Source organism: Sparus aurata, chromosome 13, assembly GCF_900880675.1.
Source record: "Sparus aurata chromosome 13, fSpaAur1.1, whole genome shotgun sequence".
Classification (NCBI taxonomy): domain Eukaryota; kingdom Metazoa; phylum Chordata; class Actinopteri; order Spariformes; family Sparidae; genus Sparus; species Sparus aurata.
Window position 1 is genome coordinate 30,135,851 of NC_044199.1, and position 117,187 is coordinate 30,253,037.

At 40.1% G+C, this 117,187-nt stretch overlaps 1 protein-coding gene across 9 annotated transcripts; it reads left to right on the forward strand.

Moving 5' to 3' along the window:
• Positions 1–32,382: 32,382 nt before the first annotated feature.
• On the forward strand, positions 32,383–107,823 carry gria1b (glutamate receptor, ionotropic, AMPA 1b). 9 transcript variants are annotated; one of them, XM_030437164.1, is made up of 18 exons: positions 32,385–32,734; positions 40,338–40,472; positions 63,719–63,958; positions 73,907–74,091; positions 78,608–78,661; positions 78,750–78,908; positions 81,530–81,697; positions 81,772–81,876; positions 83,046–83,156; positions 83,388–83,594; positions 84,649–84,864; positions 85,796–85,913; positions 86,045–86,186; positions 88,350–88,548; positions 88,719–88,966; positions 96,848–96,962; positions 100,801–100,935; positions 105,177–107,823. In XM_030437164.1, exons 1-18 carry the CDS (start codon positions 32,626–32,628, stop codon positions 105,402–105,404), a joined length of 2,874 nt encoding a protein of 957 aa, XP_030293024.1. In that variant the 5' UTR covers positions 32,385–32,625; the 3' UTR covers positions 105,405–107,823. The 9 variants fall into 9 exon arrangements, 8 of the variants coding, with proteins under 8 accessions (XP_030293030.1, XP_030293029.1, XP_030293024.1 ...); XM_030437163.1 differs by lacking the exon at positions 96,848–96,962 and adding an exon at positions 95,219–95,333 and having other exon boundaries at positions 32,387–32,734; XM_030437165.1 differs by lacking the exons at positions 32,385–32,734; positions 96,848–96,962 and adding exons at positions 36,907–37,022; positions 95,219–95,333.
• Positions 107,824–117,187: the final 9,364 nt, after the last annotated feature.

The following is a 117,187-nucleotide window of genomic DNA, read 5'->3' on the forward strand; positions in this document are numbered from 1 at the left end:
ATAATTGCGACGAAAGAGGCACTTTTAAGATTTACCGTAGTTCCGGTTTTGGGCACGTTAATCTTGAACGGGAGAGCTAGGGGCACGACACGCGAGCATCAAAATCGCTATTTTTGGAACACTAAGAAGGCTCGACGCAACATGAAACCAGTGTTGCCAGATCGGATTGACACTTTCCAGCCCAATCAGATCTTAGAACCCGCCCAATCCACTAAAAACCAGCCCAAATCACGAAGTTGCCAGACACCCTTGTGTGTGTGTGTGGGGGGGGGGGGGGGGGGGGGGAGAGAGAGATGCTCCTCGCCGTTAGCTGGGGGGTGGGGCTGGTGCTTTTCTGTCCTATTTAACTTGCTCCTCCGGCGCTCATGATGGGCTCCCGCAGTTCAGAGTGCTGTTTTCACAATATTAAAAACCCGCCAAATATGGACAAAAGCAGCCCAAATTTTATTCACCCGCCCAATGTATTTTTTTCCCGCCTGGCGTCAACAAAAGTAGCCCAATTGGGCGGAAACCGCCCAATCTGGCAACACTCCATGAAACTTTGCTTGCTTTTCAGACAAAAAGTGTCGATCCCCGAGTGCGACCTGACAGGCACGCTTGAGGAGCGGTTCACCATTACTCTGGTGAGTCAGGTTGCACTCGGGGATCGACACTTTTTGTCTGCCTTGACGGCGACGCGCAGGAGCGCAGCAGCTAACGTGAGTAGTTCAAAAACCTTCTTTTTCATAAACTCTGTGTACACAAACAATGTTCTCAATGCTCTTGTTCATGAGTAGAGACCCTGGTGATGCTACGAGCAAAGTTTCATGTTGTGTCGAGCCTTCTCAGTGTTCTAAAAATAGCGATTTTGATGCTCGTGTGTCGTGCCCCTAGCTCTCCCATTCAAAATTAACGTGCCCAAAACCGAAATTACGGTAAATCTGCCTCTTTCATCGCAATTATGCTTTTACACGAAGGTTTGACTCATATTCAATCACAAATACAGCCTTGGTTGCTTTTTGGAGAGACTTTCGCTTTAATTCCATCATGAAAAAAAAAGCATTTTATACATCAACTTAATTGAATTAAATTACATATCAAGTCCAAACCAGACAGAGTATTTACACTCGGTGAAAGCTCGCCTGACATGGACATCTGTTTTGTGCTATACGTCTAAAAAGGGCAACTCCAGCTCCAGTTTTCTCTTCTGATGAAGCGAGGATAAAGTTTCCCCTTCTTTCATTCTTTGTTCTCAGCCTGAGCCTCCGTCTTTAAACTGCACTGAGAATTAACTGATATCCATCTTCTCGTCTGTCACTGGGGAAGACCGAGAACAAGATGACTAAAACATTTCAGTGTTGTGACAGCTGCTTTTATAAACTGTACAACTCGGTGTGTGTGTGTGTGTGTGTGTGTGTGTGTGTGTGTGTGTGTGTGTGTGTGTGTGTGTGTGTGTGTGTGTGTTGGCAGCAGGGTTGTCTTATCTCCAGAGTGTCTGTAAATGGGGCAATTACGCTGGCCTGCTACTGTATATAAACTGTGTGTGTATGTGTGTGTACATACATGTGTGTTGAGCATCTGTTAGCATGTGTGAGTGCCAAAATGGTGTGTGAGTGTTTCTTCCTAATTTATTGTACTTCTTGGCAGTCTTTGTTTGTGTATCTTGGCAAAAGATGCATGACTGTGTGTTTGTGCGTGTGTGTGTGCATGTGTGTGTGTGTGTGTGTGTGTGTGTGTGTGTGTGTGTGTGAGAGAGAGAGACCAGATGGGGGGTTTGTCCATGAGCTGTTTAATCTGCCGACTCCTCAGGATTTGTAATGACTCAACGTGCAGCGGGCACAAAAAAAGTATTCAGATGTTTTACTTTGATAAAATCCAAGTATTAGTATGAAGTTATACATAAAGCACCAAAAGTCTTAAAGAGCAACTAAACCCCCAAACCACTTTTTTCTGCTGAAAACCAATGTATTTGGGTATGAAGTAGTGTTGCTGAGTGATTCTGGTCCAACTCTTGACATTTTAGTTGAAGTATTTCAATTTGGCGTATTTTGTAGTAAAAATGTAAGTGTGACTGCCCTCTATGGGTTGAAACCCGGTTATTACAATTGAATTTTCCTATTGGCTGAGATGGAGGCAGATGACGTTTTGGAGGCAGCTTTCATCACGGTCCACCACGGTTAGCTCCGCCCCCTCCTATAAAAACTAGCACCTGCCGATCTGGAATCTGTGGCGAGTAGGTTGGATTGAGAGAATTGTGAATAGAGAGGCATAGTAATTATTGAGTAGGTAGTTAGCATAGCATAGATTGTTTCTGGGAGATTTTAGTTATTACGTGTGTTAGTTTATAGTATTTAGTACTTATTTAGCAGTTTTAGATTAGTTAGCTTGTTTAGTTTTTTGTATTCTAGTAGTTACCGTGGTCCAGAGCCGTATCAGCCATATCAGAGTCTCCGGTTGGAGTACTCCTGGAGCCCCGCCCATAATCAAGGCATTTTTTGAATTTCCAGCTTAGAGCACGTCATCCAAAACTGAGGGGTTTAGTTGCTCTTTAAATAATATATATCATATTATCTGATGAGTAACTAAAGCCGTCAGATGAATGTAACAGCATAAGAAGTGTAATAGCCTCCCCTCTTTAGTGCAGCAGAGGTATGAATTACCATAAAATAGAAATACTCAAGTCTTCACTGTACTCTAGTAAAGTACTTGAATAAATTCAGCTGTCTCTCCTCAGCAGTGTAAACTCTACGGTAGTATAAACTCGTGTTTCCCTTACCCAGATTCAACCGTCGGCTCCCAAAATATAACACCAGGATCTATTTTAACCGAAGTGCAGCTCTTTAATCAGGGTGAGAACAAAACCGTTAAACAACAAAACGCGTCTTCTGTCCGTCCTTCGAGCGGCAGCCTCGTTTCAACTCGTCTCTTCTCCTGCGGAGTGTTTGACGATCAGTCGCCTCACACATAAACACACAAACAGGAGCTGAAGGTTTTTAGATTTCTAAATCAAGACAGACTTCAAAGACACTACTAGCTAAAATAAGAAAGGCAAAGCTGCATGTGGGTGTTGTGGCTCTATGGACTGAGATTTCTACTGAGGAGTGACCATTTTATTTAAATTTTCTTATTTTCAATAACATGTTTATTCGTTTACAATTGTTTTAAAACCTGTAAAACCTTCTTCTGAGTGAACGGTTTGTGTACATGACTCATTTCTTATCGAAGTTTTGTCTTCACACAGAACATTTCTGCACTGGGGTTTCTCAGATGTGACACTCTTACTTTCACTTTTCTCTTCTTTTACCAAACTCCAACCAGTAGAGACTTGTGGTTATAGGGAAATAACTATGTTTGATGAAGCGTTAAGACACCAAACTGTCGTTAGTGAACTAGCTGCAACAAAACGTTTCCATAAACCACAGAAACGTCCAAGGTCAACGGTCGTTTATATTACAGTTACATTTTATGCTCATTAGCTATGAAGGACCACAGGTGTCACAAACATAATAATAAAGCATCAAACTTTTTGTACAATTAATATAGGCATTAATCCATTCGGTTACAAATACATTTATTCATATAAATAAATAACTAGATAAACTAAATAATTATTTTATATTTTAATGGGCAATAAAAAAAAAGGAATTATGAATAGAATTTACAAATGACATATCAATCCATCAATAGGTCAATAAGTACATGATGTTTCTAAACCTAACCAAGTGTTTTTTTCTACCTCTCTGCAGATCTACAAGAAAATGCCATAATATGGGTGAAATCATGTTTACTACAGCGACACCGGCCTCCATCTCGTTTTCTGTTTCTCCTCTCATGCACTGATTCGCTAAGTTGAACAGCCAATCAGAGTGATCCTTCTCAGTGACGAGCAGACGCCGGTTCTACATGCTAACAAGGCGACGAAGAGCCTCACTGACAGCTAGAGCTGCACGATATAACATTTCAGCATCGACAGCTTCATGTGCGCAATAGTCAGGACGTGCAACGTCAAGTAAGGAAAAAATGACTCGAACACATCATGCCTCTCATGACTCATCTACAAGAGAAGTCTGTCTAATATTGTTTAAACGACACGTTGACAGCTGTTTCCAGTATAAGAGTGACATGAAGCACAAAGGAAACAATACAATGACTTTACAATACACAACCTCGGTAAAAGTTTCTCACCATCACGTTTACTCTCATACGCTGTGTTTCATACGCTCGTGCACCAACATTTCTCCAACTGTCCGAGTCTTTGCTCTGACTTGAGAGGACGCCCTCATGTGAATTTTCCCAGTCAGGAAATCTTTTGTCCGATACCTCCCAGGTATCCAAGGGTTCATAGATACTCGGGAGTTTGTTGCTTGTGGGAGACGTGCATGCACAGTGAGTCAATCATTCATGATCGATTTATCGAAGAAAGCAGGGCCTACTTTGCTTTTCTGATCAAATGTACTCCTCTGCACAATCATCTACATCACTCTTGAACGATCAATAACTTCAAAAAGAGCCACTCAATTTATCTTGAGAGAATTCCTGTTTTGTTATTCGCAACATATAGCGCATACAATTCAAATGTGGCAGTATCACTTCCTTCAAATATGATGCAGCATCGCCGGCCCCGACAAAAGACGACTAATGGCTTCCTAGAGGCAGTGCTATGACTGCAGCTATCAGTCACTAAAGCAGCTCCATGATTGAGGAAGATGAAGAGGAGAGAGAGCAGAGAGTGACGGCTGGATTGAAAGCGGAAGACGAGAAAGTGTCAGAGAGACGACAAAAGACGAAGTTCGAGGCAGAGTTGGGAGTTAAAAGTGAGGCAAAAAGCCGCTCGTGTGAAAGGGATTCAAAGAGAGCGACGCGAGGACGACGCAGCCCTGAGAGTTGTTTTTTGTTCATTTCAGATTGAAGACTAAATAAGACAGTCCAAACAAAAAGAGAAGGGGAACAGAGAGGAGGTAGACAGATGGGTGGATGAAACACAAACAGGAAAAAAAACAACAGAACCAGAGGAACAAAGAACGAGCTGAAGCAAAGAGCAAAGCGGGAGCGAACAGAGCGGAAGACGGCGGCAGCAGAAGGTGTCGATAAACAGACAGTTTGAAGCAGGTTAATGAGCCGACATAAAACAGACTGACAGAGTGAGGACGGTAATTAACACCGTTACAGGCTGACCTGAGAGCTGCAGGTAGAGCTGTGACACCGCGATTACATCACACACACAGAATCAGATTAGTGTGAAAGATTTAGAGTGCTGATAACTAGAAGAACTTTGTTGTTCAGATGCGAGTTCAAGATGTGTTTGTACTTTTGAATGTCCCTTATGGAAGTTTCCCAAAACCACAAACCCACTCGTGCAGCTGAGCAAGACTCTAAAGACTCTCCTCTGACGATCTTAAATGAAAAGTGTGTCAAATTGTGAGTCTGTTGAGCAGTGGCATGCGCAGACTTTTTGAAGGGCAGGGGTGAAAAGAAGGGCACTTTAGCGCGCGTTTTGGCTCCCAAGAGGGCACTTTAGCGTGTGTTTTGGCTCCCAAGAGGGCACTTTAGCGCGTGTTTTGGCTCCCAAGAGGGCAGTTTATCATGTTTTAACCAGCCAAGGGGGCAGTTTAGTGTGTTTTGCCAACCAAGAGGGCACTTTGGCACGCTTTTTTGGCTCTCAGGAGGGCACTTTAGCGCGCGTTTTGGCTCTCAGGAGGGCACTTTAGCGCGCGTTTTGGCTCTCAGGAGGGCACTTTAGCGCGCGTTTTTCAACAATTGCCCCCCCCTTGTGCACATCACTGCTGTTGAGCACATGAAGAAGATATTGAATAAGATAGTAATAACATCATAATAATCAGAAAATAGGCACGAAAACAAAATCATAGTTTAAGTATATAAATGAAAAATGTTGACTTAATTATTGACTTAAATAACCTTCTGGCTGAGGTTGTAGAGATTTCAGGGACATAAAGCTCCAAGAAATGACATCACAATAAGATGATGTGGTTCACACTGTTTCAAGGCTTGGGGGATCTGCGTCTGAGTCTTTGAACTGTATCCCTCATGTTCATGACGCCGTTTACTCTATTTGGGTTTTTAGCTACCTACTCATGTCTGTTCAGCACTTTGGTCAATGTGAGTTCTTTTGTATTGTGCTCAAACAATCAAAAATATCTTTAGTAGCTCTCTTTCCTTCCTTTAACATCTCTGATCAATGTGGGGTCAAAGGATTATATTTGCTTCATCCATTATTGTCAGGGCACTGTGACCTCTGACCTCTGACCTCATTGTTATGGCTCTTTGCAACGTCTGCAATATCAGGACCACATGAGGTCAAAGTCAAATATTTTATTATATTGTTTAAATTCAGTTTCATATACACCGTTCCCTACCGGACACATTGAGCAACAAAACAGACATAAGCCTGAACCAACGACAGGAAAACGGCACCAAAACTTGTTTTACGGAAATATTGAAACACAAGTCAGTGATCCAAAACTGTAACATTCATATTCAGCATCATAATTATTTGTTTTGCTTCTAATTGGTCGATGAGCAGAAAATATTACGACACAGAAACAGACTTAAATATGTATGGCATGATAAAATGAGGGTCACACATTGTCACAATCAAAATATATCAAACCCCAATTTTTGCCACTATTTATAACATTTTGTCATCAGCAGCAGCCCTCCAAACAGCAGTTTTCATTGTTACCGTGCGAGTCGGTGGGAATTCAAATTTTGTACCCACAAATCAATATTTCCATGCCATTGTTTTGACGGCCAATTATTCCAATACTCCCAAAATGTCTCACTGGACCGATTGTTAATCTGTAAACAAAAAACTTTTCTGAATGGTTGTATTCGTCATCGCTGTGTCGACACTTGTCGCGCTGCCCACATGTGGCTGAGAAATCAACATACGCAGCTTTTAAAGCAAACCAAATAAGAAGAACGAAACCTCACCTGTCAGTGATTTATTCATATTTTTGGTCGTAGCTGTTTTGATGCTGGTTCTCGCTATTAGACCATTTTCAACATTTGTCATGGTTTCATTCAGTGAGACTGTGAGTCAACTGTGAAGACACGGAATAAATGATTATTAAGAGCAAAACAAAGTCTAGCGGAAACTTTCACAGTCATTGTGTTCAATCGCTCCGAGCTCCTCATTCAAACACATTCACTCACATGTCTTTGAGCTGTCAAGTCCCTCCGACACTCATTACTCCCACACGACCTTAAAGCTGTCACCGCTGGCAGTACAGTCCCTCCCTCTTTATTCAGTTTCTTTTACGTATTTATGTCTGAGCCTTCTCTTTTTGATTTCTATTGTGAGTGAACTCTGGAGTTTGATTCATTTTATCTTATTGAGGCCAGGAGCCAGCGCATCATCTGCTAGCGGATTCAAATTATACAACAAGTAGTTCAGACCGAGCGATCTGATTGGTCAACTGGACATTTAGAGCATGTTCAAATCAGCATCGACAGCCAACCTTACTCATCATCTTAAAATATTACTACGCCATTTCTGCAGAACAGAGGTGTCAAAGCATCCTTTCCTTCAGTAAAAGTACTGGTTCAACGTCTTTACTCAAGTAAAAGTAAGAGAATACAGGCTCTGACATGTACTCAGAGTATCAAAGTAAAAAGTCTCCCTCTGGAGGATATTTGTGGTCAAAGGTTAATTGAAGCTTTAATTAAACTTAAAGGTAGATTCAGTAGGATTTGTCCCAGCTGTTCCTGAACGCACCCACAAAGATGCTGTAATTTATCGTTGAGTCTTATTCCCAGGACGTCAAATAGACACATTTTGGGTTGGTAAAACATCCTGAGCAGCAACACAGGGAGAAAATAAGAATATCCAGGCAGAGGGCTGCAGGGTCTCTGCCGATACGAGACATTAACGGGCCTTTTCTCCCAGTTCCAGAGTCGGTTTCCATCTTTGTTTCTTCTTGCGACGTCCGCCATGCGTGATGTGCACTGATAGGTTGAAATCATTCTCGAGATGTTAGGAAGCCGGCATAAAATTACGCAAAAATAAAAATAATCGATAATTCCCCTCAAAGGCATTCAAACTAAAGGAACAAGCCTTTTTTGAAGATTTAAGGAGGAGAAAGCTTGGACATTTGTGCTCAGATGTGGAGAGGAAAAGTCAAAAGTAAAACCTCAACATAATGGAAATGAGACGAATACCAAAGAAGAAGAACGAGCTTGACAAGAAGATAAAAATGCTGAATTTTTGTTTTAGAGCTGACTTAAGTTTGATAATCATTTTTTCTTGGAAAGCCAGCATGTTTTTTTCAGCTCCTTACTGTTTAGCTGAAGGCAGACTCAAGCTTGGTTGACTTTCATGACCTGATGGATTGTCTATGAATCTGCAGACTTTTCCTTTACTCAGAGAAAAAGGTATGTCACCCGGCATGCAAGGGGTGAGTTGCAGGGTGGAAACCGCAATGCAATGCAGATTCCGTTATTGCGTCTAGTTTTGTCTCTGTTTGAGCTAAAAACAAACAAAACCCTGAGACTGATTCTCTCGTATTCGTTGAATTCTCCTCCACCTCCAGACGAAAAGCTGTGCTCTCCTGCTAAAAGGAAAAACAGCATATGAAATAAAGATGGTAAGTTCAGGTTGAAAGAACTTGCAGTGCAGGACTGGTCGGCTTGTCGCGAATTATTCATCACATTATTAGATGATTTATTGATGTTCCGGCCAGAGGTGGAGGAGAGAGGATGGGAAGTTGGATAATGTGTTTGAAAACCAGGCAGGCTCTCCTCTAATATGTTCCTGTTTTTATTATTCATATAAAAGGCCAAACATTGACATGACATTTTTCTTCAAGGGAAGAGAAATCTTCATGTGAGATTTATTCTAATGATGAGAAATGATCAAATATCTTTACTTACTACCTTGTGTCCAAAAAACCTTTTAAACCATCTAAAAGAGGCCATGTTCTGAATGTAGTGCCTGTGTTGATGACCTGCTGGAGGTAAACTGTCTATGGTCTGCGCCAAATTTCAAGACAATCCAACACCCAAAGCCTGAATGTTTTCTTCTCATTTTGGAGGATATCAAACCCTGTCTTGTCTGAAAGGCTGTAAAAACAACACTACATGTAAAGTAATCGCCTTCTGAATTCATGTTGGCAAACAGTTGACGTGTCTCAACCTGAGATGAAGACGGACTCTGACAGCCATGGACTGATTATCAAACAATGGACCCCTGGTAACAAACGTAAAAGACTCCTCATCACAACATGGCAACTTCCTTTTTTCATCACATTATTTTGTATCTTTTTGCAGTCCATTTGTGAGTCTTTGTAGTCGTAACTTTGTGTCACTTTGTAGTCGCTTTGTGTCTCTTTTTGCTCATGTTGTGTCTCCTTGTAGTTGCTTCGTGTCTCTTTGCAGTTGTTTTGTGTCTCATTGTCATCCTTTTGTCTCTTTTTGTCCTCGCTTTGTGTCTCTTTGTTGTTGTTTCACCTCTCTATAGTTATTTTGTGTCTTTGCAGTCCATTTGTGTCTATTTGTGTCTCTATGTAGTCTGTTTGTATTGTTTTGTTGATGCTTTGTGACTCTTTGTTCTCTATGGTCTTTTTGTGTATCTTTGTTGTTACTTTGTGTCTCCTTGCAGTTGTTTTGTGTCTCTTTGTAGTCAGTTTCTCTTTCTCTGTTGTCACTTGTTGTCACTATGTGTCTTTGGGTTGATTTGTGTCTTTGCTGTCCATGTGTGTGGAATGTCAACACAAAACACTGCCTGTTCAGTTATCCATTCATGTCCACATCAGACTGAAACCTGAAATTTTTGGGTGAAATCTTTGTTCTCTTCCAGCTTAGCCGACCTGGCGTTTCAGCTCACCTATTTGTCCCGAGACTTTGGGAACAAGGTGAACTGTGTGTTGCTGTAGAAATGTTCCTTTAACATGTGGAGAACTTTGCGTGGGGGGAAGCACGCAGGGACACACGGCTGATTAAGCTTCGTGAGTGTTCGGAGCTGCTCTCTGAGGGCTCCGCCGTCCATTAGGCCCCGAGGAGTTAAATCAGGCATACACCCCCGCATCTCTGCTTACCTCATATTAAAATAACACTGGACACTAAACAGACCTCATGAATACGCAAAACTTCACATCATTTCATTTAGATTCTGCAGAGGAGAGAAAATTACACTGAAGACCAGTAATGAGTCATATGTTAGTCAGAGCATACCTGCATATGTTTTGCGGATTGTCTATGCATATATGCATGTATGCTGTTGCCATACAAAATCTGCTTCATTTTGCTTCATCCCCTCCTCTGCATCCCAAACCTTGAACTTGTTAGATAAAGAAAATGAAGTTCTCCAGTATGATACCAGAGGGGGAACTTTTACAACATTTGGAGAGAGCAGTTGTGAGACTTATAGTATTTATAATCTGGTTCCTAAACTCGATCGCCCTGTATCACTCTAAATTTTAAACCACACATACTCTGGGCTCACACCCATCCTCCCTCCAAGTTTTATGGAAATGTGTTTTGATCAACCAGCCAACCAAACAGCACACCAATCAACAAACCAACCCATGGACAAACTAATCAACCAACCAACAAATCAACCAACAAACCAACCAAACAACTAACCCATCAACCAACCAACCAACCGAGCGCCAAACCAACCAATCGACCAACCAACCAACCAACCGACTAACTATTTTTTGTATTGGGGCCGCCTCCCAAATTGCACCAACCCCCGTCTTGAACTAAAACGTTTCTCCAGCTATAACATGAATGTAGTAAAAATTAAAAGTGAATACGTTCCTCTGAAATGTAGTGCTGGCAGAAAATGTAAATACAACTTGAGTGGATTAATCCAAACTTTCCACCACTGACTGTTGTCATAAAGAGCTACAGTGGGAGAGGGGGATACAATAAATGAATCAATAAATCAGCACAATATATGCATTAATATAGTTCTCATTTAGAGCCAGCCTGGTGAAGTTAGTCGGTCCAGTGAAGGAGCAGCTCATCACATGCTGTTTTACCCCGCTGAAATCCACGTCTGCCTTTGTAACACCTCAACATAATGCAAATGAGATGGATACCAAAGAAGAAGAAACAGCTTGACAAACTCTCTGCTGACAGGAAGATAAAAACGCTGAATTTGTTTAGTGCTGACTTTAGTCTGACGAGCGTTTTTCTTGGAGAGTCAACATGTTTTCTTCAGCTCCCAAACTGTTCGGATGAAGGCGGATTTTCTGAAACTTTTTTTGGCCCATATTGAAACAAACTCTCTCTGTAGCAGATGAGCAGCAGGTGATGCACACACACGGTGAAAACCTGAGGAGACGTGAGGAAATGTGGACTTGTTTAAAATCATTGAGCTTTATTAAAAAGAGCGCCTGCTGTTCTCAAAGACTTCCTCTCGCTTTCTTTTCCTCCATCGTCCTACTTCCTCCCTCATCCTCTCCAAACTTCCTGTGTTTTTATAGCTTCACTTAGAATACTTTGATTATTATAGATAATAAGAAGAGATTTTTTTCACATTGAGCATCACGTGTATGAACAACATTGTCTATTAAACTGCACATGAACTGAAGAAGTTCACTGATAAAAGAGTCTCCACAGTTTTGCACGATGTGATTTGACGATTCGAAAATGAAAGTTTTGATTTTTTTTCGGCACTGTTAAGGTCTTACACAGCTTGGCTCCATCAGTGGACTGCAGGTCAGCCTCCTCAGGGCTTCAGAAAAAACTCTCTTTATTGTTTTCTGCACAATCTTTAAGGCCTGTGGTTACTGAGCTTTCCCTGTCTTGGCTCTCAGATAATGGCTCCCCGCAGTCAGGTCAGTGAACTGTTGAGCGATTAAAATCTCTTCTTAGATCTATATTTAGCTGCAATATCAGTCGCTAGGTCGATCCAGCAGGTTGGAACGGACTGAAATATCTCAACAACATTAGATGGAGCGTGATGGAATTTGTTTCAGATATTAAAGGTCTCCAGAGGATGAATCCCAGTGACTTTGGTCGTAATCCTCTTTTCCTCCAGCGCCTCCATCAGGTTCACATTTGTTGTAAAAAGTGAAATGTCTAAACTCACCCCTCAGCAAGATGTCTTTTTGTCTTTTCTGTCTCTTTGTGGTCATTTTTGTCTCTTTGTAGTTGCATTGTGTCTCTGTGTAGTTGTTTTGTGTCTCTTTGTATTCACTTTGTTTCATTGTATTCACTTTGGTTCTTTGTCATCACTGTGTGACTCTTTGTATTCACCTTGTGTCTCTTTGTAGTCATGCCAGTCTCTGTTGGTGTGTTGTGTCTCTTTGTAGCTTGTTGTGTCTCTGTCGGTGCTTTGTGTATCTTTGTAGCTTGTTGTGTCTCTGTTGGTGCTTTGTGTCTCTTTGTAGATTGTTGTGTCTCTTTGTAGCTTGTTGTGTCTCTGTTGGTGCTTTGTGTATCTTTGTAGCTTGTTGTGTCTCTGTTGGTGCTTTGTGTCTCTTTGTAGCTTGTTGTGTCTCTTTGTAGCTTGTTGTGCCTCTGTTGGTGCTTTGTGTCTCTTTGTAGCTTGTTGTGTCTTTGTTGGTGTTTTGTGTCTCTTTGTAGCTTGTTGTGTCTTTGTTGGTGTTTTGTGTCTCTTTGTAGATTGTTGTGTCTTTGTTGGTGTTTTGTGTCTCTTTGTAGATTGTTGTGTCTCTTTGTAACTTGTTGTGTCTCTTTGTAGTCATGTTGTGTCTCTTTGTCGTTGCTTTATGTCTCTTTGTAAGAGCTCTGTATCTCTTTGTAGTTCTTTTGTGTTTCTTTTGCAGTTGCCTTGTGTCTCCACAGTCATTGTGTGTCTTTTTGCGTGTTTTTTCTGTCTCTGAGCCCTTACCTGTTTACTATCTTCAAATGTGTGATCTGCAAATATACCCATAATTTTTCTCATGCTAATTTATCCAGATAAAAGCATTAATCCACCTGGAAAATGGAACCAGAATACAGACAAGACCCTTTTTAGATTGTCCCACGCACATTTTAAATGCTTTGCACATCTTTGTAAAACACAAATCAACTATTTTATGTAGCACTTTCCAACTACTAGAGGTGTTTATATCTGCATCAAAATAACAAATAACATTTACAGCAGTTAAAGCAGGGAAGTCAGTAAATGAACCCAGGTAAATGATGTGATTCTAATAGTATCTGTTGTCAGCAGCTGCTTGTTTGAATTGCTTCTCCTTCATTTCATTAAATCCCCTCAGACATCTGAAGGCAGGAGGACACATATGTTGATAAATCTGTGTCCACCGTGTTTACCTTCATTAAATCACGTGTACCAAAATAACCACACACATCAGACAGGTCTGTCGTTGTAAGTCTGTTATCTGCCTGTTTGTGTTGTTGGATTACTGGAGCTCATTAATCCTGAGAATCACTGCCTACTCTGCCTACAAGAAGTCATGGTTTACTTTTTGAAGACATTATGGTGCAAATGACTCTATGCCACATTTTTCAATGTCACATCGTGCTGGGTTTGATACAATTACAGAAACTTATTCTAATAATAATTCACCAAACTTTAAACATACGCAACACAGTGAAAGTAAACAAAAAACAAACTGTGTGTCAGCTCATTTATGTATCTGAAGCACTTAGCACGAAGCCTTAATTCAGTCTCATGTAGAACGAGCAGTAATACAGTATGGGGGATATAAAGAGATAAAAGATGAAAGCTACTTCATCATCATGAACATAAAAAAGTCTATCCGGTCTTTTTTCCTTCTTAAAGCACTTTCGGGACTCTTCATGATCCAGCTGCTGTGATGTCAGATTCATCTCTGCAATCTGCAGGTTGAAGCAGCGCGGCGGTGCAGACGACGGTGCAGACGGCGGTGCAGACGGCGGTGCAGACGACGCTGCAGACGACGGTGGATTATTGCCATGATAAAATTCAATGTACACATTCTTGACGGTTTGAATCATCATTTAATCCTTTTAATCCTTTCATGATAATTGGAGCAGTATCATGTTTTTTTTTATATTATGAGGACGTTTGACATGTAGAGGGTGTAGATGAATGAGGGTGTTGTGGGGCTGAAGTAAAAAAAAAAAAGCCTTTTGATTCAGATCACTTCATAAAACTGGACTTGTTTGAAACCTGACTGATGGCTCATGTGTTCCTCTTCAGATCTCAGCAGTGAATAAAGTATTATTAAAAAAAAAGAAAGTAGAATGTTGCACGGCCAAAACTATGAAAAAAAAAAAAATAAGATCAAGTTTTTGCAAAAAAATGTTCATCTGAGTCATCACTTCAAATGAAAATAGATCTGAGTACAAAGGAAACCCTGCAGCTCTTTGTGTCCTGTAAACCATCATGTTCTGTCTTTACCTGAATTTGTTCTTTACATTTCATCTTCTTAAGCTCTTTACATTGTCAGGTTTTCCTTTTTGTCGGTGAGGAATCTTTTGTCTGACAGTTCCCCCTTCATTATAGCATTGCCTCTTGATTTGCATGGCTTTAATCCTCCCCCATTTTGGGCGGTAATTCAATCTGTCAAGCAGCAGTTTTTGTACAAAGTGCAGTCAAAGCCACAGTTGTGAAACCCTCCGAGCTTTTCTTCTTCGGCAATCCAATTTGATGTCCTAATGATCACCCCCATTTCCATACTGAACACTGGAGACGAGTGCTGCACCCCTGCCATGAGCCCAATTTCCAGGTGCTGTCATGCTGTGATGAATTTCCATGTTGTGAGTCAGATGTAACCGGCTCTCGCTGGGTTTCCGAGTTCATTTTGTACACAGGAGCAGAATTGCTTTCTTTTGTTGTTCCTTTTTTATTGCATTCAGTCCTAAATCACGCTTTTATGTTCTGAGAACTGCAGGCAGGGTTTTAACTGCGGGAAAGCTCTAACTGGTTAATTAGTCGTGTTTATTTTCAAGTGTTTTTCTTAACTGTTGACGATTTTACATCAGTTAAATTAAACCCGTTACCATTTCTGAAAATGTATAATATGATATGCGAAATTATCCTGGAACGTCTATCCCAGTCTCTGCCAAAGTAAATTCAAAGCTGCTGCTGAACCATTTAGATCACAGGCATGGGTTTGAGCTCTGCATGGGCAGATGAGCTTTAACTGCCCTATAATTAGCTGGAAATCACTGTGGGTCCAAATCATATAGTCGTACATGGTCCAAGTTCAAATTTAATAACAATATCACTGAGAATAAAAACTTATCGTATCGACTCTCTGCTGTCCACTTACATCTGAAGGAGAAAAATCAATCCTTTGAGAACAACAATGTCAACATCTTGGCCAGAGAAGACAGATGCTTTGAAAGAGGAGAAAAAGAATCCATCTATGTCTCTGAACGCAGGAGGTGGCCTAAGATATTATTTATCACCCACCTACAATGCTGTACTGAGTTCCCTCCCCAGACAGCTTAACAAGCATTCACACCTGGGCTCACCTAGCCTCGGCAGCCCACATGAAGGCCGGTTGGGTTGTCTTCTCAAAGATATATTCAGGCACCTGACCAAAAAAATGCAATTTCGTGACTTGACAATAGCCCTGTCTGAGAGTAGTGGGGCAAAAACGAAATTTTAGTTCTTTATTTGCTTATCTACATTCTTCATTCTTCATCAAAAACAAATGCTCTGCCGGAAAATGTGAGTGAAATGTGTAAAACTACATTAACTAAAAAACTAAAGTTTTTGTTTTTAAAAGCTGATATAAAAGCATATGTTGCTGGATTTGAAATCTCATTGGCCACACGATGCATCAATTATCCCGAGGCTGGCATGTAAGTGGCTCAGAAGAGACCAGAAGAAGAAAGAGAGGTCTCTGCACAATCACTGGATTACAAAATTGGCTGTTGTAGGCTCTAGGGTGGGCATATAAACTTGTATCTGATGTATGGAGGGATAACGACGTCTGCTGTGAAATTAGTCTTTTTACAGATGAAACATAATAACGTATCTGCAATGATTTGTTTTATTTGTCATTTTGTCACCATTTTATCATATAATTGTGTTTTTTGGACTAAATATGTTACTAAAATGGATCATTTTTCAGACAGTCTTTGTTGGGAGAGAGACTTTATTAGTCAGCTGCCCTGCTGATGTGGTTTTATCTTGGTGGTTTCCATGAACATCATAAAAACCTATGCTTTCTAACAAAGGCATGACTATGCACTTCAATTAAGGCGTGAGCCTAGTTGCTTAGCTGTGGTTGGATTGTTTAGCGAATTAGCCAGATATCTCGCTTAAGTAATAGGTCAGCATGTTGGTAATAAATATGTGTATGTGCTTTCTTGCTTCAAGCTAGTCTAATTATGAAGCCACAGAGAGAATCTGATCAGCTTAGCTTAGCATAAAGACAGGAAATTGGGGGAAACAGCTAGCCTGGCTCTGACTAAAGGAAACAATAAAACAAAAACGATAGAAATGAGTACCAGAACCTCTAAAGCTCACAAAGGACCAGTTGAAATCAGCATCTGACAGCTCAACATTAAACACTAATTGTTGGTTTTGAACTTCTGTTGGACAAATAAAATAAAATGTTAATTATGAGAGCTTTAGAGATGCCTTTAGGTGTATTGGACCTGTAAATTCAGTAAGATTTTGACTGGCTGTCAGTGTTCCTATTGTTCATCATCTGAAAGTTATACCAGCGACATCGTTTCCCACTGACTGTAGTCGTTGTTATAGTTCTTGGTGTGGCCGGCCCTGGAGCCAGTAGTCACCAACCTTTTCCTAACAGCGACCCATCCAAGGAGCAGGCACGGCGCTATGCCAAGGCTAGTTGGTGCTAAAGTAGACAAAGCTAAGCCCCCTCAAGCATTATAGTATTTTCATTTATGAATAAAGAAATGTGTAAAGTTAATAACTGTTTTTTAGAGACAAACAGAAAATGAGAGGTGGGAAAAACTGGGGGAACTGGGGAAAATTTGAATCCTGTTATAAATTAAAACAAGGCCAGCTGCTGCTGCTGCTGCTTCTGTTGTTTATCAGTGAGTCTGACATAAAAACCGTCCATGACGGTTCTATTTTGGTTGAAAGTCTGCAGATTCTTTTGTTTAGTGGTTGAATGAGTTGATGTGTTTCCTCATCTCCTTTCAGCAGCAGCTGAGCGGAGCTGAAAGGACAGACTGTCTTCGGCAGGAATACCAGCGAAACTATCGGTCTGTTCGGGGGACAAAAAGAGTTTTCAGCAGCGTCCATGTCAGAGGTATATAGGAGGGAAAAAGGGGCTTTAAGATTCTGATCCTGTTGGATTATTTTCTCTCTTTCGTGATCAATAGTTCATAGATTTGCAGGGTTGGTGGAGAGCTGCTGATGTGGCTAAAAGATGCCGATGAAACAAAGACTGTGGCACAGAGAGGACCATGTTGTTGTGTGTCCTCAGGACTCGTGCGGTTTGGCCTGTTGGGTGCAATGAGCGTCTTCAGAAGAAGGCGTCAGAGTAGATCATCAGTCAGTTAAGTGATGTCTAATAAACAACAACAAGATCCGTTCTGATCTGCTTGTTTTCTATATGAGCTGAAGAGCCACAGCTGTCAACACAGATACATAGTGTGTGTGATGAAGACGCACACACAAACACACACACACACACACACACACACACACTCAGTACTGTGCAGTGTGTTGATGAGTGTGTAAAGTGCTCACAGTGCATTGGTGCTCGTATCAGTTAGTCCTGAGATCTCGGAAGAACATTGGGACTCTCACCTCAAGTAACACAGACACACAATTCTCCTTTTATACTTGTGCCGACCATCATTCTCTCAATGCATTACTTAATGTAACTGTAATCTTGAGAATCGCTCAGTATCCTTACAGAACTCTTAGTTTACTGCTAATGCAAACTGAACATTTCCTACAACAGTGCAGCTTCACATTAAATGTATCTTACTGATGAAACAATTGAAATTTGTGGACATTTTTAAACATAAAATGATTCATATTATCTCTTACCATTCCCAAAAATTTATGTAAAATGATCTTAAAGCGCCTCTTGCAGTCCAGCATAACCAGTTGCCTCGGGCAATAATTCATACAATTTTGAACAAAAACGGAATTATTTATTTATAATTCTCGCCTGAAGTTTTGAAAGCATAAGCAAACCTGCAGATGACCTGTAACTGCCTCTGCTGGCTGGAAAACACAATTCACATCATGTAGTCTTAAATGGTCCAAGTTCAAATTTGACCACGATGCTGAAAATAGTTGTTTTTCTAAGGAAATATCTAGGTGCCTGCCAGGAAAAAAGCCATTTTATGACCTCAAAATACCCCTGCTTGAGCATTTACCTCATTGTAGTTCTTTATTTCGTCATTAACATGAACTTTGTACACATAAAAATGTCAAGAGCAAGTGCTTGGATGGAAAAAATAACCTTTTCGCTGAGCAATTTACACAAAACTATATCAATTTGCATAATTTCCAAGTTTAGAGCTTTGATTTACCTGATTGGAATTCAAATTTCATAACATTATCACTGAAATTGAACATTTAACACCTTTTTCTGAGTAAATGTCCAGGTGCCTGCCAAAAAAGGGTATTTTTTCTTTTTTTTTACCTCAAAGTACCCCTGCCTGGGAGTGACAGGGTTGGTACAGTTTTTTTCTTTATTCAGATAAAATAATCAGAAACAAGTGCTTAAGTAGAAAACCAGCCTATACAAAGAGCAAAATGCATAAAATCTCACCCTTTCTCTCCGATCACCTGTTGGCTGTTGTAGACCACAGGACAGCCATAGAAGCTCTTCGCTGTTCAAATGAGGTGTCATCAAGAGGTTTTGCAGTTTATTGCTTTTTCGTCACCATTTATACATGGAGTAGAAAGTACAATGGGGTTGTTGGCTTGTTTGTTTGTTGATTGTAGCTGGCTGATGTGTTTTTTAACTTGAAATGGTTTATTAATTAATCAAATCACAAGAATCTTAGCTTTCTAGCGATGTATGGCATGATGATAATTGAAGCAGATAGTAAGCAGGTTAATCGATAATAAAAATAAAAGTTGGTCGCTGCCCTACATTTAATTTGTGTCCTTTAAAATGGTCACCAATCGTAGCTCGCCGCGTTTGAAGACCTGCGTGATGTCATCAGAAAGAAGGTGCTAGGGACGACTTATGAGAACGAAAATGTGTGTAATGCTGAAAAGTGATCTTTTTGAAGAGTGTTCTGTGCTCCTATTGGTCAACGTCACCAACGCACGGATTGATTTGTCCTTGTATGATGCAAAAAGTCTGACCTGCTCGTCTTTCTGTCAGGACGTCGTGATGAGTCCCAGACGTTGGCTGTCATCCACCATGATGCACTGAGTGGGATCATTTGGTCAATTTACTTCTGTCACATCGTTATCGGGTAGTCTGTTAATGAATGCAAACATGAACCTACAAGCCTAAGCTGTAGGTGCTTGCTCAAGAGCACTTTAACCGCATCCACTGATAGTGATGACGGGGATTAAACCGGTGACCTTTCGGCTGCTGGTTTCCTTCAGCTCGCCGCAGGCCTCCAGCTCAGTGAGTTTTCCTGCTGATCTGAGGATTAAAACACTCCTCCATGCAGCTGCCTGCCTCCCTGCCAGCGCTGTACAACCACCAACCCAGCAGGAACACGAGTGTGTGTGTGCGCTCTTGTGAGAGCGTGTGTGTGTCTCTGGATAAGTCGCTGCACCTCCTCTCTGTATTTATTCGTGGCCCAGTAAATCTGCAAATCATCGCCGCTGCACTGTACTTCAACACATACACACAAACACACAGTGATGCACACATTCGCGGAGCCCTGGAGGATCCTACAAACATTCAAATGGCTTCAAAGTGTTGCTGGGTTGCCATGACAACTGCCATAAAAAGCAATTAGGAAGTGATTTAAAAGCTGATTGGCCACTAATGGTTTGACAAGAGAGAACAGATAACTGCTGCTGCTGTGTGTGTGTGTGTGTGTGTGTGTGTGTGTCTTTCCACATTTGATTTTCCTCATCAAACTTATAGCTCTGTTGTTGTCAGACTACATTTCAGTGGTGAAAGAAGTGTTCTAATTTGTATAATATAGCCAGAATTCATGAGTAGCTCCAAACAACAAGGGGGCAGCATATCACCAGAGTAACTGACAACTGCTGCTCTTCTCTAGCTGCCTTTAGATGTGGCTAGCTGCTGACATGGCTCATGGCTCAGTTGGCCCTGGAGCTAGTGGCTTTAGAGCTTGTCTGGACCAGGATCTTAAATCATAGACTGGGACTGAACACAACCTCTGAGATTGACGGAGGTCAGTTTGAAGGCAGGGGAAATGATATGGAGGCGATTTACATCAGCTATGACAACAGGCGGGATGAAAGTGCTGTGCAGATCTGGAATATTTTCACATCTTACTCTGAGTGTTGTGGTGAGTTTTACTTTAGTTTAATGAAGTGTGTCATACGATGAGTTAACTTATACCACACTGTGAAAGTACTCCACTACAATTTTACTTCGAGATGTTAAGAAAAGAGCTCTTTTTACATTTTTTTTTAAATCAGAAAACAATGTTAAAGTAAGGCCTGCTAACATGTGCACAATGCTAACATGGCCATATTTGGCAGGTATAATTGTCACCTGATGGAATTAAGCAAGTAAAAACCAACAAGGCCAGTGCATAAACTGTCTTCAAGGTGTGGCAGCACCACTTTGACAAACCACACACAGAACTACAGTAAAACTGTAGTTTTAAGGTCCTCAGAATTCTGAATTTAAACTCGGAGCAGATATAAATATTTCGCTGTGGTCTTAATCTTCTCCCGTACAGCAACAATATCTGCTGTTCAGATGAGAGCGAGCTGCTACAGCTGTCAGTCAGGATCACACAAAGCGCCTCGTGTTTCCTCCTCAGCGCAGATCGCAGACTGTTAGTTGGCCAGAGATGATGCAGCAGTGATGATTCCTGCAGATGATTTCCACCAGGCGAACACTGCCTGGCTCAAAGGCTTTTCAGCATTAGAGTGGGGCTCTTCTAAAACCTCAGGAAAGTGTTTCTGTTGTTGTTCTGAGAGGATCTGGAAGCTAAGAACGGTTTCCAGTGTAGAGGATGGTAAAATTACTTCTTCAGGGCATTCAGGGAAAAAAAATCGGTTTCTTTGATGGTATTTCTGCTTTATTAGATAGATATCTAGGTCAACACACGCATCACATACGCAGTTATTTCTCTTTCTCAGTCAAAGATTATATCTGTTTCACTCTTGTATACGTGCCTCTGTTTTTAGGCTGTAGCTTTATAATCAATATAATGATTTAAGCCTCTTTTCCGAAGTGCACTTCATTATTTAAATCAGTCTCAAATCTGAATAAACGCCTGACTACCTTTTATGTAAAAAAGACAAAAAATATTTCACTGCTGAACAAAGAAAATAAAGGCAGGCAATTTAACAAACTGCATCCAGTTCACCTAAGAGGCAAATATTATACTTTTACTTCACTACATTTGTCTGACAGCTTTAGTTACAAGTTACTTTACATAGTAGTTTGGTATGTGAGGTAGTTTTCCGTCCTTGGGGCTTCAGTTTAAGTGTAAAGTCAAGCCATACATCATTAGAAAGCTCATATTCTTGTGATACTTCAAGATAACAATCGACAAACAACGTGTACAAAGTTTTGGCTACTCGCCTGTGAATAGTAAATCAAAACCCAACCCAAACTGTCAAACATCCAGTAAATCCATTTCAGTTACACATTAAGTCCAAAACACAGCACTCCATGCATTAACGGTGAGGAAACACATCAAACTGTGATAGCAGGTGCTTTTATGTCAAAAACCTGCCCCACCTGTCTGAGTTTGACTTTGATAGTTTTGATAGTATGATGACGTGATTTTCCTTTACCCTGCTGACAGAGCAAGAAAACCGGAGGAGGGGGAGCGAGAGGGAGCAAGGGAGAGGAGGTGAAAGAAAAAGAGTGGAACACAGGCTCTCACCTTTTATGTCTGTGACATATTTTACACAAACGGACATTAAAACTGGTAAAATGCTGGTATGATGTCCATACGACCGTCTGCAGGTTGTTATCAGGTTGATCTTTGCAGAGAACTGCACGTGTTGCAGTAGAAAAAGACTGAATCCCTAGGTGACTCAACGTAGCTTGACATACTCGTGAGAGATGCGTCTCAGGTGTCCTGTGTGAACAGTCAAACCCTTATAACATGGACGGCAAAATGAAAAGCTAGAGGTAACGCCAATGTGTCGAGCCTGTAAGATGGAACCACATTTGAGCAGTTATGAGCTTCTACGCCCACCTTAAAGCCTGCAACAGCCAACGAGTGATTGCCTAGACAGGAGACCCACTTATTTTTCCCACCCCTCTCTACTGAGCCACCAACAAGTGATTGATGCTTCATGTAGCCAATGAGATTTCAAATTCAGCAAAATTTAGTGTTTATGGATGGAAAGGTCTAAACTTGGATATTATGCAAAATTATGTAGTTTTATGTGTTTTGCTCTTTAAATGTAGACTGCAGTCATTAATCCACTCCTGAAGAAGAGAAATCTAGACACACCAGTAATGAATAAGTATAGGCCCATATCAAACCTCCCAATTTTGAGTAAAATCATCAGCTGAACAACTACTTAATAATAAATGGCTGTTTTGATGTCTTCAGGATTTCGACCACATCACAGCACTGAGACGGCTCTTGTCACGGTCCTCAATGACACTCATTCAAACACAAACAGTGGCAAAATTTCAGTCTTAGTATTACTGGATCTCAGTGCTGCGTTTGACACGGTCGACCATAATATACTACTGGACCGACTTGAAAGCTGGATTAGACTCTCTGGTACAGCACTAAATTGGTTAAAATCTTATCTAAATGATAGGGACTACTTTGTATCTATTGGTAATTACACATCCGAGCGGATGAAAATGACAAGAGGAGTACCCCAGGGCTCCGTTCTGGGGCCTCTACTATTCAACATTTACCAGAAACCTCGGAGTAATCATGGAGTCAGACCTGAATTTCAGCAGCCACAGTAAGACAATTACAAAGTCAGCCTACTATCACCTTGAGAATATATCCAGGTTAAGAGGACTTATGTCTCGGCAGGATTTGGAAAAACTTGTCCATGCATTTATCTTCAGTAGACTCAACTACTGTAACGGTGTCTTTACAGGACTCCCTAGGAAATTTCAAAATCCTCCTGTTGGTTTATAAAGTACTGAATGGTTTCGGGCTAAAATACATTTCTGATCTGCTGCCACGTTATGAACCATCCAGACCTCTAAGGTCGTCAGGTACCGGTCTGCTTTAGGTCCCTAGAGTCAGAGCTGAACATGGAGAAGCAGCATTCAGTTACTATGCGCCACATATCTGGAACAAACTCCCTGAAAATTGCAGGTCTGCTCCAACTCTCACCTCTTTTAAATCAAGTCTTTGAACTGCACTGTGACTTTTATTCTTTAGTCTTGTCTCTTTTAAACTTTTTCTATTTTAGCCTACTTATTTTAATGTTTGTTTCTCAATGTCTTCTTACTTGTTTTTAAATACTTACTTCTTCTTCTTCTTAATGCAATTTTAATGTCTTTTAATGTAATTAGAATGCTCCTGTGAAGCACTTTGAGTTGCCTTGTGTCTGAATTGTGCTATATAAATAAACTTGCCTTGCCAAACTTGCCTAAATAGGCTGTTTTTCCTTGAAAGCACTAATTTTTTTGTATACAATTTTATATGCGTGTATTGTAAATAAGAAAACGAAGAAGCATAATGAGGTTTTGTCCCTGTTACTCTCAGACTGGGGTATTTTGAGGTCACAACATTTTCTCACAGGCGCCTGAATTTTTCCCCAGTTAAACATAGTCTAAGTGTTTATTTTCACTGATATTGTTATTGAATTTGAACTCGGATCATGTAAGACTATATGATGTGGACCCGTTGTGTTTTCTAGTTAACAGGGGCAGTTTCAGCTCATCTGCAGGCTTGTTTTTGCCTTAAAATTCAGGTGAGAAACAGAAAACAACTCCTGTAAGTTCAACAACTCCTTTAAATTTCCTGTGGGCTGGACTGGGATAGACATCTAAGGATATTTTACACACATTATCAGGTTAGGCAAGAAGAGATATTAAACACATTTTCTGTCATCCCTTCATGGCAGCAGAAGTAACACGCCACACCCTGATCCTATACTTCATTCCGATTGGCTCGCAGACTTAGCGTCTATTCTCAGCTTTAAGCTCTGCCTCTTCACCCTGTTACTACAAACACGTCAGACTTAAAGACAAGAAATCAAAGGGCTGACATTAAAGTAATAGGAGCTGCGCAGAATGTAGTGGGTGCAGAGGGCTTCAGACACGTCTGATTGTTGCGGTTGTTGCTTTTATATCTTTGTTGATGTTTTTTGAAACTTCAGCTTTAAGTCGAACTGTCGCTTGGAGGGCAGAGGCGTTCTTTAAAGTCAAACCCTCACTTTCTCTCTTTTTATCTCCCTCCATCTCTCCGTCGCTCTTATTTTGACAGGTCTCGCAGTAGGGGTTTCATCGCACCACACAAAAATTACCCCGAAAGATGAATGAAAACACTCAGAATCCCCTCGACCCCCCCACCTCCCTCTAATCCTCCCCTTCCCTCCTCTCGTCTCCTTGAGCTCTAACTGCTGCTGACAGACAAACCAGCGAAGGAAAGACTTTCCTTTATTTATTTTTTTTTTCCCTGCAAGCAGAAGAGATGAAGGAAGTGCATTATTAATTAGCTTTTACGTGCTGAGGAAAAAATATTCCAAATGCCATCATTGTACTTGTGCGAGTACATTTTTATTCAGTTTTTGCCTGTCAAGGGGCAGCTGCAGCTCAGGAGGTGGAGCGGGTCGTCCAGTAATCTGAGGGTCACTTGTTTGAACCCCCAGCTCCCCTGGCTGCATGTTGAAGTATCTTTTAGCAAGATACTGAACCCCAAACTGATCCTGATGAGCAGGCTGGCACCTTGCAGCATCTACCATCAGTGTGTGAGTGTGACGGTGTTGTAAAGCGCTTCGAGCCGTCAGTACACTGGAAAGGCACAATAGAAATGCAAGTCCATTAACCATCCATCTTGTGTTTTTTTTTAGATTAGGAGATTTGTTTTCAGCATTTCTTTTTCTGGGAAGGGTATTTGAAAAGGGAAAGATAGAGATGAGAGACATAGGAACAAAAGGATGCACAGAAAGTACTGAAATTGGATAAAATGGAGGATAAGAATCCAGAAAGGAAGCATAAAGGCAAAAGATGAAGGTCAGAGACGGCTTCATAAGAAAGAAATGAGTTCCTCTCAGTTCCCCTCCTTCTCCTCTGCAGTGAAATCATATCAACTCATTTTCCCGTAATGTGTCCTGAGTAAGTGTGATGTGTTATTTTGGGCCTTTCGGTGCTCTGTAAAGTGCTCTTTGTCTTAAGTGCTTCTGTTAAAACTGCTTCGGTAAACAATTCAGGCTGACGGCGGGCAGAAAGGAGCTGCTGAGCTGGATTTGAACCTGCGACCCGCTGGCGAGTAGCTCGGTCGCCCGCTGATGACTTCTGACAGCGTCAGCGTACAGAGGGCATGAATAAAACAGTTCAGGCTGCTGAAGACTTCCATGTTCAGGTGTTTCAGAGAATCGAGGCTGTAGGGGGAAGTTAATTTGACCTTTGAGCTGACGACTGCGTTAATGAGACCACGCTGAGACGCTGAAGTCTTTGATTTGATCCACGAGGAGGTGAAACGCTTGATTACACAGAGAGGAGAGACAACAATCAGCCTCTTACATACTGATGGAGTGAAGGTGTTTGATTATCAGTCTCACTTCCTGTTTGACTGCATTATTCCTGCTCTTCCTGTTTACCACCTCCACTTGTTTGTACGCTCAGTAGCTGAGTTTCCATCTTAATGTCGAGCGGATCGAAGCAAACTTGTAAACCTTTGTTGTGTTTCAATCGCGGAGCAAAGTTTCATCGGAAGTTGGCAGTACAGGCTTTGTTACACATCGCTGTAAGAGCAGAAGAAGAAGAGGTCAGCAATCACCGGCAATAAATGTCGGGAAGAAGAAAGAGAACTGGTTGATTTGATCATCTCCAAGATGAAAATGGCAAGAAGTTTTCTTCTTCTTCTTCTTCTTCTTCTTCTTCTTCTTCGTGACTTCCGGAGCTCCACCATCTTGAAAACTGATTCCTGGTGTGTAGCTCTGATGACGGTCACTTCCTGTTTGTCTCTTTATGAATCATATTACCATGGTAAATACCGGACACAGTCCAAACGTTAAATAGGCGATGATGAAATAAGACTTATTTTGGTGACATCGTGTGGTTTTTCCTCACATTACGTACAGTACAGGTGCATAATACTGCAGGGTGGTGTGGATCTTCTATGAATCGTGACCTGTTTTGGATTCTCATGCTGAGGTTGTCCCAAGTCTCAGCAGCTCAGATCCAAGAGGAAAATGTTGTGTTCAACTTAATTATGAATGACAGGAGGTTTTTATGTTTATGTTCTCCGAGACGGATGATTTAGTTCATGTTCTTGGATGCACTAAAGCTTCTTCATTGATGCTCGCCACCTTTAGTCTAGTGATGTTAGCTTGTGGGTTTCATATGTGGCTTCAGGCTTTCTCTTCTCCAATTTGTGTGCAGGTACGTGTGTACATATCGAGGAAATTCAGTCCAATATTAGATTGTAGTAGGTTTAGAGCTAAAGTACAAATACTCCATTACTGCACCTCAGTAGCTTTTCAGGTGTCTGTACTTTACTTAAGTAAATTAAAGAGTATTTATTTTCCGGACCACATTTGATGTTTCCTCCCTACATCTGAACACAAATGTCTGAACTTTCTCCTCCTTACATTTTCAAAACTGGCATGTTACTTTAGTCTGAATGCATTTTGTATTTGGTGTCAGTGCGCGAAACAATGACATAAAAGACGTAAGAAGGCGTAAACAGGCAGAGAGGAAGTCTGGAATGGGGAGAAAAGGCGTGTTAGTGTCTCGCATCTGCAGAGACCCTGCAGCACCCTGCCTGGATTTCTTATTTGCTCACTGCTCGGGACGCTTTACCAACTTAAAATGTGTCTATTTGTCGTCCTGAGAATGAGACTCAACACTCGCCTGTCTTTGTGGTGTGTTTAGGAACAGCTGGGATAAAATCCTACTGATTCTATCTTTAATTTCGATAGTTAATGAATTATATTATTATGATGTACATTTCAGAGCCTGTACTTTATTACTTTCACCTGAGTAAAGAAGTTGAGTCAGAACCTTTACTTTTACCTTTTACCTAGTCTTTTTTACACCAGTATCTTCTTGTACTTCCAGTGGAGGAAAGGATGTCCGGACTTTTGACACCTCAGGTGATCACTTGAGATTTGCTCTCAGATGAAGACAAACGTGAACAGTTTCTGTTTCTAAGGATTTGTCACAGGCTGTTACTGTAACTGTATATATTCTGTGGGACTTTGTTCACAGCCCAGTGAGTCTCTGCAGTCGTTGTCATTAAGTCTAATTCTTTCACATTTATTGAATTTGGTGTCTGATCTGATTCTGGGTCAGATGAAAGCAGTTTTCAAAGGGAGAGCTGCAGAGAGAGTCTCTGCAGCAGGACACGTCGTCTCCCTGCTGTCTGGGTGTCTCGTAGAAATGCCATGAATGTTAATGGTGCGTTTGCACAATTCAGTCCACATTAAGTTATCAGCAAGTTGTTTTTTTTGCGGCACATTTTTGAGCCTCAGGGCAAATATTCCTCGCCTGTAAGTAAACAATAAAAGACCTTAACAGAAGCTGGAGGTTCACAGTTCAGTTCACAGCTCAGCTGCTGTAGGAAACAATCAATAACAACAATGGCTGTACAGCAGCACTTATACACCATTTATTAAGGGAACACAGTGGCAGATATAATGGATGTGAGCCTTTGTGCTAAACTGCAAAATACGACCAGCAATTTTTTATGTTGGGGGTAAATTTATGTTTACCTCTGCTGCCACAAAAGTTTTCTTGGAAAAGTGTTCAGGAAGTTGTACACAGAGTTGTACACAGTGGTCGAGAGGCAAGACGATTTTATGCACAGTTTTCTCAGCTTAGCTTCGTTGGCTAGTCGGCTGCCAGTGTTTCATGCACAGGAGACAAGGACGCTTTTAAACCTGGCACAGGGAGGTTTGTTTCCTCTGCAGGGTGAGACAGTTGGAGATTCATGTCAGAGCAACGGTGGGAAACAGCTGCGGCTACAGTGGTGAGCTAATACGCAACTGCTGCCTTGTGACAGCGCTGAGGGGGCACACTGCCTCAGATTCATAAACGATGTCATCGTCCATCACTGTGTTTAACTGTAGACATCGACATACACCAATTCAGCAGGCATCACCCAACCCTAATGGAAAAAAAAAATGTAGTTTGTATTATTTCTCATAAAAATTCTGAGTTTGAATTTCTTCTCCAAAACTACACGTTGCCCCTTTAATGTAATAAAAGATATTAAACGAGCCATAAAATAATGATGATAACGGTGGTCATCGTTATTTTACGTGCAATACAATAAATGTATTGCACGTAGAAGCTGATTAAATGTTAATATATGATATAATAATTTAAAAATGAACAGTAAAATAGCAATAAAAATCTCTTTATAGTGCTAATGCTAAATGGTAAATATTTATAAACTTAAGTTCCAAAGAAATCTGAATCAGTGCAGCATCCTGGACCTGAAATCCTTCGTCTGTGTGATGGAAACAAAATCACGTCCCGAGGTTGAGCAGCTGCAGCTGGTTTTAGCGTATGACGGTCGGTTATCAACATCTGAACGTACGTGTGTGGGTCACATCAGCTGTTACGTAAATGTTAGTGACAGGTGAGTCGGGGGGGAGGAGGACGGAGGGGTGAGTGGGTGACACAGAACAACAGTGCGTACACACATCTATGATTTACACTCACAGGAGGTGAATACGAGCGCCGAGCATTGTTAACCAGCTTTTACACCCATTACATACACTCTGCATGGGAACAACAGTGCTGTGTGGGCACGGCGCTCTCATCATTTATTCATTCTGCCCTCATCCTTTATGGAAAACTGCAGATTAAAAGCATCATTCTTTCATGAGCATACTGCCTGCTATAGCTAATTTAACGTACAGACACGTCGTACTTCAGACCGGAGGGCAACAACAGCAGCTTTAAACAGCAGCTGGAGGTTTGAGATTCATGTCAAACAACTCCGACTAAACGGCACCAAAATGTGATGGAGCGAGCATGAAATTTTTATCTGAGGATGAAATAATGTGAGCGTTTATTCCTTCGGATCGGAAACTCGGCTCAACTTTATTTATGTAGCACTTTGCACACGACACAATCGATCCAAAAGTGCGTGAGAGGAAAGCAAAATGAAACAAAAGGCGACAAACACAATCGAGGGAAGGGAGGAAGTGCTGTAATGGTGAAGAAGAAGCAGATTAAACAACTGACGGGTTTGTTTTTGTGCAGTTTTGAGTCGTGTGAAAAGATTACCGCAATCATTGATCAGCATAAAGAAAAGTCCAGATAGGAGCAGGAGGCCATACATCTACTAAACTTAACACAAGATCAACTAGAGTGGACTCAGTAGGGCGCATACCTCCACCAATACCCAACAGTCCACCTGTATACACGCTAAAAATTATCAGCCGTTCAGACACACCAGATTTTTTCATCAAGATCAAACAAGATCATCAAGATCCACACCCAGAGTTCATGGGCTCCATCCGCCGTCCAAGTTTAGTTGAAATCTGTTCAGTAGTTTTCGTGTAATCATGCTGACAAACCAACAAACTGACACAGGTGACAACATAACTGCCTTGAAATAATACAACATTAAATAATAAAAAAGAGGGGACGACAACGGTGACGTCAGTTCACCAGTTTGGTCCAGACATGGTCCAACATCCCAGCAAAAACTGGATGGACTGCCATCAATATTTCTGATGTCTTCTGCTTTTCATCAGCTATTCAGCATTTTATACACCCAATACTTAAGTTTCAGTCTCCAGGATATAATGTTAGCCGTCAACCTTTCTGCAAACCTCAGATTCGTCCGAGGTTGACGTTTGTACTAAACGTGTCATATCACGATCACATTTTCTGACCTGAAAGTTAAGAATTGAAACAGTAAAATGGTCAAAAATCACAATTGTCCTCTCCAACAAATCTCTCCTTGTCCTTCCAGAGAGGACGAGTTTTCTCAGCTTCACATCTCCTCCAGATCTTATCACCGAACAGACCTTCAACTAACCACATCCCCTCCGTCAGCAGGCAGGAGGCCGTGGACTCAGATTAGACTGATGTAGCTCATGTTTGTATGAACCCGCCTACCGACTCTTGCAATAAATCAACATATTTAGGGATGATTTTGTATCCCTCCATCCCAAGAAAGCAAAATCTGTCTGTCTGCTGACATGAGAAAGAAGAAAAATGAGCCACGCTGAAGTTGAAGTGGTTCGATGTAGAGATGCAGAGACACGCAGCGAAGCAGAGTGAAGTCTCTCCTCCGGCTGTTCTGTGAACGTATAGGACAGAGAAACCACAGCAGGCACAGTTTCTCATATATAAGATGATGTTGTGTACAGACCTGACGTACATTACTGAGCTGCTGTGAACGACTCTCAGGTCAGATAAAGAATGAGGCATCACTTACCTCCATTACGGGAGGAAATCTCAACGTTTGTCCGAGCTGAAGCGGAGATTTCAACAGCACCTTTACAGGAATGACCCTCTTAATCATGATAATTTACAGACTGTGAACCGTTTGAGAAATATTTTATACCAAAGGAAAAACAATTGCATGCTGTTGTATGTATGAAACTATCTGCACGACTGGACGATTGTCTCCTCGAAAGCTTGTCAAGTGACAGAGGATGGCTCGGCTTAGATGTTAGCGTCTGCATCAAAACCCACCAAACGCCCGGCTGCTGTGTGGAAACAGATAAACGAGAGCTGTGAGCTGTGAGAACGAGGCGTCTTCAACACAAGAAGTTGATCGTTTGTCTTGTTTCCAGAAGATCCACCTACGCAGCCGTTAGCCTGTTTGTCGAGTGCAGATAAATTAATTAGGCAGGGACGGGGATGAAAGAGGCTCATCGTCTCTCCTCTCTCTCTTTGTTTTGTCTCCGTAAATTGGCTGGATAGAAAGTGAAAAGAAGGGGATTATCAGCGTCACCGTTATTGCCTGTGTGGGCAAACTGTGTAGGAGGGCGGCCATTTTGTGATTAAAGACTGCGGAGCCCGACGAGTTAAAATTATGCTCACACTCCTTCAGCCCTCATAAAGAAATCATTCTGGAGTTTAATGTGCTTCTATAAGGAACCGACGAGAATAATGTACATATGGGAAATGAAATGACCACAAACAGGTTAAAGTTTGGTTATTTACTCTCCTTAGGAAATGTCTAAACATCTGTGAGAAGGACTGACACAGTACTTTGGACAGATATTCATTGTACCAGGAGGATGAATCCTAATAACTTTGGTCGTCTTCTGACTTTTCCTCTAGCCCCACCTTGAGGTTCTCATGTGTAATTTTAAGCAATGCATCTCAACATCTATTGGACGGATTGACATGACAGTTTGTAATTGTTCCTTTAAATTGCAACATCACCAGTAACTTTACTACTTTAAATAAACCCACTGAGCAAAAACATTATGCAGAAGATGTCATTGAACATTCAGAGAACGTCCAGTGGAGAGCCAGAATGAAAGTATTTTGTACCTCTTTTAAGTTTTGGGGCCATAAAGACTTTCATTTTGAACCGAAAGAAGTTCTTCAGACGTCTGTGAGTGAAGTTGAAAAGATTTCTGAAATGACAATATAAAGGCTTTGATTTGGAATCGTGTAAGGTCACTTTGACATCTCTACCGAACGTTGGGAAGACGTCTAAAACTAAACTTTCATTCTGGTTCTTCGCTGGTTTCCTGTTCATCACGGTGGAGCGGAGGTCGGTTGGCCTCGGGCACCGCTTGGCCTGCTCAGTCGTCCTCCTGGATCCACTCACCTTCACTCACATTATAGAATTATCTGTCAGATATTCTGCAATTTGTGAACTGTGATTTTGTTGTTCTGTACGTGCAACATCTAATGCATGTCTGTCCATCCTGGGACAGGGATCCCTCCGCTGTGGCTCCTCCTGAGGCTTCCTCCAGCTTTCTGTTCCCTGTTTAAATGTTGTTGTTTTTTTTTTTTTTATCTCAATAAGGGAAGTTTTTCCTCACTCGAGTCGAGGGTCAACGACAGATGTATATTCCACCTCGGCCACTGTGATTATACTGTATAATTGTGCATTGTGTCTACTGTCACTATTTATTTATTTAACATTTTTAACAAACTGCTTCATTAGTTATTGTGGCTATTCAATGTTCATGATGCTTTGTGAGAGGATACCGGTGTTCAGCAACAGTAAAGCTCATTCAAATTGGAGAGAGAGGGAGGGGGGTGTGAGAAAGAGAGAGACGGAGAGAGGGAAAGAGAGAGAGAGGGAGAGAGAGAGAGAGAGAGAGAGAGAGAGAGAGGTGTAGTTGGATACAGAAACAGTGAACAAACACTCTGACACTCAGAGTCGACGAGGCTGCAGAGCTCTGCGCTCCAACTATGGATGTTTGCTGAGAGAGACAGAGAGAGAGAGCAGAGATAAAGAAGCAGACTGCCGGTAGATGTGTGAGTCTGTGGCCGGGCTGCGGTGGATCTGTCACGGCCCCGGTGTGAATGGGATTACGCCGGTTGCTCCGCGGCTCCTGGAGGAAACATGCGGCTGCAGAGCTCCCCGGTCCCCTCGGTCCTCCTCCCGCTGCTGCTGCTGCCGCTGCTGCTCGGGCTCTGCAGCGGCACAAGTTTCCCAAGTAACATCAACATAGGTGAGTGAGCGGCGGGCGGCGGGGCTGCCTGCGCCCGGGGGCGCAGCTGGAGGACCCGGCTGCATCTCATTCCCTCCAGCCTTCTTCTTATATCTTGAATATTTCCTGCAGCCAAAATCATAACTCATTGTGTCTGTTTTTTTCTTTTCTTCCCCCGAATCATCCAGTAGTCATCCTGACGCATTGTGTGAGGATTTAAACTGGTTCCCTAACATATCAATAAGACAGATCATTTTTCATACTAAATTTGGAATTCAAATCATTTTTTTGGGTTGCTTAATGCTGCAACATCAGCACAGACTGATTCCTCCTCGCATTCCCAGGACTGTTTCCTATATTAATCCTGCAATATTGCAAGAGTAATGTTCTTATAGTGACACTCCCGCAGGACTCCTGTAATATTGCCTGTGGCCGGGATTCCCTCTGTGACTTACAGTATATTAGTATTCATATATTCATGTTGTGACTTACAGTTTTTTGTCACTCCTTGTATTTTGGTATTCCTGTTAAATACAATATTACCTCAATGGCAGTTAAACTAGTTTTCATCCCAAATGATTTTGTGTTGTGGGGATGTAACAGGAATCAGCACCATGGACAGAGTCACACTGTAATGATAGAGGATTCAGCATCGTGGAGACCAAACAGAGGCTTTAACACGCACGCACACAAAAGAATCTTCATGTAACATTTGCCGAATTTACAAGTAGACCCAAACGATGAAGATTTTATCAGGAGCACAGTTTCACAATATTTATAAAGTTTCCCCAAACTCAACAATTCACAAAATTAAGTGTTTTTTTAAGGGAGTTTGGGGGCTTTCTCCACAGGTGTCAAAAAAGTAGCCTTTGTTGGTTATTCTTTACTGTATTGGTAAAATGTGACATGTTTATTGTCAATAAAATTGTTGTCTTCTTTCATAAATTGAGTGTGAATGGTGAAATCAAGAGCATAGCGTATTGCATGTAATGCAGAATTTACAAGACGGCACGGATATTTGTCATAATTTGACAATTCGTCACACATACTATTTCCCAAAAGTCTAGTTCCTCCTAACACTATTTTAAAGGGGAGTCCTTGGCGTTTCTTCCTGTATAACTTTTGCTGAATTCATAATAAGACCCACATAGTTTAGAATTTGCCATGGACAGCTTTAGGGTTTATGGAGATCCTCCTAACTCAACAATGCTTAAAATTACATGATTTGTTAAGGCAGTCTGGTGATATTCTGGTTACTACTGCAGTGGTTGTATCAGCTGGAACAGATGGTACGTTCACAAACATCTGCTGCAAACATTTGCAGGTTAAGAGAGCACGAACGTGTAATTAACCGGCCAGTGAACCAGACTGAAATAAGACAGATTGTAATCTATTCTCTGTGTTGTTGTGGCACCTTCCTCTTCTTGTTTCAAAAGATCTTGGTATGAGTAATCAGATCTCAGCTGCTGAAATCCTCAGTGTATCTTGGGGGCATTCAAACCCGTAATTCGAGCTGTCGACTTGTGATTGGATCACTCAGGACTGTTAATACCAGGTCGAACAGCTCATAGCAACAGTAATATTACAGTATTCAGCACCATAGTGTGTGTCATATGGGTGTTCAGACCTGGTATTAACCTCCGTCAATCAGTCACTTCTACTTCCTGTATTCAGTATCAATAATATCTTTCACTGTGACGTTTGTACACTGGGTGAATTCTCACTCAGTCAGTTCTTTTATTCCCATTTGAACCCTGACTGGTTTGGTCACATTCAGTGTGCATCAGGCAGCTGTGTGCTTCAGAGCGTGCAACTCTCACAAAATGAAGTTATAATGCGATTCATCGGACCGCTGGGTCGGACTCCTACTGCAGTTTCCTCTCAGGTTCGGTGCTGATGTGGCATCAAGCTCAACCTACCTGCATTAGTTGAATAAAATCTCTCCTGCCTGCTGAATACCAACCAGAGTGTCGGCATTAAAAAATCAGTTGCGTTGGTTTTCTCTGTGTCGACTTAGAGCCCTTCTGTCAGAGCAGATGGATTGCTTCCAGCCTCAAGAACTCTGATAAATAACTCATACATTCCAATAATATTCATATTCAAGCATCTCTGTAATGTAGTATTGACAGTTTTCAATACGCTGCATAGAATATAGATGACAAATTGTATTTTTTTTTTTTTTTTTTAATCAAATTGGGCTTCTGTGATATTTGTGTTGCATGAATAATCACTTGAATGCAGCATTAGTTCTGTATTTGAGTTTAATTCTGAAAAAAAAAGGTCCTAACTAACAAAGTAAGCTATGAACTAATTACATTAGCTCTATCTGTACCAACTGGAACATTGAAATGAGGTTTCCAATTGGCCTGGAGGTCTATAAATGCTGACCATGAAGACGTCCCCTGTTTAAGCTCTCCTGGGGACTTTTGCTGCCAAAGTGCCCCCTAAATAAATAAATAATACAATGTACAGTTGAACAATGCTGCTGCCAAATATTTAATGCATCAGTAATTATAGTCCACTAAAAAAAAAAAAGAAAAAGTTTCACACTCACAGGTGCAGCTTTCTGCATTGCAGCTATTATACTAAACAAACAAACAGGGGGCAGCATTTACCAAAGTAAGTGCTAACTGCTGCTAACTGTAGCCGCTCTTTCGTATTAGCTCTGGCTATACTGCGAGCTCGAAGCACCAGGGGAGTGTCGTTTACTATCGGATTGTCACCTCTGGAGGCACAAAGTGTCTAGTGGCTAACTGGTTAGCATGCTAATTTCAGTAGCCTCAAATGCCCTTGACATAACGTCATTATTTTTTTTCAACATTCTTTTGATTATAGTAATTTTTTCAATGCTATAAACAAAATGTCTTACTTATTGCACCTTCAAAGTGACTACAAGGAACTTTTAATGTTTATGAAACAGCCTTGTGATTCCTCTGATGATTATAAATGACCTGTAACAGCAAACAAGACCGTCAATGAAAAGACTGCTGTTTTAAAATAGGTATTATCACATATAAAATCATATATAAATACATTACCTCATCACAGTCACAAATGCCGCGCAACGTTTGTACTGCTTTGGTCAAAAGGAGTCGCTAGAATCCACAAAAGCTGGGAGTTCCTCATATTCACTTGAAGAAAAATTTTGCTCATAATACTTACATACTTTTATTTATAGTTCACTGTATCCAGAGTATCCATCTACATTATGTAGTGTGACGTGTATTCACTTTACGAACTGTCCTTGCTTCCAGTGCCAAATCCACAGTAAACGTATGTAGTGATCTCAGTGCTTTTTCATCCCTACCTTAGTTCAAGTACTTCACTTGTCATAGCTTGCTTTGTACATATCGTTAATAGTTTACCGTTTGTTTTTGTGATAGTGTTTTTAGCCATTTTTGGTCATTTAGATAGTCACGTAAGGTGTTTTTCTAAAAAAAACTGCATATGAACATAAAAGTACAACCAGTCAGCCATCTCTCTGATGGGGATTTGAATCCACTTTCCAGCAATGAGGTTAATGAGGCTTTACTGCCTGCTTTTATAAAACAGTGTACCTCTGTTACCTTGATTTTTGGCAGGTCTTACAAGCTCCAAGTGTTAGCATAAGTTGTAGCGACCTAACGTAAGCGTTTGGCTAGCTAACATTGCTAATGGTTATCGTTCTAAAGGATTGAAAATATTAAAAACGCTATGTATAAAAATCAATGGTAAACTATTCGCAATAAAGACAAAGCGAGCTGTGAAAAGTGAAGTATTTTAACTATGTTAGGGATTTGGCACTGGATCACAAATATTTTCTTTGGTTTTTTGGACAGGATGATTACAGCAATGGCATAAAACAAGAACACAGCTAAAGAGAGAAAAGAAAATAAAGATATAAAGAGAAAAAAAACATTAAAACTAGACAATAAATCAAAAATAGAACAAATTTGTAGAAAAATATAGAAAATGGAATAAAATAAATAATGATAAATTACCAATAGCAATAAGACTTGCAGTTCGTAAAGCAGATGTACTTCACATTATATTGTAAAATGGCTGGAGAAAAATAGAACAGACATTTATACACAAGGAATTTGTTATTCTCTTATGTATTAGGTAATTTCATTAGTATTCTCATTAAGCTGTGACATTATTTGTCCCTTTAGATATTTTGTGGATGTCGGAGCTTTTATTTTGAAAGTGTGATACCGGAAACAATCGCAGGTGCGCTGTTAGCGATGTAACGATATATCTTCCAAATTTCGCAAGAAAGCAAAATGTAGTGTTTCGTGTTTGTCTGGCTGCTCGCTGATGGCGTCACATGGTTGGTCAGCACCCGTTTCATGTTGTGTTTAATATAAAGTTACACTGTAACGCATTTTCATTTTGTAACGAAGTTTTAAAAGTGAGTGTGCGCAAGCTAGCAAGGGTGCTATATTGACGTTAGCTTAACGTACCGCAAACGGTTATTTAGGTAACTTCCGTTTGGTTCAGTTACTGTCGGATGAAACGCTGTATTATGAAATTATGTATTGCAGTTGCCACCGTTTACAAATATGGTGGGTTAAATCTCCATTTAATAGATGAATTTACAGATTGAAGTTTGATGGTAGAAGTGTCACCTAACTAGGTGTAACGTTATCTAAGTGCTTAGATAATGTAACGTAATGTTACTTGAGTATAAATGCTAAAAAAACAGTAGAGATCCCACTTGACACTTCTACTACACTTAAGATATGGTTCCTTGTCATAAACTGCCATATACATACAATATATTAATATTATATTAAACTTTTACTGGGTCACATTTTCCAGCCAACATTAGTCCTGGTAATGACTACAAAATGTTCATTATTTTCAGGATTTTAACCCTTTAATACTAGTTCCCACCATTTTTAAAAAAATGTTTTGGGCATTTAGTGACATGGAGCATTTTTTCTTTGATACACGTGGACACGGCAATTACTTCTATGCTTTTTGTAGTTCTGTACATACATAAAAGGCATTTCAGGTCAATGAAAGTGGAGCTTTTGGATGACTTCTGCCAGGGTGAATATATTCAGATATGCTGTTTTCACTGTTAATGTGTAGACAGGAAAGCTCTTCTTTTTTGGCTCGTCTACTTTTTTTTTTTTTTTTTCCAGGGGCGTCTCCGAACGGTACTGCTCAAGGAAAAGAGCTAGAATATTGCTGTACTTTTATTGGCTAGACTCCCAGTCCTCATTTTCTTGGATTTTGTTCACTTCATATTCAAGTGTGACACTGAGGAGCAACTCCACTTCAGTGTCAGTCCACACATATGATTTTCCCTTGTGAGGTGCCATCGTTGTTTTTGTGCCTTTTCCGTTAATAACTTCAGGCTTCTGATTAGCCAACGTGGCGTTATGGCAAAGGTTATTTCACCACCTGTTTCTTTGCTGTGCCCCTAACATTGCTTGACAAACTGCGTTTGCATTTTCATGTGGACAGATTTTTTTTCAATACCGTTGGTGTAGTTGGGTTTTTTTTTAAAGCGGAGGAGGAAAAAAATACCAGTTTACCAGTTTTAAAAATACAAGTGTATGTGTGGACTAGGCCTAAATGTGTTCATTTACCAATTGCATAAGGGTTCAGTTTTATTTTGAGACAGAGCCACCTATAGGCCACAAGGGAATAAGAATGTATTATACAGGTAAATCACCCTATCTGGTGAAGAATTGTAAAAAATTACACAAACTCATCAAGGACCACAGAATGAAAGCCTTTAAAACCCTTGAAATTCTTTGTAGTAACAAAGAGCCATAACGTCAGTGTATTGATATGAAAAAAGCATCTACTTCACAAGAGAGAAGACAAGAGGGTCAATTAGTTCGAGTTGATGCATTTAGATATATTCCCTCTAATGTGACCCAGAAAGCCATTATGTTGAGAGTGTGTGTGCCAGAATGAATGAGAGCTGAGAAAAGAGGCTTTTAACAGCAATTACTGTACACCAGAGTCAGGCTGTTTTGTGACATACTATTTTAATTGTCAAATAAAATCCTTTGTTGACTTTTAGACCACTGGCAGTGCCTTGGAACAATGATAATAAACACTCCTGCTCATAATTTCACATTATTTTATTGTTCTGGTGCTGGTGGTCTTAGTGCTCCAAGAAATATAGAAATGTGCTAACAAAAGCAAGGAGTAAAATACTGCTCACAAGCAAACACGGGTGTAAACAATGACAAACTTGTATTATTTAAAGGAATAGTTAAACATTTTATTTGTTTTCTTAATGAGAGTTAGATACCAAGATTGATAACACTTTCATGTATGCACAGTTTATATGAGGCTATCATGAGCAGCTGGTTAGGCTAGCTTAGCATAAAGACCAAAAGTGGGGGGAAGCAGGTAGTCGGGAACAACTTTCATTGGAAGGAATAGTGATCTGCCTCCAACACTGTGTCCAGATGAATTATAACATACTTGGTTTGGCCCAGTAACGTCCTTGAATCATTGCTGGTTTGCTGACAACTTATGGTCTCAGCTAAGAAATAGTCTGGTCGACCGTAAAATGGTGAATTGAAATTTCTAAAGTTTTTGTTTATTAATGACCCTTTAAAGGTCCTGGTAGGTGGAGCTAGGCTAGCTGTTTCCAGTGTTTATGCTAAGCTAAGCTAATTATCTGCTCGCTATAGCTTCAGTATAACTATACAGATGTGAGTATGGTATCAGTGTAAACAGCTAAGCTAATTTTCTTCATTTTTTCAGCTTTGTACATTTTTAATGAGGTAGGAAATGCACTCAACATTTTTTGTAAGATCTCAAGGATACACACAGTGTGCACTAACTTTTGTTTGTTTACAAAAATTACAAATCCACAGGGTCCCTTATAATTTTTCATGACTGTGAAACTAAGAACAACAAGCAGTAACAGCTTCACATATCCCTGCCAACTGAACTCATGTGGGGCTCTTTATTTTCTTGATTACCATACTAATTGTTTTGCCAATAACATTTCTGAAATAGTGAAAAATGTTTCCATGACAGTACATGGAAATGTATTCACAATAGTGATTTATTCCGTCCAACAGCCGATGATTAGTTAACTGTCATCTAAGATAAAGAAAATATTTTGATTTTTTTTGTTTGTTACATTTCAGAGGGGATGGAACTGGTAAATGTTTTTATATTTTGCTTTGAAAATTATTAAAAAAACCAGCCAATCACAATATACATGGCGACTGGTACTATTTTGCCAATCATTAATATTTTCCGTTTGATTTGATTTATGAAATTAAGCAGAGTGTGACATTTCAACCAAGATGTTTCATCCACAGTAGAGAAAATGAGTCACCACCCCTCACAGAGGATTTATTTATTATTTTATGAAGATTTTTTCAGTCCCGGGTCATTTCTTTTTGTGTGACTCTTAAAAAACCTGACAAAGAAAAATCTTCTCCTTCTCCAGCTCAACAGGATTTTAAATATATGCAGAAAACAAACTCCAGTCGGTGTAATCCTGAAACATTTTACATTTAAATTCATGTATGCTTAGCTCTAATTTACCCACGAAAGTGAAGTTTTGGCTGGTGTGAACGGTTATTTTGATTCTTCTTCCACTGTGCTTTGGGACAGGCAATGATTCCCATTGTGTGTCTTTGTTTTTGCCAAACAGGAGGCCTTTTCCCCACCGGCTCCCATGAATATGAGGTGTTTCGTTTTGCTCTAGCGCAACATCAGGATGTCCCAAAACTGGTGCCACAAGTGGACATGGTGGACACGGGGAGCAGCTTCGCCATGACCTACGCCTGTAAGTTCAGAAACAAAGAAGTGCTATGTGACATGAGGGTTTTAAGCTTTTCTTTTCAAATGTCAAGGACATAAATGGAATTTTGTCATGGGTCCCCAGTCCCTCATGTGCCGAGGTTGTATTCCAAGTTATGGCTCTGGGAGGTCAGAATTTGTTGGAGTAAATGAGACAAATATTCCCTCCGTTACATTCAGATTCGATGACCTTTCTGGACTCCATGCAGTGATATTTTAATATCAATTCTGAATAGTTTGACTATAATGACAAAGTGTTGCTCACAGTGCTGCTGACCCTGAAGAGAATCAACACCAGCTGTGCAGCCGTACTGAGCCTGTAATTTAACAAATGAGTCATCGTTTGGTTTTTGTTTATGGCAGATTTATAGTCTGGTTCGGTCTCCGTGGTTCAGGCAGCAGGAATGTTATAATTGTCTGTTTGATTTGCAGCAGATATTTTGACACTTAACACACCTTTATGTTTCAATTTTATGGTGTGATAATGATGCGCTTATGGTTTGGTTATGTTTAGACAAAAAAATGTCCTGATGTCTTGTTAAAAACATCCACCTTTGTTGGTTGTTGATTGGTCTCAACCAGTGGTCTTCTGGTTGGCAGCCTCTTGTTGATGTTAGTAACATGAACTATGTTTCTTCTGAAACACTGACATGATACGTATATAGTTTGTAGAGATGTACAATGCTAACATTATTTTATATCTGTTTTATCCCTTCTGTATCTGCTTTTTCTTCTATTTTTTAAGCAAATGCAAATACTAAAGAATCAATAGGCCTAGTTATCTTAGTTGCATCAATGGCAAGTGTGGCAATGTAAAATGCTGATTCAGTGGGTAGTGAATGTTTGATTTAGATCTGCTGGTTAGTTAACATAACACATTTATCAGGTGTTCTGTTTGTGTGACATTGGACTCTTTGCTGCTGCTGCTGCTCGGAGTGTCCTACAGTTTTGTTAGGGCCGTAGTCATCATCACGGGTCAGTGCATCATTCTTCTATCATCCAGACTTCATTCAGCGGGCTTAGGGTTTAAGAAAAGGAAAACAGAAGTAAATGGAGACTGCTTTAAAAGAGCATACAGCAGCAGTAAATGGATGTAGACCAGAGGGAGCTCAGCACTAAATGGAATCTGACCCCAGGGAACATTCAGCACAGTACAGTTGGTTTGGAGAACAATGTGTTGACCTTGTTTAGTTCTGGCCAAAACGCTGAATTTACCAACTGGCCGTTTTACACCTGAATTTGTATCTGCAAATAAAGGGCTGTAGCCAACATCTTAGGAATACTGGGATGCTCCCTCCCCTCAGGACATAAACTCTAGAATGCATTTATTATTCTGGTTACTGTAGCTGTTCATTAAAATATTCTGTAAGATCTATTTAGGTTGAGCATTTCTGTCAAATAAATTGCGCTGGAAATTAACCACACAGTCAACAGAAGTCAAACAGTCACCCTTTACTGTAACTCTCTCCTATTTAGCATTTATAGCTGTAACCCCTCCTGTGAAGCATCTGTAATTGGTGGTAAAAGAGTTAATGGATGATTGATAACACAGTAAAACCAAGCTGTAATCATCTTTTCTGATACATGATAATGCACCCAGATTACTCTCAACTTCTAGATTTCTTTCAGAGCTTACCACGACATTACTTTTGTCACTAATCCTGAAGAGTTGAGTATTTTTTATTTACAGGCTTGGGTGCTCGAAAAGAAGGTGTAGAGACTGTTTGATATATAAGTACATCTTTAATGAATCTGGCATTCAAATAATTGATACAATTAATAAAGACAATAATTTATGTTCATGTAAAATTGATTACAACTGCATTATGTCACGTAACTAATGTGTAGGGGTGGGAAGCTCTCTTCACCTACAACCTGATTGTTATTCAGAGGGCTGCAATGCAATTCTACAAAAGCACCTTGATGTTTAATTTATTTATTCTCACTCTGTGCCATTTTGCTAATTTGAAAAATGTTGTCTTGAAAGTAGTAGTGGTCACAAAATTGTAACTTATGATACTTATGATGTACTTATGATAAGAATATTGTTATATTGTATTTTGTTGGCAAGTCTGAGCATTGCAAGTGCTTTAGAGGAGATTTCAAAATATCGAGGCATGTACCACGTATCACAAGGATTATTTTAATGGCAAATTGCCCAGCACTATTTTGAACAAAGCATGTTTTTAATTAACTTCTGTTACAGCCACGACTCGTCACAGGTGCTCATAATGTCAAGAATTGTGTTTTACATTTTTAGAATTTTTCTGCATCCAGACATAATCGAAGAGAGAATCAAGAGAGAATCTGATGCATCTAAGCATAGATTTTTTTCCCCAAACTCCATATATTTAATTAACACTTGTTATTAACATCTCGACGGCCAACGGTTTGTAAAAGTGACCCAGCTCTTCACCAACACGCCTAGAGAATGACTTGAATATTTCCTTATCTCTGCTTAAAACTACATTACTTTGCTGCCTATAAATGCTACATAATAATTAAAACCGTATTTCATGGTTCTTTCCAGAAAATATCCACAGAAATTGCATGAAAATTATGTCCCCATGAAAACAAAGTCTTCTCTCATATTTCCCAAAATGAAAATTTGTTTCAAAGCTCCGCAATTTAATCCAGTAGATAATTACTCAATCCTTTTATTTCTAGCTTTATACCCCCCCAACACCTCATTTCCAGTGATTGGTAAGGCCCTGTTCTGCATGTCCACTACATTTTGCTGCATAAACTAGTTTTAATTATGTTTGGAAATGGGATATTTTAATGATGCTGTCTCGAATTTAATTTTTAGCGCCTAACAGTGTTGCCAAATCCCAAAATGTGCTTCCAGCTCGTGGTAGACAGTTACCACAAGTTTTTAATCAACAAGTGCCATAACGAGTGCCATATAATGCTTTATAGATGTGTAGAGTCCCATCAAGCAGGTGTTCAGCACTCATCTAACAGAATCTCTTCCTTTGATTTGATCGAAGCCAAGCCTTTATACAGCAGGGAGTTACATTGAGCTGAGGTGAAACATCCTTATCAGAACCGAAATCAAAGATACTCACAGACATACAATATTACTCATTAAACCCCAATTCACCTCTTTATTAACGTAAAGAAAATCTGGCTGAAGTCTCTCAACCTGTTTTTTTAAAGAGATTCATTTGTGTATAGGTAAAAGTAAAAGTATAAAAGTATTGGCACTAAATTTGCCCACTGCCAGTGTTCCCCTCCTGTATTACTGCTAATAATTACAGCCGGGTTACTATCCCAAGCAAAAAATGGCCGTAAAAATTCCAGTTTGATCTAGAAACCCTGATCTCTGGGCAGTAAAACAGGTGTGTTAATGAGTAGGCAGGTTTTGTTACTTGATGATCCAGAAGGAAGAATGGCTGTTTTAAAGCATCTCAAGTCGTGGTGGTAAAAGGAAACACATATCTTCATACAGCTTCCTTTGTGCTGTAATTTGTCATTCATTTTTCTGCCAAAAATCGAGCTCATGGCAGATGCAATATCATAGTGAAAGTCAGGTTTATAGGGAACCGACCTATCCGTGGATGGTGTCATTTTTCTACAGGAATGCACCTTATGTTATGTGTCAAAATGGGCAAATTGAAATGTAATATTCATGCGCTGTAGTAATATATCACTGAAATATAAATATAATTAGTACCGCATTATATTACTCTGTCACTGCTAAAATAAATATTTTACTGTAAGGTGTTACAAAAGTAACGTCATGTTTCTACAGAAAACCAAATGCTGGGTAAGAAAGAGCCTTTCAACTTTTTTCACATTTTTAGGGGATGGTGAGACGAGGGCTGTTCAGTTGGTTGCAGTCTGCAAAGTCATCGATGGATGACGTTAAATTGGTCATTCTGGTCCTTTTAATCTGTTCATCACTTAAAGATTACATCTGGGTAACTTATATACCTTCCCCTGCGGATTAGTAAACTCATCCCAGCCCATAATAATACATCAATGATAACATTTTGTATTATCAGTCTTTATCATAGACTACATGTTTCCAAAAAGAAACTAGTAACTAACATTTTCAAAAACAGTGTAAAGTTTCATATGTCCTTCTGAGATGTAGCAGAGTAGAAGTATATAATTACTGAAGTCAAGTGCAAGTAAGTTAGTAATGTCCAATGCTGTTGGATAGTCTCCCAGTTGTAATAAACCAGGATGATCCTTTGAACAGGAGGTGTGTTCTGATGCTGCTCGGTGCTGCAGGTTATTTTTCCCGACCAGACGTGAACAGAGTCTGAATGATGGAGCAGCTGCACCTGAGCTGATCCCACCTGCCCTCTGGATACTACTGACAAACCTCTCTCTCTCTCTCTCTCTCTGTCTCTCTTTCTCTCTCTGTCTGTCTGTCTGTCTGTCTTTCCTGTGAAGCTAGTCTCTCTCTCCTTCTATCTCACACTCCATCTCTCCTTCTGTACCCATTCAGCCTCTCTCTCTATATCTCTCTCTTTGTTCTTTCATGCATCCCACCACTCTCCCCCCCCATTTCTCTTCCTCATGAAGCTGAACAGTTGTAAGTTGTTTGATCAATGTTACAGTTTAAGTGGAGATGGACCCACAAGATATACTCTGGGCTAGTGTTTGTGGTCTACATTAAGATATCAGCCTGAAGATGAAATAAGTTTCCATCAACCGCTGTCTCTATAACCATGGAAACGGTTGTTGAATATTTATTTTGTGCCAAATTTCAGTCACGGTTCCAACCAAACTGAATTTCCACATTTTTCAAAGGAAAATCCATCCATTCCTAGTGTGTGAATATAATCTCATTATTTATTTAGTATGTATGTTTCTGTTTGTTTTGTGATTCATCTGAAGTTCCACTTCAACCAAACTTAACAGCTTTTCAGCGATGTCAGCAAAACTTATGGTCTGCTTGCTCTCTGTACCATGTGTACTGGGGTTCTTTCAGTACTGATACCGGTATCAGAAAAGTCTCTACTACTCCTTAGATGCTGGATTGGGTATAGGAGCGTCTATGTATTGATCAATGCCAAATCGTTTATCTTTTAGAAATGGGAAGTGGCTACCTCTTAGTAGCATCCACCATAAGGCTGCAGCTATCGAATATTTAAATAATCAAGTATTCAACCGATTTATTCTGAGGAACAATGAACTTATCGGATAATAGATATTACTTAATTAATTTTTACTTTTTACATGAATGAAGCTCAGCCTCAAACAAATTAAGGGCAGCATTTTAATTTCTGTGGTGTTTTATTTTGTTATTTCCTTGAGCAAAACTGAGCTAACTTAGGGACACACAATCCCTGACCAGTTAGCCACCACACTGATTATTATTAACTACTAATGTATGTTCATTTCTGGCCTAAATCTCAACTAGCATTCGCATTGACTCCTAACGTAGCGGTTTCGAGCCCACTCTAATGCATAGACTGGATGTTTTATGTTAAAGTGCTGCAGCATTGATGAAGCGCTTTTGTGGTAGGCTGCAATTTGTTGTACAATAGACACATTGTAGGGTTTTCTATTCGTTTCAACTTGTATTGATCTCACACTTCGGACATTTTCTTTCATTTTCTCTCGCCTATTGTCTATTGTTTTTGCCCTTCACTATTTTCTTTCTTTTTCTTCCTCCATTATTTTGCATTCTGCACCTGGTCTCACGTTCACATTACAGCCTATCAACAGTGGAAGCAAGCACATAGTGTTACAGAAATCATATGCGCAAAACACGCTGTATGGTTATCCTGGATTAAACAAAGCCTCGGGGTAAATCAGTTGCCTCAGTGCTTATTAGAAATTAAGTTACTCCAATTCTTTTACTGCTCAGGTAGCCAATATCCATAAACGGCAATAGACTTGTGCGACTTTAAGCATATACTTAACATAACATCCATATATGATAAGTAAAATGTAGGTGTAAATACTTGCTTGTTCTCGGCTCAAACGCAAGGTTCAGGTATTGAAATCAGTATAGGGAGGGAAAAATGCTATTAAACATCTCTAATGTGTACCATTCTCTTTCTCCACCTCCCTCTCTCTCGTCTTTCCTGTCTCTTACTATTACTCTCTCTCTCTCCCCCCTTTCTCTCTCTCTCTCTGTCTGTTGTTTTCTCCCCAGTCTGTTGTTGTGTGAAATGTAAAACAGACTGAGCTCTGCCTCCTGTGAGACAAACTCTACAGTTGGAGCAGAGCAGCATGGCTGCATCTGAGGTGGAAAAACAAATATTTCTCTGAGAGCAGAGACTCGGTCCTCAGAGCTGCTGCATCTGACACTTTCATACAAGCAGCTCAGATTGAGCTCATGGTGACTTTTATCAAGTATTAGTGTCATTGATGGTGAGGTGCAGGACTGACAGCGGGTCTAGCATAACAAAACAGCTACAATCAAGACATTGTAGAATGTGAAAAGAGTGGACTGGATGTTTTTATATTAAAAGAATAGTTTGAAATTTTGCTCATTAGCTCTTATTTGCTTTCTTGCAGAGAATTAAATATAACAGGGTTCGTACGGGTGCTTGAAATCCGTGAAAGTGCTTGAATTTCAATGTTGTGTTTTCAAGGTCTGAAAAGTGCTTGGATTTTAGTTTAGGTGCTTGAAAGTGCTTAAAACTCTGTTTCTTTCACAAAATTGAGATCAGATTTGATAGTTTGCTTATAACAAGGAGAAATAAAATCAGTAAGAGAACCGTATGTGGAGATGTTTCCTCCTGGGCTCCGCTGAGCCTCTCTGCTCCTCTCTGCGACCTGCTGATCTGTGTGTGACCCCGCCCCGCCCCCTTCGAAGAGAGACGGCAGGAGATGACAAAATGCCGGGAGGCTCATGTGTTAACGAGCGTTGGCTTGAAAATGATAACTACAAACTATGGTTAAGATAAGGACCGAATCAAAGAGTGGCCTCATGCAAAGTCTGCAAAAACGATTTGATGATTTGTGCAATGGGAGAGTCTGCGCTCCAGTCACATGAAATGTAAGTTAACTTAAGACTTGAGTAACTAAGGCCAACGCTGCACGTTAACACTTTGTTTATGTTAACCGCTAACGTTTGCTAAATTAGCATTTTTACAGACTAAATTATATAAAATGTAGGGTTGTCAAAGTTAACATGTTAATTATGGACATAAACTACTAAACTATAGAAAAAACGTACGCGTTAACGCATGTGATTAATATATTAATATGGAAACCATTATACGCTAAAGAACAATTAACGCACCATTAATCACGTTACGTGACCTCGTTAGGTTAGTGCTTGATTATCTGTATGCAGTCTGTGGCCTGTGTGTCGTCACACATGCAGCCTGGTAGCAATAGAGAAGGATTGCTGAGGAGAAGGAGTGGAAGTGTGAAAAGGGAATGTTCACTTTTCTCCACTTTTCATTACTTACTTCTATTAAAGTAAAATTAGATGGAAGCCAAGACTTCTTACAAATAGGTGACACATTTTGACAGTGTTGGGCAAGTTACTCCAAACATGTATCACATTATTTATTTATTACTTGTTACTGTCATTTCAGTAACTTTATTACATTATAATATTACTGTGTAAACATTTGCACAGATTTTTCCTCCCCTGCTAATCTCGCAGTGTTGGCAAATTTGTATAAAAAAAACACACTATTTATTTTTGGGTTTAAAATGCACTGTAACGTGCGTTACTGAGATTTGTACTGAGGAAAATATTACCTTTTTTTTTTTTTGTAATGCCTTACATTACTACGTTACAGCAAAAAGTTATGCACTTCAGTAATTGCATTACTTTTGTAACGTGTTACTCCCAACACTGCATTTTGAACATAAAAATGTATGTTAAAAAAGGAAATTACTGGGTGCTCTCAGGTCTCTTTGTCTCGGTGCAAGTGTGCCTGAAGAACGCCAAGTGGCTTCCCTCTTTTTTGGATAAAACTTTGTGTTCACCTTTAATTTCTAAACTTTTTGCTGTTATGAAACATAATTTTAGATGTTTTCAGCATAATACAATGTACATAATTGTGATAAAAAGTGAAAAAAAAAATAAGTATGAGTATATATGTTCCTGTAGATATGTATTTTACCCCAGCGATAAGGTGCTGGAAAAATGTGAAAATGACCCTTAAAAGTGCTTGAAAAGTGCTTGAATTTGACCTCTAAAAATGTGTACGAACCCTGATATAAGTTTCTCACCACATTGGTGTTTGATGGCAAATATTGTAAATATGAAGCTATACCTAGCAGCGGGTAAGCTTAGCTTTGCGGGTTATGTGTCAAACAATCAGCAAAGACTAACAGGAGGTAACTGGTCCTGGTTTCCTAACCCTAACCATAACCAGCTTTTGAAATAATGTGCAGACTTGAAAATGTTCTTAATCTTTTTATCTAACTATCAACAAAAAAGCGAATAAGCACTTTTTGAACTACTGCTATAAAGTCAACAGATTTATTCACAGTTTTAGACTGGAGACTGCTGACTGTCGCTGCTGCTAAATAACATGCTAGAAGCTAGCATAAAGTACGGTTGTCACCATAGTTTAAACTTCGATACAGTACTAGTATAAACTGCAGTGACACACAGGAGTGCTTACCTCTGCCAAGGCCTGTGACAGTCCCCTTTAATTCAGTCAAGCCTAATACAACATCAAACTCAACAGCCCTGTATTACTCAGCTTAACAATGATTTAAGATCACCAGATCGCCGTTGCCACCTAAAACCACCTGTTATGTCATCGAGCTCCATGTATTATTCTATGAGAAATCAGCAAGAAATGTGGAAAAGAAAGTGGAAGATTCTCACATTATGTGGAAAGAAGCTGCTCTGTAGTCTGGTGGTATGGCAGCAGATCAACTGGCTTTAAACATTTTATCTTGTTAAATGTTGATAACTTTAACTTTAGCTTTAGCCAGACACAATTACATTTAACAACAGTCTGTTAACTTATTAGGTTTGCATGTAACCTGGGTGTATGAACAGCACAAAGACAATCGACATATATTTATAGCCACAAATTGATACATTACCTCATCGCTGTGCATCCTGGAAACAGCTGTTTTTAAATAAAGAGAAAAAGATTTCAAATATGTTGCATTGTTCTTTTACTCACTTTCAAAACAAGTGCATGAGCCAGCCAGATCAACATATTTATGAAGCAAGACGGTAGTGCTTACAGCGCTTTTGTCCACAGGGGACACCATAGTGAACACAGTTAATGAATGAAAGTTCCTTGTAGCTGCTGTATTATCTTTTCATAACTGAGATTCTCCTGAAGCTCCAACATCGGAAGCTGAAGTCACGACAGTTCAGTGTGTCACAGTAATCTTATCAGACGTTTTTTTTTTGTAGCCCACAGGAAACTTCTGCTGCTCACAACTGTCTTTTCTTTATCTCCTGTGAAATAAATCAAATTCTCATATCCTTATCTGTTTCTCCTGAACCCTCCTCGGGAGACATGGGTAGCAACAGCAGAGATCAATCTGAAAGAAATGATCTAAAGCTAAAAAAGAAGAAAGGTAATCTTGTTTGTCGGGTTTTTGTGAAGTGCAGGATTTTTTTCTTAATGTCCACCTGATGGGAAGTGTCAGACAGTCACTGTCCAACTGAGAGATGAAGGTTCGGTGCCTGTTTATCACAAACTGTAACTTGTTCATGGTCACGTGTTTGACAATTCTAATATAAAATAGCAATAAACTGGAAAAGGCTGAACTCCCAGACAACAGAACAGTTCTGGAGTCAAAACAGGAACTATTTTATTTTGTTACAGGCCCTTTGTGTGTAAAAAAATCTAAATCAAACATTGATTGTGGACAGGGGGCTCGATGATGAAATGGTTCAGTAAAGATATAGTGATAGTACGCAGTATACAGTAGACGTAATAGGGTGCATCTGTGCAGGGGGATGGTGGGAGAGCAGCAGAGCACCAAGAGGGAGTTCTGAACACATGGATCATGTGAATGAAATCAACTGTGAGTTTGATGGAAAAACCTGCAGCTGCATCCTCATCACTGTGACAACAACAACATCTGCTGTTACTGTACAGAGAAAACATGCTCATTAAGCATTTAAGCATCAGCCAATACAGTACTTTCATGTGCAGTGAAGTAATGGTGTTTGCACAGTCCAATGTGATCTCATTAATGAATGAACAGTATTTACTTTTTCATTTCAGAAAACACTCCCAGCGAAATTGGAAGCACATCACACAAAAATACTTAGTTTTTTCTATCCGCAAACTTCAACACCTATACTGAACTTTTTTTACTTTTTCAAGACTTTGTGTGCAGAAATCACATTCACGCCATTGTGTTTATTTCTGAAGAAGTATAGGTTACAGGAAATTAAAAAAAATCTCTGTGCAGCAGAGCGGAGAGCCACTTTTAGGATGCTGCTGAAAAGCGGCTGAAACTGGCCTAGTGAAATGGAAATGCCTTTATTATTTGTTGAGATATTTCAGTCTGGATCAAAGTGGTGGACCAAACAACAGTCTTTGACAATTGTCGGACAGTGTGGCAGCAGCTCCAGGCTTCTCAAAATGAAAAATAATACATCTTCTGTTTTTCAGAAGAAGTTTCAGAGGTGACTGTTGTTGATATCTGTCAGGGCGTCATCACTTCCTGTTCAGACGAAATATGAACGTACATTAAATTCTCAAAAACTGAGTGCAAAATAGTGCACAGTCAACATCGGCACTCACAACAAAAGTACTCGAGAGACTTCCTGCTCTTGTTATGGCTATTTGTGTCACACAGTCATCTTCATTATGTAGTGTGACACATACACGCACACACATTGCAGAGCCTGTCTCATCATCATCATCATCATCATCAGACAGACACATACACAGTCAGTGACTAACCTGTGATGTGTCTCCGATCTGTCACTGTTTGTGTTGTCATTGGAGGACTGAACCCTCTGAGGATTTCTGTCTCTCTGTCTGGACAGTTTGAAATATCTGTTTTCTTTATTTCCTCAGTTTCCCATATTTACCAACTGTTCCACTTTGCTTAGGTCTTCACATTTGTTCCAAAGATTATTCTCATTTGCATATTTCATGCTTTTGATATTGCCTTTCTGTGTTTTTTTTCTTTAATGCAGTGTTTTCTCTTGCTAATTTTGCAGACCCTGCACATACGCTGTTTATTTTTTTCTCCTTTATGCTTATTAAGCGCCAGTGTAGTTTATTGTCTGTGTTTAAGAGCTTAGACTTAGAGACGTTTCAAGCTCAGTTCAGACAGAAACACATAATTTATTGAGAGTCTGCCCGTACCAGAAAAACAACCACATTAGTTGTTTGTTCAAACTTTAAACACTAAAACACAATTTGTTTTTCTGAGGAGCGCCTTCCTGTGGTTAAATGTTGAGTTGTAACTCGAGGAGGTCGGGTTGATTGTCATCTCTATAGGTGGGCAAATTTGACAGTGGAGACTGCTGTTTTTAATCCCACCCCCTTCATTAGTCACCAATAGTTTAATTTTAGAAATATGATATTTCTTTAGTCGCAGCCATGTTGGTGTTGGTGATGTGTGTTGAGAGAGAAGAAGCAGTCAACTGAGCAGTTTTAACACAAAACTAGATGATAGAGATGATTACCTTTAAAATCAACAAACATCATAAATGTAGATCATGACACAGTTCAAATGGATATAAGGTCCCCCTTTGGGTCCACCGGACGAGGCATGACTTTTGCTCTCTATAGTTGCATCAATCTTGACTCTCACCAAGACAGAGAATGTCAAAGTATTCCTCCAAAGGTCCAACATTGTAAAAAGGGATATTTTCATTTGTTTAATGATTATAACGCAGGTTTAGGTGCTATATAAATACTGTGAAACACTCAAAATGCTTAATTTGTTGTCAAAAGCACAGCCTGTATTTAGAAACTGATCATGTAAGGATTTCTGTAAGATTGTGATGTCACAACTATATAGTCACCACCTTCAGCACAGCCATGGTTGTAAAAACACTGGCAGAGTTAATGTGGAAATAAAAATAGTATATGTTGAAAAATAAATAACCTGAAAGTCAGCATAAAATAGGGAACATTTAATTAATCTAGAGGTTGAGAAAAAGTATAAGGACAAAGGTCATGACCTTTTTAGAAGTCATCATAGACCACCAGAGGAGATGAGGTGAGAGAGAGACAGAGAGAGAGAGACGTCTGGATCTAAATGAATGTGTTTCTGCAACAATAAACACATCTTGTTATGAAAGAATCCAAATGGCGTGAGGCACTTTGGCAAAACGACATGATGTAGCATTCACGCCAGCAAATCAGTTTGAATTGAATGGAGGTGGACTGAATAGAAGTGAAATGAATTGAATCTGGAGAGACAGGGAGGTAGAGCGAGCATCTCAGTCCAATAGACCATGTAACTGGGTTTTGAATGGATCTCTAACCTGAGTGTGACCCCATGTTAACACTGACTCAGGCTCTGCTGATGGCGTCATGAACTCGCACCCTGCTGCACATTAAAAATCCTGGACGGGACCATTTCATGAAAATATATATTTATATATATATATTATTTTTTTTGCCCAGTCTAAGGTAATAGGTTTGGGCTGAGCAGCAGAAAATCCATCCGTCAGCAGAGATGAATGAAATGGAGGAAAAGTCCTCGGAGTACAGAAAATGAAAGTTTCTCTTTTTTAGGCTCAGGTAATTTTTCGGGCTGTTGAATCGCTCTGTTGCAGCGTTCACCTGCAGGATTGTAGACACAGAGTTAGCTAGAGAGACATGTCATACTGGGTTTTACAGCTGCAGACAGACAGAACTGACTTTGGTTTAACTGCAAAATGTGATGATATCCATTACTGTAAATGTGATATCGTAGTTTTGTTTTGCCTCATTGCAAAATAATTGCCTTATTCTTTTAAGGTCTCATCTGGCTTCATGGACTAATGGATTAATCATCAGCCCCTGGTAGATACACAAACTCTGCTCTTTATCGTACACACCTTTAACAACTAGGTTGAATGTAGTTTTAAAATTATAGGAGTAGAGTATAGTAAAAGCACTAAATATTGGTGTATTACCAGTTTGGTGAGTAAGTCTTGAAGGCTGGCAAGTAATTTTTTACTGTCGCTCTTTGGTGTCAGTCATCTCTATAGATCTGCTGTTGGTTCTTTGCTGGTGGGAGTCTGACACACAGAGTGACATCATGGTGCATTTAAGTGCATATCATGAACTCATGAACCCTGATAAAGGGTAAGACAAATACTGAAACCAGCACAAACAGGCAAGTGTTCAAAATGTAGAAATCCCCCTCCTCTGAATCGTTAGCCATTTAAGTTTGCAAATTAAATAAACTCTGTCCAGTAAAAAAGCGGTTACATGAGAGGCAGCTAACTAACATTTTAACTCGCTGCCCTCCCCGGGGTTCAGATGGAGGAGGAGGAGGTAGAGGAGGGAGGGAAACAGGGAGACGTAGAGACGGAGGGGAAATTAAATGTTTTTTTTCTTCTGTTTTGCTGCCAGGGCTTGCCTTATCAGGAGGCTACAGATTGAGACAACAGAAGGATAGGACAAGGCTGCCCTGCTCCCTGTAGTTTGTATTATTTATTGTTTATTGGTGTAGAAAATAGAAAAAATAAAGAATACATCTTGTTGGAGACATTTAGGCAGGAAGCCACAATGGAGAGAGGGAAAGGGAGAGAGAACTGATTTGGTTTGCTGGTGACATTTTGCCCTTGAGGACTCACTTGTAGTTACACGCTCAGTTGAATGCCTCAAATGTGAAATGAGGATAAAGTGCAGCGTTAAAAAAAGAGCGTTGTTTGTATCGCCTGGGAAGACGTTTATCTCTGACAACACCATTTGGCAAATAATGACATAAAGGAAGAGGCGGTGATCAGATAGGAGGACTAGCAGCAGAGACAAAGGGATTATCTTTAATTAATCATCTTGAGCCTTAGTTTCATGTCGAACAAAACAGAACCGAGATCAGATGCCACAGAGTCACAGTCACAGGGGAGAGGCAGTTTATTCACAGAAAACTGAAGGTAGTGAAAGAAAAAAGACGAAATACACTGCAATGTTTGTTTCTTTTTACAGCTGATTTTATTTTATGTCCACTGAAAAACCATTGGGAGCAGGTTTTTATTTTTATTTTGGACGTTTAAAACACATGACAAACATGTTAATTGTTGGGTTCCAGCAGTTGTTTGGCTTCTTCCTGAAGGGAAACTCCTCAGTGAGCTCAGAGATCAACCCTGGAGGTGGCAAGATTTAATGTCTTGCTCATGGACACTTCAGCAGATCAGATACAGACCTTGAGCTTAGGATATCCAGTTCCATTACAGTCTCTTTAATCGATGTTTACACGGCATAAAACAAAACCAGTGAACTCAGCTGGCAGCGGATGTCAGTTTAACGGCAAAAAGACATGCTGGACAGAGATTAAAATGCAGTTGGAAATTAAAATCAGGTTGATGTCAAAACTCAACTTTGGAAAGACTTTAATTCTATCTCTAATTCGGTCACTTAACAGCACAACTTAAAGGAGCACTTGGCCATTTTGGCGAAGAAATGTTAATCAGAGGAGAAAAATCTTCATTGACTTTTCCTATGAGAACAGCTTGTTTAAAGTTTGAATATATTTGGCATTGATATAATGGTATTTAGCAGACAATGGGTTTTGGTCACTATACCTCACAATAGATATACTTGCTTTAAACAAGGCGTTAGGGTACGCATTAGGGCTGGCGCCGGTTGTGCATGCCTCAGAAATTAACACAACGTGGATTTAAGATGCAATATACACATGAAGGGTAGAGGCAGTGTAGTGCCAGTAGCGTCAGATTCCCGACTGGGTCAGGAGTCAGAACGTTTGCCATCTAGTAGAATCCTCCTGTAACACCTGTCAGTGTTTCCCACACATTCATGTATTTGTGGCAGTCCGCCAAAATATCAACATTGGCTACCACATCTTGATTTTCTATTTTTGGAGCTGCTGGTCCCGTTCTGACTCACTCAAGACAGCATGCCTGTCAGTGAATAGCATGATGTTATATACTCCGATATAGTGGATGGTGGTGTGGTGTTTAGTCCGCCGGTAGAATCAGCAAAGAAGAAGAGGAGGACTATTTAACGCAGTTGGCCACACCATAACTTTCTCTGCAAAGAAGACGGCTGGCCTCATTGTCGAGATCAAGCCCCCGCAAAGGGACTGCGATAAAGTGAGCCGCTGTCTGATTTTTGTTGTACCTGAACTACAGTAAATAGGGTAAGCATGGGCCCACAGCAAAGTGACGGTCCTAAAAGATACATATAGCCTACGTGCTTTTGCTGATATGTGTTCTTTATAAAGATTGAACATTTTCCTCTTGTTTATTCAGTTGTAAGTTTTATTTTACCGATCATTTATCAGACAAATCCAAAGTAATTGTTTACTCTGATGTTCTCTTTAATAGTATTAAACCCAATTATTCCCACTTCCCATTCAAGTTAGCTTGGCGCTAAACCTGAAGTTAACACTGCACGTATTATATAGGCAAGTCTTTGAACAACTACGTGCACAATGCAGGGAATGTGTGGTTCAACAGTAAGTATATATAATTTGAAGTACAGAATTTTAGAGGTTTAACCTGAAAAAAACAACCAAATATCAATGTTACATATCGTCAGTACTTTTTATTAACTTGATGTTGGCATTGACCTGGTCACCTGCTGTCACAACCTACTTTCGACGGATTATAAATATCAAACTAACAACGTACATTATATTCCGGTAATGTAATGAAAAATGCAAAGAGGTTTTGCAAATATGTAATCAGTGCTCTCTTTTCACTTAACTGCACCTGCTCGCCATTTTGATAAATGGCCCAATCAGCAGCCAATCTTCAATAACTTCCTGTTATTTTTAGAGCACCTCCCCTTTCTTTGACTCACATCTCTTGTCTGGGTAAGTTATACTACAACCCCACTTCCACCAAAGATGTGATGCTGTGTAAATCTGACATATAGCTAATGTGTCAGTACCCGATGAATCTTTTTGTTGACTGAAGAAAGACCAGTCGTCCTCTCTGCTCAGCTGCTGCTTCAGTTCAGCTGCTAAATAACAGCATTTAGCTTTGCTGGAATTTGTTCCAGAAGTCGTTTTTGGTATGGTTTGGATGGAGAGTGGTTTGTGTAGCTCAGCTGATTTGTTGCCTCAGGAGTGAATTGTGGGTAAATCTCTGTGGACGACTGAAATGTAAATGTAGACACGAAGGCAACTGAGATGATAGTCAGACTTTAAAGAGAGAGATGAGGATTTGAACCTGCGTCTATTGAGGGGAAAACACTTGTAGGGAGCCTCCATTTCTCCCTCTGTGTGGGTGTGTTATTGTGTGTGTGTCTGTGTGTGTGTGTTTGTGTCAGAGCTGCATGCTCAGCAGGAGATTATTGCATTGATGCCTTCGAGGCAGCAGCAGCCTAAATGACTTTAGACTGTGTGTGTGTGCTTCAGTGTTATATGTGTTTGTGTGTGAATCAGCATGTGTGTGTGTATGAGTGGTGTATCACCCTGAGGAAGGCAGCCATTTAATCTATTATTCAGCATTGCTACTAAACACATTAATTAGAGCCTGAGGTTGAGGCGGTCGCACAGTGGTTACAATAAAAACCTCCTCTCCTCTTTTTATTTGAGATGAAGGTCCAGTTGTCGACACCTCGGACCTGTAAACCACAAATAAACAACTCTGTGAGACAAGACTTTCTAAAGATATCCAGTGTGAAAAGGAAAAACAGAGCAGATTGTGTTCTTATAAAGGGATCCATCCTGAATGATTTTCTGTTTGTAACACATATGTCGTTTTGTTGAGCTGCCTGAATTTTGGTGAAATACAATATTTGGTCAAACCACTTGTGTAAATTGGTTATAGAACAGGCTTCAGAAAAAATAAATTGCTGAAATATCCTGCTTTTGTCCAACCTCCACAGCCCACACGATCATCAAAATCATGACGGATTTCACTGTTATTGAAAAAAACAAGAGGTTGCCCAAAAAATCAACAGGCTGGCGGCTCACCATCTGTAGATAGACTTGTCGGTCTGTAGCGGTTTCTGGTTATGGTAAATTGTCTGCTGCTGCTCATAACGTGATCAAATGTGAGGATTTCATGGAAATAAAGAAAAATAGAAAAGATTTCATGGAACTGAGACTAGTAGGTTTTAGTCCGCAGTTTGTTGTCGGAGAAGCAGATTACAGAGCAAAGCTTTACTTCAGTGCTATTCTATTCTATTATTTTCAACAAATATATGCTCAAGGATTTCCTGGCCTTTTGTGGCAAAATCAATTAAGAATCATTCTGTGTTGAAATCAGCAAGAGAGCAAGTTAGCTGTTAGTTGTTAGCAGCTGGAGGGCAGCACAGTTGTATGTTTGGCTAGGGGAGCTAACAGCTAACAAGCTAACAGAGTGAACAGAGCTGAAGACTTACAGAGGTAACAGTTTACAGCTAACGAAGCTAATGGAGAGTTTCTGTTTAGGAGAACTTGAGGCATCAAAACAGTGCTGTATGTGACAATGTGAAATGTATTGAAGTACTTCAGCTTAGTACAGTGTGGAGTTAAAAGTACTTTCAATGCTAATAATATTTAGTTCACAAATTTAATTCACTTCACATTAAATTCACTTTGGGACAGTGAAAAGGGTGACACAAAAAGGAACTCTTGAAATGTGAATGAACAGTGAGAAAAGTTGTTGATGAAGGTTCTCAGTCATCCAGGTCATGCTAATTCTGAGTGCTGTATCGTGGGCAGCTGGACTTGTTTCAGTCATCTCCTTTATTTAACCAGGTGAAAGCTTCTTTGAGAGTAGAATCTCTTTAGAAAAATCTCTTTATAATTGACCTGAATTCCCCCATGACAATTGATCCGTGACTTCACCATGTATTGTCTATTCTCCGATGTATTGTCTGTGACCTTTGACGTTTCTATTTCTGGCTGCTTGTAATGTCAGCTATCACAGACTTCAACCTGAATCAACCGCTGCACTCACATGTAAGTCACTTCAGACAAAACAAACAGCCAATATAAATGTCACAATCGAGTGTTTGTTGCTGGGATGACGGCTCATTCTGTTTCCGACCCTGCTGCGTGTCATTCTGGGAAAGCGACAGCGAAAAGTGTCCGTGATGGGAATGCAGAACGACGGAGTGAAACATTGACCTGATCGCTGGATGTGTGTCTCCGGGCCGCCCTGTCTCGTCTTTTCAGCACAGAAGCAAAAGCAGTCGAGCCGTGGGTCATCGTGAACGGAGCCAGTGGAGGATGATGATGGTGAAAGCCTCTGGTTATAAGACGTCCTCACAATTGCCCACCAATACCCCTCAGCTGAACAGTCTTCCTTTGATTATTATTTGTCAAAGACAGATGTGCTGTATGGATGGATGGACGGATGTTGTCAGGAGGATGAACAGCTCTGTGGGTAGATTCGGTCTCAGCTGTGGGCCCTGTGGCGCTTGGCGTCGTCTCTGGGCTGTGTTTAAATAAAGCTCTGTCTAAAAGCCTCAGGTGGGGAGGAGCGAGATGTGTGACTAGAGGACCCTCAGTGGTTACGAGGCGAGGTCGGATCTGTCTGCGCGATGGTATGATGAGTGTCCTTGTTGAACATTTGTCTCCATCGATATTGATATAAACATCAGTGATGACGACAGAAGGTGTGATGATTTTCTCATCATTGATGTCACGACCAAAAAACAGGATTATTTAATGATTTCAGGCATTAATTAAATGTAGCAGGTACTGTACCTCCCTCAGAGAACAGAAGACATTTGATTTGTTTAATTTTATTGTTGTGTATTAAGAAATAATTGTAGGCTGATACTAAAAGCTAATACCTGACTTCCTACTACATGTTCAGCTGAACTGTTTTGGAGTTTTTCGCCATATCTTCCTCCGTGAATCAGCTTTCTAGTTATAATGCAATTTTGGCTGTCCAAATTTTCTTTTTTAACTTGTCAACTTTTAAGCCAACATAGATGATATATTTGAAATCTTGGATCTGTAGTTCAGTGACAACTGGCAAACTGAACAGGAAAATTATATTTTAAAAAGCTCCAGAACTGCTCCTCAGTAGACTTTGACGTAAATGTATTTTAATCGGCCACGGCAGGTCAAATTAAAATTGCAAAATGCGATTGCATTCAGTTGTTAATAAAGAACTCCAAATCCTGTACTTAAAGGAGCATATCAACTTTTTGGGAAGTTCTCTTGTTAACAGAGTGAAATAGAATATCGATTGATGCCAGTTTTAGTTTTGTTTGGATGTTTTTAGGCTAGCTTAGTAGCACAAAGACTAGAAGCAGAGAGAATCTGCTTGTGTAGTTCCACCTAAAGTGATTTAAAAAGCACTTACCAACAGACTAGCCTTGTTCCAAACCTCTTAATCGCCTTAATTTCAGAGTTTTTCCCACTGTTGTTAAAACAAACACAACTTTGAAGGAGGGAGTAAGAATGGGGTCGTCATCTTTCTGTTCAAGAGGCTGGATAACAGTTACAGAAAAAGAGACAAGCAAATGGGGCTTTACAGGTTGTCGTTTTTTTATCCACACAACATCAAAAGTTTATGTGATGATAATAGTAAAGATTATTCATTGTGTTTTTGTGATATATTTTAAGATACATTATAAAACATGATTCCAATGAGTAAAAACTGAATGATAATGATCAAGTAATAAGAATAAGATACATGAACTCACAGAGCTCGTTGATTACAGAAGAACAGTAGTTCATGTATTTATAACATCAATTAGCTTGACTTTATCTCATAGGTTGCACATCTTGACTGCCATCATGTTGTTGACCTAAACACAAATAACCACAAAGATTCCCAAGGCTCACAACATCTGTCGCCTCTCTGCTGCCTGACCCTCTTTGATGAAGGAGCGATCTGTCGTCCCAGTGGGAAAGAAGCACTAATGCTAAGAGACAGATACCTCGTTAGCATGATAGCATTTGCCCAAAGGCAAACATCTATTGTTAGCATGATAGCATTGCCCCAAAGGGAATGGTTGTTTCCAGTGTTAGCATTGCTCTGAGGGGCCAGGCTTGTTGTTAGCATGTTAGCGCTGGCCGATGGGGATGTGAGGCTGCACCAAGGACACACACACGCACACATACAGACACAGAATAGATGCAGACATCTGTCTAATCCTGATAGGATTGATAGTTATTTCACTGATTTAGGTGGTTAACAATGCAAAAAATAATCAACAAATTAGAAATGATGAATGTTAGCTGTTCACTGGCGCTGTTAGCAACATGGCTAGAATTCCAGTTTGACCTAGAAACCCTGCTCTCAGTGCTGTGAAAAGGCAGAGTAAAGCACCTGGTAGTATTGATAAGTAGGCAGGTTTTGTTATTGACTGCTCTTGTAGAAAGAATGCCAGCTTTGAAGCGTCTCAAGTCTCGGTGGTAAGAGGAAACACGTATCAACGGGGGAACAGACTTCGACACAACACTGGAGTGCTCTCCATAGAGTCAATGCCCGTCTGTTCACTCTTGTTTACCTCGGTTTCTATCCCTCTCCCTTTTCACCTCCATCAATGGGTTCTCTCTCTTGTGCAGTATAGAATTTCCATGTTATCGGGTGATAGTGACCAGGTAAACAAAGCCTCTTCCTTTTGTTTACACAAGGGCAGATGCGCTTTCTTTGTGCTGTAATTTAGCTTTAATTTTTGTTGCAAAAATCTAACCTGCAGACAGGTTGAACAGTATACACTATATTTTGATCATTTCGTTGCTTTACATCGCCGTCTGACTGCCGCGGTCATCTACTGCAGGTAATACACTGACTAGGGATAAGTACCTCACTCGACCCCTCATTAAAAGACCCCAACTATCCCTTTAAGTACAAAATCTGAGCACTTCTTCCACGTTTAAAACTGATGAAAAAGGTTGGTTGATGTTTAGACAGTAATGATTAAGAGGACATGCAGCCGTCAAGAGGAGTATGTTTTGAGGTGCTTGATTGACAGGTGTCTTAAACTATCCTACTTAGTCGTGCTGGATACCTCTTGGGTATTTCTCCTCCACTCAAGTTTCATTTGTTTTTGTCCAAATGAGGATGTTGCATGATGCAGGTGAAGCCACAGATAGTATGGACGTGTTTTATACAGTTTAAATTGGATTGTACCCACAAGACCATAAAATAAGATGATGATTCACTGAACTACTGTGGCGCCTCAGCAAGAGAGTATTATTTTGTCTTAAGACTTAATCCCTGGCTGTGAAGGAGCCCTGCAAGAGTAATTTGATTATAGCCATTGTGTGTATGGGGATTTACCATGTGGAGGCCTTTTGTGTGAAACAGGAAACTTTATTGGCTACACAGCAGCAGATAAGTCAGCAGCAGAAATTAAGTCTGTCTACCATGAAGATAAGAGCACTTTATCATCTGTTAGCTTATTACCAATTTGAGATTTTGCTTTTCTGTGCTGCGTGCAGATTAAAAAAACAGACAAAAGCAGATAAAACAATAAATGTGCATGACAAATGACAGTGTGTATGTTGTCTTAAATAGAGATGAAGTGGAGTTAATTAAAATGGAAAAGATAAACAGCCTAAAAATGTGACAAAATGAGGGAGATGTCACGGTTTGGGGTAAAGCTTGACTGTTATTGTCTGGCTGGGGCAAATATATTCAAAAAACATTCATATCAACTGTAATTAATAAAATGAACAAACTATTAAAGAGTTGGTATTCTCAACAATAGAATATAGTTACATTTTACAAAGATATTGTTCCTATGTCTTTCCACGAACACATGCCTCTTTTGTTTCTGTTTGTACCTGATTGAACCACATCAAAGATGAATTCCATCTCTCTGTGACAGACAAGAAGTTTGTGACATTCAGTGCGATCACAGAAAAACAAGTATATGAACTATATTTTACTTTTGGTTTGTCTGGTAACCTGGACTTTAGGGCGAAAAAAGGAATTGGAGCTTGAAAACAAGACAGACAACAAGACAAATTAGATTATTGGAAAGAGGAAGATGTAAAAGAAAAGGACAGAAGGTGAAAGAGAGGGCGGAAGATGGAAGGATACATCCTGACAGAGAAGGAGGGATGAGGAGGTAGAAAAAGTATGATAGAGGTGTATTATGCTCTGTGGATGTTGGAGTGAACATAACAAGGGCTTACTTCACCACATATATAGCAGGACTATACAAATACAAACCATAAATGTAATAGTTAAAAGTATAATATGCAAGATTTCTGTATTAAATTTTGAGACCTTTGTTATATTATATTTTGTTGAATTGAATGCTTACATTATCCCAAATGTACTATTTATACAAATAAACATATATGTGTTTATATATATGCATATATATGCATATATATATATATATATATATCAGTGGGGGGGGGGGGACGCTCGTCACCGTCATTGTCGGACGGACGGACGCTCGCTCGATCCTCGCCGTCAACCGGGGGACGGACGGACGGACGGACGGACGGACGCTCGTCACCGTCAACCGTGGCAGCCCACAAACACCCGCTATAAAGCAGCTAACATTGTTGAGTATAGTGGCGCTGACCTAGCGGTATAGCGGCGCAGCTATTCCACCGTCTGGGGAGAACCCTGTATATATATATATATATATGGCCTTTTATCGATTACGTAAATGGATACATTAAAAAACGTTAGTCAAGATCGAAAAGTAGAGTCAGAATTCCAGTTATGACAGCTAAATTTCAACACTGCTTTTGCGCTGCGGGGCTGTCTTAAAAAATAATGCACACCCTCATGTCGGAAAATGGTCTCTGTGGTCTTATAATACTGTTCACTTAATATGAGTTGAATTGTGCAGCAGATTATTTGTATTATAAAGTTACTATGATGTGAGACTGAATGTGGTGATTTCTTCTCCTGGTTTTAAAGGCTGCAATACAGTAAATTGATGTGGTTTTCTAAACTTCCCAGACTGTTCTAGTTGCACTAACAGTCTTTTCCCCCATTGGCATTATGTCCACATTACTGATGATTATTGATCTAAAATCTCATTGTTTTTATATGTTATGAAAGTTCCAATAATCATCCCTGTGAGGGACAAAAAGTGCTTTTGAGGGGCGATTTCAAAACATTAAGATATATATTGTGTATTGTGCTATAACCTAAAAATATCATTTTAAGACCAAATCGTCCACCCTTACTTCTGAGTAAATTGCTCCTTTTTCAACACTTATATCAGTTCTGCTTCTGTCTTTTGACAAATGGTTAAACAACAACCTTTTTTCCCTGATTTTCTCCTCTTCCTCTGTTTCCTTCTCTCCCAGTCTGCTCTCAGTTCTCAAAGGGCGTGTACGCCATCATGGGTCTGTACGATCGGCGGACAGTCAACATGCTGATGTCTTTCTGCGGCTCTCTGCACGTCTGCTTCGTCACACCGTCCTTCCCCGTTCAGACCAACAACCAGTTCGTCCTGCAGCTGCGGCCCCAGCTTCAGGAGCCCCTCATGGCCCTGCTGGAGCACTTCTACTGGATCAAGTTTGTCTACATGTACAGCTCCGACTCAGGTGAGGACACAGTTCAGATTACTTTTATATGCATCTTAGAGATTTTAGTTTGATGGCTGCATTCCATGTCAATAAAGGAAGCAGTGATGTTTGTACAGTGTGATATGAGGATGCGGTGGCTGAATGTTTGTCTTCATTGCTGACACATGCTTGAATTTAAATTTACATAAGAATAGAATTTGAATAGCTGTTAGCCTCTGTAAAGCCCGCTACTTCTTATTATAAAATCTCAGTGTTGTAACAGTAAGTAACCTTAAGCAGTCTCTCAAACTATGCAGTGTTTGGTTATTTTTCCATTAAAAATTAAGCAACTTTTTTTTAAACTTAACGCTGCCATCAGATGTTTAAAAATTAAAAGGGAAAGTGATTGTGTCCTCTGACCCTCTGGAAGGCTTTTAATGTGAAACATCTAAAGGAAGTGTTTAATTTTTGATAGCTTAAAAGGGATCCAAAAATGTGTTAAAAAAAAAAAAAAAAAGGAACTGACTGGAATAATTATTGACAAAAAATATATTACTGTTAAACAAAAAAGAAAATGTGGAGGCTTTTAAAAATATTATTTAGCATACTTATGAAAGAATATGAATCATAGATAAAGGCATGTCTTTGATATAAGGCCTCAGGAAAATTGAAAACACTATTTGATGAATAAGGTAACCTAAACTATTAATTATTATCCCTAGGTTGCAACATGCTGAAGAATTTTTAAAAATGTTATTTTGCAGTCTAAAACCAAAAGACCTTTCTTTTACTGTCATGAATAACAAAGAAAAGCAGCAAATCTTCACATTTACGAAGCTCATTAAAATGGAGATAAGATTGTTGGATAAGTTAAGTAAAAAAAAACCCCTCAAACTTCTATCCAGCACCTTAAGCCTGTGAAGTCCAGATATACTTAATACAGTCTGAGCCACAGCATGGAAAAGATTAAACTCAAATTAGAAATAAACAATAAGATTTCATCTAAGGAGCATTGAACTAAAACAAGCTCAAAATAGATTTTTATTATTAAAAATTAAAAAGTTTCTGTTCAAAAATAGCTAATAATTAATCAGAATTCCCCAAAATTCTGTTTTATATGACAAATAGATGCTTGTTCCATCTGCTCCTGTTATATGGATATGAGTTAATTGGCTGATGGAAATAAATGCCAGGTGGAGCTAATTAGTCAGTGATCCAACAAAAAACTAAAAGATCTTCAGTCAAAGGTGAAACGATGGAAAACACAACATAAATATGACATTTGTGGTCGTTTCATATGTTAATATGAGGAAGGTTACAGTCTTCAAATCGCTCCACACAGATCTGAAGTTTTCGGCTCTTCACTGGAGGTGATGTTGAAGTCACAAGTAAAGTGTGAAAACTTTTTTGCATGTGCATAAAAACAGGTGGATGGAAACGTTTAATGAAGGAAGGAACCGGCACCAGTAATAAAAACAGATTCAGACACTTTTGCAGAACACCTGCAGCAGTTTTTTTTTAAACTTTTCAACCAGTCTGTACAGAAAGTGCAGGAACGTCAGCGAACATAATGACCGTGTTTGACAGGAAACTCTCAGTCTTCATCTTCTTCTTCTGCTTGACAGCCAGGAAGTTCCCAAACTGTGAGAAGAAAAAAAAAAATCACGTTTAGAGACACAAACTGTGAATTGTGCACTGAGAACTTCCTCTGGCTCAGACTTCACCTCCAGCTCTTCCAGACAAACAAACAAACAAACAAACTAACTTAGAGAATTAGAAAAAACTGGCAGTTACTTCTGTCATTTCCCCCTCTCAGCCGGGTCTAGTATCTCCCCACGGCCTGTGATCTGACGTTATAGTCCATTTGACAGTTGGTGGCAGACTCTTGTCTAATCTTATTGCCTTTTACATCTGCCCAGGAACCATTGGTAGAAGTCTATCTAGTGTAATAGTGCGTAACTGTCTGCCCCGGCGGTGCAGTCTGTCTAATGTTATTGCTCCTCAACATCTGCCGAGGAGACATTAGATATTTGGTGGAGGAAGAAGGGCTTTCCTGAGGCCAAGAGCCTCTAACTCAGCGTTGGTTTATGTCCACCATCAACGTCTGCGCATCAACAACACAGTGCCCCCGGTGGTGATTAAAGAGAACGATCAATAAACACATTAACTAATAGAAGATGTTTGTGTAAGAATTTTATTACCAGAATAAAGCAGACATCAAATTTTCACAGGCAGAAGGAAGACAGGCATAAAGAAGTAGTGGAGGAGAATTTTGTGTCACTGTCTCGTTTCCTTCGTCTTCTCCTCTTCTACTTTTTTTCCTTCTTCTTGTCTCCTCCCTCCTCCCTCCTCCCTCCTCCCTCTCTCCTCTCCTCTCCTCTCCTCTGCTCTCCTCTCCTCCTAAACGTTGTTGAGTGTTGTTGAGTGTTGTTTTTCTCCTTGGTTGCTGGTATAAGACTCTGCAACATGTGCGTGTGTGTATGTGAACACTAAACAGATGCGTACCAGATCAACAACCCAAACATTTAGTGCATAATGAACTTACAGCTTTGACTTTCATTCAGTACACACACACACACACACACACACACACACACACACACACACACACACACACACACACACACACAGATAAAGAAATGATTGTACCAGACTCATCCATAATTATCGTCCTGTCTCGTTGCCATGGCTACGGTGTTGCAGTAAACCCTGCTCTATGTACAGCAACTGAGTCCTGGAAACAGTTACAGAGAAATAAAGTAATGTCTTCGTCTTCTCCTTCTTCTTCTTCTTCTTCTTCTTCTTCTTCTCCTTCTTCTTCTTCTTTTCCTTTTTCTTCTTCTCCTTTTTGTCCTCTTCCTTTTCTTCTCCCCTTCTTCCTCCTCTTTTTCTTCTCCCTCCCCTCTTCTACTTCCTCTCCCACTACTTCCTCCTCTACTTCCTCCTAATTTGGACCCATACTAGTCCAAAGTAAATTATCTCGACCTCTAGAAGAAGGTGACTCTTTATGACTGACATTTTCTACAGCGTTGATTTTTCATTGGAGCCAATCAGCCAATATGTCCGGACCTCTGGTGAAGCCAGCAGATATTTTCTGTGAGAGCTTTCCTCTGTTGTTTGCCGGTCACTGTTTACAGTTTCATTAACAGCATGAAATGCAAGAAAGCAGTTGAAGAAACACCCAGTGTATACCTTGTTTTAAAAAGGGATCTGTATCTGGATACATTATTAAGATAAAAAACGATTCGATCTTGCCTTTGTGTTTACACCTGGTATTTTTAATGCATTCTCATTATCCTCATCGAGATCAGATCTCTGTCCTCTGTGAGGAATTTGAGGTGGCTACTACTCAGCCCTAGACTCCCTTAAACAAATCACACATTTTTGTGAATTGTTGAGATAAGAGGAACTTTATAAAGTTTGTAAAACAATGTCTTCAACAAATTTTTAGTTTTTTTTCCCTTCTCCTCGTATCAGTTCAGCATATAGTAAGAGATAGTAAAATCTCTTAGTCACAAGACATCTGATTACAGTGGCAATGAACACTGTCCTCCTTCCTCCTCTTCCTGCTTATTGTCCTCCTCTCACCTTCTTCTTCTTCTGTTTCCTGAACTGTCCAGAGGACTGAGAAAGCTTTTACATGTTCCTCTCTTTCCTTGGCTGCAGTCTTTTATTTTGGTCTTTTTCCTGTCTTCTTGCCCATCTTAAAGGTTCTTTTAAGCAAGGCGGTTATTCTCCAGTGGTCGACGTGGTTGTACTGGACAGCACAGTGTTCAGTCAACCCTTCTATTGATTCAAAATAAAACAAAACAAAACATGGGACAGCAGGATAGACAGCCAGACAGACAGCAGCTGCTAAGAAAACCAGGGAGAGGACAGCATCAACTCGCATGACCAGAGACCATGTGTAATTGAACATAAAACTGACTTTGTGGTTGACATAGCTGCTGCTGCATCACTAGACTAATGTCTCGTGAACACTCTGTTAGCCACGAGACATGCACGTTTACACACACTCACACACACACACACACACACACACACTGTTATCTGCATATTCAAGCAGGAGCACAAACAAAGTGAGGTAGAGGGGGACAGTTTTTTTTAAATGTTATCTTCCATTTCTCCACTTGAGCAAACAAATGAAAAGGGACCAATATTTTTTTTAATTTTTCATCAACACATCAGATGTTTTTGTGTTTGTCTTGATGATTTGATCCTTCAGTTGTCTAGAAGTTTTCCCTCCAGTTGGCTTTGAGTTGGGTCACTGTTGTCCCTGAATTGACCCCATGTTTGCCCTTAGTTAGCCATGAATTTGACCGTTGTTGTCCTGGCCTGGCCTTAATACGGCCCTGTGTTGTATCAAACAGACAGAAATGTTGTAATGAGCATCTTAGAACTGCACTGATGTTGCCCCTGAGTCAGTCACATTTTCTTAAGTTGGCCCCATGTTGTCCCTGAATTGGCCCCATGTTATCCCTGCGTTTTTTCCAGTGTTGGCCCCGAATTGGACTCATGTTTCCCGGAGTTGGCCCTGTGTTTTCCCTGGGTTGTTCCTGAGTTCGCCCCTTGTTGGCACTGTTGTATCCCTGTGTTGTATCAAGCACACAGAAGTATTTTAATGGGCTTCAAAGGACAGATGGAGGCTGATGCTGTAATTCTCTGTAAGAGCTCTACTGGGACAGAAAACACTGGGAGTGGTGGAAACATACTGGTACAATCTCATCTCCTCCTCCTCCCCCTCCTCCTTCTTACGGCCTCATCTTAACTTTCTATTTCCCTGTTTGTCTCTCCTCTCCTCTCCTCTCCTCTCCTCTCCTCTCCTCTCCTCCCCTCTCCTCTCCTCTCCTCTCCTCCCCTCTCCTCTCCTCTCCTCTCCTCTGTGCATTAATAGTAAATGCATGCAGGATTTTAATGTAAATTAGATGCAGAATGGGGAGCAGAGTAATGTCTATATTTATAAAACTCCTCTTTCTCTCTCCATCTCTTGCTTTACCTTCCTCTCTGTCTTTCTCTCTTACACCTCCTGTATTTGTATCTTTAATCTCTCATTGTTTCTCTTGCTGTCAGTGTGGGTGCGTTGCTCTGCTGTATCTCTAATTGAAGGTTATACATTATCATTAACACACACTTGACTTGTTTTGCTCATCATGCATGTGTGTGTGTGTGTGTATGTGTGTGTGTGTGTGTGTGTGTGTGTGTGTGTGTGTGGAGAGCTCAGCCTTCTCAGCAGCTGTAAACACTGTCACTGTGTGGATGCTAATGAGCAGTTACCTGTCAGAGGTCATCACATAATCTCTTGTCACATCGCAGCAATTACGAGCAAAGTATCCTCGCTGTCCTTTTTTTCTACATCAGCAGAGTGATTAATCACTACGTGGCAAGAAGTGTGTAGGCAGCACAACATTTCAGCCATATGTGATTTATGAAATTATAATGTAAAGATGCTTTAAAGGACAAGTATTGTTTTGGACGTATACTAAGTTGTCTTCTAAATGTTTTATCGTGCCAAACACACAGTTTAGTTCCTGCCTCTTTAAGCCCCCTGTCCTATGAAGCCCAGTCTGCTCTGATTGCTCCTTTTACTCCAGTAAACCATTTTTTTTCAAAGCAATAGTGGATTGTAGAGCCTCTCAGTAGTTCCTAGAAGTTAGCTGCAAATACCAGCAGCACTACCATTATTGTAAATCAATGAATGAATAAATCATGTATTAACTAAGAACTGCCAAATATCATACTTCTGTCTCTCTGTGTTCATGTATTTAAATTGTCGGCTAAGAACTTCCTGGAACTATCTTATGTCTCCGGAAATCACGTGACAATCGGAATTTGCATTTTTGTTGTAGTGACTCTTTTTTACTCAAAGACTCTGAGCTGAACTCGCACTGCTAACCGTGTCTATGGTTGGCTCTGATGTTAACTTGGACATATCTGTGGTTTGCAGGAAACGTTACTGCTGATTTTATATCCTGGCGACTGAGTTGATTGGATCGGATTAGGACTAACCCCAATCTCTAATAAAGGACGCTTTTCTTTTTAATGTGACAAAAGCATGCGTGCACTATTATTCACGGTGCACCATTTTGGCAGAAAAAAACAACGTCTTCATGGACTCATACTGCTGCTCTAGCTTTCTAACAACACAACATTTTTCTCTCGTCATTCTCTGACGACAGCATTCATCAACCATGCAGTCACAAATACTGTGATTTCCATCTGCCTGCTGGAATTTTAATATGCGCTATATTTTGTCTTTTTGTTGCAGCGTAAACAGTACAGTTGCAGTTAGTGTGTCGTATAATTGGGTTCTCTGAGTCTGAACAAGGGAAGGACACACAAACACACTCACGCACACACTGACTTTGAGACACACTGAGGTAATAACCCTGGAGGAGGTGTCGCGGTGTGTGTGCGCCAGACAGTATCTTTGAAGTTCCCTTTTCACTGTGTCTCTGTTCATCTCTCTCTACTCTTTGAAGTCTATCTGAATTTTGCTGACTTGTCTTTTGAACGCGGTGTGTGTGTGTGCATATATATGTGCATGTGTGTGTCTGTGGATGGGTGGGTGTATGTATAATGTAAAATGCTGATGTGATTACTCTGTGTGTTGACTCATAGGGTTTCAAACCACAGAGCAAAAACTGCCTGTTAGGATGTAGAAATGCAGTGGAAAACATTGACTGATGCATTAATGGGTTTAGTTTTTTTACCACTAGGGGACAGACAGATGATAATCCAGACCATCTTCCTTTTAAAATTACATTCACAAGTTAGCTCACAGTTTACACCCAATGCCAGAGGTGGTAGATGGGTGTAAAAGAGTTTGACGTTTGTTATAAGAGACTGAAGTTCATATCTGAAATTAAGATTTGCTTTCTTAATAAGAGTTTCCAAAATCTTTCCTTGAACTAAACAGATTGTTTTAATTGCTTAATCCTAACCACATTTTAACCACAGTTATGATAAATAAAATACATAAATATAATGACATCAATAAAAGAATCTGATTTTATGGCTGTTGCTGGAATTAAATTAGCTGTATATGTCAAAAATATCCCATCTGAGGTTTGTTAGTGTAATTGGAAAAATTTAAATAAAAACCTCACAAAAAACCTAAAATACTACTAACTTATAAGATTATAAAGGCCCCTTGCTGCAACAGACCCGAAGTAGCACCTTTTTTAATCGATACATTTTTTCAGCGATCAGATTAAAAACGCTGCTTCTTATAACCCGCAAATTCGGAATATCTGATCTCATAATCAGTTTACTCGTAGTATACAGTATAAACATATATGTAAATTTGTGTATCATTTACTTGTACTTGTACTTTTGATACATGTACATTTGAACCACCGAAGATAAGTCCCACCTAAAAATGATATCCATTTAAGTGTACGTGATGTTCTGAACATTTTCGGTGCTTTAAGTTGCTGTCAAACAGCTTTTTCCTTTGGCACTGCATTCCCTCAACCGCACAACGTCCATATTCCTACGCACAAGTGGAATGTAGTGTCAAAGAAAAAGACTGTAACGCATACAAACCCCACATAATAAGACCTAGAATATCTCTTTAATGTGCCTCAGATAGATGCCTTTTCAAACAATTCTACATTGTTCTGATTGTGTGTTTGCATAATTTAAACAGCTTTTTTGGTAAATTAAATCCAAATTCCCTTTCTTCTTTCTTTGATGTATTTGGTCAAAAAAGGGACTTTTTCTGTCTGCTGTTTGGTGCTGAGCATGTAGTCTAAGGAGGGTTTATCAGAGGGTTTTTGAGGAAAACAGCTGCTGGAAACACTGAGACTCAACCAGACAGAAAATGTGCTGCTAAGCCAAAACTAAAAGAGGATAAAAAACTTTGCAGAGCTGCTTTTTTAAATAAAAATGCATCTATCCACCTGTTTCCTCGGGAGCCTATGGGGGCTGCCATGACAGATAACTACTTCCGCCTGCGGTTTTCTGTTTCCGGTTGCCTTGCAACTGCATGATGGCCGCTGTTGCTAAGCTAGCCCTAAACAACTAGCGTTAGGTCATAAGTGCTAAATTGTTTTAAAAATGAGCTCAGGTACAACATGTGCCGTTGTTGGTTGCCACAACACTTCATGAAAATTGAAGTTTTTTTCAGAAACGTTTCGTATAGTACATCAACCACTGAGACAAACTTGTCCTGCCCTGCGCCCTACACGCCATGCTGAGGAAGGAGGAACGGAGACTAGCGCGGCTCGCGTCTTTGACATTAAAATAAATATTTGGGTTTATGAATATCTTCCACAGAATAGCTGCTGCATGACTTTCCTAACCCGGCAACGTCCGAGCAGCCGCCTGTCTCCACGGCTTCACTTTCCTTCAGCATTGTCCACGCTGTATGTTTAGCTTGATTGACACTCTGGCTGGGCGCTACTGCTGCCTTCAGAAATATAAACTCGCTGTGTTTCTTCAACAGTACTTTCCCTATTTTGTTACTGTGCAGGTAGTTGTATGCTTCTGTGCTTTTGTAACTGCGTAATTCTCCGCCGTCAACATCTTCAGAAAATATAAGATAAGCATTAGCCCGACGTTAGCTACATCGCTAACGTCGGGCTAATGCCGTGCTAATGCTTCATGTCATCTGCCTACTCCGTGAGAACTGACGGGTGAGGCACTGTGAGAACTGTCCTCACGACTTATTAAAACATCTGTACTGTGTATCCACCGCCGATTTTTATCCATTCTGTCGCTTTCTTTGTGTTAAAAGCCGGTTTTTAGAGCAAGCATGACAGCTACGTTAACGTAAACACCGAGGTCAGCCAGTTCAACCGGAAGAGCATAACCGAATACCGCTATGAACCATGGGTAAACCCACGAAGTCAGGAATAAGGTGGATAGACGTCAATGTTGGCCAATTGTACAGTTTGTTCCACAAGTTTGATTGAGACATAAGATTGAGAAATATCTTATCATTTTTTTATGGATTGCCATGACATCTTGTGCAAGTACTCCTGACTGACTGAAATTTTTGGTTTTATTTGAAAATCTACACAGCTGTCCGATGTATTGCTGTAAAATTCCCTGTGCCGGTGTCAGCAGTTAGCTCACAGCCTCACAGAGCTGCTAGCATCGCTGCAGAGTCTTATTTTTCCCTGCATCAGGTCTTCCAGGTTTTTATCATGAAGCCAAGTTGGTGTATTTTGTTACTGCTGACAGTTTGACTGTGTGAGCTTGGGTTTTTTTTCTGCTTAAATAATGGATTACAGCTCAGGAGGGGAGTAAATGCAAAAGATAAAAGACTCAAATGTTGCCCTGAAAAGCTTCACAGATAAATCTCATTTGAGATATTTCAATATCATCACCAGTACTTATTTTTTCTTATTAACTCAGGCCGCTTAAACAAAAATAAAACCATCACGAGTCTGCGTCAACTCAGTGTGTAGCAGCTTTTTGAAGTTAAACCCAGGCCAAGTCCAGCCTGAGGCAGACAGCAAACATCACAAGGGTTTGATTCCACTGGAAAAAAAAAACAAAAAACAGCTTGACATTCAGTTTGAGAAGCCACAGCCTCTTCAAAACCCACTCCTCAGTCTCACACATGAAAAATGTCTCAGTGTTGGTTGTGTGTTTGCCTGCTAACAAGGCAGAACGGGGAGAGGAGAGGCGCTTTGAGAAGTAACCGGGCAGACTGAAGCAAGATGAAATAGAAAATACAAATATATCTGATGTACATGTTGTTTGTTGAACAGAAATAGATGTGACACAATTGCAGTTTTATTGGCAGTTAGAATTAGAGCTTGAGCTTTTCTCAGACACTTCAGGTGAAAACGTAAATTTTCGTGGACTGAATAAAATCACTGAAATAGGAGACAAAAGTATTAATTTTAAAGAACTGAAAATGATCTAAATCATCAAATGTCTTGACGTCAATTATATAATCTCGTCATGTCCTGATGATTATATTCACATGAGAATAGTTTGATGTGAACACTGATTCACATCTTATTTCTTTCCCAGGTCTGTCGGTGCTGCAGAGGATCTTGGACACGGCGGCGGAGCACAGTTGGCAGGTCACCTCGGTTAACTTGGACACTCTGACAGAAGCCGCCTTCATCAAGCTGCTGACAGATCTGGATTATAAGAAGGACTTTCAGATCATCATCGACTGTGAGCTGGAACGGCTCAACTCAATCCTCAACCTGGTAAAACACTCACTGATCCACATGTCAATAAATCATATGAGTCTGATCCGAAAACATCACAGTGGACATCCTCTTTCTTGCAGTATTATTATGGCAAAATATACCATCTCTCATAGTATGAGGGTTGTAAGCAGTTGTTTTTGTTTTTTCTTGCTTCGGAGCAAACAAGCCTAGTATTTTCTCATAGAGCTCCTAGAAAAAAGAAGATAAGTTTTATCCCTAATTGTATTTTCAAATGTTAAATGTAATTTCAGTTATTCAATTACAGATACATGTAGTGCGTCTTCTCAATCTGTGTGAGGATAATTGTATACAACAGCACCAAGATAGTGATGACAACATCACTGTTCATCAACTTTTCTTGATGATGACGGTAAAAAATAAATATGTAGCATTAAATATCGAGAAGGTACCGGCCGCTGCATCTTCATATGCCACTGTTGTGATAGCATTACAAGTCAATACTATATGAATGGATTTAAATTTGTGAAAAAAACTCTCCAGATTTGTATTCATGGGTGAAAAAGGCCAATCACTTCAGTGTTTCCCACAGAATCAGACTTTGATTGTGGCATTGGCTGTCCAGCTGGAGTGTCATAGAGCATGCACACTCGAGACTTCACCGACCGAGTCAGCTAACTCCCGGTTGGAGATTGGGCTAACTTGGATGGGGATAAAATGCCCACTCTCCAAATTTTATTGGACCCGGATTGACCAAATTCTGACAATAAAATGAGTCATTTCGCAGGGGTTGTGAGGCTTTTGTTATCGTTTTACAGACACGTCTTTCACAATACGCACGTATTGGCTACGACAAAAACTGGATTCAAGGCCTGGCACTCTTTGTGGGGGCTTGATCTCGATGATGAGGCCAGTTGTCTTCTTTGCAGAGGAAATTAAAGTCCAGCCAACTGCGTTGAATTGTCCTCGCCCTCTTCTTTGTTGGTTTTACCGGCAGACTAAAAACCACATCATAATGTGTGGGAAACACTGCATTTGAAATGTCAAGTTCACATGTGACATTATTTACTTTTGACTTTAAATGTTAAAATTGCATTTCACATTTGAAATTGGGACTTTCAAGTGTGACAAGACATTTTTGTAAGGATCATGACAATCATTGTCATCATAGTGCACTATAGCTCATGAGTTATTGAAAAACTTTGTAATATTCTTGATTGTTTTCTGAGGATTTCTTGGTTGGGCTTGTTTTGTTGACTCCAGCGCTGGTTGTTGAAAATCATACCAGGTGTTCACACTCACAGCAACACAGTCTCCTACATCCACATCTCATTTCTATCATGGACCAACAGACAGAAACAGACAAACTTTTAGTTATTTTGTGTTGTTGTGTTTTTGTTGATTACACTCTGCTCTCAATCCCTTAGAGCTGCAGGATATTCTGCTGAATGTTTCTGCTCTTCAGTCGCAGCTGCTTCACCGTGTGTTGATTTAAATTCTTTGATTTCAGCTTCATTGCTAATTGACTGGCAGGAGAGGAAGGAAAAGGATGTTTTGGAATATTCTGGATAAGTTTGTAAGAAGCAGAGGGAGAGAGGGCAGCAGTAGAGAGCAGAGGAAGAAAGGATATGTAAACTCTGGCCAGAAAACAGCCATCATTTGGGGAACTCGTCTTCCTGCTGAACTCCAGCTGGCTTACAGAAGCTGAAGTATCAGGTGCTGTTTTGGATCTGTGAAATGGAGCTGTTGGCTTCAGCTGACTTTATTTCATGTTTAGTTTAGTTTCGTGCGGCCTGGGCGAAAATATCAGGTGGTGTTTGTGCTCGACCGTAGTTTGACTTCACTTTGGTTCATTTATTTGAGTTGAATGTGAGTGTGAGTGTATCAGGTGGAGCTTTGGATCTGCAGGGTGATAATGATGATCCGAGCTGACAGGTTGTTCAGTAGGGCAGTTAAAATTAAGGAAAATTAAGTTCAGTGAAATTGTCACGAAAAAGCTTTGGACAAAATTTATGAAGTCTCTGAAAATGTGCATGTGCGACTGCAACATGATTCACAGTGAGTGGGAATGATGAAAGACGAATCATGATGACATCACATTTGTTGGTCTCTACCAAACAAACATGCCTTCTTACATCTGGAAAAAAAATATATCTTGGTCAGAACATCTCTGTAGCACCACAGTACATCATTGTCACACATTTGATCAAATGTAATCTCTTGCAATTTGTATATTGTAATCGGCCATATTTTGAGATCAGTAACATTTTGATTGATAGTGTTATGAAACCACAATTAGTAAAAAGTCTACAGTGAGCTAAATAATAACATCAGCATGCTAACATGCTGACATTTAGCAGGAGGATTATTTATCATCCAAGGCCCTGTCCACACTTCCACGGGTATTATTGTCAACTGGGTCTCAAGAATGTCTCCATCCAGTTAAGCGTTTCAGGACTGTTGCAGAAATCTATGTTCATACTTACCTGGAGTTGACTGATCCGGCATTTCATGGGCCAATACTGTGACCAAATATTAGAATTTAAGGAGACTGACAACAGATATTTTGGACTGATGTTCATTTACAGCAACTTGAAACTTGTTCCAAGCACAATTCTCAGATACGAAATTGTGCTACTTTATACTTCCCCTCCACTACATTTCTTTGATACATTAAGTTACTACCGTATTGACCCGAATATAGGACGACCCTGATTATAAGACGACCCCTCTTTTCAAGACTAAGCTTCAGAAAAAGACTCTGATAACCAAAATTCGTTTCTCAATAACAAACTCACATACCCTCCTGTCAATCTCTTAAGCGGCCGCTTAGAGGACCACAATAAGCTTTTCTCTTACTGTTAGCGTTTTCAGACGGTCTTTTTGGACCCGCCATCTTCAGACGTTACACTCCATAACTCCATATTTCTTGGCTGGCTGACAGTTGTTTGGCGCCTCCGCTGCATTGATCACCATTATCTTAAAATCAGCATCATAGCTCCGCCTCAGATGTCTGTTAACTTGCCACACTTGATCCACTTTGCTCTGTAAAATCACCGCGTCTCTCCATTTTTCATCTCCTGTCACTTCTTCTCCGCTGTGATTGACAGATAACCGCAGCCACAGTGTCAGTGACGTCTCTACAATAAGCTGGCGCCCTCTGCTGTTGCGGTCATGTAGCGACCCAGACAACTATCAGCATGTGTCAACGGTTAGACCCCGATTATAAGACGACCCCACTTTTTCCACATAATTTTCTTTGAAAAAAACCTTGTCCTATATTCGGGTCAATACGGTAATTACTTTGTAGATTCAGAGAGTTTTTTTGTTTTAAGGTTATTAATTGTGACATGTTACAAATCAGATAGGCTATTGTTGCGGGCGGGACATTGAGTGAGAGAATGCTGCATCAGAGCCAAGTAGCACATTTTTCAATACGTATTTTATTGTCAATCTGACAGAAAAATCACCAGTAATGATAATCGGAAAATGCTGAATATCAAACCGGTCTAAACCTAAAACTAACACACCTGAAAACATCTCCCATGTTCATTCACCTACATAAGCTAACATTAGCCAACTAGCGCTACAAACCAAGCTTCTGCTTTCTGATAATCGATTAATCAAACTGAATATTTTGTAAAAGAAAACAAATCTAAACTCTCTGATTCCAGCTTCTTAAATGTGAACATTTCCTGTTTTCTGTCCTCCGTTGTGACGGTAAACTGAATATGTTTGGGTTGTGGACAAAACACTGATTGACATTTTTCACCATTTTCTTACATTTTGTAGACCAAACAATTGATGAATCAAGAAAATATTCAACAGATTAGTCGACAATGAAAATTATCGTTAGTTTTGGCCCTTGTTAACATAGCATTTAGCTCACACCTTTAAAAATCAAACAAGAAGGAAGTGATACAGAGGATAGGAGGTGAGAGAAGGAGAAGGCAGTGAAGAGGATGGAGGGATTGAGGAGGAGTACTGTTTAAACAGCTTCTTCCTCCCTCTATCCTCCTGCAGCGGGTAGCGTTCAGAGCTGCAGACCAGCTGTGTTAGTAAACGTCCATCGACTGATGCTCATTAGGAGCTGGACCAGAGAGGGAGCCGACACCTGCTTCCTCCTCCTCCTCCTCCTCCTCTTCTTCTTCCTCCCCCTCCTTCAGCTCCTCCTCCTCCTCCTCTGCGTAACCTCTCTTTTCTCCTTCTTTTCTCCCTTCCTCTTCTTTCTCCTCCCCTCTTTTTCCTTTCTTCCTGTCGTCTGACATCAATCTGAGGAGGCTCCCTCTCTCTTTCTCTCCATCTCTTCCTGATAGTGAAGATGGGCAATTAATTCCTCAAAGCCGAATTTGAGTCTGCCAATTAGCAGCTGTTTGAGAGGACACACACACACACATGTACATACACACACACACACACACACACACACACACACACAGACACACACACATGCAGATGAGCGTGATGAATGCGTAATGGATGCTTTTTATCATCATTAGAAACATCAGAAAAATGTAATTAGCATATCATTTACTCTGACTTTTCTCTCGCTCAGATTGCTGCTCAGAGGAGAAACTTGAAGAACTACCATTACATCCTGGCCAATCTGGTGAGTCTGTCTATTTCCTGGAAGGAACATGGACCATCATTGTTTGTTGGAGGAGTTCACTCAATGAAAAAATGTGTTTGTGCGTCAGGGCTTCATGGACCTGAACATGACCGAGTTCCAGAAGCTCGGGCCGAACGTGACAGGCTTCCAGCTGATGAACCGGTCCGATCCAGCTGTGGAGAAGATCAACCAGGACTGGCTGGACTTCGACAGCAAAGACCTCAAACTTGCTCGCAGGAAACTCAAGGTAAACACAGACAGTAATAAAAGTACTGATACCAGGCTGGGAAAATGCTCCAATACAAATGAAGTCCTGCATTCAGAGATGCACATAAATTAAAGTACACACCTGGTATTAACTTTCGTCTCGAGTGACCACTTGTAATCAGATCTCACTTTCTGGCCCAATATTTAAATAAACACATACAACTCTTTAACAAATAAGCATGATGTTTTTACATAAAAAAGAGATCAGTTCAAACAGTAAGTTTAAACAGCTGCTAAAAGTTGGTAGGTAAGACACACCTTAGACACAGAAGCAGACAGGCTGGTACAGTCATGCTGCACCACAATAACCCTTTTCACAAGATTTACAAGAAGGCACCTTGTGCAACAACTCTCAAAATGATGCGATTTTAAGGTAGTCTTGTAATATTGTGATTACTAGTTCAATCAGTTGAAGCAGACGGTGTGTTCACAGACATCTGCTGCAAACGTTGGGAGGTTAACAAAGCCCAAACATGTCACTTACATTACAGTGAACCACATAGAAGGTGTTCACACCTGTACTTAGAACTGTCCCCTCGTGAGGGCATCACTCAGGATGGATGTTGATACCAAGTGTGAAGAGCCTCTAAGCTACATCACCACAAAATCTGCAAATTCCTTCTCTTCATTGAAAACACTATGCAGCTTAAAAAACAAAATGATTTACAATTTTTTTTAGATATTTTGCATATATTGTATTGTTTATTTTTCCATTTCATACTCCCAATTCTTGACCTCTAAAGTTCTTGTTTTTTTCTTTCTCTTTTCTCTTACTCTGTTTCTTGTTTTGTATTAAAATACCAAGGCAACCTCCTTGTAGGGCTGCTCGATTTTGGCAAAAATCATAATCACGATTTTTTTGATTGATATTGTAATCACGATTATGAAAAACGATTATTCATTGATTTGAGAACAAGCACTTATTGAACTTTGAACTCTGGTATTTCTTTTAACACGATGAGTTTGACCTGAAAAACAAGAAAAATGCAAATAAATAACAGAAAAATATATCAATGAAATGAATTGAATAATATGTAAAAATAAAAAATAAACACTATCGCGGTGTGGCTCGACCATAGGTCCACTGTGGTGGCTAAATATAACGCTGTTGACACTTCTCTTGTAAACTTTTCTGCGACATTCGTCATAAAGGGCAGGCAGCGCAATTCTGCTGAAATGGTGACGTGATGATAACACATACCGCTTGTCAAGTGTGTTAATCAGTTTATTGAACCCCGGGTCGCTGACGGTGTTGATAGGGCACATGTCTTTGGCAATCATGTATGTGACAGCATCCGTAATTTCTTTATGCATGTGGGAGCTGGGTGGATATGCGGTGGCACTGTAACGTGTGTCCTTAACTGAGGACTGTGTGGCCGTGGCAGGAGTCGAGGAGCTTTTCATTTTTGAGTTTTTTTGTTCCTTCACTACTTGGTCATGTATAACTGTGTGTGGAGTTTAAATGGTTAAATAAATTGGTTGTGTTCCCTTGAAGTGCAGACACGGTCGCGCGACATATCTTGCACAATATCTTCGTTTGTTCCGATTCAGACTCCTCGAAACTGAAGTGTTTCAACACCACAGAATTCGCTTTACCTTTCTTCCCGACCAAAGGCTGCATTTCTGCCATTTTCTACCGTCTTCTTCTACATGTTTTTTCAAAACACACACCGGCAACACGCACTGGCAACACGCACCGGCAACACGCACCGGCGTGGCTGACAGCGAACATTTTCAGGCGGGGGCGGGGCGGAGTGCACAGGTGGAGATGGAAGGGTTCGCCGCATTTACCACACAAGACACGGCTTGCGACAGAATGATCGTTTTATTACGATTATCTTGTTTTCATGATCGATTGAAGCCAAAATCGAAATCGAAATTGAAATTCAATTAATCGCCCAGCCCTACCCCCTTGTATGTTGTTGTATGTTATTGATAGGGTGTATGGAAGCCATCTAGACGAATACTAGTGTCTTTTTAAACTGATAAATACAAAAATAGAGGCGCCATCATGATACTAGAAAATATGAAATAAAAATGTCCTCATTTTTGTTTAAAATGTTACTCAGAGCAAAGCTCAGGATATGATTGTTGGAGCAGATATGTGGAGGGGGAAAAAAATAAACCAAAAACATTTTTAATGTCAGTTGGATTTTAATCATGGATGATGATCCATCCACCCACACCAGGCTGTTGGAGAAAACACAAAATGGTCTGTTATGACTCTTCTGTCATCAAGAGTTGACATGACGTCCCGGACATTCAAGTTCAAACCGTTAAAGAAATCTGAAAAACAAAATCTGAGACACAGAAGCTCACTCTCTGAGTCATTTAACATCTTCCAGACCTTTTAAAGAGCAGTTGGTGTGTCTGGTTTCAGTGCAGCCAAACAAACTCAGGTCGTCATCTATCTGGCATTGTTTCACAATAAAAGCCTTCCTGTGTTTAGTTGAAGTGAAGCAGCATTAGCAGGAAATGTTGTGTTAGCATTAGCAGTAACTTCATAAAGTGAACGGTAAACAGTCGTATTCTGCTTTATAAGGTACTTTGGCTTCACTACTAACAGTGACACAATAACAATGAATGCACACTCCTCCTCAGTACACAGGAGCTCTGACCTACGATGGCGTCAGCGTCATGGCGACGGCTTTTCAGAACCTCCGGCGGCAACGGATAGACATATCTCGTCGTGGCAATGCAGGGGAGTGTCTTGCAAACCCTCCCGCCCCCTGGGGACAGGGCATCGACATACAGAGAGCACTGCAACAGGTACAAATACGCCCAAATATACAGCATAACACACATCAATACCAACTGGTGTTAACACGTTTGTGTGTGTGCAGGTGCGTCTGGAGGGGCTGACAGGTTGGGTTCAGTTTGACGAGCGAGGACATCGCACCAACTACACCCTGAATGTGATGGAGCTCACCCACGTCGGACCCAGGAAGGTGCTGCTGCTGTTGGTTGTCTTTGTTAAACGAGTTAGATTCTGACCGAAGTTTGGTGACGAGTCACACTCAGCGGAGAGTCGGCAGGTTTTCACCACATCAGCTCGTTTCAGTAATTAGCTCCCTCCTCTCTGATTAAAGGTGTGATCATCAGTGAAATCAGCTGCTGCAGCGCTTGTTTGGTATAAAAACCTGCAGCTCAGCTTTCCTTCAATCTCCATCAGACAACACAAGGTTACAGTGAATTATCTTTGCAGTAAGGTACACAATTGTGCTCCCTTTGTAGTTTAGGAGATGACACACACACAGGCTTTAAAAGTGTTGTTCTTTGTTTTCCAGCAGTAGAAAGGAGTGACCTCGTCACAAACTTCCTCAAATGACAGTGTCACTGTCTACACTAAAATGTGTAGACAGTGCACAAATTGACAATGCAGTAACAGAGGAATGTTTCATATTTGATCAGTCCTACTGTCTATTTGACAGTTTCATCTGAGTTTTGTGAGCCTGGTGAGTTGTGTTGGACAGACCTGGTAGACCTCCAGCTAGAAAAGACCAGCCAAAAAAGTCTCTTGTCACTTTCCATATCTCTCAGCAATCCTACTACCACAATTGGAGAGCAGTGTGAGTGTTTGACTGTTTGTCAGTTTGTGTGTTGGCTAGTCCTGAAAGTCACATTCTACCAAACCCCCCCAGAACAGGTTCAGGAGGTTAGCTTTTGCATTTACTGTTTGTTATTTTCTTTAAATGCACTTTCAATATGTCATAAATACTCACCAGGTACACTTTGCAATCTTTTATTTTGAATTCTTGCTGTCACCTGGACGTTCTTCTCCCACCTTCCAGCACAAATTGATATGCCTGTTCTTTTTTTAAATGTATTTATATTTTATTAACTATTGTTATGGCATAATAAAAAAAGGCACGTCATGTTCAAAATGATTCCCCTCCTTCCCCGTAGGGACCAAGTCGCACTGAAATCTGTCTAAGTGGTACCTGGTTTCTGTTGTTTTTGTCAATTGTGAAAAAACAAAACAAAATTCAAAAGGAAACGGTGGAAAATTGTCAAAAGAAAAATGCCAAATAATCCAGCAACACTCCTGTCAGATTACAATTGAGACAGTGAACAGAGGCTGAGGACGGTTAGTGTGACACTGCTGCTCTCTGTTCAGATCGGATACTGGAACGAGAGGAGAGGCTACGTGAACACTGCCGTCTACAAGCCGGTGGTGGAGGAGTTCCACGGTCTGCAGAACAGGACATACGTAGTCACCACCATACTGGTGAGCCTGGGTGGAATGGTGCTGTTCACAGCTTACCTTCTCCTTCCTCTGGTTTTATTCTCCAGTGATTACATAGAAACTAAATAGATACATAGATAGATAGATAGATAGATAGATAGATAGATAGATAGATAGATAGATAGAATTACTTTAATGATCCCAGACTGGGAAATTATTTAATTATTAAATAACAGTGCTGTCCTCTCAAATCATCTTCCTGCCTCTATACAGGAAGCTCCCTACATGATGCTGAGGAAGAACCACGAGCAGTTTGAAGGAAATGAAAGGTACGAAGGTTACTGTGCTGAACTGGCCGCAGAGATCGCCAAACACGTCGGCTTCGTCTACCGGCTCGAGCTGGTGGGTGACGGAAAGTATGGCGCCAGAGACAGTGAGACGAAGTTGTGGAATGGCATGGTGGGAGAACTGGTGTATGGGGTGAGTGTGACTACTACCTGATAAGTATTTTAATGCTGCAGGAAGGATTTGAGTCTAAATAAAGTCTTAAATGTAACTACAATGGCACTCACTAGGCCCAACAGTCCCCTTTATCCAAATCAGATTGTACTCATAGATACCAGCCAGCTTAATTGACTGATTTCTTTTCATCACGATCCATTCATTATTCAGTGTGAAATTAATAAAAAAGAAATCTGGGGAAATCTGTTTGGTCATTTTTCGGACACGGATGAAAACATCAAGTTCAAAGTCTTTCTGGCTTTCATTTATTCTTTGCCTTTTTGTTCGAATTACGAGATTAATCTTTCCAAGATTGTAAAATCTTTCGAAATAAAACAATCAGAGGAGGAAAATCAGCTCTTTGGCTAAACTAGAGCCTTAGAATATGATATTAAGGAGCTCTGTTGTGAATAAATCAAATCCAGAACACAAACAACACGCAAAAGTTTTTTGGTTTTTTTGCATTGACTGGGCTACTTGATATCGCTCAAGTAGATTTTCACACCAATTCTGATCGAACAAATGTTAATTTACAAGTTGTTCACGGAGAAGATTGACTGGAACAAACCACAGTTTGGCAACTTGGTAAAGAACTGAACAGCAGGGTGCAGAAGGACAGTGTTTGTTTTGGACAGCCTAATAATACTTTGCTCCATCACAAATGTGAGTGTTACTAACTCTTATTACATTTTTATATATATTTTTTATTTAACTGAAAAGAATGTGGGGGTGTCAGAGGATTCTTCAAGTGTAAAACACGTTTAAGAGGCACCGTAAATGCTTCAGAAAATTGTGCAAGTGGATACAAACATCTGGGATGAGATATATCTGTGGTGTGAAGTGAAACCTGAGCTGAATGCAGATGTTGGTACAGCAGTAGTTCTCAGGCCTCCTCGCTTGATTTGGTCTGAAGGAGGATGAAATGTCAGTCAGGGAAGTTTGAGGCAAAAAAAAAAACAGGCTGTAAAAGAACGACAAAAACGTCCAGTGTTGTTTCTGAACGTCTCCCACACACCTCTCTGTCTCTCCGCAGAAGGCAGATGTGGCGGTCGCCCCGCTGACCATCACTCTGGTGCGAGAGCAGGTGATCGACTTCACAAAACCCTTCATGTCTCTGGGAATCTCCATCATGATCAAGAAACCAACCAAGTCCAAACCGGGTGTCTTCTCTTTCCTCGACCCGCTGGCCTACGAGATCTGGATGTGCATTGTCTTCGCCTACATCGGAGTTAGCGTGGTGCTCTTCCTGGTGAGTTTGTCAATGGATGCTTGTCTTAATTTGTGTGTTTGTAGTTAGACAGTACCTTCATTTTAAAAGCTGAGACTGAACTATCGCCCCATTCAAACTTGGTGTGAATACGTCATCTGTATCTGGGTGATGACACCAGATCCAGCAGATCTTTGCATTTAAACCTGGTAATCAACACACATTCTCGTTATCTTGATTCTGATGACTATTGTAATATTCAGCACACCTGATGTATCTGCATCTTAAAAAAAAGTATAGAAAGAGCTCCACTAAAGCTCCCCATGGAAACTAATGAATGTGTAACATTTAGTGTCGGAAAGTTATTTTGCAAAGAAGAGTGTCACACGGAAAAACCCTTAAAAGTGAAAGAAACGTTAAAGATATTGGGAAAGGATTCGTTATTGTCATTGAACATTTTTTTCATTGAATTATGATAGAGGACATATATACATATAAAGGAAAAACATGTACAATTTTTCAAGATAAACTTAATAGGTGGATGCATTCATTGGCAGAAGAGAATTTTTGGCCTGTCGAGATTTTTTTTAGCATAGATGAGTGTAAGATGTAGGAAATTCTCATTTTTGAGTCATAACAGCTGTAAATCTGAGCAGCTCACAGTGTTTCACCCAAAAGCAGTGATTCCTATCAATGTGGCTGGTACTACAGGTGGGCTGCAAGAGGTCATTAACAAAATAATACAATTTTTTATTTTTTTTTAATTTTCTATCCAGACATCAAGTTTTAAATTACCATTATATACTTTGGTGATTAAATATTTACATTTACAAAAGGCATTCTTCCTTTACTGGAACAGTTCACATCTGGTGTTTGTTGCTAATTAATAAGCCTATAAAATAGTACACATTGTTAGATATCACACCAGGTAGGCTGATGATACTTTAGCTCCGTGTGTCTCTGTGTGTCTCAGGTGAGTCGATTCAGTCCTTATGAATGGCAGGGTGATGACTCTGATGATGAAGATGAAACTCTGCCCTCCTCTGCCTCTCGACGAGCTCTGCCGACGTCATCCTCTGAGCTCTCTCCAGGTATCATCATCATCATCATCATCATCATCATCGTCATCATTGCTTGAAACTTCTTTATTTATGGTCTTTATTTTCATTCTTGTAACATGAAAATGGATTTTGATCTGTTGGTTTTCTGTATTGGGTCTCAGGGTACTCCCAGAACCAGAACCAGAACCAGAACCAGCAGAAAGACAAAGAGACTCCAGAATACACCAATGACTTTGGCATCTTTAACTCTCTCTGGTTCTCACTCGGGGCCTTCATGCAGCAGGGCTGCGACATCTCCCCAAGGTAGGACACCTGAGTGGTGCGCCATGTTGTGCCACGTCAAACTACATTGCGCGAAGCCAGTTAGGACAGTCCAACAGGAAACAATGATTATATGGCATGTGCCATATTTCACTGGCATCTGCTTGGAAAGAGGAAACTGTGGCGACCAAAAGCAGATTGTTAGTTTCTGACAGAAACTTGCAGAACCACGATCTTGTTTCTGTAATCTTTTCCCCATTGTTTTTCTCCTAGTCATCGAAAAACATTCCAGGCTAATAGATATTCATTGCTTTAGGCTCTGTGAACCCATTAATCCGTCAGTAGTTACAGTATAACATATAAAATGGGCCATTCTGCACAATGAGTACTTCTACAAACCCTAAAGAAAATGTCCTCACTGTGTCGGTCCTCATAGAAATAGAAGCACAAAGGCAGACTGACATACATATACACACTGCTATACCATCAGCGATGTACAGCTCTTATTAATGTAGCCGTATCATCACACACACAGAGACGTTATCATGAAACACGTCCAATCTATTGTGGCGTTGCTGCTGGCTTCGTTGTATGTTAACAGCAGTGTGAAGGCCTGAGGCCCTTTCTATTCTGGATTTACTGTTCTCGGTGTGTATATATGTGTACGTGTGTTGGTTATTTTGTCAGTGTATATATGTCTTTGCTCGCAGTATGCATGAGTGTGTGTGGTACCGTCTGCTTTTACTGTAATTATTTTCCTCCTCATTATAGCAATGTTCTAGAAAAGTTCTCCCTATACATTATATACTGTATGTTGAACATGGTACTGTGTGTGTGTGTGTGTGTGTGTGTGTGTGTGTGTGTTTGACAGCCAGTCAGTCTCAATCTCAGTCATCATTTGCTTCTTTTGCTTTTAATTACTTTTATGCATTTTAATGCATTTGTAATAATGTTGAGGTTTTGAGGTTTGGACTGAACAAACATTGTGAAGGTGTCCCTTTGTGCTCTCGGTCGAATTTTTACAAACCAAACAATCAATTGAACGATGGAGAAAATAAACAGCAGATGAATCTGTAATGAAAATAATCATTAAATCGTTTAAGACGAGTTCCACCTAAAATAAAATCCATCCAATTTTTAGAATCCACTTTATCATACTTACTAATTTTACTCTTCACTGTTCAGTGAGAGTTGACCTGAATTTAAACAGAATGACGCACACCTTCCTTGTGTGCTGTACAGTCAACTAATCTTTCTGATTGCGGCAGATAAACACTACAGGAGCAACGTGAATAATGCAATATGACTGTGCGGTCAAACTCTCGTAACCGGTGGGGAACACACCATTAAACCATCAGTTCTGATGTAATCTATCTGATGTGACTCAGGCACACATTTTCAAGAGGAGACAATTTCGAGGTTAGTCTCCATGGCCGACTTCTCTATCCTTTTTAGAAATTCCAGGATTCCTGCATATTATACCTTTGAGTTTATGGACATTTATACAGTATTTATTAGTTGTGTACACTGTAAAAAATAAACAAACACGATATGCATTATTTCAGTTCATTACAAATCTGGTCCCTGCAGGGATTGGAGTTTCTGTTATTGTGAGGACTTGTGTCACACACACAAGCCTCATTTTTTATTTGTGTATGTGTGTCACGCAGGGTCACCTTTAGACAAACTGGTGAGGACCGGAGGGCTGAACAGTATCAGAGTGTCTGTGTTTTTGTGTCATGTTTTTTTGTGGTGAATGTGTCGATGTCTTTGATGCTAATGTGAGGTATGGATGCTTGTGTTTGTGTGATCCTGCAGGCAGAACCATCTCTCCTCCTTTATTCCCAGTCAACAGTTACGCCTCAGTTGTCACACCTACTGTAGGAAATCAAAAAAAAAAAAAAAAGGAAGACTTGTATTTTCTGTCCAGTGATTCTACAGTGTGCAGATGTTGCAGCAAAAGCCTCTCTTGTGATGTAATGTGTCTTCTACTGGACATACTAGGAGTTATTGAATTGGAAAAATTGGCTTTGAGCAGCTAATTATCTTGTTGATCAAGGCCTTAACCCCAACGGATCAGACTGTTTTTACTGAGCAGCTTCATAAGTCACACTGTAAGTCTGAACACAGTGTTTGGACTTTCCTGGGTAATTAACTAAATGGAGCTTGTGATTTATCAGTGTTCTGTCTCCTCGTTCTCTCCAGGTCTCTCTCAGGTCGAATCGTGGGAGGCGTTTGGTGGTTTTTCACCCTCATCATCATCTCCTCCTATACAGCCAACCTGGCAGCCTTCCTCACTGTGGAGAGGATGGTTTCGCCCATAGAGAGTGCTGAGGACCTGGCCAAGCAGACGGAGATCGCCTACGGTACCCTGGATGGAGGCTCCACCAAAGAGTTCTTCAGGGTGAGGACACATTGTTCATTGTTGTAGTTCCCTGTATTATGTTTGGCAGAACATGGCATTCTGGCAGAACCGGCCATTATTCTGCAAAAGATGAAAAATGTGCTGTATTCTTTCTTTCATAAATCAGTACAACCTGTAAAGACAGTCTTTACTGTCTACTCCTATTTAAGCGATCAAAAATAGCAGTTTTTGAGAAGATGTGGTCGTACATGCGGAGTGCGGACCCTACAGTGTTCGTCAAGAACACAAACGAAGGCGTGATCAGAGTCAGGAAGTCGAAGGGGAAGTACGCCTACCTGCTGGAGTCCTCCATGAATGAGTACATCGAGCAGAGGAAGCCATGCGATACCATGAAAGTCGGAGGCAACCTGGACTCTAAAGGCTACGGAGTGGCCACACCTAAAGGATCACCCCTCAGGTACAGGGGACAGTGAAAGTGGGGTTCGTGTTGGTGTCCTGTTTTGTCTGTTTTTGTGTTAAATCAGGCCAGTCACAACCAGAAAAGTGAATAGTTCCAAACAGTTTAAACCGGTTGATCCACATTATCAACACAATGCACATGTTAGATTATTAAACTGGGGTGTCTTTTTAAAGATAAATATTCTGTCATGAATTTCGTTTTCATGGTTTTTAATCAAAGATGGATTAAAAAAATAAGTTTAAAAGGGAGATTTAGATAAACACTGGGTTGTCTGGGATCTAAACATTAGTCGCTGAAGTGCAGAGGTGTGGATTTGAAAATCAATAGTTGGTCTTTGACCTTCAGAACGCTGACTTCTGACTAAATGTGGAAATCTGCCATATTCATAGTGTGAGATGAAAGTACAGACATTATTAGATTAATACCGATGTTATACCGAATAAATCAGTCCTTAGTGATCCAATCACAAGTGGACGGCTCAAATTCTGTCACTTAAAAACTGCTTTCCTTGGCACACTGGAACAATCTACCATTTTTACACAATAGTTGAAATCCATGTATATCATTTGCAGAATTCACAAGAAGGCCCACATAATTTCAGAATTCATCACAGACAGCATTTCATAAGGTTTATACACTTTCTCCTAACTATACAACTTTCAAAATCCAGCAATCTTGGATGTCTGGGGGCTTTCTCCACAGGTGTCAAAGACGTTGGTTTCTAATTACTGTATTGGACATGTTACCATCAATAAAATATTGAATCTGTGTGTTCAAACAGCTGCTAAATCATAAATGTTGCCAAATAAGATACCCTTTAGACAGAGAAGCAGATGCTGCAACAAACTGACACTAACAACTTCATGTTTGGCATTGAATGCTAAATTTACAAGAACAGAGCTGTTTCACAAAGTTTGTTAAGTTTCTCCTCTGTCAACAACTAACAAATTTATGCGATATCTTGAGGGAGTTTAGAGATATTGTGGTTACTAGTTAAATTGTAACACCTGCTGCTAACAATGGCAGCTTAACAGAGCCCAGAGTGGGTATTACCCATGAAATTAGCTTAAAAAGAATTAATGAGAAAGCACTTGATATTCTTGTTGTTAGAATTTGAACTAAGACTTGTTCAGGAATTTGAAACTGAAGTTCAGAGCTTGCAGCTTGATTTGGAACTTCTAGACCTAAAACTTACCTGAGACTTTGAAATTGATGACTCGGTCCCACCTCTGCACAGCAGTGAGCACTGGTGTAACAACTTGTCTCACAGGACATTTTGTCAGAAAAACAACAACAAACTTCATATGTTATCTATTCTACATAAACAGATTTGGGTTTTTTGGCTTGTTAACTGTCTGTGTGTTTGTCTGTCAGTCTGTCTCACTGTCCGACTGTCAGTCTCTTAATCTGTCTCTCTGTCTGTCTTGTCTCTCTCCCTCTTTTGTTCGTCTTTGTCAATATGTGTGTTTTTCTGTCTGTTTGTCTCAGTGTTTCCGTCTGTCTGCCTGGTCGGCCTGTTTGCTTATCTGTTGTCATGTCATCTGTTGTGCTTGTCTGACTGCAAACCTGCTTGTCTCTCTGCTTCTACAATCACCAGAATACTAACAAAGCTTCTTACATCTGTCTATCTATCTATCTATCTATCTATCTATCTATCTATGCTGCTGTCAGTTAAAAACAAGACTGCCTTATTGAAGTTTTTATTTGGCTGATAGTTTGATTTTTCTGATTGTTCCTGCATTAATTAAATATTAGAACTCAATTAAAAATAAGAATGTTTATTTCTCCTGATCTAAATTTAACTGAAACATGTTGAACCACAAATACACCCCTTGCAACAGAGAAATACACTATGCTCTCTACAAGTTACAGTATAGAAATTCAACCAGCATCACCATAGAAACCAGATTAAAGAGTGTATGTCAGTAGTGAACTTGCCTATGTAGGCACATATTAATAATGCACCCTTTAAAAAGGACTTGTTCTAATAACCGTATCTCTTTATTTAACCCACCTCTGCATGGCAGGGTTATATACTTTATACCCTTAAGATTACATGCAGTACTGGAATAGGAAAATGATGACTTGTGAAAAGAATCAGTTTACATTTTTAATCTTGAAGAGGGTTTAAAAAGCCTTAAAATTTAAGTCTCTGGTACCTGAGGGGAGACACTGCCATGAAATGTTGGTATGATGTTGGTATGACTGTCTACAAGTGGTTTGCAGGTCTATTGTGCGTCTGTCAGGGTAAAAATAGGCTAAATGATGCACAACTGTAGCCTTGCTTGACAAGCATGTGTTCCTACAGGCAGTGTGTTCAGCCGGCACATTAAGACAGAATTTGAGGGTGTAGTTACATTTGAATTTAAGACTTTAAGTACTTCTTTCACCGAACACAACACAAAATACACCTTCCGGTAAACACCTTGAAGCACCTTAATAAATACTTACATTTTTCCAGTATTCACCTAGTACCTACCGAGCCATGCCATGGCGACCCCCCAAACTCACAATAACAACCCAGAAACCACCTGGAAATGCACCACATATGATTAATATATTTCTTTTTTCTCTGGTTCACTAAACTTTTTGGTAGTCCACTCTATTAATATCTATTCAGTGTTGAAATGGTTGCTGGTCGAGTATAGGTGTTGACTTGGTTTTACTGTTCACAGGGAAACTGTCTATAAAGCTCAAAGTGCACCAATCAAACATTATCCAACAACTGGAAATATTCTGTTTGCAGTTTTCTAAGAGTGTATGTGAAGAAAAACAGCCCATCGCACACTTATTAAATTATATTATTCCGGACAAAACAGTTGACAAATAACAGTTCAAACTGTGTACTTATTAAAATACCTCAAAATGTAGCGTGAAGAGAATATCTCCTATAATTTAGAAACAGTCCTCGTTCTACTGTGCTTGCAATTATTAGGATGTCTTCAAACATGCAAGACAATCTTAATTATTGTAATAAAATCTGGCTCATAAATTCACAACCAAAGTGAAAAAGAGCAAAACACAAAATCCTCAGCTCAGTTGAGCATGAAAAAAATGTAATTTGGTAGATTTCATTTTTACCTGCCAGCAGCATTTAAAAGTCATGTTTTTCCCTCACTATGTTTCAGACATCACTGGACTTTGTCCAGGTTCTTATCAGATGTTCTGTGAGAGAACATCTTGTTCTCATTCTTTCTGCTTCGCATCAGCATTTTATAGCCAACCCAGAGTCAGAGAAAGGAAATTACTCCAAAGATGAGATTAGCAAACGCTGAATGTATTAATGTGTATGGTCGTTGTGAAATTAATCACTGGCAGACGTGTGTATGTGTGTGTGTGTAGCAACCAAGAACATCAATCAGTTTCACACAGGCAGCAAAACAGAGGCAGCAAATTGGCTTGACATTCTGCCTCTGTGGTTAATTGGTTTTCGGTTTGTGAAAAAACAAATACTGTAATGAAAACAAATTGTAACTAAAACTCACATTTGTGGGTGAATTTACAGATGCAGAAAGCACAAAATCATTCACCAGAGAACAAGAAGAAATCAGTTTTCGTGATCAGTTGCCTAGCAACAATGTGGTGTTAAACAACTTGAATGCTGAACATATTTGGATGATCACCTTTACACATCAAAAACATTCGCTCATCAGTTCCAGTCGAACAGACTGTGTGCTCTGCCTCTGGGTTGACCCACTCTCAGTACTAACAGCTGACGGCATCAAGTCAAGGATTTCATTGACTCGTTTCCATCAACCAGCATCTGAATTCCAGCTCATATTGCTGCCGAATCTGCTCAGACTTATGACTATCTTCAAAGTGGATAATTTGGAGATTTTTGTTCTAAACAGCTTTATTGAAGAATGACCTGATAAAGATAGTAATTTTGAGATGGAGAGGTACATTTGCTACTTGGGCGCTGGGCATGAAAATAACAACTAGGGCCCATAGTATTTTATTGTTAAGATGACAGAATGTTATTAGCATGCAGTAAGCCTCAATTTCATACTAGGATAGTCTTAGGCTTTCAAATGACATGAAAATACTCTTTTAAACAATTAGACATGTTTTGGCATCGAGCCTTGGTCAAGGACTTACTGATTGTTTTCAAAGTCCAACATGACCGTGCAATGTCATCCGGACTATCTTAGGTTTTACCACTGATTTATTACTCAAATTGAGTTTTCTTTTTTGGTATATTTTTATTTACACAGTGCACTTTAGAACAAAACTCTTCTTCTGCTTTTGCCATCTTGACATCAATTATTTGTCCCTTAAAACTGAAGTACCCACAGCTGATCACTCATCATTGTTTATTGTTCATGACTGAATATTGACTCATGTTTCTTTCCAAACACCATAGAAACACCACTACTACCTTCAGCCAATCTATAGCTTTGATCATCACTGGTATGTAAAGGGGAACAGCAGGCAATATGTCGGGAAATGCAACATGGCAGGAAATTGACACCAGTGTAAAAACATTTTGATACCTATTTACCTTCATAAATGTAAACATTTTATTGTATATTCCGCATGGTATTTATGCCCACATTGGACTGTTGTTCCTCTTTTTGTATCAGGAAAAGAATGGACATTAATGCAAGTTGAGGTTTGCTGCTCAGTAATCAGTAATAGGATACATTTGCTGTTTGGCAGCCCAGACCATATTGAAATGTTGTTTTATTTCACTAGTAAACCCTACAGACAAGATTGGTTCTATGACAGATGATCACAGAGCATTTTTTGCCATCCGTCAATCCAGTCACACATCAGAGACTACATGCGTTTCCCCAGTGTCTTTTTTTTTTTTTTGTAACATGCCAGTCCAAAGGGGATCCCGAAGTGATCCTATACCAGTTGGGAGGTGAAGCCTTCCCAGCATGTCCAGTTTTTACCCATGGAGGTCCTCCCAGTCTTTCGTGCTTGGGACATCCAAATAAGTGGTCAATTTGGGGGAATTCCTGAACCCTCATCAAAGTTATCCATGTTTCATGTATGGTAATGTCAGCCATCATGCTGACACACATTATCTATAATCCACAACTTTATTTTTAGAAGATAAAGATTGATTAAGAGAGAAAAGTCATGAATAGGACCCCAATCATGGATTGTGGTCAGCAATGTTCTATTGAAAACATTCTTGGTAGTAGAATGTCATTGGGCTAGACAACTTTGAGGCCAAAAGTCAATTAGTGTTAGAACAACCCCTGTAAAGTATTTTGGTTCCAAAATCATTGCTGAGGTGGCTTAAAGGGAATCACAGTTGATTTACTTGATACCTTTGAATTTCACCAACAGATTTTTTCACCCTGATAGAGGTGACAATTGTCCTACCAACTCCTTGGCCAACAGGCATTTCACTCAACCTTGCACGTTGTTGTTGATGAGACCACAAAGCAATGGTTCCAAGATGCATTTTCAGGCTATTTCCTGACTGTGGGAGTCACCTGTTACCTTGCGAGGCAGCAGAATTCACAAGAAGATGGCCAGCAAGAAGAGACTGTTTCTTGCAAAACATCAGTGGCAACTCCTTGAGGTTAGTGTAGTTGCTGCTTGCATCAGTTCTATCAGAACTGGAGAGTATATTTAATCGAAAGAAGACCAAAAAAAAAACAGCACTAAAGGCCTTTCAAGAAGGAAAGATGTTTTTCACTCTTCTCTGGCTTTGTAAGAGCTTGCTTTCCCAACAAGTTCAAATAGTGGTAATGCTCTCCTACTATTACTTTATACTAGTATTTTTTTTGACAGCTTCTGGGCAACTTCCATGATGGTTCTGTGTAACAAACCATCTGAAAGAGTTAAAGTCTGGTCCCCAGGAGCTCATGCAAGAACCACCCCAAGAATACTCCAGTACCGGAGACCGGTATCACTGATTCAAGTTAAGTCTTCAATCAGAGACGAACACAACGATCTGATCCTGTTATAGCAAATGTTTGGTAGATAGATTTGTCAGAAAAGGCTCTGCTCCTTGAGGGAGCACCATATTCTGATCCCCACTTTTACAAACACATACATGAACATCAAACCTTCAATTACAAAAACAAAATGACAAGAAACAGCATTTTAAGAGGGTCTGGGTTGAAGAGCAGTGAACCTGTCCTTTAAAGAGCCTTTCATTCTATGATTACACTATTAATAACATGCCTGTCATAAGTAGATGTAATGATGTTGCTATCTTCCCTTTGGCAGTCCTCTGCTCATTAACACCTAGTTCCCTTTTATCCCTTATTACTATCATCCCCGTAGAAACCCTGTTAACTTGGCAGTATTAAAACTGAACGAGCAGGGACTGTTGGACAAATTGAAAAACAGATGGTGGTATGACAAGGGAGAGTGCGGCCTCGGGGGAGGGGACTCCAAGGTCAGATCACCGTAACCCCAACGGGTAACGACAGGCAATGGTACACGGGGGTAACCGGCAACAACCCACAACTTAAATATCAAGCATAAAACACTCAGGGTGGCCCAGATGAGACTGTACTGGAACCATCTGTTTGGGAAAGTACTAACACTGGTTGTGATTTGATTCAGCAAAATGATTCAATCTCAGGCCTTGTTCAAGATATTTCTCATGTTCCTTTGATCCAGGGGGTATTTTACAAAACATAACTGCAGCAGCTGAAACCAGCTGTTTCTGCAAAATGCAGTTTGCAATATTCAGTTTTCACTAAACAAAACAAGAAGCACATTTGCCGCCTGCTTTATGCGAAACAAGAGCCAAGCAGGACATTTATGAAATTTGCGAAAGACACTAAGTTGTGAATCACAATTTTGCCCTTGATCTGTTTGGCTCAGTATTTTTTATTATCATTTACTTTTTTGAAAATGGAAGTGGACCACTGGTTTAGATCAATTTGAGCCTGGCTTTAGAAAAACAACCATATCCAGGTAAGGTATCCAGAAGATAATGGTGAGTCTTGCAACTAACTAACATAGTGAAGTGAAGTTATGTCACATAACACATTTGAAACAGAAGTATACTAGTGATTTTATCCCAAACGTTGATGTTTTCCTCAACCTAACCATTTAGTTTTATTACCTGAACCTAACCATGTAGATTTATAACCTAAACTTAACCATGTTGTTTCATTACCTGAACCTGTTGTGCCTCAATGGTCATGTTGTTTAGGGAGTCGCAGCCAAACATTCAAGTCAGTCGTTTACATTTAAGTGTATGCTGGTATATTTATACTTTATAGTAGTATTTAGGCATTATATAATTAGTCATATGTAAGATGTAGATAATTTATATAACAAGAGAGTAACTGATTAATTAAGCCTAGCTAGCTGACAGTAAACAAGTATAAAAAGTAAAATACCCCCTATGGTCATCTTACCTCTGGAATCAGGTCCTTGTTTATGGACAGTGTTTGTCTCCATTCCTTTGAAAAGTTAAACTGCAGTAATGCTTCAACCTCCACCACAACATAGTTTATATGTTTTCTGGTATTCGGACAGTAAACCCAAAGATCCAAAGAGTGTTTTCAGCTCTTGCCGGTTACCCAAAGTGATATAGTAATACACATCTTGCACGTAGGGAGTCAGGCCAAACTGAGCTAGATGGAGTATTAACGCATATCACTTTGATGCTGACATTTCCAAAACGTTTTTTATGTGTTTCTGTGCCTGTTTTTCGTTTGATTTTGTTTTCTTTCTGTTGATGTTGTTGTTGTTGAGGTGTTCTCTGTAGCGTACCAAAGCATCTACACTACAAATGCCAGTTTTGCTAAAAAGCGTTGCTGCTGCTGCTGCAGCCGCCGCTGCCCTGTTGCTGTGCAGCTGAACAATAACATAAGATAACATGGAGGTGCATAATGTTATTTATGTTATTCCCACTCCCCCCTCCCCCTCCCTTCCTCTCATGGTTCTTTGAAGAATCCCAGTAAACCTAGCAGTACTGAAGCTCAATGAACAAGCCGTCTTAGACAAGTTGAAAAACAAGTGGTGGTATGACAAGGGGGAGTGTGGACACAAGGACTCCGGCAGAAAGGTCAGTTCTTGAGGTCGCTCGGCCTGGTCCCGAGGTCATGTGTTGGTTTACCCCCACCCACCTTACCCCATCAGACCCACAACCCCAAACACTTCAGCAGGTACACTCTGAAAAGAAAAAGGGTTTCCAATTGTCTTTCTTTAAACAATTAATTTCATGAAATTTGAAAGTTTTTTTCATTCGATTCAAAAGTTTGTTTTTGTTTATTTCTAGTAGTGAAATTATTTACAATCCTGATCCTTCGGTGCACTCCTAATAAAATAGATCCATTACTCACACATAAACAACCAAAAAAAATAAATAAACGCATCGTCGTAATGGTTCTTCTACCTGGACTAACTATTTTCACCCTTAAATTTGTTACCAAATCAGATTCAGAAATGTACTTTAAAATGAATGAAAATCGTATTTTTGCTGACCTCCACTGGTTTTATTTTCACTCTTCTGCAGTGATTCACTGTGTTTCTCCAGAATCACCTTACCTGCTTTGAGATCATGGTGCAACAAGAAGTTTCAGCTTCATTATTTCAAATTCAGAATACAAAATTTGAGGCTTGACAAAGACTAAAGTAAACAAAGAGGTTCTTTGAATAAAGACAAAACACTGATTCGGCACTGATTATCCAAACATTATTAGTTTGAGATGTTGTTTACAGAGTTATTAGTAGGTGAATGTTGTTAGTGTCCCACAGACCTGGGCTAGCTGTTTGTTATGAGTCTTTATGCTAAGCTAAGCTAACTGGCTGCTCATTGGAGTGTTACACTTACTCTACAGAAACGGAAGTGATATCAATCTTTCAATATAACTCTCGCCAAGAAAGCAAATAAGAGTATTTCCCAAAATGTTGAAGTTGTCCTTCAAGTTCAGAATGTTATGTTCAATGTCAAAGTGTGAGTATAATTTTTAATTTTCCAAATTGAAATTCAGCACCTTTTTGTAGAGAAGAACTTTTTGTTTTCAGAGTGTAACACTGCTGCTCAGCTGACCGTTCTGAAGAGCTGGAGGATAAATCAATACATTAAAATATTCTGATGGCACCTGAAAACCTCACGACTCCAATTTGTACTTAAACTGAGAGGCTTCTGAAGTGCTGCGGAAACTTTATGGACTTAGCTGCCACAAAACTTGTCACAACCTCTGCGTATAGTCAGATGAATTTATGCAAATTGGTGAGAAAATGAGCCGGCCTTTAGCCGATTCTGACAAAGCAGACTTTTTGAAGATAAGGGGTTTTCATGTCTCCAGATCAGTCAATTTCTTCAGAGGCTTTTCTCTCCTCAGCCGTCCTTCTGTTCTCCAGAATCTTCTGTGGTCAGCACAGTTCACTTAAGCAGCCGCAGACAGACAGACAGACAAGAGGAAAATGTGACTTTTTACATCACTTTTTATCGCAAATCCCCACTGCCTTTGGCTGCCACATTTACATCTATATTTTTAGACTATCCTTGTGGTTGTACAGTGCTTGAGTTTTAAAAAAGTTTTCAGGCGATTTTTTTTTTTTGTCTTTATAAGAGAGATGGAGCTATTCATGCCTGGAAGAGAAGCCCCAGATTAAAGAGACATTATTTTTACACTCACATCAGATGTAAAAAGTCAGATTTATTTTCCTGTTTCTCTCTCTCTCTCTTTCTCTCGCTGTCACCTTTCTTCTCTCTGTTTACGGCTGCTAACCAACAGCTGATGAAATTGAAGCTACTGACCACAGCTTTACCAACCCTCCTCTCTCTCCCCCACACACTCACACACACACACACTTGAACGCTGATGTTTTTGTCTCCAATCTGTCATGTACCTCCTGTTTCCTCTGAACTCGCTGTGTAACAGACCGAAACAAACGGGAGAAAACGTTCATCAGTCTGTCATCAGAGTGGCAGCAAGGAGGAAAGACTTAATGTCAGACTGAAAGTGCAGTCATGAGAAAAACATTTTAACTCTAATGAATAACCACACAGAAGCTAACAATGCAGATTAATTTGAAATATTTTTTTTCTCCTTAATGTTTTTTTTTGTTGCAGATACCAGGGAAACAATACATGCTCTGTACCAAACTCTGAGAGATTGAGATTGTTACCTCGTTAATCTCTTACTGATGGCATCGTTAAAAGTAAAGAAATGCTGAAATGGGTGGCTAAATATTAACATAATAAAGATTCATATTATGGTGCCAATTTTCTGTACCTGAAAGCTCTAAAATTAAGGATAGAAAGAGAGAGAGCGGGAAGTCCTGCTACAAGTTATAATGAGTCAATGAGTCAGGGCAAGATGTCGAACCTGAGGAAACACCTGGTCAAACAGGTAGGTGGAAGGCCAGCAAATGTCAGCGCTCGTTCACAGAGTTTTTTTTTGTCCAGTTATCGAGGTTGAGTAAAGTGCGAGTAAAAACTGTTTCTTTGAACAGCTTTTTCCTTTGAAGCAATGCTGGTTATATTTCGCAACTTATTTTTTACAACTGAAAATACTTTTTTGCAACAACAGAGAGAGTTATGTTGTGAAAAATGTGGCACTGTTAAATATTGGTTCAAATGTGAACAGTACCCGACACCCTTCTCTGTACAATGTGCAGCAGGTCACTAATCAAATGTACTCACTTTAAAAGTTAAGGTGACAATTCTCACAAAACATTTTCAAAGTTATCAGCATCAGCGGAAAAAAAAAAACTCTAACCTAAACAATTGTTTCATATTTATTTTCCTTTTCAAGAAGAAAAATAGTTGATGTTGCTTTCTGTCTGACGTTAATGTGTCTTTTAGTTTGATCACATGAAAAAAAAAAACTGAGAAACTATCTGAGGATAACATGACCGTTTGGAGAGGAAATCCCTCTGATAGGCTGCCCCCACCTCACAACACTTCCTGATCATTGAAGAGAGGCCCCGCCCACTTTGAACAGGCTGCATGCTATTGGATGAAGAAACTTAAGTCATGCCCACCAAAAACCAAGTGATGCATGTGACAGAGGAAAATGCAGCGTCTCGGAAGAAACAACCGATGAAATTCCTTTTTTTCTTGAAGGATTTTGTTTTTCCAAGGATGTAACAGTAAACTTTTGTTTTTTTAAGTTGACTGTGATGAACAGCACAGATATCACAGTCTTTTTTCTTTTTTTTTTATTTACCAGTGAGACAAATACATCTGATGGTGACTACTTTTATAAAATAAACCATCTATAGATATATATTTTCTTTACTTTCCCTCACTCTTTTTTTATTAATACTGAAAGCCATTGTGATGAAGAGAACCTGTGGGACATATACATCTGATGGTTACCACTTTATACTTACATTTTAAGTATGAATTTAAATAAACATTCTATATATTTATATATATATATATTTCTTTTTCTTTACTTTCCTTCACTTTTTTGCATTTCTGTGCATGAAGTTGCATGTGACATATGTTTAGATATGAATTGTCAAATGCTGTGATTCAGGGCGATGGAGAAGGTCATTTTAGTTTTAAGAGATGACGAGTTAAAGAGGTATTTCACCAATTAAGTGCTGCACTTCCATTAAGTTTGGAGTTTAAGGCTTAAAATGATATCCTCAACAGAGGAATCATATCATATTTGGCCCATCAGACGGGTATAAATACTGGTGGGCTGACGACCCGATTTCGATGTGTAAATTCAGTGGCGTGCCCCTTTAAATATTCATGTTTTAGTTCCACAGTCACATTTTGTCTCTTAATCACAGCATTTGAAAGTTTAAAAGTGTCCAGCCAGTCAGAAAGATTATATTAGTCTTTTAGCTTTAAAGATGTTGTAGTTCAAACTCTAGTGATGTCATAACTATCTGCACCATGATTGGTTGTCCCTGACCCCGCCTTCCTGCGCTGACAGGACAAGACGAGTGCGCTCAGTCTGAGCAACGTGGCGGGAGTGTTTTACATCCTGATTGGTGGGTTAGGGCTGGCGATGCTCGTGGCTCTGGTCGAGTTCTGCTACAAGTCTCGGATCGAGTCGAGAAGAATGAAGGTGAGTCCAGTTTGATCCGCTGACACTTATAAATACTAACACGGCACATTTTTCATAGTCACTATTGGTTCATTGGGCAGTGAGGAGCACATAATTGATGAGGAATTATCACATTTTCAAGATAGGGTTATTAATACATACACCTTATATAAAAATAACAATGTAAATATTGAGATGTATAAATATACAAGTGTAAAAAGTACCACAAGGTCTTACATACAAGATAACAAGTAAAAATATTACTTGGGTAAAAGTGAAGAATGGCTCATGTCAGAATAATTCAAATTATTAGATCATGATTAGTGATGCAACTCATAATGGTAGAGCTTATTTTACATACTGTGTTGTAGCTTAATTTACAATTACATGCACGTTATTTGTTTACAATGTCTTTTATTAATTATTTGCAGTATCATTAATCAGTTTAACTGAAAATGTAAATGTGATTAATGTAAAACATCCGGGAATACTTGACTAGATTAACAAACGGTCTGTTGGTCTTTGGAAAGTTTTTAAAAATTTGATGAGATTAGATTTCATTGAAAGTCTTGTGTGTGTCTCTTGGAGTCGGTTAATAACAAGAAAGGCCACCAGAGGAGTGAAAAAGCACAAAAAAGTACAAACGTATAAGCTATGAATTATGTAAGAATAAAATAAAATACACACAAAATCTTTTGCTTGGTTGGTTAGGTTTAGGAAAAGGTGCTTTGGCCTTAACTCGAGCCTTTATTTTATGTTAACCACACGTTACAAAGGATAAATTCTCTGCTGAGCATCTTTTGCTATGACATCACAGTATCATTACTGGTCAGATGCAATGATGTTCCATGAACAACACGGCGATGTCAGATAGTGGTCAATACCAAGACAAGCACTAAATACATATAGTTCATTTGGTGAATTTTAGTAAATAGACATTTTCAGTCAGTTTTTGTTGCTAACTATATCTGTATAAGTTACAGCATGAGCTATACATTAATATATCTGGTACACCAGATCTGTGCATCATATGAGAGCTTTTTATCTGTCGCCTCGTAGTGGTTCTTTATAACGCAGACCCCCAGCAGCCACAGGCAGGATCACTACCATCACCGCCATCTGAAAGTGCATCGACTGAACTCTACTTATCTGACACTCTGCTCTCGAGCTCCTCTTTATCGCCGGCGTCTGTATGTGATGAAACTGCAGTCACCTCATTACAGGCGGCGGCGGTTTATACGGAGACTTTGATGGGCTGCTCAGAAGGAACAAACAAGTCATTAGAGCCATTTTCTCCACAGCAGCAGCACCAGTCTGTTACTCTCATCTCTGCTGGACTGTTGTTATTCTCTTCACATGTGCGTCTGAGCACAAAGACTCAAACCCCTCGCTGAAGGCAGCCCTGACACAACATGTGTGGAGGATTTCATCAGTCAGAGCAGATGGAGGGCTGTGAGAGCAGGGTTACACTGCGGTTACCTGCTGCAGAGGTAGAGGAGAGCTGCAGCACACATGGGATTAATAGTCAATACAGAAATATACAATCAAACAGTCTCTCCTGATACATTATTGATAATCGGGCTTTAATATTACAGTACTGTGCGTTCTTTGGTAGAGGAGGAATGAATCTTTAAATGCTGCAGTGGCAACCTTGTAGTAGTTCTCTGCTGTTTATTGGAACAGGAGTGTACATGCTGTTCTATTTATACTGTGACAAGACATTAAGTTAAACCCTTTTAAGCAGAACTGAGAAGCTGCCGTCTTCATCACATACAACAAACAAGACAGATGATTTTGCATTTCTTGGACCCTCGACAGTGAAGTGTAAAGTTCACCTCGAGGCTGGCGATAGAGGAAGAGGCAAAAGGTTGACGTAACAAGACTAAATTGAGGTATCATTTTAGAAATGGTTCCAACGCAAGTGGATGGTTCAGTCCAAACCACAACTGATAGGGTAACGGCAGCAACGGAGAATCCAAAATGTACCCATGTGCTTATCGGTCTGTTGTTAGTTTGTCAGCAGGATTACACAAAGACTCCTGAACAGATTTCCACCAAACTTGGATGGAGGCGTGTAGAATGGATTCTATTAACTTTGTGTGTGAATCCATGTTAAGGGACGGATCCAAGAACTTTTTCTTTGACATTGTGAGAGGACGTTTTTTAACATTTTCAGTAATTTCTCAGGGATAATGCATGGATCCTGATCAGGTGTATTGTGGTGTGGCAGATTTAAATATGTTTTTTTTGATATTGGATTTAGTTTTATTGAAGTAAAGGGGACTATTAGGCCTTGGCTGAGGTAGGCGCTCTACTGAGAGACATTCTAGTTTATATAAGCTATGTGATGACATTTTTGTGAAAGCAATAATGAGATAAAGCAAGAAAGTTGGCAATGCCATTTAGATTTAAGAAAAACAATTCAATTTCAGGTGTTTCTAGGAGAAAATGCATCGACAGGGATCGCAGTAAGTTAAAGGGATATTCCGGTGTAAATTTAATCCATGGTCTAACACACCGTGAAACTGTGTTAGACTCCCGATTACCGAGTGCAGTAGAGTCCCGCAGTAATGATCATCATTGAGCTGCGGGACTCTACTGCACTCGGTAATCGACTCACAGGGCTTCCCCACAACAAGGAGGCTTCTCGGGTGGGGAGATTTGTTTATCTATGCCGACAAATCCAGCAATGATATCAAATGTTTGACGCCTCGAAATATGTGCTGGGACCCTGTTTCTAATGTTGCTGAAGTTTGGTGCTGTTCTGAGCATTATTTTGATGGCGGTTTTATATTTGGACCCATTTATTGCTATGTAATGTTGTCGAGCGGTCGTTTCTGAGGATGCTAAAACTACGTTAGCTAACGGTCTGCAAACTTGATCTCTCGAGAGGGAGTCTAACAGTTTCCAGGTGTGTTAGACCATGGATTAAACTTACACCGGAATATCCCTTTAAAGTTCGCCGGAGTGTTCAGATTTAAAACGTTGCAGGTTACAGCTCACTATTTACTTACTGTGAGAAATTAAACGTTTTGTATTCAGGACATTTAATCATTAACTCTGCTGTGCATTGTTGTAACAGGTGGCTGCTCTGCCTGCAGGCTGTAACATTAACAGACTGTGTGCAGAGACAGCTGTACTGTTGTGTTTTGACAGCACATGTAGACGATGACAAAAACACCCTCTATTAAGGGAGCATGATGGGCGAGAGACCAAGAAAGAGAGTGAGAGAAAGAAAGAGAGAGTTGGCACACTGAGCTGGATTGTTAACTGTTACCTTCGAGCTGAAGCAGGAGGGAGATGAGTGTTTGACTCTGTTGTTCAGATGTGAAGAGCGCCAGCTCCGAGGTGTTGTGGGTGTTAGAGCTGCTCCAGTAAATAAATAAACCCAGGATTTATTTGTACCAATCTTCCTGACGACAGCTGATGCCGAGCGGCGAGGGAGCGTGGGAGCCTCAGAGGCCTGATACAGGATATTAACTCTGGATCCACATCATTAGTTTCCCTGAGAGGAGACACAGACAGAGAGCTCTGCTATTCAAAAGCAGCTTTTACAGATATTACTGTTGGTGACAAATGAGCACACACACATATATTTATACTTAAGACTTGGATTTCCAAACAACGTTAGTTATTTCTTCAAAAACCTTCAAATGTTACACTCATTACTAAAGTAGTTTTGTGACGTGAGGTGATGATACAGAGTTAGGTGAAAGAGACAGGTGCTTACAGGTGTTTGTTTGCTGATTTGCATGTGTGACCTAATGGAGGCGACAAAGGTAGTTCAAAATCGTACCTCGGTCAAATCTGGACATAAAGACATAAAGAAACACAAAGGGAAACCGTCATTGATTTACTGGGAATAGGGATTGAGCTGTAGACTTTTGCTACCAACCGTATGACCCTTCCTCTATCTCCACCCTAAATATAAACATTTCACAGTTGAGACTCTGAGAAAAGATTAATCCTCAACATATTATGTGTTGCCAAAAGTTTGAAATACTGATGTAGAAACTCTTGTTGAGGTGTTGATTTTACATCCTTTAAGGCTTCAACAGGAAATCTATCAAACAAGATGCTCCGAAAAGGCAGATTTTTTTTATCATTTCAAAAAATAGCATTGATGTGAGACTCACTTGTTAAATATAAAAACTGTATTTCTCTGCTGAATCTCAGGAGCCGAATGAACTCTCTTCACCGTCTGTTGATCAGTTTGTCTTTAATTTATAAACCGACTCCTTTTCTCCCACTCTGTCTTGCAGGAGCTCATTGATGCCGCCATGATGAGCACCAGCCTGGTGGGTGGAGGAGCAGGAGGAGGAGGCGCGTTGGTGGGTGGTTTTGGAGGAGGAGGGGGAGGAGGAGGAGCGTCAGGGCTGGGAGGAGAGAACGGCCGCTTGGTTGCGCACGACTTCCCGAAAGCTGGAGGTCAAGGTTTACCCTGCATGAGCAAAGCTTCCGGCCTGGGACTGTCCTCCACGGGCATGTGATCAGAACCAAGACTCCTGATTGGACGGGACGTTCTGGCCTGTCTGTCTGTTTAATGGTGAGGAAGTAAGAGAAAAGAGAAAAACAGAGGGAGGAGAGGCAAGACAAGAGATAACGAACTGAGCAGATGTCAGAGGAGAAAGGGAGGAACAATGTGTGAGAACAGGAGGAAAATGTTTTGTCAGGCAGGCAGAGGGACGTTCACGTTCAACAGCAGAACTCTGATGAACAGAGAGCACCTGAACACCACACTTGAGCTCCTGCAAGACGAGCGACTGGGCTTAACGAACTACAAACAAACTGAACTCTTTTTCTACAAGCGTTGTCTTAATCTAAACTCCTCCTCTTCTGCAATAAAAGAACCCAGGAGGGGAAACAAACGTGTTTTTTAAAAACTTCTTAACACACCCACCTTTCTTCTTCTTTACCCCGGTCCCGCCCTTCACTCGTCTCCTCTTCCTCCAGTTCAGCAGAAAGATTTGTCACGTTCACGCTGAATGCCACTTCGATACCTGAGAAGGTTGGAAAAGTCAGAATTTGAGCATGTTAACATTTTTAAACACAGACAAACACTTGTGTTGGTGATGAGACGTTTGCTGATAACATTCAGGAGAACACCAGAGGCCTGTACTACGAAACAACACACCCAGGATGTTTCTGTTATCTGGCCTCACTAACCTGGACAATCACAATCAAGTAAGCGGTTACACGAAGGTGGTTATTAACTCGACATGTCAACCCAAGTTTCCACATTCAGCCACGAGGTCGCTCACATAAAAGGGAGGCGTTTGCAGAATATGACCGGTCACAGACATGGACAAATCTACTGACAGCAGATTAGAATTAATTGTTTAATTTGTTTGGGTTTTTTTTTAATGTGACGAAACAACAGTCAGGTTGGTGTAAAGTTTCAAAGATTTAAAGGGGCTCTGTGGAACTTTGGTCTTTAGTTCATGTCTAAACTAACGTTAGCTACCGTTGCTCTCTGTTAGCAGAGCGCTGAGAGACGCCGACTGTCACTGAAAATCTGTCCTGAGTCCAGCAGCATTAAACAACTTTAATGTCACGTTACAATCCGCTTACACGTGGTCAATAAAAACGTGATTAATACATGTGATTTCTATAAGTTGTTACATAGAGCCCCTTGTTCAGGATTCCAGTGACAGATACATTGAGAGCTTGACGCATTTAAGCTTTAGAAAAATAAACATAAACTAACGAAGAACTAAGAGTTATATTTATTATCTATTTACCTGCCAGTTATTTTCTCAATTAATCGATCAGTTTTTTGGTCTATAAAAAAAGAGGGGGAAAAAACTGCTCGTCCGGAGTGATGTCTTCAAATGTTTTCTTTTGTTCTGTCAACAGTTTAAAATCTGGACGCTGTTCATTCATATCAAGCTTTATCTTGAAAAACAAACGATTACCAGTTTATAACATCAGATACATTTTGAGTAGGTTGACCAATCAATTAATCGACTAATTGTTTCAGAACAGAAAAAAAGTTTTTGCTGTTGCTTGTATCCTTTCTGCATCGACAAAGGAGTGAACATCGGTTTGGGTTTTCGTTTTTCCCTGTTTGTCGTCTGAAGAGCTCCACAGAAACAAAACACTAAATGTCCACATGATCACACTCGATGCAGCGAACTGAAACTGTCTTTTCAGGCAACATGTTACCAGGCCTTTATTTCCTATTCCTTCTGTTTTAGATATATATATATAAATATATTTGGTCATATATTAATGTGAAGCCTCCTTCTTGTATCTGTTTCAAATTAAATAATGATAAAATAGGACAGTAGATGAGTCACACAGAAAGTATTGAAAAAAACAGGATCAGATTTTTGAATTTATTTAACTTAAGCAATGGAGTTGAACATATTACACTTATTGTTACATACAATATTATTTTTTATTTCTCAGCAACATTATGTAGAACAGGAACCAGAAGTATTTAAGACCGGGCATTTATTTGAGGTAATACTGTAGACAGTTTGATGCCCACAAACCTTTTTTTGGAAATCTCTGGCCAAAACATGACTCTGTTTGCATCGTCTGGTAAACTCCCAGGTCTCGGGGTGAATTTTTCTTTTAAATGCAAGGTTAAGTGGTGTTTACTGTAGTGGTTAATCTGCGTCATCCTGTGGTTAAAATGACTGAGAGAACAAAGCTCATCGTGGCTGGTCAGGGTCAGTTTCTTCTGTATTTCCTCCTGGACCGAACACACGACGAAGCAGCAGCGCAGTGGAACTTTTATACTCTGAAACTGAACAAAAATCAGGAATAATACATTCACATTTGTATGATATGAATGATACATGTGCCGAACTACACTTGTTTGTCTAAATAATGTTATTTTTCATTGATTTTTCAGTTGATGGTTCAGATCGGTTACTCTATTTAATAAAAACTCTTAACGTATCTCGACTTTTGTAGTTTTTTTTCCCTGCCTGGTAATGATGAATCTTGATGCTGACAATACAATTTAAAATGGGGCTTTCAAACATATTGCACAGTCTTCATCAAATTACTTGTACTTTCTTTCTAAAAAGTTTTATCGATTTATCGAAATCAAACAAATTTAAACGGCAGCTGAACGGAAATTATTCATCAGCACTCCCTTTGCCTGATGGGCATCCTCGAATAAATGAATATAATACAACATGTACAAAAGTAAAAAAAAAAAAAACATACAACATATATAATACAGACAAATATCAATTGACATGGTGCTTTCAAGTCTTCTTAAAAATTGCAGTAAACTTTAGTGATATTTACTGATAATAAATGATGGACCTGTTGTCTCATGTCATACATCCCTGAGGATCTCTAATACATTACATTAGTTTCAATCACAAATAATGGATTTTTCAATGTAGTAACTATTTAATACATTAAGGATATAAACACGTTAAAAGAAACATGGTTTCCAACATCACCAGACTGCCTTAACAAATCATGGGATTTTTAAGTGTCGTCACATGAGGAGAAACTTGACAAACTTTGTTAAACTGCTTCCACAAACTTCGAGTCACTGGTGCCTTCTTGTAAATTCAGCATTATGTACAATACATAAGATGTTTCTTTCCTTTTAAAAAGTGTCAGTTTATTGTGGCACCCATGTAAAAGCCCGTCATGTTTCGTGTTTAAAGGACATCCTGTCTGCTTCTGCGTTCCCACAGCTGTTTAAACGCACGGTTTCAACTGATTCCACTATTGAAACGAAACGTTTTAAAGAATATAACCTATTGACAGTAAACATGTCAAATTTTACAGATCCAGCAATGAGTTACCAACATAGGCTCCTTCTTTGTAGAGAAAGTCACCAGACTCCCTTTAAAAAAACGCTCAATTTTGAGACTTGAGCTGAACACGGATGTGCCAATCCAAACACAAACAACCTCCCTCTCTCTTAGAACCCTCAGCTATTATATTATATTATATTATATTATATTATATTAGTTTATTCAGAGACCTCCACGAAGCTCAGATCATACCTCGAACCATGCTGCTGTATTTCAATGTTGTACTCGGGGAGCCCAATATTTTCTGAGGTGGAACATGCTGTAAAAAGTTTGAGAAACATCGCTTTAGGCAAGTAAATAACATAGCACCATTCATGCAGAAGGCAATTCAAAGTGCTTAACAGAGGCATAGCAATACATAAAATGAGAAATAAGGCATTAGATTAAAATGCATCTAAAAGACAATAAAGCAAAGGAGGTAATCAAACAGAGTTCTGTTGGAATTCGTTTGATATCCGGCTGTACACACACCCTGCAGTGTGTCCTCCTCCTTAAATCGCTTTTCTTAGCATGGCGAGCTGGAGAAAAAAAAAGACATTTTCTCATCTGTCATGTTATAAAACCTCGTGAAATAATTTGTTGATGCTCTAAAGCCACAGGGCGACACCAGATGGGAGGTTAAATCAGATTTTATCTCCCATTTCCGGCTCCGCATGAGACGCATTAGAAGTCTTTATTTCAAATCTATTGATGGTAAAAAAAAAAAAAAATCCTCTCTAAAGACCAGTACAGCTCCGTCAGATGAGGCGGTGAGATATCGAGCCTCTCTCCAGTTTAATTATCTGCCGTGACTAATCGGCAGAAATGACACTTTTCTGCAGTCGGGTGAAAGATGTAACGTGGTGATTGAACCTCTGCAGAAGGTTTTCCTCAGCTCTGAGAGAAAAGTTGCTGAAGTGACAGCAAATATAAAAACACTGTTTGATGAAATTGGACAGCAGGAGCTTCTCTGATGAGCAGCACTCCAAAAAAAAAGAACACTTTAGAGACGTCTGACAGCTAAAATGTGGCCACGGTGGAGAAACCGAGTCAGATCAGAGAAATCTCACGCCGGTATTGAAATGATAATGCGACAAGAGGCGGGAGAAGCTCAACCTGCCACCACGTCGGCACCCATTACTGAGGAAAATCACCCCGCAGAAGCGTACGAAGCGTCAACACGATCAATACAGAGTTTCAGGAATGTGAAACTTGCTTTCTGAGATGTGACAGCAGCCAAACGCCTCCTCAGGAAACTACAGTCAGGCGATGTCGCTAAGAAACTTTTATTGCTGGGACGTGATTGCCAACGATGAGAATAAGATCGATTCTGTTTATTAAACACGTCTGGTTCGATCGTTGATGTGACATCACAAAGAAATGACATTTTCTCCCGCCGAAACTGTCTCCAGAGTGCGTGAATCTGTTGGGAACTGTGTAATCTTTACGAGCACAAATCTGCATGTGAATGAAAATGGCAAGATTTTCGGTTTCCTTATTGTAGGCAGAGGAGAATTTAACTTTTTCTTGTCTTTCTTAAAAAAAAAAATCATCAGCTTTTCTTTTGTGCGCAGACAGAAAAAACAGGAGATTCCTTTTAGTTCACAGAGATTGGCTTGATCGTCAGACGAGAGTCGATGGTTGATTGCGCCCCCCCCGGTAAACCACTGTGGACACAACTGTGGAACTATTGATGTCACAATTTAAAGCAACTCTGCAGTTACAGCAGGGCCTCAGACGCGGTGCCTCCCCTGTGATTTTGCAGCCGCTTTCCTTTAAAACTTCACAGAAGAAACGTGAATTCTTCTCTCCAGGTCTTTTGAAACGTGTTTGAATGTTAGCTCCCCATTTCTCCGTGTCTGGAGAAATCACAGGATGTCGTGGAATAACTTTTTATCAATGTAAAATAAAAACACAGAGATTATTATTCGAATACAATCTTTTTTATCAATTTAGGTTTTTTCATTTATTATCCCTCTGTCTTACTTGTTTTACACCAACAGGTTCAATCAACTCACAACCAATAACACAAGTTTCCCCGTCTCCAAAACCAAAAGGAGCTTTTACCTGTAACTTCCTCCCTACCGGCCCACTACTTACCCTTCATTTGGCTAATGTGATGTGAAACGATTTTGCCATTTTAAATGCTAATGTGACCGGACCTTGATCCCTATTTGTAAGATTTGTTTGTGTCGAGGCTACAAAGAGACATTACTATACGACAGGGCTCACAATTAATCGCACAATAATCGGAATCGCAGTCTAAGTGCAGCAGCCAAATGGCAAGAACTGCAATTATCTTATAAAGTGTCAATCTTACATATGTTATCTTGTAAAATGTGTCACAATAGAGTTTTAATGAAATGTTGTAGTGCTGCAGAGATGCTCTGGCCTGCAGAGCTTGTTCAGAGACTCGGAGAAACGTCACGTCATCATGATTTTACCAGTTTTCAATGACAATTCAAATTGCGGTGCCACATTTAATCATCAGTAATGATCAAGAATTATATCGTGATCGCAATATCTGTCAGAATAAAACCCAAACTGACTTTTTGAACATATCACGCAGCCCTGCAATACGAACTAAGTCGTTTTCAGGCATACTGTCAAGTACTCATCGGCATATTGTTGAGTCTTGTTGTACAGTGAGAGAAAAATGTTTTTAAAAGAAGCCTCTGCAGACTTTGTGTTTCACACTCGAGGCTTTTTCAACTGATTTGTTTCAGACTAAAGTTCAATACAATGAACATCTTCCCCTCCAGAGTCCTTTCCGCTCGTTCCCCTTTGGCTCTTTCACCTTTTCTTGTTTTTTTTTTAAATTTCTTTGCTTCTTATCGATCCATCTCTTGGTGCAGCGTCTTAATTTCCACTTCTCTCTGTAACTTTTCTTTCTCCTTCCTGCGCGAAGCCCTGATCTTCTTTTGTCGTTATCTTTCTACCCCTGTGTCTCTTTGTCTCTTCATCCTTGTTTCTCTCCATTAGCTTCTGCTCTCTTTCGAGCTCCCGGGACCTTTCTTTAAATGGTTTGCTGTCCTGAGGGGGGACATCATATCACATAACGCCTCATTACTCCCCCGGCTGTGAGGGAGGACGGAGACAGACGGGGCCGAAACAAAGCCGACAATTAGCCCCAGAAAGGCCCTGATTAGGAGTTTGTGGCCCATTACTTTCCACTGCTCGCTCTCGTGGAGACTTCCAGAAGAGGAGAAGCGATGATGAGGAGGAGCGGATCCCTGAGGGGCTGCCGGAAAAAACACCACACCAGCCTTCACTGCGAAGAAACACAGAGGCGACTGAAATAAAACAAAACAAGTGGAAATGAGCCGAACGAGTTCTGGCACGCAGAGAAACTTCTGAGTGGCAAAAAATAAGAAGAAGAGTCAGTAAAGAGCCTTTAAGCCTCTGAGTAAAAATGTAGAAAAGTTAACATTCACTGTGTTTTCACACGTTGTTGATGTATTATTAAGTATACTGACAGCTCTATACAGCACTAGAACGGGCAGACAAGTCGGCTGAAGTGAAATCCGAGTCTCTGGAGGCCCTGGGACCCCGAACTGATGTGAGAAGACGTCGTTTACCGTAGATATAGAAAAGAAGACACGCCGTTCACCATGTGACGTACATGTACGCGGGAGCCGTACTGGCTGGTCACGAGACGATGTAGCTTTGTCCTTTATTTAACACAGACTGAGACTCTATAGACTTTGACTAAAACATTGACAAACATCATATCTGTGATCCATGACACAACCCATGTCCCTGTTAGCTTGTTGGCTAACTCCAAACTGAGCATTTCATAGTGTTATTCTGCTGTTATTCTGTAGTTTTCTTGTCAACAAATCCTAACAAAACTCAGTCCCACATAACCAGGACGACTCACCAGATAACCAAATAAATATTAATCCGCCACTTAAAATAGTCCCCGACAAATGTCCTTCTTCCTCTTGCTTAAGCACGAAAGATAAACGTATTTCTTTGGTTGTTTTGGTGCGTTATCGTCGTCAGCAGGACCACTTTGGTCTTTTGTGGCAAATAACTGACATACATAGTTATAGAAAATATAGAATAAGCTCATCTAATGGATGTATTTGTACTTCAACGAGATGCTGTCAGGCTTTTATATTTCTGTTTACTCTTCAAAAGAAGATAAATCTTGACCTCTGCTGCACGTTGACAGAGAAGAGACATCTATTTAATCATGATAATAATATAAATCTATTTAATCATTTTCATCTTCCCACTCCTGATCTCTCCGTCTTCATCGGCCTACTTCTCCTCCAGAGTTAACAGCCCGGGGGTTATAGCAGAGACATCTAAAGGAATGTGATTAATGTAAGGTGGATTTTCAATTAAAAATAACACAGCGCGCCCCGGAGAAACTCTTCATCCTCCCCCGTCTCCCTCCACCCGTGCATCTGCGTTGTAGCTGGGCGTTTAGAGGAGACGCGTTACACCCTCTCAGTCTGGGATCTCTGTCAGCTTCTTGTAGCTTCCGTCACAGTCTGCCTGCCGCCCCGTGGCTTTTTAAATGGGCGGATACGCAGCTATAAATGCAGCTCGACCGGCCTCCTCCTACCCGTCGTTCTCCCCGTGGTGTGAAATCCTAAAAGACGCAGAGACATCGTCGTCGTTTCGGAGGTTCATTTTTACTCCTCTCTGTGCTGAATCTAACAGTGAGGTCCTGGAGGAAACAAGACAAGAGGATAAAAGGCAACAACCTTTGAGTCGTCTACGTACATTATCCCCGATGTTTTCCAACAACGTTCAAACCACACAAATCCACAACTTTACTCAAGGTAGCTGTGTTTCATTTGGACGTCTGTCGGTAAGTCTTCTAAGTCTTCTGGCCAAACATCAGCGGATATGAAAGAAAGGGAAGAAAAAGTTGGGCTGTAAACGTAATGTGAATGAAACAGCTCCTACAGAAGAAAAACAACACACGTTCCTCGTTGGAAAAAGATAATCACATCCTTCTCCACTTTCATCAACACTGGTGGTTGTTTAAAAATTTAAACAACTCCTCCAATGAAACCACGCAAATTCACGACATCATCAACTACGACTTTTTATCTACTCTGCATTTAATCGTCACTCTTTACCTCCAGTGAAGAGTTGAAAACATCAGATCTGAGTGTAGAGAGATACGCTGACCTTTGACCTTAATGGCAGCAAACACTTTTTCTTTCTCAACTCAGCTGCATCTTAATCTGGACCTGCAGACCGAGCCCTCGTGGATTTCAGTCGTACGTACCGTGAAGTGTTAACTGTCAAGTTTGTGTGGTTATCACGATTGTTCTGTGACATAATATACATAATTTAATGTCCCACAGTTTAATTACAAAGACGCCGCTTAGCAACCGCTAATATTTCAGAGGTTGTCGGGAACATTAAACATCCTCACAAACTATTCTAACTCTGACTTTACAACGTGTACATTGATCAGTTTATAGAAAACACGTTTAGTCATGTGACCGTCTTTATAGCAGCCCAGCATTAGCTTTTTAAAGCTAGAGATTTAAGTTACGCTTCAGAAATCACACAAGTGGTGTTCACCTGTGGAGATTATCTTGATGAACAAAACATGTAAATGACATAAAATCAGATTATTTTAAGTGACATTTTGATATATCGGCTTTCTTGTCGAGGGAACCGTGGCGATGCTAACTTCAGTTAGCGTACAAACACATCACTGCACCACTCTGTTACAACATGTTCTGGCTTATTAATGTTGTGAAACAGCCGCAGTTCGGTTTGGAAAAAAAGCTCTTGCACGTCTTTTAACCGCAGCACTGTTTTCAGTCTGAATTCTCTCTTGACGTCTTTTCAGGAAAATCCGTCAGCGATAATGAATAAACACAATAACAGCATCCTTTAAGTTCAGGCTGGAAGAAAAACGAGCTGTTGAGTAAAGAGTCAGCTGCAGGTTTTGTTCCCCGTGCTGATCAGCATCTGTCAGCTCCTCCCATCGTCTCCGCAGCTCAATAATTGCAGTAATTCAGCACACGGTGATAATAATAATCAGCTGTATCTGCTGCTGCTGATAACGACTCTCCGCTCTGTCGAGTCACTGTACACCAAAAGCCATAATTACATTTTGCACGCTTCGATTGGCTTTTCGTTAATTCCCTGACAGCCAATCAGCTCGGCTCCTCTGTCCGGGTCGCTCAACTTGGCGTCCATGTTTGATGGTCACTTTTAAAACCCCCATAATCCTCTCTGAGAGGCTGAACCCGGCTGCCTCGCCGACGCCAACACAAAAAAGCTTATTTTTCCCTTCCTTCCTGCGGCGGTCTGACAGCCTCAGTGTCGTTTCCGCACTTTTCTTTCTTATCTGACAGTTTTCAACAGATGTTTCTCCGTAATTCCCCCCATAAATCTGCTTCCGCGACGCGTAAGTATGTTGTGTCATCATGTGTGATTTCTATAATCCCTCAATACAAACCGGGGCTCCGTCACGCTGCGTCTTCTGTGTGTATGCATGTTGTGACACGTGCGTATGTATGGGCGTTAATGTGGTTATGAAAGTGTGTATTGTGAGGATAACTATGATTTCTGGTGGACTGTGTTGGGCCGCGTGCAGTACTTGAAACAGAGCTAACGTGCCAATTATTAAAGGAACAGTTCAACACAAAAGAAGACCCAGTGATTATCTTAAGTTTTCATAGTCCACAAAACATTTCTGGAGCTTCACAGCAATTTTAGGGATCCTCGTTTCATTTTGCATCTTTAAAAAGCAATGTAAGAGGTTGCCTTCCATCCGCCGATGGCTACACTGCCCGTTCGTGGCAAGAATCTCCCGCTGATATTCAGCCTCGCCCGTCTGTGTGAAAGTTACGGAGGTGGAACTGGGGGACGGTTTTCCTTCCGCCTCTGAGCCGAGGTGACGTTGTGTGAAAGAGTAAAGCCGGCAGCGTGGGACAGGAGCGTGGTGGTCGGATGGCGTTCAGTCTGACAGCTACACAGATCCTTCGCTCATCAAATAAAAGAGAAATGACACACACTTCAACCCTCACACATCAAAATAACCACAGTGATGTGGTAGCAGGTCGTGTCATCAGCGTCTTACATGAGGGGGGAAAAAAATGAATTTGTACGAGGAAAAAACAGATTATGTGACGTGATTTCCAGCAAAAAACTCCAACTCTTCGCAGTTACCGTCTCTGGAAACTTGTCACTCTGGTGATTATGGACATCTCTGGATTAGAGGAACATGTTGGGCCCCTCTCATGACTCGGGGGGCCCGGGACAGCAGAAGGCTAGATTAGTCAAGCCACCATCAAATCAAACCACCGGCTGCTCTACCTGCTGAGCCACAGCCGCCTCGTGGCGATAAAGAGACGTGTCACCCAGTTTTGATTTTGGAGTCAGCCAAGTTTTTTTTTTTTGGACAGCAGTGGAGCTCTGTGTCACAGAGGAAGGAGATCCTGACAGACAGACTGCGTGTCGTGAAGTGAACAACAGTAATAATCTCGGCTACCTCCGAGTTCAGGTGTCAGCCGTGACACCTGCTCAGCCAACATCAGCACAGAAACCTTCCTGGGGATGGTGGGATTCCTCCTGAGCAGCCTGCTGAATATTCAGGTCACTGTTCTCACTGCTCGTGTTCACAGATGAGGTGAATCCAGGTAAAAACACAGTTTGCCTTCAAACTGAACACCAATTAGCACGCAGCCGGAGATAAAGACGAGCCGACTGGAGGAGCGGAGGATTTGAGGCTTTAAGGTAACTGAATGTGTATTTAATGGAGCTGTGTGTCTAATATTTTATACATTAATGGAGATGTTTATTAAAAGGAGCTCACCTCCTCAGACTGGCCTGTCAGTGGTAGATGTCCTGAACCACAGTGACACCAAGTGGACATTTAGAGAGCTGACAGAACAGATCAACAAGGTTTTTTTTTTTTTTTGAACCACATGTTGGAGCAGGGATAGCACAGATGTGGACCCTTACTGACATTACAGTGGAGATGAATAAATAGGATAATAGCCGATCACAGGTGTTTCCTAAAAGTGTGACAGGCTGTACTTGTAAATATTTTACACGAATAAGAAATATGTTCATGTGAAACATCTGCCGAATGAACGAGAAGGCCTGAATAGTTAAGAATTTGTTGTATACAACGTTTCACAAAGTTAAGTCAGTGTCTCCCGAGGCAATACGTCTCAAAATTTAGTGTTTTTTCAAGGGAGTCTGGTTACCTTTTTCCACTTTGTGTTCCAATGAAGAAATAAATATTATAGCAATACATTTACTAAATTTTTAACCATCAGTAGGCTATATTCTCTGATAAAATTGGTGTAAATGGTTAAATTAGGCTTCAGTAAAATGTGACTGTTGCTCTCTTCTATCTGACGTCATTCGATGATTGTGACTCAAGACGTTCATGTAAAAGCAGGATTTTACTAGTTGTTGGTTTCGACACGAATGATTGTTTTTATTTCTGGATTCATCTGCTGATCATTTTTTTCTGCATGAGCACATCGATTGTTTGGTGAAAATAG

Coding starts and splice junctions, on each gene's coding strand:
- gria1b (XM_030437164.1), top strand. CDS start 32,626: ATGCGGCTGCAGAGCTCCCCGGTCCCCTCGGTCCTCCTCCCGCTGCTG. Junction 85,914..86,044: donor ATCCTCTGAGCTCTCTCCAG/GTATCATCATCA, acceptor ATTGGGTCTCAG/GGTACTCCCAGAACCAGAAC. Junction 88,967..96,847: donor CCTAAAGGATCACCCCTCAG/GTACAGGGGACA, acceptor GGTTCTTTGAAG/AATCCCAGTAAACCTAGCAG.